We start from the raw sequence: 142422 nt of genomic DNA on the forward strand, positions 1-142422 counted from the left end.
ATTGGAATGGAGTGTGCCTTCTTGCCTCTGCTGACCTCTAGTGGTGTCAGAAATCATGATTAAAAGGAGCAGGAAAAGCAGGTGGAAATGGAAGGCGGGGAGGGCAGAAAGGACTTGCTTCTTGCGGAAAGCATGGAAATCTTCAACTGTGTTTTAGATAGAAATGCAACTAAGAAACAGACTTACAGACACAGAAAACAAACCTATGGTTACCAGTGGGGGAAGCGGGTGGGAAGGGATAAATTGGGAGTTCGAGATTTGCAGATGCAAACTACTATACATAAAATAGATAAACAACAAGTTGTACTGTACAGCACGGGGAACATACTCGAAATCCTATAGAAACCTATAATGAAAAAGAATATGAAAAGGAATATATGTATTTATATGTATGACTGAACTATTATGCTGGACACCAGAAATTGACACATTATAAGCTGACTATACTTCAATAAAAAAAGAAATGCAGTTTAGACCACCAATATGAAAACTGATTGGTGATGGTTCCATACAGTTTCCTCTTGTAATAGGGAAGAACAAGTCTGATTCCATATTAGATCTGTTCCCTTAGCTCTCACCTTATGCTCTGTTTCGTGGGCTTAGTCCTGCTGGTTCTGCACCTTTTGTAAAAGAATATTGCCTAGAGCCTCAAATAGACAGGACAGCCCATTTTCAAGACTCTGATCTTTAAGGGTATAACACTTATCCATTCATACAGAGATAAAAAGTTACAGAACAGAAAATAACATTTATCTTGTTGGAGGTTTTCAGGAACATCATGACCTGACCTACTGGGACAGCTGCAAGAACAAAGGATTCAGACACCAAGAAGTTTGCAAAAACCACACATCCCACCCCCTTTTTAGTATAAAAGGAGCCTGGATTCTTTCATGTTGAGTGATTGAAATATCAGTTTACAATGTTGTGTCAATTTCTGGTGTACAGCACAGTGCTTCCGTTGGAGCCTGGATTCTGACTTGGGGAAGATGGTTCTCCAGGACATCAGTCTGCCATCTTCTGGGTCTGCTGGCTTTCCGAATAAAGTTGTTATGCCTTGCCCCAACACCTCATCTCCCAGCTGATTGGTCTGTCATGTGGGGAGCAGAACAAGTTTGGACTTAAGAACACTCTCAAACAAAAGGCTGCCATACTTGCAAAAATAACAACCATGTAATTACCACATTTCATCTGGCAGCAGCTGGAGTAAAGGATCTCATCCTTTAAGCCACCCAGGAGCTGCTTAAATCAGAGGTGATTCAGGGCAGGCCAGTAGCAGGTGCTAGGTGAAGGTGGCACTGGTTTGTATCACAGGTGCTGTTCACGGCAAGTTCTCTGGAGTTGATACAGGTGAACGGCACAGACCCAAGGGCAACAGCTATCAAGTGTTAACCAAGGCCACCGGGGAGGCGGGGCGACTTCTGTTCCAGGCACTATCTCTATGGCATTGAGAGGAGGACCAATACCCTCCTCCTACAGATAAGGAGACAGAGGTTCAGAAAGATAGAATTTGCTTCGTCATCCCTCTGGCAGAGCCGGGACCCAGGTCTCTCTGATGCCAAAGCCCTTGCTGGTTTCAACATGTGCCTCTCAGCCTCAGGGGCAAAAAGGAAGTAAACCGTGAACTGGGGTTTGAAACATGAACCCAAGCCACCACCACTGGGAGCCGGTGAGGGTCTCAGATGTAAAGCAGGCAGAGATGGAGCAGGGAGGTGGACAGGGAGGGCTGAGTCTTCCACCCCTGAGTAGATGAAACCCAAGACACAGGCAACCTTTGGGACATACTTGTGCTAAAATAACTATCCATTGTTTATCTGCAATGCAAACTTCACTCGGCCTCTTATATTTTTATTTGCCAAATCTGTAACCCTACTCCTGAGTGCCTTTTGTGTCTAGTTTGAGTTGGAGGCAGGACCTTGAAATTGTCCTTAATAAGTAAATATTTAATGATGCTTATGGTATAAACAGCAAATAGGGTGTGAAAGGAGGTAGAACATCTCACCCCTGAGGATCGTGTTCCACGGGGTAGCCAAGACTACATTTGTTTGGAAAGATGAGTAAAAAACAAAACAAAACAAAACAGGGCCATGTATAAATTTTCAATGGGCACACACAGATATGTGGGATCTTGTTAAGATGCAGATTCTGATACTTCCATTTAAAAAAAAAAAAAAAGGATGCAAATTCTGATTCAGCAGGTCTGGGGCAGACCCGAGACTCAGCTTTTCTGGCAGGCTCCCTGGGGCTGCTCACACTGCTGGTCGGGGGCCAGACTTGAGTCGTAGGAGTGAATCTGAACCCTGTGAGCCAAACGGGTAGTTCCAACACGGGTACTCTCTGCAGATGGAGCCCTCCACACCCCGATGGGGAGTGGGAGACACTGGGGCCGGTGGCTGGAGTCTCAGACACAGCCGTCTGCTACGTTCCTTTCCGCCGCTGCTACAGTCAGGCTGTCGGTCTTGCTTACTTTTGGCAAAAGACACACAAGGCGCCTTTAAGCCAGAATTGTTGACCTGTGGGTGTTATCTCTTTCCTATCAGCGATTTCTGCAGTGGTCAGACCAGCTGCAGGGGCAGAACGTTTATCTTCCTGCAGACGTCTGCGTTAAAGGGAGCAGGGATCTCGTTTCATCTTTCTGTCTCCAGAGTAAAGGAACCCCTTCCCCGCCATCCCACTTTTCAATGCTTAATTCCTTTTGAATTACAGGGAGCAGGACGGAACTGTGGGGCCAGACCCAGAGAGGTCGCTAACGGGAAAATCCCAACTGCAGAAGGGTCAGGAAGGCATTTGGGAGCAGAGAGGCATCCCCACCCCTGCCCCTCACCCCCGGACCAGCCCTGAGGGCACCACTGAAAGCATCTCTGTTGTGGATTTCCAGGCCTCTCACCTCATATTTGGCAGATGCTGTCTTCGGGGTCATCAGCAAAAGTCTCTATTCCTTCTTTGAAGATTTGGAAGGAAAGAGGAAAACTCAGATTTTCCCAGGGTCTGCTATGTGCCAGGCATTGAGACTAAAGCCATCACTGGATTCACACACATGCCCAGTTTTTACTTTGTGTTGAATTCATTTTATTTGTGGGAATAAACATCTGTCTTTAGAATCTGTAGACACACCAGACCCTGCAGTGATATCTTTTTGCTTTTCTTGAGGTGGATGCCCTGATTAAGCAGAAGATGGTTTTGGAAATTGCTCAGGGGATACTCCTACCCGTGGAAAAGCCTTTGTAATTCCATTGCCCAGGAGAGATGGGGGCTGCTCCGGTGGCTTCCACACCCTTTTGGCAGTTGTGTCCCTGGAGGCATCATCTGCTTCAGTGAACTCTGGCATCTCTTCTAAGCCCAAGATCTTTGTTTCCCACTCAACAGGATGCTTCATCACTATATAGAGCTGCTACCGAGTGCAAACTTGTTCTGCTCGCCCCACAACAGGCCAACAAATCGGGAGATGAAGTGTTGGGGCAAGGACTAACGACTTTATTTGGAAAGCCAGCAGACTGAGAAGATGGCAGACTAATGTCCTGGAGAACCATCTTCCCCAAGCCAGAATCCAGGCTCCTTTTAGACTCAAAAAGGGGAGAGGGTGTGATTGGTAGCTCTGAACTTCTTGGTGCCGGGATCTTTTCGCAGCTGCCCACATAGGTCAGGACATGGTGTCCATGTAAACTTCAGTCAAGACAAATGTCATTCTCTCTTCTGCAGCTTTTTATCTTTATATGAATGAGAAGGTGTTACACCCTTAAAGGTCAGAGCCTTGAGAATGGGCTCTCCTGTCTACTTCAGGCTCTAGGAACAGTCTTTTACAAAAGGTGCAGAACCAGCATGACTGAGCCCAGGAAACAGAGCACAGGGTTAGAGCCAAAGGAACAGATCTAATACGGAGTCAGATTTGTTCTTCCCTATTACAAAACCATTCTCTACGACACCTTCTGGGAATAATAAATGCAACTAAATTATAGTTGTGAATTCAACCACAAAGACCTGAAAGGAAAAATAATTGAATTAACTGAATTATTGGATTCTTTTGCAATTGTAAAGGGACAGCAGGGGCACTTACACTAGTGGGAAATAGCCGCTACTTCTAGGTGTGCATTTCAGCCCTGTGAATAGGTGATCCAGCTTAGAGTAGAATTTGAGCGTTTTCCACACCCCCATCCCCCGCACCGGTTCCTTGTTACGCACGGTCTCCTAACAATGTGGTCCCTCCTCTGCTGTGGAGATTGACACGCATTCCTGGGCTGGGCAGATCAACCTTCCTTTCAACCACTTACTTGCTCTATGATTGTGAAGAGTTACTTTAACTTCTCTGGGACCTCCCTTCTGAGATGGTTGTCAAGGTGATGTAAGAGGTAGAAACAGCCTAGCATCAAGCTGTGTTACAGAAATGACAGGCCAGCCAAGAAACAAGCACCACTTGGAGGGTTGGAGTACTCAGATGTATTACGCCAGCGGGCTCAGAGGGGCTTTTGCTCCGAAGCTCTGAGCACCTCCAAGACGTGTGCATGAGGTTTTATAGGGTTAATTACAAGCTTGGGGTATTCGGCCAATAGGCATGGAACAGCTTTAGCAGCATCATTATTACAAAAGTAGAGGCAGGGAGGCAGCAAACCAATATTTCAAGGCTAGATATGTCTCTTTGAAAATCCAGCTGGCTAGCAAAAAAAAAAAAAAAAACATGAGCAGAGAATCAGCAAACCGACACTTATTAGCTTAGATTTACGAGTTAGCCCAGCAGAACTCAGATCAGTAATCCAACACTTGTTACACTTAGATTTGTGAGTTAGCTTGTTAGTCCAGCCCGGCTTTTCCTTCTCAGCTAGACACACAGCAGGCACTCAGACAGTAGCTATTATGATTTTTGTATCGCTCTACATAGAAGAGACGATGGAGAGAGGATTTAAGAGAAAATAGGAAATGTGGAAGAGAGAGGTAAGCCAATAGCTGCCATATCTCCTCGAATGGCTCCTGTCTTGCATAGTTATAAGCCTGGCCAGGAAGCCAACCTTCAACTGCCAGGCAGGTCCCGGGGGTGCCCCAAAGGAGAACGGACTACATAGCCCACCACCTGAGGACTCCCGCAGTCATCACTGTAAGAAGAGAGCCTAGAGGGTCCCCGGAGAAGGAGAACCAGGCATGGCTTTCTGGACATAAAAGTAGCCATTTTGTGATCTAAGCCTGCCTACCATGCTTGCCCTTGAACTGGTCTCAGGAATTAATGATCTTAAGGGAAGTGAGGGAATGAGGGAACAGAGAAAAGGCAGTCAAGAGACAATAGTTCATATATATAAAACGGATAAACGGCAAGGTCCTAATGTACAGCACAGAGAACTACATTCAATATCTTGTGATAACCTATAATGAAAAAGAATATGAAAAGGAATATGTATGTGTATAAATGAATCACTATGCTCTACACCAGAAACTAACACAACATTGTAAATCAACTAAACTTCAATTAAAAAAAAAAGAAGAAGAAAAGAAACAATAGTTTGGTGATAAAACAGAGCCCTAGTTCCTCCTTAAAGGATATACATATAGGACTCTGATACAAATCTCGGAGTTCTGCAGGAACTAAGGCTCCCACCCAGGGAGGATGGTAAATATATGCTGGTTGGTGATGTGAATGAAAAATACTGCAAACCATATCGGTAAACAAAGAATGCTGAAGCCATCAAGTCATCAGTGGCTGCCGCCACCCCCCAGTGAGGACAGGCTTGCAGCCCTGCCTCTGCAGCCACTCACAATGGTGCACCCTGAGGGGACTCAGAATAAGAAAGGACAGGATGCTGGCCCTAGATAGCTAGGTACTTGTCAAAGGAATGAATTCAATGAGCCCAAATGTTTACTCCCTCCCATTCATAGAAAAGCGCTAAATTCTTTAACTTGAGAAGTCCGGTCTTCAGTTAACAGATAATCTTTTTGGGGGAGGGTACAGCTCAGTGGTAAAGCACGTGCTTAGTATGCATGAGGTCCTGGGTTCAATCCCTGGTACCTCCATTCAAGAAAAAAAATTTTTTTTAAAACAAGTCATCTTTTAATGTTCTGACTACCTGGCCTTTGTTGTAAAACTCCTAGACATCCTAGCTCCTCCCCTGCCTCTTCGGAGTGGTCCCTCAGAGCCACCTGAGAGGCTACCATCCCGGGCTGAGTCCTCAGAATTGTCCACCGAACAAAACATAACTCTCAACTTTTAGGTTGTACATTTATTTTAGTCGATGGTTTCTAACCAGGCTGGTTGGGCCCTAAGGAATGATGATATTGACATTTTCTGTCTCTTTTGACTTCAATCAACTAAAGCTTGGACTCCGGTGACCATTGTCCCAATTCTATGCTGAATTATCTTCTTCTCAAGCCTGTTCATGAATATGCAAACACTGCCCAAGCCTCTTCGTAAATATGCATTTACCCTTAGCTGAAAACTTCCCTAATTTTGCAGTTCAGGGAGACATTGCTTTGGGAAAGATCCCCCGATGTTCTCCTTACTTGCTGCAGGTAATAAATTCTTCCTTCTCCCTCTCTTTGGCTTGGTTGTGTTTTTGGATTCAGTACTTACCCAGAGGTGAACCCAGCTTTCAACTCAGGTGTCATAACAGAGAAGAACAAATCTGGCTCTGTATTAGATCTGTTCCTTTGGCTTTAACCCTTGTGCCCTGTTGCCTGTGCTGAGTCACGCTGGTTCTGCACCTTTTGTAAATGACTGTTGCCTAGAGCCTGAAACAGACAGGACAGCCCCTTCTCAAGGCCCTGACCTTTAAAGATATAACACTTTCCCATTCATATAGAGATAGAAGGTTGCAGAAGAGAGAATAACATTTATCTTATTAGAGGTTTATAGGAACATTGTGACCAGACCTACGTGAAGATCTAAAAGAACAAAGGATTCCAGCAGCAAGAAGTTTGCAACCACCAACCACACCTCCTCCCCCTTTAGTATAAAAGAAGCCTGAATCCTCACTTAGGTAAGATGGTTCTTTGGGATGCTAGTCCATCATCTTCTCAGTCAGTTGGCTTTCTGAACAGAGTTGCTATTCCTTGCCCCAACACCTCATCTCTTGATTTACTGGCCTGTCATGCAGTGAGCAGTACAAGCCTAGACTTGGTACCAGTAACACCACCACCACTACCAGGAAAGTGAAGGTCAATCACCTCCTCCGCTCCCATCCTGGGCCACTGGCTTGCTTGTTAGAGTGCCCTCACTGGAGGCTGGGCCCAGCGAGGAGGTCCCTGCAGGACTGGGCTCAAGGCCATCGGAGGCCACGTTGGAAAACAAGATGGACTAATCACTCCCCAACAGTGTCTGGATTTTTTTTTTTTAAAGCCTCATGTTTTACATTCATTTGCTCTTAAATTTGGAAGAAGAGGATGCTTTGGGCCTGGCAGGAGTGAGCCTGGCTTCTCGCCCTAGTCCTGGTCCTGGCTCTGGGAACCTAGGTCCTCTGGCCTCTCAGGGCCTCAATTTCCTCACTGTGCAAACTCCAATGATCTTATTGTTGCCGGTGGATCCAACCGGTGTTCCAGGTTCTTGTCCCGTCCCAGAAAGAATTCAGAGACAAGACTTAGAGGTTAAGAAAGTAAAGTGAGGATTTATTAAAGGATGGATAGTACACTCTCAAGGCGAGAGCGGGCAGACTCAGGTGAGCGGCTGCCCTGAGTTTCTTACGCAAGTTAGTTACATAGGGTGTAAAAATGAATGAGCGGAATATTCACTGAGGAGGGAAGGGCTTGGGGTCGTATTTCCTGATTATCATCCCAACTCCACCTTCCCAAAGGGAGGAGGGATTTTTGTCCTTATTTAGTCTGGAAGAGAAGTGTCATGGCGTAGGTGCATGATGGGTACTTCTAACCAGCAAGGCTAATTTTATTGAAATGAGGGCATAATGAGCAAAAGGTTACATTCAGACACTGGAAATTCCTGCCTTTTCTGATCTTCCTTTGTTGGTCTCCAGGCCAAAAGGTGTGGCCCCTTATCAGCCCAAAGATTCCCACTTTTCTTTCTTGGCCCAGGGACCCCTGGTGCTTATGTGTGTTTCCTGCATTGGGCTTGTGCCCCTCCTTTCTACCCAATTCCTGCCATTTGGTCTGTGTCGCCCTTTCTCTGCTCAGATCTAGCTATCTGCCTGCTCTAACAATATATCTCTTGGAAGGTTGTTGAAAGAATTAAATCATAAAATGGATGTAGAGCCCCTGGAAGAGAGTCTTGTCCATAGAGAATGCCCAGTAAATGTTACTTTTTTTTTCTCATGACCCTTGCCTAAAGCAATCTCTAATCTCTATGGGGTGTAGTTAGAGCATGAAGGACCCTTGATCACTGATAAAGCCACGTCTATTACCTGATACTTGAAATTCCTTTTAAAAGGAACACAGCTTTTACCACAGTTAAATATGAGGTCTCAAGTACAAACTACAGAGAGAAGAAATGTAAGAAATTACAAGAAATTGTAAATACAAACACAAAATAAGTAAACCACGTGACTCCAGCTGCAACCCATGCAGGACACACAGGTGGGGAAGCTCTGTGTCAGGGAGCCCCAAAATATTCATGTTCAAGTAGTTCTAGAACAGCCTGCAGATTCCTGCCCTTTTGGGAAAACTGCCAGTTGAATTACAGCTTACTTTTGCATTAAATCCTATTTGCTTGAGATCGTACCTTAACTGATTCAGGGGCTTCTGAGATTTCTCCTGCAGGAGCCTGACCATCTCTCTGATGGTGTCTCCTGTGAAGTCTTATTTCATTGACTGACACAGGGCAGTTCTGCAGGATCTTCTTGCAGGAAGAGGAGGTAGCAAGATGACCCAGGGCCATTGTCGTGGCATTGTGGGTTCAAGCCAGTTTTATTCTGCAGGAGCGAGATAGACAGAAGGCAGATCAGTGATTGCCCAGGGCCAGGGGTGGGGCAGCATAATCCTGAATAAGGAAACTAATTGAACATTTTTTAATAAATAAATGAAACCTCAGTGATGCTGCTTCAAAAATAGCAATGTGGCATTTGTAAAAAAAAAAACAACAACAAAAAACAGAAACAACAAAAAACAACAACAAAAACACTGAGCTGTGAATATAAGATTTGTTCCCTTGACTGCATGTTTGTTTTACTTCTTTAAAAAGTTTTATCTGAAAAAAAAAAAAAAAAGCCTCAAGTTCCAATAGTGTTACAATCTGAAAGGAAAATAAAAGTCCACCCTTGCAAGATTTTGGGAAGGGCCCAATAGATACTGGATGGGAACGGGCTTAGGGAAAAAGGCAAAATATGCTAACTCACAGCACGATAATGTCTGCTGAAGGCTATGAATAGAAATACCAGGTTCAAGTTTGCCAAGAAAGATCTATTCCCTAGCTGCCACTTGTCTCCCAAAATGAACATCAGGCCACTGACAAATACATTGAGAAGATCACGGGTCCCAAATTCTGGATCCAGGTTCTGGCTCGGTTGCTCATTAGCTTGTGATGCTAGACAAATTTGGCTCCTGTCCTGGGTCTAGTTTGTCCCTTCCCTAAAAGCAGGATGTAATTCCCGCTGGCCCAGGACAGCACAACACGAGTCTGCCTGTTACTGAGTCCAGACTCCTGCTCGCCCCACGACAGACCAATAAATCTGGAGACGAGGTGTTGGGGCAAGGAATAATGACTTTTATTCAGAAAGTCAGTATACAGAGAAGATGGCAGGGGAGGAGAAATGGGGCCTTGGATGCTGTTGGGAGCTACTGGGGTCTCTGCAGCTTGCTTCCTGGGGCACACAGAGTTACCCCCAAAGAAAGCCCTACAGGAAAGGATGAAGGGCTTAGGATGGTTACAATAGAGACAGCAAGTAGCATCTAATGGGATTATTGGGCAGTGAAACCTGCCCTGGCACTGGGGGGCTGTGCCTCCGGGGTGTGCTCTGGGGCTTGTGTTCAGACCTCTTAGAACAAGGCAAAACTGGCTGGGAGCGCTGGGAACTCAACCACGGGGTGCTCTGCTTCTCAAAGGAGGAGCCCAGAGCAAGGGGTCAGGACCCAGGAAGCGGTTGTTTTTAAAAGCAATCTAAGGAGGAAAAGATTTTATCTTTCACTGTAAAACTTTCAAATTCTTTTAATTATTTACCAAGAACATGCGATTATTAAAAAAAAAAAAAGAGAGAGAGAGAGAGAAACTGGCCTGTAGTTCTGAATCATCAAAAATAATTTCTTTTTCCTTTTTTCACTTCATCTCGATCAGGTCAGACTCATGCCTTTGGTGGAAGTCAGAGGGAAAAGCCATCCCACACGAGGGGGCGGGGTTTCCTCTGAGAAGCCGCCCCTCCCTCTCTCAACCACCATCTATTGGCCGTGGCTGTGTCAGGTGGGGGATGAGATGGGGCGTTCGCTAAACGCGACCTGAGGTTGGGCTTTGTGCGGCGAGCAGGAGCTTAGCATCCCCGACCCCACCGCTGGGCTCGGAGAGGGCGGCGCCGGGCTCTCAGTAACTCTGCTGATTGGCCCGCCCTCTGAGGGGCAGGAGGGACGGATGGGGCAGGGTGTAGTGGAGGAATGGCCACGCCCCGTGGTGGTCCTAAGGAAATGGCGTGAATAACAATAGAACTCAATAATGATGAGTCATTAAGTCATTTACAAGTAAGGACACTTACCTGGACACACTCAGAATCTGATCCAGTGTGCAGCCCGGGCGGGATGTCCCAGCAGCAGCTTCCAGCTGGTAGAGTTGTGTACCCCAAGCCACTGGCAGGGGTCTTGCTCCAGACCAGAGACCCCACCACCACCACCCACCCCCGCCCCAGCGGGAGCCACAGCTAAGCTCAGAACAGCACCCTGAATAGCGCTCTACCCCTCATCAAACAGAGCCCTGAGGTGGAGCTGAGCTCCAAATTTCACTTCCTGGGAACCCATCCGTACAGGATGTATTATCAAGACTAGAGAGTTTTGGGGTCCATTTGTATAAATATTCAGCAGTTATATCTAATCTCAGTGTTACTTGAAATTGTTTGACCAAAACAAAACCTAGTCCCTGGTGTCTCTGTAAGTGGAAGAGGGTTGTCTATAATAAGGTTGCTCAAGGTTTTTTTCGGGGTTGCAAAACGATGTGTCCTGGATGCTCTCTGTCCCTCATGCTTCCTCTTAGGATTTACTAGTGTCTGCCAACGTCTTTATCATTTGCCCCTTTTTCTCTATCCCAAGTACCCAGCATCCCCGATCCTGCCCCCTCCAATCCACTCACTCTTCCTTCCGTGGTCCCGATCTTGATGCAAACAGCAAGAACAGCGCCCTCTGGAGGGCACTGCCCACAATATACCAGCTTCTTTATCCACATTTGACAAGCTTAAAAAGTGTCACATATCAGAATGGTTTTAGACTGCATTTAATTGGCATTTGCTGTTTGATGGCAATATAGTTTTGTTCTTTTGGAACACTTTACTCTTAGAACCTACACTTTACCCCTAGAATCTACAGTTGGATTCAGTTGGCGGCGTGTGCTGACGCTGTGATTGGTTCATTAGTTTGCCATCGTTAAGACTGCAAACTGCCTTTACAACTGCAAGACGTTCCTGACGACTTCAACGTAACGGCCATCTGGGGGCGGCTGCCTCTGTCTCCCAGGCTGCAGGAACTTCTTAATTGTAGGCATGTTGCTGATTCTTGTTTTAAATGCCTGAAATGAGAAACAGTAAGATCAGGGCTTTAAGAGCCATCACAACCTTTAAGAAAAATCAAAACTTTGTCATGAGGGAGGGGAGCTTCGATTATCAGCTTGTGAAGCCCAGGGTGTTGAATCCAAGTTCATCCTGCCATACGTGTTTGCTGGGTGCTCTGCAGAAGGATGATGCAATTGCTGGTCTGTTTAGCATTAGTGAAATTTTCTTATTGAAAAAATCATTGACATAACTAGGCAACAATGCGTATTAATAAGTCTAGAAATTCATATTTTTTGACCTATCAATTCAGTGTTTGGGGAATTTATTATAAGGGAATAAGTGAAAGGGTGAGTAAAGACATAACTGTAAGAATGCTAGCACAATGAAAAATTAGAAATAAACTATGTTTCCAGGAAAATGAAACTGGTTATATAAGTCATGGTACATCTCTGCAAGAAATATAAGTCAGCAATTTAAAATCATATTAATATGAATGGAAAGAGTAAGTTTCCTCTGTTGACAGGGATTGCAATACATTGCATTGTTTAGTTGGAAAAAAAAAAGCCCAGGGTAGAACACAATATACCCTATTTTCTGTTTTGTGCGAGAAAGCAGGAGTGGAGGGAATAAATACATATCTGTATTTGCTTGGATCTGCATAAGTAGGAGCCTTGGAAAGGTTTACAGGAAACCAATAAGAGATGATGGGGTGGGAAGGTGGGAGGGCAGTAGTGGGAATGAGATTCCACAATTTACACCCTTTTTGTATAGCTCTGATCTTGCAAAAAGATGTGACTTTATTGCCTAATGAAAATAAAATAAAATAAAATGATATTACAGAAGAATATCTGATGACATGTCAAGATATTTTTGATAATTTTTTAAAATGTTAAAAGCAGACCACAGCAATATTTAGGATGATGCCATTTGTGGGGAAATGTCAAAGAGGACAGGAAATCTAATGCAGTAACATTTGGCTGGTAAGATTATAGGTCTTTTTTCTTTTCTTTTCTTCTTTTGGTTTATATAAATATCTTACGTGTATCTTTTGTGATCATTAAAAAAATGCTAGTCTTGAACTACAAAAACCTCTGGTCACCTATTAGATGAAATGTCTGTAAGGAATTAGAACAGAGGCCAGGGAAGGTCTGGCAGCGGCAAGATTCAGAGAGAAAGAGGTCAGAAGACGGGCAGGGTAGCAGGGGAGAGGCAGTGCCTTTCCAGCAGAGGCTCTGAGCAATTGAGGGGCTTCCTGGGGGTCCCTGGCATGAGGGGGACTGACAGAGGCAGAGTAGTTTGGTCAGCTGGGATGGAAAACAACAGAAACAGACTCGTCAGCCTTGCTTAATCAGGAAAAAAACTCAAAGCACTACAAAAGGTGGAAAGCATTAAATGTTTAAGACAAAAATCAAATAATCTATTCTTTCTCCCTTCATAAGGTTTTATTTCCTAACGACCATATCATGTGAGCAGGAGACAAGCACCAAAATGAATAAAGCAATGATTTTTGGAACAGTCTTCTTAACTTTCAAGAGTAACCTGAAGGCACATTTTGTTTCAGTCTTTATGTCTTTTTTCTTGAGCTTTGCGTGGATGTTAATAAACTACCTTTAGCAGAGGGAAGTCAGAAAGAACAGAAGCATTGAGTTCTTCCACCATTAAAATAGCTTCCAACAGCTGTATGTCTGCCCAGCTGAATGTGTTGCCAACTAGAAAATCCTCTCCATGGTCTTTCAGAATCTGCAGAAAGAAGAATAACAAAGAATATCAAATAAAATTAAAGACTATTTTGCCTGGCTAAACACTTACAAAAGCATGGGCTTTTTTGTACAGATCAAATTTACTAAAGAAACCTTTTTCTTGATAATCTCCATGAATGCTGGCAAGGGTAAGATGAAGCTAAGACTCTTACACATTGCTGTAAATTGGCACAATCTTTTCGGGAATTGGTCAGTGATTTTCAAGACACCTGGAGTTGAAGTGCTGGAACAGAGCTCCCAGTTATAAAACTAGAGCTGGTTCAGTAAGACTGTACCCACCATCACAGAGAGACACAAAGGTCATGATTAGCTGGAATCTAGCTACTAGACAACAGGTAGAAATGAGGCACCAATGGGATACCAGAAGTCCAAACCTCAGCCTTTACGCCATCCAGTGAAAAATGAATATAAAAATTTCTCAGGTGCAGCTTTGAGTAGCAGATGTACAAAATATAGGTTTCTTCCATAAATAAGGAATAAGGGTAAGTTTAGGTACCACATCTCTTCTTGTGATACATACAAGAATCAAAATGAATGGTCATATGGATGAAAAAAAGTCTAGAATCAGTGAATTCTAGAATATCCCAGCCAAGGCAAAGATGAAAACAGTTGATGGGCTATATCAAGTATGTTAAATATATAGAATGTGATTTCTGCCAAAGACAAGCTTGCAGCTACAAATTATACAGCACATAATTTGTACAGGAGACAACGCTTCCAAGAGACAGAGGCAACAGACTCATGAAAAAGAAAAATTTGAGCCACAGAGCCAAAAAAAGAAACTGAACTCTTTAAGGAGTTAAGAATGTCCAACATGTTCAAAGAGTTAATGAAAAAAAAAAAGGCATGTAGAAAAAAAGGACATATGGATTTGAAAAAGATAAAAATAAATTTTTTGAAGTAAAATATATACACGTTGATATAAAAAAGTCCATGGAGAAGTTGGAAAAAATCAGTAATTTGGCATATCGATCTGAGGAAACCCACAGAGACAGAGAGACTGGAACTATGAAAGAGACGTTAAGAGACATGGAAGACAGAATGAAGCATCAACATATATCTAATTGGGCCCCAAAAGGACAAAATAGAGAGAATAAGGAAGAAGCCATCTTCGAGTGTTATTTGGTGGAGAATTTTCCAGGATTTTGTTTAAAAAAAGGGAGACTCTTCAGACTGAAAAGAAACAACACACAGATAAATAAAAACAAATCCAGAAGTAAACACAGAGCACTGAACGTATATTAGATAAAGATGGAATCTAAAAATGATAAATATAGTGCCATCAAAGGAAAGATAACCATGCTAATGATAACAGACTCTGAAATAGCAAAAAACCAAGGCCAGAAGACACTGCGGTAATATCTTCAAGGCGTTAAGAGAAAATAAGTATTAATCTAGGACTCTATAACCATCTAAATAATTATTTAAGAGTGAAGATAAAATGAAGTTATTTTCTGACAAAGACTGGAAGAGCTGACTGCTGACGGACCCTTCTGGGAACTCTCAAAAAATGTTCCTCACGTGGAAGGAAAATGTCCCCAGAAGAAAGGCATAAATTACAGGGAGAACTGGTGACCAAAATCAGCTAAACATGTCATTAATCCACGTAAGTACTGACTGTTAGAAAAAAAAAAAAAATTGGAGGGAGTTTAAAATCAAGTTGGATCTAAAATATGACTCAACAAAAACATAAAAAGAGGAAGAAGGGAGAGGTTTGGAGGGAAAGTAAAGCCTTGTCTAACTGAGAGGAGGATAGTAAGTAATAATTTAAGAATGGCATGTTCATCTTCCAAACCATTAGAAGAAAAATTGAGAATAAAGAAAACCTGATCAATCTAACAGGACACAGAAAAGGCAGGGGGTGGGGAGGGAAAGAAAAGCTTTGTATTTGCAAAGAAAAAACAAAACAGAATGAAAGAAGTAAATTCAAATATATTAGCAATGACAAAGCATTCATCTATATGACTCAAAAACAGAGTCGATTGAAAGAAGGAAGTTGGAGACAAGCTTCTACTATGTTATTGTGTACTTAGAAATATTTTAAGATCCATTTGTGTAAAAGTTTTTTAAACATCCCAAAGCCAAGGCTCTGTTTTTCAAAATGGACAAGAAGAATTTATACCAAATTCCTGACAGTGATTGCCTCTAGAGAAGAAGAAAGGAAGGGACGTAACATTTGGGTACAGTCCAAAGGAGACCTCAGTTATCTGAACAGATTTGTTTTGAGGAGAAAGAAAAAGTTCTTAAGCAAGAAAATGAAAGTATTCACATTTGTTAGTGCTGAATAGTAGCTCCTGCTTTTGAAAAATATTTTAAATAATAGAACAACATGTGATATGATCTTGAGTATAATTACAGTTATGCAAAATCTGAAAAGAAATAAAACTTGTTTACAATGAAAAGACTGGAAGGAAAAACACAAAAGTAACTGACATTTATCTTTGGTAGTGAGGGTGGTAGTGATTCTGTATTGTCCAATTTTTTAAAATAATGAGCATTTACTTCTTATAAGTTTTAAAACTCACCTTATTTCAGAAATTAAGTTTAACCTGAGTGAAAAAAACTTGAATTTACGTGATTTTACAATATAGAATTTAAGTCATTGAGTTGAAGTAAATAACATGCTTTGATTCGGCAAAAGTGGTTTGGTTACCTATGTGAATCAGAGAAGTAGATTTGCAGCTTAGTATCCACTCAGAAATGACTTCAGAAAAGTTGTAAGTTAAAGAGACTTTATCTTTTGACTGAAGTTTGATTTGCCTCCAATATTAAACTTAAAAAAACATCTGATGCAGTGAATTCAAGATGGTGATGCCTTGGACTGATGGCTTATTTAAAAATCAGAGGAGAAATGCTGGATCCTTTTACTGCACTTGGTTTATTCCATTTATGTTTTGTCGGAGGTTCCCTAATTATACATGTCATTTGTTCTGGAATCCTTATTAAAGTTTTGGTCCAAATGCAGCAGGAGCTCTAACAGAGCTTCTGTCTTTTCAGATATTCATTCTTTATTCTTATGAGCAGTGTAAAATGCCCAAATTCTGGATCCCGGCATCCTGGGAAGTGGAACTGGGGCTGTGCCCTGATCTCCCTCCCAGTACTCGTCCGCCCCTCCCTGACTGCCTCCTGGGCTGGGGGTGCGGGTGAGGGGACCCCGGGGGGCTGGGATGTGGGGGACCCTCATAGATGCCAGCCCCGCCCTGTCCCCTCCCCCCTCAGGATCTGAGCACGCAGCTGTCACCGACCCCTCGCCCTGTGCCACACCCGCCTCCGCCAAACTGGGTCGCAGCAGCCTACCTTTTCAAAGACGGGGAAGTACCGAGTTTTCGCTTTCTGGACGACTAAAGCAAGGTCCTCCTCTTTTTCCTCGGGGGGTTTGAACACAGCCTGCGCGATCATCATCATGAGGTCCAAGGTGCCGTCTGCGTACATGTCGATCCTGGCAACACACCGGAGACTCACTCGGAGGGGAACTTCTGAGTGTGGGCTTTCCCAATCTGCCCCTTTTTTTGGTGCAACCAGATACTGGGGCAGAGGACTTCTGATTCCCCCTCCTCTAATCATGCTCAGGAGTGATTTCTGGAACCAGAGCCAGCCACATGACCACAGTATAGGAGGCTCTCTGGAAACGCTTATTGAAGATAGGAATGTGCTTCTAAGTTGAAATTGCCCATAAACACATACTTAGATTATTACGGTTTTAAAAACCAAACTGAATGAGGTTTACCAAAAGTGCAAAACTATTAGTACCAGACCTTTCCACTTACTTAAGAGAAGGTAGGTATATGATCTAGCGGGTCTTCCCTTGACCTGACAACTGAGAAAGATTTACAGCTCTATTTCCTTCTCTTTAAAACTTCCCTTTCATTGACAAACACTTTTAAAAAAGAATATTTAAAAAAACAAATTAGGTTATTTATGATCTATTCTTTACTACCTATTGGCGCAGTCATGGTATGCTAGATATTTTTACAACTAGCATTCAAACCCATTAAGGAGTGTGAGCCTTTGTACCCCCTTTCTATGTGCTAATTGCCCAACAATTTGGGGTTGATGATCTTCTTTATCTTCTTTTTAAAAATGTTTTTTCTTTTTAGGGGAGAGGTAGTTAGGTTTATTATTTACTTACTTATTTTTTAATGGAGGTACTGGGGATTGAACCCAGGACCTTGTGCATGCTAAGCAGGCACTCTGCCACTGAGCTATACCCTCCCGGCTATATTGTTTTAACATATATAAGAATAATTGGCTTCCATTGTTCTATCGGAATCACAAATAATTTTTCTACCTTGTTAGATTGTCTCCCAGCCTACTTGCTGTAGTCACTTAGACTTTATGTCTAACCTGGAAAAAAAAAATTAACGATGCTATATACAGTTTAGGACACACATCTTGAAAAAAAAACCTTAGAGATTTAAAAAAAACTAAAAACCTGCATCAAAACAATGAGAAACAGACTGCTTTTGCATAATAGTACTTGTTTACGTTATTATAAAAACGATTCTAGTCATACACTGTGTTTGACATTGTGTTTGAAACGTGGGGCTGCAGGTTATAGTGATTAAGTCCGTATTAAGTTGGGGCTATGGGAAAGCTGGGGTTGGGTGCCTCTTGGTACGGACTTTGCTCATTCCCGTGTTATGCGCGCACTCTTTTCTGTATGATAGACTTTGCCTTTTCTTCTACCATGTGTTCGATGTATATCAGGCATCCCGTAGTGTCCACGATGATGGGAATGATGAAACAGACTGCACCTGGGACCTGGGACCCTGGGCTGCAATGCTTGTACCATGAGGGAGCAACAGAATACCAAAAAAACCAAAAACCAAAAACCAAAACCAAAAACAAAAAAACCTATTAAGAACTAAAAATAACTATATCACATGCGTAGTTGGAGCTAATCATGAACAACAAGATACAAAAAGACCAAAAACCCAACTGCCATTTCTGAGGTGTCAGGAGCAAAAGCAGGGGACTGGTCATGACCCCTGCACAAGGACCACCTCGCCGCCCCTCCAGCCCCTCCAGCCCCTCCCCTGGACCCCTGCCCCAGCCCCCGCCCATTTAAATGACCAAATTACCACCCCACCCCTCTCAGGGAACTAGCAAGGGAAACTGTTACTAGTTTTTGCTCTCTCCTGCTGCAGCACAAGTCCCAATAAAGCCTTGCCTGAGTTTCCGGCCTCTTATAATTTCTAGATTGATGAAGGAGACCAAGAACCCTGGTCAGTAACAATGAGATTTCAGGGCCCACTGAAAAGTCTCCACCGACTCCAGATCCAGATACAATCTTAAGAGTTGGAAATCTTTGTTTTGGCTTAAGTTTACTCATCTCCTGTGAAACAAAACTATTCCTGGGAGAAATAACCCAGGTCATCCCCAGCCACGCCTAGCACAGTGCAGAGCACAGAGCAGCTGCTATGGTTACACATGTAGGAAAAAAATGGCCACAAATCCCCACCCTTCAGTATTTGTGATAAAACTTGGCGCCCAGCCAACACCCCAGCCAGAGTCTCCTGGCTGACTCTTGGCTGACCACAGACATGGGAGTGAGTCCAGCCAACATACATCGAGCCTGGCCCAGGTGTACTGACACGCAGACACCATGGACCACAGACTGGTGAGCAATAACAAATCCTTCTTGTTTTAAGTCCCTGGGTTTCGAGGTGATACATTATACAGCATTATTTGCGGGACGAGATCATTGATACCATGCTCAATATGTTTGCTGAGTCAGTCATTTCCACCTTCATGCAGAATAGTTTATTAGGTCATTTTATGAGAACATACTTTGTTAGGAGTGGGGAGAGAATACGAGAATGTTGGATGCAGACCGCTGGGACGAGTAGAGGGGAGACCTGGAGCAGGTGCTCAGAGTATGCACATGACATGTCTGAGTGGCCAGAGCATCTCGCTCATTCCCTTGCCTCCTCCTCTCCATGCAGGCTGAAAGGCTGCACCTGAGCTGGGTCATAGTTGATGCACGACCACAGAGCTTGGCTGAGAGTCAAGTATAGGCATGACTACTCTGGTACCTGACTGCCTCCTTCAGGTCCTTCCCGCGCAAGTTGTACTTGGCAGCGAGGTAGCTGAGAATGGCCCTCGTCTGCGTCAGCACCATTCCATCAATTTCAACCAGAGGTACTTGGCCGAAAAGCAGATGTCCATCTGCGGTTTGAGCAAAGAGAGGTTAAGATACGCCCCCTCCACCATTGTGGTAAGCCCACAAGAGGATCCACTTCTAGTTTTGTTGGGTCATTTTAGTTTTCAGCCCAAGTGATGAGTTCAAGACCCCAGTTGTTGAGGAAATGCCTACCGTTTGCTTCATGGAAAAAGTGAGATTTGTTTGATGGTTTCTGTCAATCTGTTAAAACCACTAAGGTATCTGTCAATCTGTTAAATCCACTAAGGAAAAGTGAGTGTGAACCATGAGAACCAGAGAGTATCTTAGGTCTAATTCACCCTCCCATTTGCTCCTTCTCCTCCAACCCACTGGAGCATCGTGAAGAATTCTTAAAGGATTCTCTGGTGAGATGGGGAGTATTGAGTCAATTGGCACTGGGTCAGCCTGTGCTATCGTATCTAGTTGATGTCAGAGTCGTAGCCTCCTTGATAAGCTTGTATGAAGGCTGAGGAGGCAATGATGATGATACAGTTAGCTCTGGAACAGGGACACAGTGAGCTGTCAGCATTAGCAATCACACCGCGTCCCTGCTCACACAGTTGTCATCTTAGAGCTTCGTGTTGAAATGAATATTTCCTAAAAACATAGTTCTTTTTCCAGGAAGATAACATTGAATAAATCTAGGCTTACCCTTCTGCAACTTCTCATATTGCTCTCTTGTTTCAAGAAATTCTTCTTCAAACTAGATAAAGGAAAGAGACATTGTTATAACTTTAAGGTTCTAGAGAGAGAAAGAAAGAAGAAAGAAGAAAAGAAAGAAAGAGAAAGAAAGAAAGAGAGAAAGAGAGAAAGAGAGAAGGAAAGAAAAGAAATGCCCACAGTTTAAAATTCTCAATGGCTTCCAGGATGAAAATTTTAAAAGGAACTACAAAGCTGCCAACTACCATATTGCTGAAAATTCTGACAGTGTGTGTGTAGATTAGCTTAGACTAATGTGGGACTGGCACCTCTTTGGGGGTGTTGCCTCCTTAAAGGACACTCCCAGTCCCCCATTCATATTTTTCCTTTTCTTCATCTTAGCTCTGCCTTCTCCTTTCCTCCATCCTCCCCTGTGATTTCTCTTCTTCCCTTTCCCCTCTTCCTTCTCTCTCTTCTGTGTTATTCTCCCTCCATATCAGGTCAGATTCAGTTTCTCTTTGATGCTCACATCCTCAGTGAAAGGGACCCAAAGATCATTGACACAGGTGGGGTGTCATCATTGATGGATGGAGTTTCTAAAGCTTTTGTGAGAAAGAGTGACTTTTTTGTCCCACAATCCTTGAGATGGGAGTGAAATAAAGTGAGCAAAACAAAGTGAAATAAAGACAGTCCTGAGCCCATGTTCTAGAGGAGATGTCATTCAAATAGGGCCAAGGAAGTCTTCACCTGCATGAAACAAAATACTTGTGAAGCACGTGCAAAAATCTATGGAAAAGTCAGTGAGAGGAAATTCAGAGTTAAGGAAAGATCCGATGGGGCTGGCCTTTCAGAGGAGGGCCAAGGAGGGGCCAGGGTGCAGCTGGGGCCAAGGTTCCGGTGGGCAGCTGCAGGTAAAACATGACTGATTTGCCAGCACAGAGCTGGAAAGAGCCCAGGGCATCAGCTGGTTCCAATGGAGAGAATGATTCAGATGCAGGTCTCCTCTTTCTCTCCTCTGTCTCGTCATCCACCAAGATCTTTCCAGCCTCACAAAGCTTCCAGAACACTTCCCTAAGCTTCTCCGTCCCACCCTGGCTTAAACAAGGGCTGTGATCCCTCCTTCACTTAGGAAGGAAGACAGCTGGGAAGGGAAAGAGTGGATAGAGCTTGAAGGCATCATCCTGAGTTCTGATGGGGGAAGAGGACCACTTCAGCCTCACCCAGGTTATCCTCCTTCCCTCTCCCAGTCGGGAACCAACCTCCACGCCAGCTGCAGCCAGCAACCAGTGGATCGACTCCATTCTGCACCGGCCACAGAAGTAGCAGAGCTTGGGTTTGGCTGCTATGACTCCTGGCTTGGGCTTTCTGAAGGGCAAAAGAGGTTAAATGTGTTTAAAGAATAGACTAACACACGCTGTATGGTAACAATTCCAGGGGGAGGGTATAGCTCAGTGGTAGAGCGCACGCTTAGCATGCACAGGGTCCTAGGTTCAATCTCCAGTACCACCATACAATAAACAAATATCTAATTACCCCCCCCAAGAAAATAATAAATAAAAATTCCAAAGCAGGCGAAATGAAACTGTTGTTTAGGGACTCATCCATAGGAGGTAAAACTATGAAGAAAAGTGAGAAAATAATGATCACAGACGCAGGATGGTGGGTACCTCTAATGAGGAGGATGGGGGTTGTGATTGTGGGGGAGATGGTAGGGTTCCGGGATGCTGATGATGTTTTATTTGATAATGTTCTATTTCGGAAACAGAATAAGTAATTAGCCTTTATAACTAGTCTTCGAAATGTACAGAAATGTCTTTACACTCTCCTGTATATATGCTCTATCACACAATTGAAGAGAACAGAAAGAACAACCTGTACATATGAAACCATCTGTATTCTGCTTCTGGTCTCTTAAGGAAGGAATCAGGGGTTAATGTGATGGTGTCATGAATGACTGTGCAAAAGAAATCTTCTAACAGTAGGAGGGAGGTGAGCCGGTTGGAACTGAAATGTTCCGTGGAAACTGGGGACTCTTTCTTATCTGTCACAAGACTCTCCTGAGTGCTGGGACAAGCACAGAGGCAGACCGAGACAGAACCAGGATTTAGCCTGTACCTGGCCACCAAGGAGCTGGATCACTTTAGGCCCAGTTCACTCTACGTCCATCTGCCTGCATGTGCTCCTCTGTAACTGGGAAGAATCACACCAGGTGACCTGCCGTCTTTCCCAGCAGAATATAGTCATAAGGTGGTGTTCCCAATGACACTTCCATCTCGTTGTTGTAAAAGCCACAGTGGCTGTTGCGTTAGTGACCCCTGCTTATCTCCCAGGGATATAGAGACGATCGAATTGGAGAACACAGAGATTGAGTGCTCTGAATAAACTAAAGCTCTACACCAGCGTAGAGGATGGCTGGGTCTCCTTTTCTTCCATCCGCCTCTCTGACTCTGGATGCAATATTGCATGCTTCAGGGAGACAGCAACGATGCCAGCTGCTGGCGCAGTGCACAGGAGCTTAGAGGCTTTCAGGACGCGTCAGGGTGAGCACACGGATGGGGAAGCCGCCCTCAGCACTTACTGTGGTCCTCTGCCCGGGAAGCCCCAAACTGCCACATATCCTGCCCCAGCCTGGATTCCACCTGAGGGTGCTGCCCATGCTAACAAAACTCACAAGAAGGTCAAAAACCAGAATACCAGTAGCTCAGTTTATGATGAGAAATGTAACAGTTAATACCCGCAATCATAGGATGACAACGTCACTCCGATTCCCAAAGTCTTGCAGGCGTTTTGAAGCCATTCCCCGCACAACTGCTCTCTTCTCTGCACTGGATTTTCAGTTTCACTCTTGGAGAAGTTTGATTGCTTTCTTGCTGTGGCCTTGCCCCCACCAGGCACTGCCTGTGTTCGGTTGCTGTCAAGATTCATTCCTTTTAAATTGCCTTTTAGCTATTGCATGTTGACAATTTCAGGAGCTTCGTGAAAACCCACCGCTTTATTGTCTTGGGAGACACAGTGATTCAAAAGATACTGTAATTCTCTGATGTGAAGAACTATGTTTAGGTCCGGCAACTGACTACTCACAGACCTCAAAATGAACCCTACAATTAAGTGAGCGTGGAGGAAATATGAGAAGAGAAAGACGGAGACTGTCTCTTCTCAACTTCTCTCCAGCAAGATAACTCCTAAATTCTCTGATCTCCTGGCATGACCCTTGTAAATTGGTTAAGGATCAAACAGAAGCAGCCCCTCACATGCATAGAAGTCAAAAGGAGGAGGGTATAGGAATTCACCAACATGCCAAAGGCACAGCGGGACACACGCACACAGTGGGTTCCAGCCCTGGGAGTCACATTTCAGATGGACCAGGTGCCAGGAGGCAGCAGGCAAAAGAAGCTGGGTGACTGACAAATGATTCCAGCCCTCACTCGGAGGACATCCAAATCTCTAAGTATTTTGCTGCCTTCAGACAAAACTCAAGCAATACTGGTGAAGTCAAATAGCAGCCCTCCACTTGGGAAGTGTCATCTCTCCGCTCTCTGAGTATACTTGACCCCTCTCCACCTGCTCTGGAGAAATGGGCATGAGGCTGCAGGTTTGGCTGGGGCTGGTCTGGGGTTAACTGCTGTCATTCTGTCTCCCTGAAACATTTAATCCACCCAAATTCTGTTTGAAATAAATCCAATGGGACAAAGGAAATCCTGCTCAATCCCTTCTCATAGTGATTCTGTTCTGCTCCCCAAATCTAGCCAAAGCTACAAGTTATCTTTTGGTCTAGAAACCGTGGCTCCAAATAAGATCCATCTCTGGTAGCCTCCAGAAAGCTGTTTCTGAGCAGTGGGCACTTAAAATGTAGGCTGAATAGTCTTTCTTCTGTCTGGCTATTCTCTTAGTGATTTGAAACCCAGAAAGATGAAAACTCTCAGCCCTGGATTGCCCATGGGAGAACGGTACCTCACATGGCCACCGAGGTCATGGCTTGGAGGCTCCAGACAATATATTGGTACCAGAGATCCAGTCAAGAGTGAGCTATGAAGGTGGGAGGGCAGAGCTCACATGGTAGAATGCATGCTTAGCATGCATGAGGTCCTGGGTTTAATCCCCAGTACCTCCTCTAAAAATAAATAAACCTAATTACACCCCCCTCCTTGCTAAAATAATTAAATAACACAATAATAAAGAGTAAGCGACCAGACGACCAACAAGTGTCTACTATATAACACAGGCACTATATTCAACATCTTATAATAACCTATCATGGAGAAGAGTCTGAAAAATAATAGATTTATATATAGATGTATAACTGAATCGCCTTGCTATACACCTGAAACTAACACAACATTGTAAATCAACTGTACTTCAATAAACATATTTTTTAAATCAATTTAAAAAATATATAAAAAGTGAGCTACCAATGGCTGTGGGTGGCGCCAATGGTAGTGAACTCTCTCAGATGAAAAGATTGGCATCAAAATGCCATCCTAAACTTACTAAGAATGAGGCAAGCTTCTTGTTGCCATGGTGAAATCGACATTCAAAGGGATGTGGAGCTATGAGTCCTCGGAGGTGTCCGAAAAAATGAGTGGGGACCCTGGAGCAGCAGACAAATGAACAAGAGCCAGCAGTGGAAGGTCGTCTCTTCCGTGGGGGGAGAGGAGGGTTGCTGAGTGAGAAGAAGAGGTGGGGTGTAACCTCCTGGATGTGGATAACAGCCACTCCGGCTTGTCCAGGTTATGAAGGCTGAGGAAACTGAGGGCTCAGGCGTGGCTCTGATTCTGTTCATCTCCAGCCTACTCCGTGCCAGGCAGGGTACCCGCGTTCTGGTGGATCTTCCAACGGAAATCATAAGTGGGTGTAACTCTCCCCATCTGTGATATCATGTGGTATTTTTCTTTCTCTTTCTGGCTTACTCCGCTTAGAATGATGACCTCCAGAGACACTTGTTTCTTAATTTGTTAAGATTTCCCTGTTCGATCCTTCTCTCTTTCTTTCAACATCAGATGTTAACTGAGCTCCCTCTCTGGCTATAGTACTGGGTTGGACACTCCAGGCAGACAAAGATAAATAAGATGTAGTTCCTGCCATCAAAACCCTTACAAAACGAATACCTATTGATGGAAACATCCAGACTGCCAAGAGGTAAGTCGGCATGAAATAAGTGTTTAATAAAACTGCAGTATCATATTGCAGGATATAAGCAGAGCCTTACAGAACAGGTATATATAAATGTGTTTGGGTTTTTGAGCCTCACCCCACCCTGCCCCACGGCATTACAGATTAAGGGTCTAAACCAAGTCCTTTAATCCTTTTTCCTGGACCTCTAATGAATTTCAACAAATAGGATAAACCACAGATTGGTAATGCAGAAGTTTATGTTTCAAAAAGTAAACCCAATTTTCATCATTTAAAAAAAAAGTACACTGTCAAAGCTTAAAAGAGCAGGTGCAATGGAAATATTCATTCCACCCGTGGGAAGTGAAGTGAAGAACAAGTGAGGCGCTCCTTCTGAATATCACCCAAAGTGCAAACACTCTGAGAGCACGGTTGCTGGAAGACCCACAGCCCCAGGGGGTCAAACTGAGTATAAACTCATGCTCATCTTTTCAACTCGCTTTGTGTACCGACTTTGACCGACAGGTGTGTATGAATTAAACACACCTGGTTCTCCAAGCAGGCTCCCCCTACTGCATGGGTCTTTTGATATTGGAAATTGAGCCCCACCTCCCACGACTGGCGAACGTCACCTATGCACAGCATCCCCTGGGATGAGCAGGGGTGTGCACACCCCCACCAGAGCCCCAGGTGCCCAACGGAGGTGGGCAGAAAGCAGCCATAATGGCATGACGACCTTGGAACAGTCGGGTTGTGGTCCTTGGGTAACAAACACGCCCTAAATCTTTTAGAAAATGTGGAAGAACACAATCTCAGTTCTGCCCCGAGTACCAATGAAAACAAAGACCTCGGTTAAGATTTCAGCTCTCCCTTTCACTTGAGCAAGTTTTTTTGACCTCACTGAGCCACAGTTTCTTCATAGTTCTGAATTCATTTGCTTAGTAAGGAGGTGGAGATGCGAGGAGTGGAAATTGCTGAACAGAGTTAAGGACAAAAAACGGCGCACATCACACATGCACACACACATATGCACAGACACATCTATATCTCCAGACTGCAGCAGCATTCACATGTGCAAAAAGAAGCAACGATGCTTCTTAGAGGAGTGGAAGGTGTTCTCTAGAAGTGCGATTTGGGACGAGGGGCATCAGATCTACTTGGGAAATTGTAAGAAATGCAGAATCTCAGTCCCGGGGCCAGATCTCCTGAATCAGTCTGCATTTTTCACAAGAGCCCCAGGAGATTCACTGGTACCCAGGCAGACCTCAGAGAAATGCTGGGTTCGGTTCCAGACCATGACAATAAAGTGAATGTCACGATAAAGTGAGTCACACACATTTGGGGGGTTTCTCAGTGCACATAAAAGTTATGCCACACGCTACTGTAGTCTATTAAATGTGCAATAGCATTATGTCTAAAAAACAATGTGCATACCTTAATTTGAAAATACTACATGAATGGACCTGGAGATTGGCATCCTAAGTGAAGTAAGACATAAAGAGAAAGAAAAATACCATGAAATTGGAAGACGAGCAATATTAAGAGCACAACTAAAGCTTTCATGGTCGCTTTAAAGTTATAGCCCATTTTTAATTGACTCTGAATCTTCTATTTTTCTATCATATGACATATTAGCAAAATACTTGTTTGGTGGGACTTGAAGTATTAATTAGCTGGATTTGACGTGCTATCAAAGGGAAAGTCTCCTATGAGGAACTAGCCCCTCTGAAAAAGAGCTCAGGTGTTTCTGTGGCATTTTAAACACACAAACAGCTGAATGAACCATATTCCTGGGTGGGAAGGGGGTGGGGTTGCTTCTGCAATAGGATGTTTGGGGAGGTAGCTCTAAGCATCTTCTCCGGAGAGCTCCCTATTTCAATTTCAGAAACGAAATTTCCTTTCCATTAGGGTCTTAATGGATAGATTCATGTTGCTTACGGCTTACATACTTACTTAAATGAAACATAGAGCTGCCCGAGAAGATGACTTTCATCCCAGGCTGCTTGGAGAATAAACACAGTGAGCTACCACGTGGCCCACTGCTGTTTAAAGTGCGGGATGGGCTCTGGAAAAGTCTGTGTCAGGGCTTGACTGAGAGACTCCTGCTTTTCCAAATGGCACCATACCCCAGGGACGCAGGACCCCAGAGGAAGACCACTTGGGTCAGATCATTTGGACTGAATCTTCCAAGCACACGTGGAGTAGATTATCTAGATGCAGGAGGCTGAGTTTACTCATTAGGCACCCGGCACAGAACGGGTGGTGCTGGCGTTCTTTTCAACTGTGTACAGTAATGTGAGATTTGGCCGAAGAAGAAAAAAATGTAATGGCTCAAAATTAATAAATGCTTAAATTCTACTAAGCAATATGTTATGTAATTTTACATAACATATGTAGAATTTGAATGTAGAACATACATGGTTTTGCTCTGATATTATATGTATCCCATGCACTGGCAATGAAAGTCTTCAAAGGCCTTGTCTAGATGAACATTTGCTATCTTGTTTTCGTTTATGTATCTACACCGAAGAAAAAATATCTGTTTCATTTATTTGATAGAGGCAAGTTTAGAAATAATAGGCATTAAATTAAACCATGAAGTTAAAACAATTGCTGACTACAAGTTACAAATTTGGCCACAAATCTAACTATCCAACCAAGTCCAAGAAGAGAGTATAAAGAACATGACCACTAACCTTATCTCTTCCTGGCTCTGGTCTCCCGGTGCTGTGCGGGGGATTAAGTCAAGGCTTATAACCCTTTCCTTTCCAGTTGAAAGCTCCACCCACCTCCAGGGATTGGCCAATGAGCATTCAGTTTGTATATATCTCTGGGGCTTCACTTTACATCCGTTGTGTATGTGATAGAGCATCAAGTTTCTCAAGTAAGAACAAAGTAAGGTTCCAGGGGCTCACTCAGCAAATATTTACTGAGTACCACCCTGTGCCAGGCACCGTTTGAGGCCCTGGGTCTACAGTGGTGAGCATGACAGACCGAGGTCCTGCTTCTGTGGGGCTTACATTCTGGTTGCAGAAGAAAGGCAGTATAAATACACAGATAAATAAAGTCGGTGTGTTCAAAATAATAATAGCAACAATATATCAGGCGATTATATCTTATGGATACGTGAGATCTCTGATGGCAGTGTTATAAGGGGTAGGAGGGAGGAACTGGGGCTAATCATAAAGTACCCGCACTACCTGCGAAGTAGTGCAGTGTTGTTTGAAAGTGGTCTTAGTGTAGTTGTATGTAAATAGTGTAAACTTCAGGACAACCGTTAAAACTCAAAAAGAAAAACAAACATTAAATGGCGGGGAGAGTATAGCTCAGTCGCAGAGTGCATGCACAAGGTCCTGGGTTCAATCCCCAGTACTTCCATTAAATAGATAAACAAACAAACAAACCGAATTCCCTCTTCCTTAAAAAAAAACATAAAAATGAAATTAAAAAATGTTTAAAAACCTATAATTGACATGCTATGAGAGGAGAGAAAATGGAATCACATAAAAAGCTCGATTAAAACCAGAGCCTGCAGAAAAAGTGGAAGAAAAAAAAAAAAAAGAAGGGAAAAAGAAACAAAGAACAGGGCAACAAATAGAAAATAGTCACAAACATGGTGGAGATTAATCCAATAATCATTTTAAATGTGAATGTCTTAAATGCACCAATTTTTAAGACAGAGGCTATGGCGAGTGGATTAAAACAGGACACAATTATGTTTTTCACAAAAAACCCACTTCAAATATAAAGACGCAGATTGCATAAACAGGGAAGATTGCGAGGTGGGGGGGGGCGGTGTCAAATGCTCTGAAAAAAATCAAATAAGTTGGTGAGAAAGAAGTATGGGGTGTGTGGGGTGGGCTCCCGAGCTCATGGTCAGAGGATTCCCTTCGGTGGGGATGTTGGTGTGGAGAGAACAAGGTGCCCGCCGTGCAATCTTCTGCGCGGACAATTTGGGTTCGAGGAATGAAAAGCACAGACAACAAAGAGGGGACACCAGCAAGAACGAGGGCGGGCTGCAGGCTGTTCGCTGCAGACCCCGCCCCCTGGATTCACCTTCTGCTCCGCCCCCTGGAGCCCCCGCCCCTCCATCCCCCGCCCCGCCCCGCCCCCAGGCGCCCGGGCGGGAGTGTCAGGTGGTCCTTCCTGCAAGCAGTCTGCCAAAGCCCCTCTTAGTGCTTCTGCTGGGTCCCGGGCTCATTAGGTGCTGCAGCTCGTCCCCTGTAGACGCCAGAGCCTCACGCTGTCCAGCTTCCCCTTTCATCGCAGGCAACAGAGCCCCGGCAACTGGCCGGTTCATCCGTGGTGTGCACTCTACCGCTTTGGCTCAGCGGTAAGCTGGTGAGCCTCCTGTCCCCGCTCTGCTCTGGTTTCCTGCCTCAGGGGTCTTTGAAGATACTGAACTGATGTCTTTGAAGATACTGAACCCAGCGCCTGACTTCTTGCTCCATGACTGGAATCTGGTGGCTCCGGAAAATGGGAGGGTGGAGCGCGTTTAAACCTAAGGGTCTGGACCCATGAGGGGCTGCGACAAAGCTGGGGTACCGCACCTGTGTGGAGTGGGGGAGGGGAACTTGCTTCTCAGCTGGGAAGTGAACTGCAGCATTTAAGGTCATGTGACCTTGAGCAGACCCACGTGGGAAGGTGTCTTCACTGGAGGCGGCCTGGCCTCTCGCAATTACTTTCTCTAATCCTCTAACTCAGTGCAGAAGCCAACTTCCTTCCCGGGCTGTCGTCTCAAAGAGCCAGCCTTAAGGGTCCCCTTGTGTCTAAGAGAATTAAAACCCCCAAACACCCTTTGTTCTATAGCTTATGGTCTACACAGCAGGCCTTTGATGAATATTATTGGGCAATGGCCCTGGGTAGTAAAATCCCATCCAGAAGGTCCTGTAAGAGCCCAGATTTTTTGCTGTCCCACAAAACTCAATGATAGAGACCCCTGGGTATTACCAAGTCGATCTCTGGTTCCCATGTGTAAATCAGCCTCCAAATGAGTGTGAAGTTTCTTCTCCCTGAAGAATTTAGAAAGACCACCCTCTCTCTAACACCAACTACAGGTTCAGGGAGTGTCCCCTAAACACCCTCAGGTCTGCCAGTCCGCCGGAAGGACTCAAAGAGCTCGCTGAAAATGGTTATACTCACAGCTACGGTTTATTACAGGGAGACAATACAGAGGAAACTCGGTCAAGGGCAGAGATGCACAGGGCAGAGTCCAGGAGAGTTCCAGGTACAGAGCATCCAGATGTCCTCATTCTGGGGAGCATGAAACAGCAAGTGCCAGCTCCTCCTGGCAAGCACAGGTGACAATGGAGTACTGTCACAGAGGAAGCCCACTCTCACTCAGGTGAGTCCAGAGTTTTGACTGGAGCTCCATCACGGGGACATGTCTGTCTGCCCACGTGGCTGGGCTGTCAGCAGACCCTCCAGAGGGGAGCTGACACCACGCCTACGCCATAAGTCATAGTTGTTATCTGGCTGGCCCAGGGCCCCCGGCAAACAAAGACACGCCTTTCAGAGATGACATTTCCTGAGACTCAGAGATCACCTCCCAGAAGCAAAGGCCCGATCTGTCTCTTGGGAAGGTGAGGCTTTTTACTATACCCCTGCCCCCATTTTCTTCTTTTTCTTCTCTTGCTCTCAGGAGCCTGGCGGTTGCATCAGCCTGGGTCACCAGTGCTCCTCGGGCCTGCCCCATGCAGCACCTGCCGCCCTGCCGCGACTCCTCCAGCAGTTCTGAATATTAGCATGATGACAGTGCTCTCTGCGTCCAAGTGTGAAGACAGACCTTCACGTCTGCGCTGGATTTTCCTCTAATAAAACCCTGAGGCACTTGCGTGGCTGGGACAGGCATTCAGGGTCCTCTCATGACAGTTTTTTACATCTGGGCAAAAATCCCTCTGGCCGTAAGGAATGAGTGCGTCCTGTCTACAGGACCTGAATCAAACAGTTGCCTTTTGTTTCAGTTTTGAAATTCCCAAGTGTGAGTTACTCCCAAAGTGATAATTCTTTCTTTTCTAAAATGACTTCTGCTGTTTACACATCTATCTCGCCTACTGTGTGGGGAGTTTTTCCTAAAGCAGGGCCTCTGTTCCAGGGTTCCTGCCTCCTGGCATGCTATTTGGCACGTATCAGGTGCTCAATTAGTATCTGAGATGTAAGTCAACACATGTTTAAAGCAGTATGAACAAGCCACACTTTTAGTTCTTGAAACGTAAAAATTTAGAAGTCTACAAATAACCATTTGGGCAGTAAGAGGATAAAAGTTATATATATTTATATTCTCTTATACTTGGGTCAAATATAACTGGAAAGATACACAAAGGATAAAGATGCTGGCCTATGGAGGGCAGAACTGAAAATAAAAAAACAAACCACTTTAACTGGATAGCCTTCTATGGTTTCTCGATTCTGGAACCATGTGAATGTATTATATATTACAAACGATTTAATTTAAAAATTCTAGCAGCAGGGCAATGATTTGTAAATCCTTTATTTTGGCAAATATCGATGGCATTCATGACTACCATGGATCTATTATAACTCAGAGGAGAGTTACTCACTATCTAGCGAATTCCGTTGTCATGAGGCACCAAAAATAAGACGAGCCTGGGGCAGGGGGTGGTTAGAATGGGAGAAGGAAAGGAGAAAAGCAGCTCAGGCGAGAACACGAGGTCCTGCCCATGCTCGTTACCAGGCGATTAGCAGACAGAGCAGATCTAACTTAAATGCCGGCCTCTCCAAAAAAGGTTTTCGGAAGGGGGTCCCATAACAATTACTCACTGGACAAGACAGGTTGATGCTTCTAGAAGAGAGCTCCTCGACATGAAAGACCAACTTAGGGACAACTACACACAGCACCACGACAGCTGGATCACGACAGCCTGGCTTCCATTAAGACGCTACTGTGGATGCAGCAACCTCGGGGCTGGCGCTCACTCGCAGCCGTGGGAGCCACTCTACGGCATGAAGATGTTGTACACGGTTCTCACGTAGATGTCATCCGGGGGCGGCTTCCTCTTGCTGCCAGGTTCGAGGAATTTCTTAATTGTAGGGATGTTACTGATTTTCACCGTGAACTCCTGAAAAGGGAAACACAAAAGTTCAAGGCGAACAGCAAAGGTATTCGTTTCTATGAAAACACCGGTATGCAAAATGGCCCATCAAAATGTGTTCAATGAATAGTTGTTGCAGGGATCCACATGAAACCATGATCCAGCATCTGTTTAGGGTCTGATCTCTCTCTCTCTCTCTTTTTTTTTGGCAGAGGGGAAATAATTAGGTTTATTTGTTTATTTATTTATTTTGATGGAGGTACTGGAGATTGAACCCAGCACCTCGTGTATGCTAGGCATGTGCTCTACCTGCTGAGCTATACCCTCCCCTCACTCCCGGGTTTGATCTCTTGGTATAGTTATTTATCATCTCTGCCAACAGTGGCTAGAATCTAGACCAGGCTTTCTGCACTATGGAAAACAGTATGGAGTTTGCTAAAAAACTAATAATAGAGTTACCATATGATCCAGCAATCCTTCTTCGGGGCACATATCCAGAAAAACTCTAATTCGAAAAGATACACGAACCCCAATGTTCACAGCAGCACTATTTACAATAGCCAAGACATGGAAGCAACCTGTCCACCAACAGATTACTGGATAAAGAAGATAAAGTATATATATACTGTGGAATACTACTCAGCCATAAAAAAGAATGAAATAATGCCATTTGCAGCAACATGAATGGACCTAGAGATTATCATACTAAGTGAAGTAAGTCAGATGGAGAAAGACAAATATATGCTATCTACTTATAAGTTTAATCTAAAATATAATACAAATGAATTTATTTACAAGACAAAAACAGACCTACAGACATAGAAAACAAATTTATGGTTACCAAAGGGGAAAGGGCAGGGAGGGATAAATTAGGAATTTGGGATTAACAGGTACTCACTGCTATACATAAAATAGATGTGTGTTACTTGGAAAAAAAATTTTTTTTTAAGTATATGTGTTACTCTTCAGAGATTTTAGTGTGTGTCTCTCTTGGCTTTTGCTAACTTGGTCAAAGATGTGTCAGTTTGGTCTAGACAGGGGATTGGCAACCTTTTTCTATAAAGGCCAGTTAGTAGATATTCTAGGCTTTGCGGGCCACATGGTCTTCATCCGAGCGACTCGACTCTGCTGCGGTAACACAACATACGTATGAGTAGGCGTGGCTTTGTGCCCATGATACTTAATTACGGACACCGAAGTTTGAACTTCATATAATTTCAGGTGTCAGGAAGTACTATTATTCTTTTGATGTTAAAATGTAAAAACCATTCTTCGCTCAAGAGGGCTACACAAACAGGTGGCAGGCCTGATTTGGCCCAAGTGGCTGGAGTTTGCGCCCCCTCTAGTGGAGAAGAAAGCCCACTGGATTGAACACAAAGCTGAGGCCCCCACTAATGAGGCCATCCCGGCTGCTGACTTCTTTACGCGGGGTCTCTGTTTCCTCAGAGGTATATTGAAGGCATTGGATGAGATTAGTTTTTAAAGCCCTTTTCTGCTTCCAAATTCTAGGATCAATCCTGCCACAATACCGAGGAATAAACTGAGTCACACATACAAGTCTATCCCTGGAATCTGGGCAAGGAGAGGGGTGAGAACTCTTTGGGGTAATGTGTAGGGTGCCTCTCAGCAGCTCTCAGACCTCAGCCTCGGACTCTTCCAATTTGCGACCTATTTAGAACCTAAAAGAATTACACACACACACAGAGCCAACCAATCAACAGACGTTAAAGAAGGTCTGAGAATTCTCAGCCAACCTTCTAAAATGCTGCTTTATTTACCTGGAGGTGAGGAAAGGCAGACAGGACGTTAGGAATTTTCTCTTCTAGAGCCAAAATGGTCTGCAGTAAAATGATGTCTGCAAGGCTCAGCTGATTACCAACAAGAAACCGTTGTCCGTGTTCCCGTAAAACCTGCAGGGTTTAAGCATTCTGCATCATTTACAACACTCGACGTGGAGAAACTGAGGAAGCTGTGCAATCAGCGCAGCACCTGAGAAGGACCAAAACTACAGCCTTGTCTCCTTTTATAAATAAAGTCGACTAAGAGGTGGTGCCCGATAGGAGAGAGTGCAAAAGGTGCAGAAATGAAGGCATCCCTTAATATCTGCTCTACATCAGAATGAGCTCCTGAAAAAGGGAAGGAGACATTAATTCTGGATTTAACATCCAGTGCTTTAAAAGGATACATTTATTCCATAAACGTACCTACAGAAAAGAATTAGCCCTGATGCCTTCCAGAGGCTGGGGGGACGTGCCGTAAGTCCTAATCTCATTTGCCAGTTCTGAGTTTCTACGACCTTCAGGACTCAGTCATAAACTAGACATGATGATTTAAAAAAAAAAGGCAGGCTTCCTTTCACATCTTCTAAGACAAAGAAAATTGAAAGAACAAGAGTTCATCCTGACTCTCATTTTGAAAGTCACATATGGATGAAGAGATTCACAGGAATAGATGGTGATCGGGAAGAGGCAAGGCACAGTGAGAGAAGAGAGGAGATGCCTTGGCAGGTGCCCACGAGTGTGAACACATGTGTGTGTCTCACAGGGGCTCTACAGATGTCTCCAAATCAGACAGAGCTAATGGAGCAGAGTGGGAGAAGTCACGGTCAGAGGCCAGAGTTCCAGTCCCGGCTCCCACCTTGGACACATCACTCAATCTCTCTGTGACTGTTTCATTACATGTAAAAGAGGGTAACAATGTCTAGCTCCCATTCTGGGCAGAACCCTGGCACAGCCTTCTCCGTAGGAACCGGCAGTGACCTTCTCCAAGGCACCGCCCTTGTCACAGTCCCTCCCTGCACTGTATCATTCTACCTTCCTAAAGTGCCTGTGGGCAAGAGACCATGAAACCAAGGACAGAAAAACACAGAAGGCCAGAGGAAGTCTGCCTACTCCGTGTTTTTACCTCCTCTTCTTTTGTTTTTTAATTGAAGCATTTAAAACAATACCTGTCAGTTGAGGAAAAGAGAGGAGTTTGAAGCTCAGAAAAACAGACACAGTAAGAAGACAAGAAAAATAACAAAACAGAAAACAAAAAGAGCCAAGAGAAGAGAAAAAACAGAAATGGGTCTTCTCTCCCCATCAGTCAAGTAGGAGGCCTGATACACACGTCTGCACAACGAACGAATGAAGGAAATAGATAGTTTCTGCTTTTCTGAATCCCTCACAGGGTGGCACCTGGCAAATATAAATTATGAGAATGCACACATGGGCCCCTATTTTTCCCAGAAAATATGGAAGACTCTGGAAGAGTCTGGGAGGCTCCAAGACATCCTGGCTTTGTGCTGACAGACTCTGCCAGCTCTCAGGAGTCCAGCAAGGTGGGTCCAGCGGGACTCAGCTCAACTCTGCCTGAGCAGCAAGGGGTGTTTGTGGTCCAGTGGTGCCGTGTTCACAGGCTTCTCTGCCACCTACCTTTTCGAACACAGGAAAGTATCTAATTATAGCCTTCTGGGCCATGTTAACCACCTCCTTTTGCTGATCGTCTGGTTTGAGAAAAGGATGCATGATAAGCAGTTCCAGGAGATCCAGTGTCCCCTCCACGTACATGTCAATCCTTCAAAACACAAAAAAGCAGTTTTCTCAGTCGCCCCTCTTTGAACTCATCCGTTTCCACAACTAAGTATCCAGAGTGCTTTTTAGTTAAGGCCCTGGCCAACTTAAGTGCCAAGAAGCATTCATCTCCACCCGTCCCTCAAGAGCAAAGACGCAAAGTCAGTTCTAGCTGTAATTCAGAAAAACCTGTCACGAATCTCAAAGCACAAGAATTGCCAGTGTCCTCTCCCCCTGGCCCCTGCACCCCAGCCCTCACTCCAGCACCCACGCTCAGTGTGGGCGGTACTTCATGTTTATAAAAATAGTGGGGATCATTTATAGAATGCTTGGTGTGTGCCAAGTGCTAAACACTCTATATCCAGTATTTCATTGAATCCTATGACAGTGTGAGGAATGTGCTGTTGTTAACCCCGTCGTAGGGGGAACTCATCAGGACACCAGAGCTTAACGCTTTGCCCAGGGTCACGCTCCAGGGGGTACCAAGACCAGGCTCTGAATCATTATAATTATCAAATTATAATCCAATGCACAGTATCCTGGGCCCTGAATGTTCCAGCAGCTCCCCATTCCTAATACTCAATGACAATACATTTGCAAGAAAGATGAAGAATGATATCAAAGCATTTATAGATGTTGAAACTTGCATCGTATCCCAGACACACGCTCTGTGATCTGAACTCAATTCTCTTCTGTCCTTTTACTCAGACTCTCTGTACTGATTTCCCAACTGGTCTTGACGACCTTTCTGGAGTTTTGTTCCCTGTTTGCACTAACAATACAAGACATGAGGTGGACAGGTGTGCTGTAGAGGACAGCTTATCAGCAAAGCATCGGTAAGTGGACAGGCGAGAGAACACATAAGAGGGGCCACAGTACAGGGTCCTCTCCTTGAGGTCTTTGCCGAAGAGATGGTGCTTGTCCGCTATGTAGTGGAGGATGCTCCGGGTCTGCACCAACTTCATCCCGTCAATTTCAACCATTGGCACTTGTTGGAACAGCAGGTGGTTACCTGGGAATGGAAGCCCTGAGTTAGGCATGACCGCTTCCCTGCCCTCCACACTCCAAAAATGCTCTGCTGAACGGAAAGGGACCCATTTCCTGACCCAATGGGGCCAGGGCCTTCGGAAACAGTAAAGCACCCTCAACTTCATTCAGGGGTGGAGATTTAGCCATGAAACAAGCTGAAAACTAGCTTTGCGCTAAACCTTCCCTGTTGGCTTTCACCCCAAGAGAAATAAGTAGCCTCAGTGTTAAGGGGAGAACTAGTGAAGACATTTCCCCAGAGCTGCGCTGGTCAGGACAGTAGCCAGTAGTGGCATGTGTGCAGCTAAACGTAAAGTGACATTAATCAAATTCTTGAACGATTTAAAACTCACTTCCTTAGTCGCCTTGCACACATTTCAAGTGCTCAGCAGTCACACACAGCCGGTGGCTCCTGCACTGGCCGGCGCAGAAGAGAACAATCCCGTTACTGCAGAATGTTCTGTGGCTGCACTGCTTTGACAATCTGGTAATGAAACCCAAGTCACCACGTGATACTCACGTACACGTGTCCGCAGCTGCAGCTACCTCCAGCAAGTTCACTGTCACTAGTCAAAAAGTAACCGATTACTTTCTTCAACAAGCCTGTTTCAAACACCTTCCATGCACCAAAACCCAGGGAGGGAGGCACGTATGGGATCCAGCCCAGCCCTGGGTGGGAAACTGACGGATTCATGTAGTGTCACGCAGGACAGGTGGCATCACAGCCTTGCAGAGCTGGTCCCTCTCCAGGGAGCCTTGAGTTGGGCCTCAGGACCCTGCTGATGACCAGGAAGGAGGCTGCTTACAGGGGCCTGTGTGTGTGTGTGTGTGTGTGTGTGTGAGGGGTGTGACCAGGAGTTAAATGGGGCAGGGGGGGGCCTTTCACTGGTGTCAAGTCTGTCCGGTATTTAGTGCAGACAGCGGCCCAGTGTAAAAGGGACGATGAGGACAGAAGTGGAAGCGATGAAGGAGAGGAAGAAAAGTCTGGGGGGGGGGGTTGGGGGGTAGGGAGTCCAGGAGCCAGCGGGGAAGGAGAGGGATGGAGAAGGACCGCCCACTCGGATGGAGGGAGGAACTGCTCCCTCCCTTTCACCAGCTTCTCTGAAACTACTGAATCCAAAGCGACCTCCTGGCAATTTCAGCGACTGCTCCCTCTTGCTTGGCTGGTTTCAGGATGCTGTTCTGGATGCAGAGCATCAAGAGCATCTTTGCCCTTCCACATAAATATCAGTTCTTAAAAAAAATCAGCATTACTGACAGTAATACATTTTGATACTCACCATCCTGCAGCTTCTGCAACTGCTCCTTCGTTTCTAAAAATTCTTCATCAAACTAAATTTAAAAAGACAGCCCCCCCAAAAAAGAAGAGAAATGTCATTATAGGTTCAAGACAAAGATACCTAGTCAAAAGCAGAGAGAAAAGGACACACTCAGCACCCACATCTGGGTTTCTAAATATCACTGGGCTCCCAGGAGAAAAGGTGGACTCTGTGATGTCTAAAAGTGGGGATGGGCTCAAAGACTTATGGACACGTCACAGGCGAAGGCAGGCAGGGCCCTGCACGAGAGGGATTCCCTAGTCACATCTGGGACAATTCAAGGTTTGAAAAGAGTGTTATCAGTTATAGTAACACACGCCAACCAAAAACCCGTGTCCATAACTGATACTTTTTTAAAAAGAGAGAAAAATAAAGCTCTTTTTCACAGGAGAATTATTCCTAGTTAATGTAGAATTATTCCTAATTAATGATAAAACTAGAAAATCCCCAATTTTCACCCTACAACATAAAAACCGATTCCAATAAGGATCATAATAGGTGCTGAAATCACTGGGTCCCAGGGCACAGAAGCTTCCCACAATCTCAAAGTGTCACCCCACAAGTAACTTAATTAGGACAAGGAAAAAATGCCTCTGCAGCGGGAAGATCTGGAGGTTTCGCCATCTCCCAAGTGGTCAAACTCAGCTCCCCACCAGGAGACACCCTGAGACACCCTGTGCTCCCTGCCGTGACCTAACTTGCACCGGACTACAAGGGGAGAATGAGGGACGCTCTGTCACATAAATAGCCTGGACTCCTTCCAGCCTCCAGAACTTTGGTTTTGTCTTTAAGCTCCTTGGGATGCGCAGGGCTCAGAAACTGGATGGCGGGACCATTTGCCTCCAGCCGATCCCACTCCGTGGTCCTCACCACGTGTCTAGACATCCATTTACTTCCTGACTGAAAGCAGGAGCCCCGTTCTTAAGGGCAAATCTTTATTTTAAAAGGATTCGGCTCTTCTTTATAGTATGTGGCCTCCGAGCCTCATAACTCATTATTTCTGTTGGCAGAAACTCAGGCAAAAGACTCAATTCCTCCTCCACACACTCCTTTTCTGTTAAGTGAAAGGAAGGGAAGAGACCAACAACCGTAGGTACTGTTCTAGATGAAGAGACTAGAGACACAACCAGCAAATGCCTGAATCTTGCTTGATTAGATCCTGGAGCAGGGGAGGGGCAGTTGTAACTGCTAAATACATAAGTAACGGTTGTACAGACATTTGGGAGACAACAGGGAACTTCTGAATATGGACCACATCTTTGATGTTGTAAAATTAGTACTAATTTTCTTAGTTGTGACTATGATGTTGAGGTTATTAGATTAATTGTTTATTCCTTCTCAACAGGAAGATACAGGCTGTTGTCTGACACTTACTTTCAAATGATGGAGAATTTAAAAAAGCAGACAGAGAAGGAAACAAATGTAGCAAAATGTGAACAACTGGTGAATTTGGTTGAAAGTTGTCCATTGTACAATGATAGCTTTTCTGTGGATTTTAAAGTTTTCAAACTAAAAGGCTGGGGGCGGAGGGGAAGGAATAGTGAGAGTGCCTTTTCTTGTGACTTATAAAACGTGCTCTAATGCACTAATGCATTTCATATCCCCACGGAGTCCCCAGATGGTTCCCTACCCGGTCAGTCCTTGCTCTGCCCCTCATGTCACCCAGCTTCTCTCCTCCTCCTCAACTGGCTGGCTTGGGGGGGGAGGGGAGTGGTTCATCGGGATGATGGGGTGCAGGCATGGCTTGACCTACCCCCTGAGTCCTTGTATGGGAGGAGGGAGCCTCAGTGTCCTAGAGGCACTCCCTCTGGGGCCCACGGAGCAGTAGCCTCCAGGCAAGAATGTTCTGGGCATTTGTCCAAATGCCCAGCTGCGATGCCAGGGGCGTTCCCTCTGCTTCACTGCTCTCCAACTTTTCTGACCATCATTTATAGCGTGTGGGAAGGAGTGTGTGTGTGTGTCCTGTGTGTCATCCCAGGCCCACCCCTCAGAGAGTCACATCCAAGGCTGGGAGAGACCAGACATGTACCTTTTATTAGAAACAAGTCCAACCGAATAGTTCTGATTTTGGCTTTTGACTTCTGGGAACACGTAGCAAAAGGCGAACTCTCACTACGGACACCCTGTCATGTCAAGCTTTATAAAACTGTCCGTAAAAGAAACCGGTTCCAGGACAGAAGGTGAGAGGGTGGGAGGGAGAGGATGGAAAAACGTCACCAGGCAGAGCTGGGAGGGGCTGGGCACTGTCTGGGGGCTGCTCTGGGCTGTCAGGACAGAGTGTTTCCTGTCCACGCCGTCAGCCGTCGCTGTTCCCTGACCGGGGTGCTGTTCCCCCTGGAATTCTTTAGAGAAGTGCCCTTGTCCACACCTCGAACTCCGTCTTCACACCCGTCCCTTCTTCTAAGTGAACTGCCCAGAAATCCTGAACGAGGAGTTTGTGGCCTTAACGTCTTCTCTTTCACACCGTTCATCTCCCTCTTCACAAGGAGGATCTGACTGGGTTTTTGGAGCGGGGGGTGGGGGGGTCAGGTGGTCTTCAGGCAAATGAAGCCCCAAGCAGCCAAGCAGCAGCACCCAGCATCCAGCACAGAGCCAGGTCTGGGGACTCAAACCAAGCGTGAGACAGAGGAGGATGCTGACTCCCTGAAATAGGCCAGGCTGCCTCTCAGCAGGTGTCGGTTACCTAGTTACCTGCATGCCTGTGCCTTAAGTGTCAGGCTCTACCTGACACTGTGACCCTGGGAATCAGGAACTCACCCAGCGGCTGCCAGCCTGGCCCTCGCCACTATTTCAGATCTGTATGAGCACAAATGTAGCTGAAAATGTCTTTTGGCAAAGTACTAGGAGGACTCCTGATTCTGCCTTTGGGGACTTGCTCTTATAAACCACGTGGTCGGCCCTGGTGAGGGGGGTCAGTCCAACTCCACCCTGGTCAGTTCCAGCCAAGACCCAGGCTGGGCTAATGACTTCACCCCACCTGCCTGCCTGGTCTAGGGTAGGCGGGTCATGTGACCCGTGCATTTCTTTATTTAACTTGTGTAGGGCTGGGTTTCTCTTACTGTAACCAGGAATCTTGATTCACAGGAGAATAGGAGGGGCAGGGTAGGATGCAGCTAAAGAAGAGAGGGGATTTGATTTTGACAAGGGATTCTATTACATACATGTGTAAGACCCCCACTGCAAAACCTATTAAATAACTGCAAGCTCTGAAGCACACAGTGATTAGACAGGTGACATAAATATGCCAACCAGGTTCAGGTCAAAGGATCAAGAACTGTTTCACTCTCCCCTTAACACAATTAGAAAATGAGTCCTGAGACGACAGGGGAGATGGAGACGGTTTTGAGCTAGAAAGGTCCATCTCTAGTGGCCGTCCTTACCCAGAGTCAGCAACTGCTGCCCGTGGGAAGGAGGGCCTGGTATCATCAGATCTTCCAACTTCCCAAGAGAAGACAGAAATCAGAATTTGTATGTAAAAATGAAATCGACTAATTTAGAAAACTGTAAAACACTGCGTGGTGGGTTACAATGATATGCACAGAAACCAAACCCAAACCAAATCAGCAAACAAAAAACGAAACCCCGAATCCAGCCACCTTCGTTTGTCACCTGTGGAGGTTGCTAGGGTAACGACTCGTTATTCTGCAAATTCATAAAGAGGCAGAATCAAGCGTTTATCTTGCTTTTCTTACGTGAACTGTACTTCAAGGTAATTAAATAGTTAACCAGTGAGCAATTGCTCTTTATAAGAAAATCACATTTCATGAATTCAGGTGAAATGACAGAAATAGGAAAGCCACCATTTTGTAATCTCTAACAATGGTGATGCCCAAGGCTGCGAGGCCACTCGTGGAAAGGGGACCTGGGGAGACTTCATGCCGCATGGATCAGGCTCATGTCACGGAAACAAACTGGCCAAGCTCAGCAACGCTGACAACGAGGCAGGCAGACATCATGCACCCCTGATGTCGCACAAGAGAAATGTGTTCACCGTGTCAACTCTGATGCAGTCTGGCAGGAAAAAATAATTAAAGGTAGGGAAAAAAAAGGAGCCGGAATCTGATCAGGCTTAAATTCATGCTGATATAAATAAGTGATGGAATAAGTAAACCAATGGAGGAGAAGACAAATCTTCCTTACATACGAATTCTAAATGCAGAGACTCCCCACTCCAGGAGGTGAGTATGGGCTGAACTGAATGATTCGGTTCCAAAGAATAGAGGGGAAATTAGTCACTTTACAGTGAAGGAGCCTGGCAGACACCACCTTAACCATGTGACCAAGGTAAGTGCACAAGGGACATCTCACATTAATATCATGTAACCTCTTATATGATGCAGTAAGAAAGACACTCCCTCAAACCCAGAACCCAGTGTAATCATGAGAAAAACACCAGACAGGCCCAAACTATGGAGGATTCTACAAGAAACATGACCAATACTTTGCAAGACTGTCATAGTGGTGAAATAAAAAAAAGACTGAGAAACGGTCACAGATTACAAAACGCTAAGGAAACATAATGACTAAATACACTGCTGGATCCTGGAACAGTAAAAGGACATTCGTGGAAAAGACCAAGTAGATTTGAAACATGTCTACAGTTTAGTTATGCACCAATGTTAATTTGTTTCCATGAGCTTAGGTAGGATGTCATCATCAGGGGAGACAGGGACAGTTACAAGGGAACACTCCGCACTATCTGGACAACTTGACTATTAATCTAAAATTATTTCCAGATGCAAAGTTTATTTTCAAAAAATGCAGAGGAAATGTTACAGATTTTTTAGATACTGAAAGAAATGTAATCAGATGCAACCTGTGGACCTAATTTAGATCCAAGGAACAAGTTCTGTTTGAGACGATCGGACTGAGGGCTGGATGTTAATAAGGAACTGTTGTTAATTTTGTTGGGTGTGATAATCATATCATGGTTATGTGTTAAAACGCTCATCTTTTAGAGAGAAAAACTAAAGTACTCACAGATGAAATGATATGATGTTTGCGTTTTGCTTTAAAAGCAAGTGGAGGGGAGGAGACAGATGAAACAAGATTAGCATAAAGCTAATTGTTGTGGAACCTGGGTGGAGAGTAGGTGGAATTCCCGGCCACGTTTTCTCTACTTTTGCTCTCACCTGAAAATTCCCATAAATAAGACACTACAAGAACAGAACAAAACCAAACACACTGTGGGCCAAAGCAAACAGGTATGCAGACAAGATAGGAAGGCTGCCCGTCTGAAGCCACTGGAGTAAACAGCAAATTCGAGAGATTCTATATTCACAAATGTTCTGGGTGTATGGCAAATTGAAGGTTCCTTTCTTTCTCCTCATTAATAAATATTGATGGTAGATCCGACGCCAATGGTTAAGTAAAAGCTGAGAGTAAAACAGAATCCCATCAAATACATTCCATTCAGAAAGAGAAAAACCCTGGAAAGACTCTTCTGACTCACGGAGCCAAGTCTGAAATATCAGTGGGAGAGGACAGGGCTCCGCCATTGACGCTTCCCTCAGAAGTCTCAACGTTGTAGTAAAACCTGTGGGAAAACAGCATAGAGGTAGGGTACCTCGACTCCCGCGGCGGCCAAAACCCATCTCACGGATTCCATCCGGCCTCTTCCGTTTGGATAGTGAAGCTTGGGTTTCGTAGACATCATGGCCTTTCAGGTTTTCTGCAAAACAAACGCAGCAGCTCCTCGCACGAGAACAGAGAACAGCCTTAATTTCTTGTCTTTGACCGAGTGCCCAGGGGCTAAACGACTATTCAGGACTTTGGCACAGGAAATTGTTTTTCAGGTATTTCGGGGTTTTGGGGGAAGGGTTTTTTTTTTTTTTCCAAACTGCGTTTTCCCTCACTCTACAAAAAACATACCACCATTTTAAAACCTTAAAAAAAAAAAAAAAACACCACCACTTGGCTTTCATATCGTCTCTATTTCTGATTTCTTACTCTGGACCTTGGGAAGCTGGGGCCATTTGCTGTGAAGACATCTGTGCTAGCTGCATGGTACTTCACAGACTCCGAATATCCTATACTTTGACCTTGAAAAATCTGAGATTTCCTAAATTCGGCCTGAATAGGCCAGACGCCGAGGCCCGCGGAGTTATGCACACACCCACGCAACCTCCGCAAAAATCCACTTTCACAGGCAGCGAATTTGAGTTTCAGAGCATCCAGGTGGACAGGCCGAGGATTATCATTGTCTGTAAGGCAGGCCGGCAGTGATCATAGCGGGGTCTCGCAGGCCCCCGCCGCACCCGCGACCCGCGGGGACGCGAGCCCCCAGCCCCGGGTGCGCCCAGGCCACCGCTCGGCCGCTGAGCCAGGCTCCACGTGGCCTGGCCCGGGAGACCATCCGAGCCTGCCTCCCACCCAGGGCTGCGGACTCCACAGAGCAGGTTAATAAAGATACTCAACACAGGGCCAAGCACGACCCCCACCCGCGTCTGCCCCGATGGAGGCGGGGGCGCAAAGGACCAGCTTGGGGGGAGACAGGAATAGGATGGACGCGAGGTGGCTATGGGATGGAGGGAAACTGAGAGGCTCAGAGCCGGGAGAAACAAGAGGGGAAGGGGTGGGTGGGGGTGGCAGGAAGAAGACAGACCTGAGTCCGCTCCGAGAGCCGGGAACCGCACAAAGCGCCCAGCGAGCGGTCTGCAGCTGGGGGACCCGCGGGCCACCAGAGGCGCTCTCGGTGGGCGAGGCTCCGGAGGATTTCACCAATAGAGACGGCAGTATTTAGCATGCCCCACCCATCTGCAAGGCATGCTGGATAATACGAAGACAACAGAAATTCAAGCCCGTTTTAACACCCAATTTTAACGATTTGAGGGGATTCAGTGACCTTTTAAGTGTTAGTTAGACTTGAACTTTAGTTAAAAATGCCTGTTAGAAATCCTGCATGAACAAGAACTCGACCTATGCTAAAAGTTTGAAGTCTCCTTCGGTTTATATAGCGCATGCTCGGCAGAACTACCTCGGATGTGAGGGCGATCTGGCTGCGACATCTGTCACCCCATTGATCGCCAGGGTTGATTCGGCTGATCTGGCTGGCTAGGCGGGTGTCCCCTTCCTCCCTCACCGCTCCATGTGCGTCCCTCCCGAAGCTGCGCGCTCGGTCGAAGAGGACGACCATCCCCGATAGAGGAGGACCGTTCTTCTCGGTCAAGGGTATACGAGTAGCTGCGCTCCCCTGCTAGAACCTCCAAACAAGCTCTCAAGGTCCATTTGTAGGAGAACGTAGGGTAGTCAAGCTTCCAAGACTCCAGACACATCCAAATGAGGCGCTGCATGTGGCAGTTTGCCTTTCTTTTGACGATTATTTTTCTAATCTCTTCAAGAGCAAATGCAAATCATGATACACAATTCGTGTATTATGAAAATTTTGAAAGGTATTTTGAAAGATATCACATATAGCTACGTAACACAAAAGTGCTGTTAACAAGGTCCTACTGTATAGCACAGGAAACTACATTCAATATCTTGTAAACAGCCTATAGTAAGATGAAACCGGATATATGTGCACACATATATACGCATAACTGAATCATGCTGTACACCAGAAATTAACACAACATTGTAAATCGACTATACTTCAATGAAAAATATTAAGGAAATAAAAGTGCTGTTAACTCATTAAGCAATAGAACTTAATTTCTCTCATTTTGTGTGTTTGTATACATAAATTTTTTTCTCCTACCCTTCCTTCTTTCTTTCATGACCCGGTGGATCGTCTTGAGCTTTTCTTTCATTTTGTATACTTTAGACAAAACTGCCTTAAGCCACAGCTTAACATGGCACCTTCCTGGGTGGGAAGAACTGGGGGTGTTGGGGCGGAGGTGTTAGTAGGGCTAAAAAAGTAATTTGTCTGGTAAATAAGTTAAAACTTAACAATACATATGTATTAGAGAGTAGAATGAAAAATTCACCTGAATTTTAAAATTAAAAACATATTGTCTCCAAAAGGCCTTCAGAGCGATTTTGTTTTCAGAGGCAGCTTCTGTCATTCTCAGACCATAGATGTTGCTGACTATTGTTTTCACCCAGGAGGGGCTCTTGAGAGTATCTGGCTAGAGAAGACTGTGTTGCTGACCAATTGCAGCAACTAACACAATCAGATCTTATTTTCTGTGAATTCCTCTGGCAGAAACGTGGAGAATCAGTTGGGGCCTTGCAGGGTGGAGAGAGGCCAATTAAATATTTGTGTGAATTAGAGTAGCATCGTAAGTCTGAAGATGGGTAAGAAAAGGTGAGATATTAAGGAGGTGGGAGGAAGAAATGAAGTCTAGAATGATGCCCCCTTCCGCAAACACACACACACACACACACACACATACACACACACACACACACACACACACGCACTTCCTCTTCCACCCTCCTTGGGGTTTTTTTCCCCCCATAACCTTTATTGTCATCTAACGTACTATATTTTTATTTTGCTAACTGTCTGGAATTTTGATAGAATGTAAATTCTATGAGGTTAGGGATTTTCATATTTTTGGAAATGTACTTCTTTATATCCTGTTTCTAGAATAATGCTTAGTATGGAGAATGCTTTCAGAGAATGCTTGTTGAAAGAATAAATGAAAGAATAAAAGAAAGAAAGAATGAATGAATGAATACCTTGCTTTCTAGCTCCATAAAGTTTGGGGGAAATAATAATAAGTAGATTTGTCTTTCATTCCTATGAGCCATCCAACTGGAACTGTCCACTACGCCAGTGACGAGTTAGAAGAAAGGACTGAGATGCATTAACCTGCAGCAAAAGGGTGAGCTTACCCAGAGAGAGCATGTTAAGTTAGAAGGAAGCAAATCAAGAACAACTGGGCACCCTGAGAGTCAGGAAAGTCACTTTCATATGCAAATAACAGTATATGTTCCATTTCATCTTTCTAAATCTAATTCTGACCTATCATAGAGATTCCTCAGTTTAACATGGGCAGGAAGCCACATTTTCCAAACCTGCTGAAGGTGATCGTTCTTTGTTAACCTTCTCCAACCCACCTTTCTATGAGAATTCACTTTTATCGAGCTAGATAGGACAGGCATTATTATTCAGCTTTGTTGATAAGCCAAACATTTATCTCCATTTCCTTATTTGTAATTGGTTGAACCATATCATATTGGTTGATATTTTACTATTTTTTTAACCTACAAAAATGGACCCTTTATACATCCAGCCTGATAAATGAAGGGTCACACCATCCTGGTGATCTTGTTTACCTGAAAGAGAAACTAAGGCAGTGTCGTATGACTCTGTCATTACACAGGCTTGTGGAGAAATAAAAAGTCCTGTTATAATAATTCTGCCATTCCATGACAGGTATCCTTAGGTCATCCTGCTCCTTGGAAAACCCTGAAGTCATTCTGTTCTTGGAGACCCTTGGTGTTACTCTCAGTCTGGGACAGTCTTATAATACCTATCTACCTACCTGCCTGATATGTATGTTCAGAGGCCCTAGGACCTCATCTCAGCCTTTGATCCTTCCCCCACCCACTCAGCAGCGGGCAAAATGGCCTTAACAAAAATCAAGAGCTTTAACTCTCAGTGTAAGAGAAGCTATTATAATTAAATGCCCCAGGAAGAGGGAAACAAAGGCTTAAATTCAGTCTTAGCTATGAATGACTACATCAGACCCTAGTCTAACAGCAGGATTTTTTTTTTTTAACTGAAGTATAGTCAGTTACAATGTGTCAGTTTCTGGTGTACAGCATCATGCCCCAGTCATGCGTATATACACATGTATTTGTTTTCATATTCTTTTTCATTAAAGGTTATTATAAGATACTGAATATAGTTTGCTTTGCTATACAGAAGAAATTTGTTTTTTATCTGTAACAGCGGGTTTTCATAGCAGGAAGGCTGGCTGGAACCTGCTGGACATCTGAAGAGGCAAGGTGGGTATATATGCCAAGAATTTACACTGATGGGATCATTACACGGTCAGGTCGGGGTATTCTGATCGAGAAGGGCACATCTACGAATTCACCCATACAAGGTTGATTGGTAAATGTGTTCCCTCAAAATTCTTTCAAAGATTCAAAGAATGGTTGGGAAATGAATTTCCCATGGAATCCTGTATGGAATTCATGAAGTTAGGAGCTTCTTTTGAAGGTTTATATTGTACCTGTGAGTATATGATGAAAACTAGAAAAATACCAGATGAATATTAATCATGATGAAATCAGCAACAAGAAATTGTTCTGACTTGCATATTTTTAAAAAAACATTCTCAGTCCCTCAACTCGCTAAAAGCTAAATTTAAAAAACCTCCACATTGCAGGATAACTCTGGCTATGCTGGTCTGTCTGCTTCCAATTTCACTTCAATAACACTGTATTTAGCGTTCAGGAGAAGTTACAAAATACCAAAATTCCAAATTAGGAAATAGTACCATTACCACTTGATGGAAGAACATAAAAATAAAAACCAAACACTCAAATCAATTTTTCTTAAACTGTAACTTTATTTGAAGCAGAATTTTCCTTAAGTAAAGTTAACGCTTTTAAACACCGTGGGACAAACTGTTCAAAAAAAGAGCGTTTTATTTCAGAAGGGTCTTGAGTATGTGGTTTCCCATCCTCCTATCTTTTCAATATGAGTATTTGCTTTATAAATAAATATATTCTTAGCTAGTCCTTTATAATCAAATCAGGTGACTAAATTGCTGTCAGATCTGAAATATCAGTGATCAGAAGACTGTTCAGGTTGTTTTAAACTCACATTAGCACAGTGTCTATGAGAAACTGATAATACAGATTCATGGGATATTTGCCCCCAGTTTGTCTTCTGTTGGTTCCCATGAGAAGGTCCTCACAATAAATTATACAAAGTACAGTACTTTGGTTGGAAATTGTAAATGTAATTCTAAAAATTAACCACATATATTAAACAAACAAGTTGCTACAGTATGCTTTAAATGATACAAAAAAATTAGTATGTCAGACATTTTCGTATAAACATATTGCTTTGGGTCACACACTGAGCTGAAATGTGCAGCCTGGGTCTTGTTCTCTCTTAAATGGCACAAAACAATGGCTTGATGTCACTTCATGAGAAAACACGGTGCCCGTGAACTTTAACAGTACCAGTAAATGTATCGATTTTTGATAACTCCGGAAGATGACATAGCGTCATTTATTGTACATAGATAGTCCTTCAGACAAGAGATATGTCTAAAAAAATTGCTTGAAAATCAGTTTTCTTCCTGCTAAAATCGTACATGAGCTGGGGGAGCACTTAGTAATTAATGGCAGTTTATTGTAAAATGAACAGCGCTACCTAGAGTATCTTTTACGCTCAGGCAACTTGCCCTGCAGCCCGCACACATACTCCTTGGCTCATACTCATTGACACTGAACCTTTTCCAGAAAGCCTTCTGGTGAGAAATGAGGTACAGCGGGGGACAGGTGCAGTTAAACTCATCATTCCTCTTGGTGCCCTGCGATACATTTTATAATTCTATAGTAACTGAAAATATACGTACCAGGTGCCATTTCATTTTCCACTTAACAAAAAGGGACTGTTCCCTTCTACAGTAAACAGCTTGTAGACACAATTTATCCTTTACCCATTTCAGAGGGGGAAAAAAAAAAAGAGGACAGATTTTGCTAGCTCTTCGGAACAGACATTATTTTTTCAGCCTTCTTGTTTTCTCAATGGCAGGTCAGCTACTTGACTTTCAAATGACTGAATGTGTTTGGCTTCTCAAGGGAAGCTATTTGCTGATAAACAAAGGAAAGAGGAAAAGGAAGAAAAGTGAAGTATTTTCTGAATCTGGATCCAACAAAAAATATTAGCAAAACAAGTTTATAATGTGTAATAGCCAGGTAACTAGGTTTTTCAATTGAAAAAAAAAAAAAGGACTTAACATAAACTAGGGCCAAGAATACGGTATTCACAACCCAGCTGCTTCTCTGGGGCTTATTTACAATTTAAAACCAGCTTTCCAGCAAGCCGGGTAAGGTTTCAGATTAACTTACTTTTTATACACAACACAGAAAGGGGAAATAAATATTAACCTCACAGTAAAGGACTCATCTCTGAAAACACATTTTCTGTTGCTTTAGATAATGAGTTAAGAAGATAATACAGAAATAAATTCAGCTTCAAGTTGTGCTTACATGTACATATTTATTTCCTGAAGCTTTGCCACCAGTTTGGTAACAGGAAAATATTCCATCTCAGATCCACACCCATCATGTGCTTTTCTCATGCCCTCAGGGATCATGGTACTTGGTCAAGTACATTCTGGAGCCAGACTCTCCACAGCACACATCACTCACTGACTTTAGGTTAGGGCCCTTTGGGAACCGTGGTGATTTGTTCAAGCTGCAACGTGTTATTAATACAGCAATGCAAAAGTTTACCAACTTATTAGTTTGAACCATCTCAAAGTACCAATATGCATGTTAACCTATCAAAATGACAATGTCATTGGCTCAACTCCTGGAACCTGGAACCAAACGAGAGTGGCTGGAGCCCTGGGAAAAGGTGAGTCAATACGATCTGGAGACCACATTGCACTTACTGGCTGTGACCTTCCTTCTAGCCTTTCAGGAAACCGTGAGTGGAGGCGAGGGTGCCCCACAGAGACGGAGGAGAGTGGACCTTTTGTCTTTTTCTGTCTCCAAACCAGCTTTGTCATTTTCTAAATTGCTGTAAACATTCCACTCTGTGGAACCGCCTCTGCCCGACAAATGGAATTCTCACTGTCGAAAGAAACTACACCAGGGTTAAGAATTCGAATGTGGCATGTGACAGACAGCGACATCATGGTAACCGTGACTTCCCAGACCAGTGTCACCTCTGCCATCCATCTTTCCTGCTCCCCCGAATTGCCATAAAAATTTGACTAGAGGACTGGAGAACTGAGCTATGTGCAAAATTCTATGGGTTCTGATCTCATAAAATCTGCTGCTGCTTTGAAACTTAGCTGCTTTCAGATCATGCACATTTGCAGGGATATACATTAAAGTGACTGCATTAACCTTTATGTTGAGAACATTTTGGCTTGAAAAGCTTCCCTTTTGTGGGTACTTATACCCTTGAACTTCAGAAACAGAGGAAAATAGAATGTGACAGCATAGCTTGGTTTCAGCTGGATTTTACTAACCATCAAAAAGGGTGTTACGAAAATCGGAAAAAATGTTTACTTAGGGTTCTTTCATCTGGGGAGTAAAAAGAAAACAAAGTGAATCATAGAATAGTACTTTGAGAACAGCCCAGTGGTATCAAAAAGTCGAACCAATAACATGAAATTGAGAACAGCAGACGGTCACTTTTCTAGTGCTGAGGTCAGTCCAAGAAGTACCGAATACGCCACATCGGAAATTTCACAGATATCTGCACACATCGAGGAAATAACCCTTTATCGTGTAGCCTTAAATTGCACCCCTGTTGCAATACTGCATCAATATTATTACGTTTTTAAAAATCTGTATAAAATATTACCTGGAACCCCAAAGGAAAATCAATTAATCTTTAAAAAGTTCATTACAAAGTTGACTGTATAAAATGCTAAAACATAATCCATATATACAAAATCCTGCCGTTTAAGAAAATAAGGGGACCCAGTTTTAGAATAAAATAACTTTGTACAAAAAAAGCTATTGCATTCAAATCAATATTAAAAAAAAAACAACTTTAAAAAAGAATATTGAAATGTCTCAGTTCAAGAAGAACAACTATACTCGGCTTTTCCACCACCTGAAAGTCTGAAGGTGAAACACCACCAGCTGGCTGAGGGCTGGTGTCCCGTGGTCCCCCACGAAGGTCTGGGTGAGGGTCATCGCCGAGATGGGTACTTAGAAGCCCAGTCCGTCCGGCCGTGCACGGGCTGGGCGGCGGGAGGCCGGGGCAGCAATCCGGGAGTGCTTCTGGGCTGGGTGTGGAAAAAAGGTCGCCCGGCATGAGGTCTCACAGCCTTCAGGGAAGAATAACCTGCAGTGAAAGAGAAAGGTGGGTCTGATTTTTTTTTTTAATTAAAAATTTTTATTTTTCCTTAATGGAGGTACCAGGGATTGAACCCAAGCCCCCAGGCATGCTAAACAGGCGCTTTACCAGGAGCTATACACCCACCCCCCAAGGTGGGTCTGACTGATAAGGGATCCACGAAAACAGAGTGCAGATAAGAGCATCGAGGTGACAAAGATGTTAGAAAAAGAGTTTCGAGAGGAGCCTCTTCCTCAGTCCTCTCTCCCAGATAAGGACAACCCGATGGTATGGCATGGCGGTCAGGCCAGAAATACTGCTGTCATGCCTGACCCCTCTCTTTTTCTCAGATCCAACTTTGCAATTTGTTAGCAAATCCTACTGACTCTACCTTCCAGATCTACCCAGAACCTGGCCTGGGGCAACTATGACCACTGGCCCAGACCCAGCTTTGGGTCTCCCTGCTGCCACCCCTGTTAACCCTGTCAGTCCAGTGACAACAGGGCTTGACTGAGCCTGGAAGGCAGTTGGATCCCCTCCCTTCCCAGCTCATAACCCTCCAGGGGCTCCCACGTGGCTCAGAGTCAAGGATGACACACTTACAGTGGCTTGTGGAGCCTACAATCCCCCTCTGACCTCCTCTTCCTGCTCCCCTCCCCTTGTTCAGGCCACACCTGCACTCCACCTCCCTGCTGTTCCTTGTATCTCCCAGGCTCTTCCTGCCTGAGGCCCGGGCACTAAGAGCCTGCATTACACGGCTTGCTCACTCCCCTCCCACAGATCTTTACTTGCCGGCTCCTCTGCAGTGAGGCCGCCCTATCTAAAGGTGCTTGTGCACCCCCCTCCTCCAGCCCCACACTCCCTACTTCCTTCCTGCTTTATTTTTCTCCTTAGCACTTTGGAGCATCTTATTTGCTTTACTTATTGTCTGTAGAAGACAGGGGAGTTTATCTCCTGCACTCGTGGACCCCAGGACTTCCAGGCCTGGCATAAAGCAGCTGTTCATGAATAATCCGAAATAGAACTCACCAGGGGAAGGGTCGGGAATAGGGGCCAAGTGGACCCTCTGCATCGCAGAACCGATTTCTTTTTTCAGAAAGGAAGGGATATAGTTTCCAGCCAATCCACTAGAACTCGTTGAGCAGGAACCAACTGATTTGAGAAAGGAAAAGCTTGTTATAAGACGTGCACAGGACAGCAACAGGGTAAAGGACAGTGGAGCAGGACAGCAGAGGATCAGGCTTTTACTTTTAGGGAGAAAACAATTATAAAGAAAACAGTGACTTCTGAGCAGAGCATCCCACACCACACTGTTGGGAAGACTGGGGGACAGGGCAGGGGGTGCTGCCCCTGTGGTCTGTACCCATATGGAGCCTGGTGCGTTGGTTTGTTAAAAAAAAAATGGGGGGAGGGATTTGGAATTTTCTTTCTCTTTGGGATAATAGATTTAACATGTTCTGGAATTTTCTTTTTTCCACTCCACAATATAGAATAGTTAGCTTTTCATATCAGTTTACACAAATTCTAGGCTATGGCTGAACCATAACTCACTTAACCATTCTCTTACTGATCAGCATACAGGTTAGGTTAATTATTTTGGTATTATAAGTAATTCTACAGGAAATATTCTTGTCCATATCAGAAAAACTAACCATTATTAAGCTATATTAAATACATCCACTTTTCATGTCATTTCCATCTTAAGAGTGTTTTTTTGGGGGGGAAGTTAGGTTTATTTATATATTTATTTAATTTATTTAATGGAAGTACTAGGGATCGAACCCAGGACCTCAAGCAGGCTAAGCACGTGCTCTACCACTGAGCTGTACCCTCCCCCCAACCCCTTAGGAGTGTTTTAAGGGCAGGACCTGTAATGAACACATTAGTATTCTAGGCAGTTAATGGAAAGCCTTACATACAGCAAGTAATCAACACATTGGATGGCTGAATTAATATCTATAATGAGTCTAATTATTAAGGCTTAAAGGTACACATGGAATAATGAAGAATCTTATACCAACGGAAGTTATATTTGTTAGGAAGAGTCTATGAGGAGCAGAGTTGCTCCATGTCTTCACAACACAGAACGTTCTTGGCAACTGCTTAATAAGGCAGAGTGAGAAAAACGGCCTGGACCTGGCATGGGAGGCGTTGGGTTGGTCAGCTGGAGCACATTTTGCAATGTTGGTGAATAGATAGAGAAGAAAAATGGGACGAGAACTGGAAGGAAATCACAACAGGAAAAAAATAGTCAAGAAACACAAGAAAAGACGCTCAGCCTCATTTGCCACCAGGACTTGTGAGTTTACGCCCCAGTTAGACACCACTGCACACCCTCAGATTAGCACACACTTGCGATCTTAGCTGTACCCAGAGGAACCAGGGACGCATCACGACTCCCACAGCCTGCTGGGCAGCAATGTGGCAATGTCTGTGAAGTCGAAGGTGAGCACATGCTTTAACCTCACCGGCTTCCGTCACACCCAGAGCCACCTCACTCGTGCACAGCAACCGGGGACATCAATGTTCACTTCAGTGCTCTAACTGCGAAAACTGTCACCAACTCACACGTTTGTCAAGAAGAGAAGGGCTGAATCAATTCTGTTCCAAGCGTCCATCAACAGACCAATGGATAAGTTGTGATACATATATATCTCACATTCCATTGCACACATAGGCATACAGTGGAATATTACTCAGCCATAAAAAAGAATGAAATCTTGCCATTTGCAGCAACATGGATGGACCTGAAGGGTATTATGCTTAGTGAAATAAGCCAGATAGAGAAAGACAAATTCTGTATATCACTTACATGTAGAATCTAAACAAATACAACAAACTAGTGACTATAACAAAAAAGAAGCAGATACAGAGAACAAACTAGTGGTTACCGGTGGTGGGGGGGTGCAAAACAGGAGTAGGGGAGTAAGAAGTTCAAACTATTAGCTATAAAATAAGCCAGAAGGATATATTGTACAACATGGGGAATATAGCCAATATTTTACAATAACTATAAATGGAGTATAATCTTTAAAAATTGTGAATCACTATACTGTATCCCTGTAACTTACAGTGTACAGCAACTATACTTCAATTTAAAAAATTGTGTCCTAGTATAAATAAAATCACACATTGTATCATACACACATATACTGTATCTACCCTACTATACATAGTGTGATATATATTCTATGTATGTATAATTGCTACATACATAATGTAATCATTAAAATGAATGAAGTGGAGCAGGATTATATGCATATAAATCTGAAAACATGGAAAGCCATACTATGTATTTTTTTGGTATATATATATATATATATATATATATATTTAAAAGCATGGAAATAATAAACACCTAAATCAGGGAGTGTCCAGGGTCAGGGAGAGGAAGAGGAAGAGAGAAAGGGAGGGAAGGCTGAGGCACTGGGCTTCGTGTGTGTTTATAGAGTCTGACTTTATAAGCTGGGTGGTAGGTACATGGATGTTGGTATATTCGTTCTTTTTTGTATTTCTCAGAATGAATGAACACATGATGGACAAAGCAAGGGGAAGAGCAACCCAGATGTTTCCTTGGCACGCAGAAGAGGAGGCAGCCCACAGCGGGGGCTGCCCGTGCAGGGGGAGCAGGTGCACTGGGAACCGGGTCCATCAGCCTGGAGGACTTCTGAAATTCATCCACCCAAAAAGAGTGGAAAGGGCCTTCCAAACCATCCACCTTCCAACCAGAAGGGGTTCTGATGCCCTGGGCTAAGTCAGAGCAAGGCAGACCCCATGGAGAGTGACTTCTGGAGGTCTCCCACCACGGAGCAGGGCTTCAGAAGTCAGACTTGGTAAGGCTTTTTCCCTGGAGCCAGGGAAGACTTCACTCTCCTCCCCAGCTTTTCTTGAAGGCGGAGCCAGAGGGAGCTGGCTAGGTCCGCAGGGCCTGCTGCCAAGAGAGAGGGGCAAAGGCCTGGAAAAGGGGCCCAGGGTTTTCACACCAGGGAGGCCCTCGTGGTGACCCTGGTCTCTCTGTACCCACTCTGCCGCATCCAATCTGCTTCTTGTCATTCAGGGGTTAATAACCAGGACTCACCTGAATTTATTTTGCTGATCACTGATACTGTCCCTGAAGATTTTCCAGACAAACCAGAACTGGACCATGGATTCGATGGAATAAAATCCTTGCCTGGATTTGGGAGTATGCCATTTCTTATATTTATTCCTGATTGGGAAGAAATGTTTTTAGGACGCAAAATTCATAGGGTAATCTTGCACCACAAGTCACAGATGAAATGAACCCAGAACCCAATTTGTGAAGGTTCCCCTGGCGGGGGAGGGGATAGCTCAGTGGTGTCACTCCTCCAGGCACAGCCCTTCAAGAACTTCCTATTGCTCATGAATTAAAATGCAGATTTCTTACAAGACCCCAAAGACGCCTCATGCTTCACACCACATCACCATCTCCGACTGCGCTCGGGCCATGCTGGCCTCTCACGAGCCAAGCCCTTTCCTGCCCCCAGGGCCTTTGCACTGGCCGTCTCTTCTGCCCGGCGTGCTCTATCTGAGGCTCTCTCCACCTGGAGTTCCTTCCCAGTCTCCAGGGCCTTCCCTCACTGCTCTGTCTAAAGCAGTGCCCCACCCCCTCCATTCCATCACCCTTAATGCCACTTGTCACCATCTGTAACTACTGTGTGTCCATTTACTGAGGTCTGTCTCCACCATTAGACAACTCAGGGGTGGGGATACTGCCCACAGGCTACTGGCTAATGTCACTGCATTGACTGTGATGTAAATAGAGGGCCCTGGCGTTGGGCAACGTAGTGGCCCCTCTAAGCTATTTTCTTTGCCCTATTCCCGGCACTGAGACCGGAAGATGCTCTTACTTACTGATGGAGTGACTCTGAACAGACGGCTGATGCTGTAAGTTTGAAATACGGAGAATTCGGAGAGAGGCCTGGGCCCCCTCCAACTACAGCGTTTACACCTAAGCCCTGGAGTCCAGCCACATGGGGTGACGAGGCTCCCACCTGGTTTCCTGAGAGCACACGGGGCTGACAGTTTTGGTGGAGAGACCCTGGGCCAGCTGCCTGGCTCTGATCGCTTCCTCCCTCCTCGGGGGCTGGACCCAATTTCCCCCACCAAATTTCTTATCTTCAGCAACTACACAGGACTGTGAAGCCTGGGCTTCAGCAAATATTTTGGAAGAGCAGCCCCAAGCACTTGCCGACTGAAACAGAATCTCTGTGAACACGTGACTCCAGGGACAGGATTTCTTGTCAGCGATCAGAGCAAAGGCAGGAATCTCTCTTACCGGGCAGGTACCGGGAGTGCCTTAGGTAGTGCTGCTTGGCCGCAGACCGCAGGGTGGGCGTGTCGCGCCTGGGATAGGACGTCTGGGTGGGGGCGCTACTCCCGGCGCCCCCGGACTCGGAGGGCTTCAGGTCCAGAACGCTCTCAAATCTGGATGGAGAGAGGGCGGCTCGTGTCAGCACGAGCTGAGATGCTCATCACACGGAAAGACAGCTCACAACCCCCAGACGGCGGCCCGGCAGCCCGCCCTTGCCTGCAGAGAGCCTCCTCGCTCTGTCTCTTCTTGTTTTTCAGGTCAATCCTGGTGAACGAGGGGCTGAAATCCGAGTCATCCAAGTCAGCCCAGTCATCGGAATCCTTTGTCGACCTGGAAACGAGACCCCACCTCCTCCTACTCTTTGGCTTTATCTCACCATTTTTGTGCTCCAGGCTGGTGAGAATTTTCTGTGTAGACAAAAAGGGGAGGGGGGAGCAATACTTGGCATGAAGGGAGCTCACCCACGAGTAACCCTCATTGTGAACTTTCTCGGTTATGAAAAGGAGGGTCCTGGGGCGTATCGCTCCCCAGTAGGTGCTGATTGTCAGGAACGGTGACCGTGGGAAACACCGTCCCATGCCTGTCTCTCTCTCATCCTGCACAGATTACAGCAGCTGTCAGCCCGTGGAGACACTAAACTGTGAAACATAAGGGCTTGAAAAAAGAGACTTAAAGGTACTTCTTGCGCACGAGGATGGCTGGATTCTCACTCAGGACTCGTCTCTGACAGTGAGTGTGACTTACACTGTCCTAAACAGAATATGAGAGAGTACAGCTAAGGTGTTGGTCACCTTCTCTTTTACAGAAAATGATGCAAATAATGCCTTCTTGCCTCCTCAGTTGCCCTGGAGAGGATTTCACTACAGAATTAGCTACGGTGAGAAATTTCCAAACCCAGGTGGGCGAGGGTCGAGTGGACACAGTCTGGAGACACCACCCCAGAATCTCCGGCACTCACTGACTGAATACTGATCGAAAGAAAAGGTTTTACTTTTGCATAAAGGTGTTAGAAAATCATACCCTCAGACAGCATCACGGGGCTAATGGTAACCAGATTCCCTTCCCAGATGATTTTATTGAATGCAACACTCACTGTTTCCTTGTGAACAGCAAGAGAAGGAGCTGGACTCAATCAACAGCCTGGCACTAACAGCGTCAATTAGGGGGAGGGTAGAGCTCAGTGGCAGAGCGCATGCTTAGCATGCATGAGGTCCTGGGTTCAATCCCTGGTACCTCAGTTAAAAAAATTAATTAAAAATATATCTAATTACCTCCCCCCACCAAAAATACACAGCACCAATTGATGGCACTGATGGAAATAATGATCTACAAACAGTGGGGCGCTGGATGATTTTCAGACTATCTTCACAAGCAGAGGGACCTTTGATTCCCACAAATAGCCCCACCTGGTGGGCAAGACAGGCATCGGGATGAGGGCATGGGGTCCACAAAGATGAATATTAACAGGGACTAGACATTTAGCAAGTTCTAGCTGGGTGCTGGGTACTGTTCTAAAATCTTTCAAGCCTGAACTCATTTAGTCCTCAAAAGAACTGTATCCGGCAGGTACTTTCATTCCCACCCCTGTTTCACTGATGTGGAAGCGAGGAACAGAGAGGCCAGGTACCCTGCACAGCGCCATCGTGCTGTGAAGCCACATAGCCGAGACAGGGACCCTGGTGCCCTGGCTGCCGCGTCCAGCCCTCGGCCGACCCCCACAAGTGGCACTGTAATTCACAGGCAGCGTTAGAACTTGACCTTTAACTCCAAAGCCAAAGCTCTTTGCACAATTCCACGAGACTGCAAAGACAGAGCTACTATAGTTAGCCATGATCTGCTGAAAAAGAAACTATTTCATGCCATAGGTAGGCTCAGAAGAGGAACAGGCCAGACGCAAGGCTCCCTAGCAGCTCTTCCTGCTTACTGCCTGAGGATGCTTGGTGTGGAGGGGTGGCAAGTGCAGAGGGCTGGGCTTGTCCTCCGGAGGGTGGTCTGTCCTGGCAGCCTCGGCTTTGTAGGAGTACAGGAGATGCTGAGGGGGCTGGCTGGCTTGATGCTGTCTCGACGAAATCCGTGCGTGTGGCTTGGTTGGGGGCTGGGCGGGAGGGACCGGCTTTATGTGGGGCGGTGGGCCTGCCTTTTCCAGGATGTCCTTCTGTGGTTTTCCTGAATCCTGAAGGCTCTGTGTGGTGCTGCCCAGGGGGTGCCCAATCTGGAAGTAAGGATATCGAAGTGCCTGGAATGACACACAGTGCTGCTTTAGGAGAAGAATCTGGCCAGAGAGGGTGACACCATTCAGGGTCACTGGCTGGATTTCATGTAGCCAGTTTACCATAGTTGCTTAGCCCAAACCAACTACAAAACCACATCCTGAATCTGTAACACCCCTTGTGATTTTCTTTCTAAAATAGTGTAAAATGTGCGGACTGGTTGCAACACTAAAATTATTTGCATAAAGCAGCCAGGTTCACTGCTATTCCCTTGGCTACTTCTGCAAAGATCCTGGCCTTGTGACTCATTTGCTATGTGTCTTAAATGTAATAGTTCACCATTCCAAGCCCATTTCTTCACTCCATAGAAAGGAAGAAAATAATATGAAATGGAGAGAACCAAATACAATGATCCAGGAGGACTCTGAAGAATCAAATATAAAATAAGCAGGTACAGATGATAAACAACAAGGATTTACTGTAGAGCACAGGGAACTATGTTCAGTGTCTTGTCATAACCTATAATGGAAAAGAATTGGAAAAAATATGTAAAACTGAATCACTTTGCTGCTCATCTGAATTTAACACAGTACTGTAAATCAACTATAGTTCAATAAAAAATAAAATAAAATTAGCAGGCATAGATGCTTTAACACCAGAAATGCCAAGAGGGTAATGTATGCTATAGTTAAACCTTGCCCATCAAGATAGCCTAGTTTTCTGGATAGCCGACAGATAAATCTGGAAGTGCTGGGGTTTGCAATTCTTTCTGAAATATTCCTAGTCTTTTTAAGTGGAAGTCACTGAACATAACAGAACCGTCCTTAATGACTCTGGGACATAGCTATAAACATCTGTGATAATGATACTATCGTACAGGTTTTGGACCCTGGCATCTAACTTGGGAAGTCTTCTCTGTCCTCCCAGGTATTTTTACAAAGTATCAACTGAATTGGGGGTACTTTTGTTTTTTAGCTTTTCTGATCCTATTCTTAAAAGTACACATTCCTCCCTTGGTTCCTCCTTACAGAATCTTTTTCTTGTACTCTCTAGTGTGTATCTTTTAAAAAACTGGGTTTATCAGAATGCTTCCCTCCTGCCCTGAAAACATGTGTGAATTTCATCACCAGAAGCACATTTCTGAGCGCTTTCCAAGCTTCTTGAGCCATCTGGAGTCTTCTGGTACCAAAGCAGGGTTCCTTCTTCCTTGAGCCAGTGGAAAGCTGCTTTTCTCCCATTCCTTAATCCCCTCAACTGCCATCTCTCGGCTCTCACAAATTCCAACACCACATCGGCACTGTCTTCCAGCATCTTCGTCACATTTGCTTAGCTTAATTGTTGACTCTGCTTAGAACTGGTCACCTTTTTGATTCTCTGAGCAACGGGACTGTCATTGAAACAAGTTGAGAAGGGACCGGATACGACTAACACAAAAAGAGGCCTGGGAGTGGTTGAAGCCCACAGCACTACACGCCTCTTTTGGGTTCACTTTATAATCTAAGTCACAGTGGCTTGGCGGGGGGGCAGTTGGGAAAACAGGAGGCAGGGAATTGGAAGGTGTGCCATCCACATGTAGGAACGGCAGTTGGGTACCTACCTGTACTAGTTCCTGGCGGAGTGATTAAGGCAAATTGCTCACACTTTCTGAGAGGCAGCGTTTGCATTTAGAGAATGAAAACAGTAACACCTATCTCATGGAGCCTTCACGGGGTTAAAATCACATGAAAACATACTAAAGCATCTGCAAACTGTAAAGTGCGGTAACACGTTAATTACAGTTATTCTATCCTAGCTCTCTCTTTGTCATCTGTAAAATGAGGGATTTGGATCTTATAAGATATATGCAAACTCTCTTTCAGCAACCAGTACTGCCTTATAAACAAACTGCTATGTAATCTTAACTCAGAGAGAATATATTTGAAAATGTTCTCCAAAGGTAGGTGGATATAATCTGTTTATTTTCATTTCCTCATATATGGTGATGCATCACATGAATTGTAGTGCTATTTTCCAAGCAACTGTATTGTTTAAATCTTAAGAGAGCTTCAAACTGTTTTAAGTTCTTATATAGTTTTTAAAGAACATTATAGAAGAGTAGGGTATAGCTCAGTGGTAGAGTGTGTGCTTAGCATGCAGGAGGTCCTGGGTTCAATCCCCAGTACCTCCATTAATAAATACATCAATCTAATTACCTTCCCCCCAACCATCACCAAAAAAAGGACCTTACATAGTTCACCACTAGTGGTATTCAATCCTATTTTTCACTCATAATACCAAATAAAATACTTCCCATGAGATTTATAGGAATTATTCACAATTAGACATGAACTTCACAAGAAATGCATCAGGAAAAAATGGAGGGAAACCTGACTAGCTGTCGGCCGTTTCTTGGGATCCCACTGAAGCATGTCTCTCAGGAGCTGAACTGCTTCACTGCTGGCATTTGGAATCAGGGTCTTCAAGTTATTGGGGACACACTGGGGCCAGCGGAAGTTCATAGCAGTTGAAAGTTGGTAGCCTTCAGGCCAGTCCGTCTGAAAGAAGGAAAAGGAGGGAAACCTTACTCAGCCAGTCGCTGTGATAGGACTTGATATTCTGGCCTGCATGTGTATAAAGGAAAAGTGATCTGTCATTACCACGCCCACGTTCAAGACGGTGGTGCTCTGGGTGCTGAAACACAGAGGATGCTAATGGAGAGACACAAAGGACAGGAAGGCTGGGGATAGTGGGAAAGACCCTGTATTTACCACTAACTCGTTTTTAACTTTCACACAAGACGGTTCAGCTCTTGAGATTTGAAGGCTGAACCAAATTAGCATTTTCCCCACTGCATTCCACGAGACAGAGGTTTTAGAAACTGTAATGAGATATCTGGGGAGCGAGGAATACAGCAAAACATCTTGTTCTTGGTCAGATTAATTTGAGAAATCCTACATATTACTAGATCCCCATCTTGATGATTCAGAGTCTACATGCTGAGAAACCCAGCAGTCAAGACAGCTGCTCCATCTCAAGCCCTCCTCTTTTCCATGCATCAGAACTACGGGACTCAGCACTGGAATGAAGGGCAGAAGATGCAGCACAAGCAGTCCTCAAGGCCCCTTTTAGTTCCAACTGCTCTTTCACAAGACACATTCCGATGTCATCGCTTTTTATTTTTTTTTAAAGGGAAGTGTCAGAATGTATAGCTGGTATCATTCATTCACTTACTCACTGAGTGCCTCCTATATGCTTAGTCCTGTCAGGCATCTGAAAAGTAATCCAATATCAATCCTGCCTTTAAAGATACGACTGTCCAAAGGAGAAGATAAGACACTTATTTAAAAAACACAATAATAAGAATAAAAAGTGAAGGGAGGGTATAACTCAGCGGTAGACTGCATGCTTAGCATGCATGAGGTCCTGGGCTCAATCCCCAGTACTGCCATTAAAAATTAACAAAAATTTTTAAAAACCTAATTAACTACCCCCCCTCCAAACACACAAACAAACAAAAAGTAGTAAGAGTCACAAGAGAGGTAGAGTCACAGTTATCCAAAAGTAGGAGAGATTCCAGCAGAAGAGTCTGGAAATCTTAAAGAGGTGGCATTAATGTTTCTTTCAAATAATTAAAAAAAATTTTTTTTTGAGAGTCTGGTTTGTACCAGCAATAGTGCTAGGACCTGGAAAATAAACGCACAGTAACAGAAGGCAAATCCTTTCCCTGAGTGAGCGGACGGTCCGGGAACAGATAGGCACACAGATGATACATAAGTAACACAGAGCGCAGCTGCAGACGGAGAGACCAGAGGAACAGGGAGGAGGAGGATGCCGAGGGTCTTGGAAGAAGACGGGGGAGATGCCAGGGCACCGAGACGGGTGCAGGCACCGAGTTGGGGGTGAGGAACGAGAGTTAGGGGGCGGGGCGGGGGGAGGCAGAGAATATTTTTAGAGGGGAGGACAGCTCCAGAGCTGTTCTTTAGAGGGATAAATCTGGCCGCAGACTGGAAGAAAAGCTGGAGGGAAAAGTCTTGAAGGCAGAAAGGCACCAGCGGGGCGATCACGGCGGCAGTCAGAGATACTGGGCGGAGATGGTCCACCGGATCCATGAGCCTTCAAAGGAGGCTGGTTGCGGGGTAAATCATGAGCGGTCTGGGTCAGATGTGCTGAGTTTGAGGTGGTGGCGAGGGGGCCAGGGGAAAATCCCGGAGACGGGTGTAAATTTGTGAACGGAGTTACGAAGAGGGGTCGCATTTAGGAGGCTTCTGCCTGGATAAGAGTTGTAGGCACGAGAAAAGAGATGCTCTGCCAGGGAGGTGAGGGGACGTGGAGAGAAAAGCAGGGGGAGCCCGGACCCCTGGAAGTCTTCCACCGCAGAGGAGAAGGGGCGGAGGCGGAGGGTTACCCGGGACGAGGACGGTCCCAGAACTAGCCGTGCTGCCCGGGCTGGGACACGGGGACCACGAGAAGCTGCCGCGGTGGCCCACAGGCCCTCGTCCCACGTCATTACCTTTTTCGGAGTCCCCAGCACTTGGCAGATTTTGAAGATCGTGTCGATCTCACTGGCCCCGGGGAAGAGCGGCCGGAGGGTGTACACCTCTGCCATGATGCAGCCCACCGCCCAGATGTCGATGGGGGAGCTGTAGTTGGTGGACCTCAGGAGCACCTCCGGGGCCCTGTACCTGGGGCGCAAAGGAGAGACGTGCTAGTGCCAGGGACGCCGCCCAGAAGCAAACTAAATACAGTCAACCCTCCGGGCGAGGGTTTCTGTATTTCCGTCTTCTGTCTAGTTCAGGGCGGTGCACGGATAACGCCCTGCCTCTCTGCTTCCCGGGGTTTTCTGTCCAGCATTTCTCCACCGGCCTCTTCTCTACAGCATCTTGGAGAAACACAGACAGTGAGAGAGGGCAGGAAGAGAGACAGCGAGACAGGAGGGAAAGGGAGCGAGAGAGAACCCAGAACTGGTCCTCTGTAGGCTCTTCTTGGTCATGGCCAACCGCTCAAATCAGACTCGTAGCATCTGAACATTTTAACAGCATCAGTTCGCTGGTTTTCAGACAAGGTTATTTGGACAATCTTTTACACGACTCTTTTAGCAAAGGTCTTCTGGAAGCTTCTAAATATGTAATATTATTTAGATTATGGAAACGTGCAATGCACTTCCTTTTAAAATGATTTACAACACAAACTTTGATGTGTTTGTTTATTTTTAATTTATTTTTTTAAATGGAGGTACTGGGGTTGAGCCCAGGACCTTGTGCATGCTAAGCATGTGCTCTACCACTGAGCTATACCCTCCAAATTTTTGTTGTTTCTTTTGGGGTGGAGGGAGTTTAGGTTTGTTTGTTTGTTTTTTTATGGAGGTACTAGGGATTGAACTGGGGACCTTATGCATGCTAGGCATGCTTTCTACCACTGGGCTGCACCCTCAACCCCAGGCCCTCTTGCATGCTAAGCCTGCACTCCACGGCTGAGCTACACTCACTCCAACACAAGCTTTTAAAGCCTGTATGGGGGTGGGGAACAGCTCGGTGGTCTAGCGGGGGCTTAGCATGCACGAGGTCCTGGGTTCAGTCCCCAGTACCTCCATTAAAAAACAAAACTAAACTAAACTAATTACCCCCTCCCCACAAGAAAATAAATAAAACATAAAATTCTTTTAAAAATTAAAAAAATCAAAATATAATTAGAAAAAAAAGCTTGTACAATGCCACCATCCCTGCATATATGTTTCAAACTGTGCTCTTCCTCATAGTGAGAACTTAGTATTTCTGACATTGATATTACCCTCAGTATAACCATATGGTCTTTAAAAATAAGAAATGCAAATATTAATACTATCCTTAATACTATGATATTTTAAAAATTTTTATTGAAGTGTAGTTGATTTACAATGTTCGTTTCAGGTGTACAGCAGTGATTGAGTTATACATAATATGTACATATATATTTTCTTTTCAGGTTCTTTTCCTATAATGGTATGTTTTTAAAGAAGTGCGATTAAATAATTTTGAGGAGGATGGGACTCACCATCTGGTAGACACATAGTCTGTGTATGGAGGTCTTGAGCGGATTTCTCGGGCCAATCCAAAGTCTGCGATTTTCACAAGCTCAGGTCCCATACAGAGGAGGTTCTCCGGCTTTAAGTCCCGATGGAAGAAGCCTGTGGAGGTAGGGGAGAAGGAATCCAGAGGTGAGATCGCGTCTGCATTACTCTTTGCGGCTGTAGGGCGTGACAGCAGTGATCTGCAAAGTAGTATGGTGTGACACTGAAGCCTCCAAAGATGTCAGCTGTTCCTCCGCAACCTCTGTGCTGAAGTGCTCAAGTCTACACCTGCTGCACCTGCTCCAGACCCACATCTGATGGGATGGCAGCTGATGTCACTGTCACCCCCACGTCGACCTGTCCCAAACCCCTCTTCGCCTCTCCCAAATCATCTCCTCTTCTTGCAGCTTTGTACTTCCACAGAGGAAGTGTGCATCCATGAAATGAGAGCAAAGATTCTGGTTCCCCATATATCCCACCAAGCAGCTTTCCTTCCTATGGATCATACTTTAGGCCCAAAATAAACTGCCAGATGGAAAATGGCAAGGAAAAAAGTTTAACTGCAAACAGAATCTTTTTTTGTTTAAATGGAGGTACTGGGGATTGAACCCATGGATGCACGCATGCTAAGCATGCACTCCACTACTGAGTTACACCCTCCCCTGCAAACAGACACTTAAAAACGACTGATGAAAACTGTATTTGTCAGTTGACATAGGTCGTCTGGAATGCTGTATAAGCCTTTATAACTGGGAAGCATTTGTGACTCTGTCTTTAGCATATCCAGCCCTCTGTTCTTTTTATCACCAAATAATAGCAATAATTATGATCATCAGCCATATACCCAAGAGTTCTGTTCCTTGGCAACGAAAAGACCCTCTTGTCATGTCCACTTACTTTTCATCTCCATTTTAACAAAGCATCACTATTTCATTGCTATGAGAGGCAATGCTGCCTCGTGGTAAAGCTTGCAGACCGAGAAGGTTGCCTGATTTCAAATCCCAATTCTGTTCATTGGCTGGCAAATCACTTAACCTCTCTGTGCTTTCCTCATCTGTAAAACAGGGGAATAACAGCATCTACCTCGTGGGGATGTTTTGCAGGATTCAGTGTGTTAATATTTGTAGAGCTCTGAGTGCAGGACTTGGGACAACGGCACCTCGCAAGAGCTTGTTGTGAGCAATGCAAATCCTCTCATTTTATCTCCCTGACAACCTGCTTGGGGCAGGGAGCAGGGAGGGGCAGGCAGACAGGGTTCCATTTTTTGCAGATAAGAACTAAGGCTTACAAGGCTGGTGACATGTCCCACCACCTGTGGGAGGGGGCGCTAGGTTCCGACCCGATTCCTGGCTGGGTACGTGTGCAGGGCTTGTCGCAGTGAACCCACTTTTTCCCATGCACTTGGGATTCCCAGTGGAAACCCTCATCACTGGGTCATTCAGCAGTCATGCAACAGCCCCGTGCTGCTGACACAGAATCTTCCTGTTCGAAACTGTTTGGCTTTCAGAATACAGGAACAGACCTTCAATTCAATTCCAGGGTCCCCCATGCCAGTGCAATCAGAGGGATTTCCTCTTTCATCCTGGCAGAAAATGTGTTGTGCTTGCTTTTTTATTACCAACCCCTGGGCAAGAAAAACCTCAAACCACAGAGAAGGCTTTCTCCCCTCCACCACATCCTGTTCACGAGGAATCTGATATGAATGTATGGAAATAACCAGAGACGACTTCAACATGGTAAATTTCTGTAGCCCACCTTCCTGCTAGGGAAGGTATGGTTTCACAGACATCACTGAACTTGAGCCTACGGAGCTTTTTATCAAGGCCATGAGGACAGCCACACACAGAAAGGCCAAGGGCTGACTCAAGGTCAGGCACAGCAAGACAGCGGTGAAACAGCCACATCTTGGGGCAAAACACTGTCCTCCGAGCCACCGAAGGCATTTCAGACATCCTGCATGGAGATCTGTTAGGGCAGGGCAAGGATGAAACCGGTTTGCGTCCATTATTTAATTCCTGCAAAGTACACATGTGTGGGCCTTGCTCAGTCTGCCCAGGTGGAGCTGTGTTTTCACTCCCTGGGGGGAAAGGAGTCACTGACATGAACTACGGCCATAGCAACAACCCGCAGCGCTGCTCTGCCCTCCCAAAGGATTCCACTCCCAGGGACACGAGGTACCTTGGCACGGCGAGAACCAGCTAACAGGGAAGAGCCTGAAGCTCACAAGACGAAGCTGTGATGTGCTTTCGATGATTTTTTTTCCATTACTGGAGGAAAGGGACCCTACAAAGCTCCAGAGTTAAGTCAACACTGTCTAAAACCATGCAAGAGTTTTCAAAAATCATTTATCAATGAAAAGGAGGTAGGACCTGCCCAATGAACACCCACCCCACCTCCAATTACTGTCACACTTTCTTCATCTCTTGTTCTCTGTTCTCTTTAAGAGAGAGGTTTTTCTAGTGAAGCGTGGCAAAGGGGCACAGATACCTGAGCTAATCTCCACTCTGCCACGCTCATGCCATGGGGCCTCGGGCGGGTCTTTAAACCTCTCTGAACCTCAGTCTCCTCTTCTTTGAAAGGAATAGATGCCATCTACCCTCCCTACTCAGGAAGTTGGCAAGGAAATAAATAAGGTAACAGGTGAAACGTTATCAAGCTCAGACTAGAACTGGCACTTAGCTGGGGGGAGGACGTCAGCAAGAATCTCCGGGCAAAGCATGGTGCTGGGGTCGTAAGAGCAAAGCAGGTCTGACCTTGTCCGGAAACGGTGCCTTCTCTGTGCCCTTTCCACACACCACCTGAGTGTGTAAGGCGTGCAAGGGAGACTGACAGTGCAGAGCTCCAAAGAGCTGTTTTGACACAGTAATTTATGGGTGCTCAATTACTAGACACAAGCGTGTATTGTGTGGGCATATTCATGTGCATTTGTGGGTGTTGTGGGGAGAGTGTATGTGTAGGTACATGTGCATGTGCAAGGGTGTGTGTGTGTGTGTGTGTGTGTGTGTGTTCATTTGATGGGTTTAGGCGGAGACCTGGATCAAAGGCTACAAGTTCTTTCCAGCAATAAATATTTGAGTCTCATGAAAAGCAACACAAAGAGAAAGAAAAGTCAACGCATGTTAACTTTCTCATAGGTCCACTGCTCCGTTTCCAGTACTGACTGAGGAGCCCAAGTCACTGAGACACTGACTGGTCCCTATTTGAAAACGTCTGGTTGGCCATTCTCTTTGGAGAATCCCTCTGATTCCTCACCATTTCTTCTTCCTGACCTCTCAGATCTAGTAAGTGATCTGTCTCCTCCTATTTGTCCCTAAGACACCAAACCAGCAGTTTTCAGCATTTTGCAAACTCACACCATCCCTTGGGAATTCTTGTGAATAGAGGCAAAAGTGCTTCTCCCACCCACGCCGGTGGAATCAGAGATACCTTTTACTGAAAACTTTTTACGAGAATTGGTTCACGGTCTTGCACATGACCTGCCAATTATTCAGCGCGTGCCCGAGGCTGCCAGTGTACAACCAGCCTCTGTCTGTTGGTGTTTCAGTTAGTCTCTAAGTGCGAGGGGCTGCTTAGGGGTCACAGAGCCAGCTGCGAAGGGTCCCAGACGTCCCACCCACTGGCTGCGGCACAATGTCTTCTCCCCTCACTGCCATGTTGTGTCAAATCTGAACTGACTGTATCATCAAAGGGCTTCCTCCCAGTCTCCTTACTGGATAATGAGACTCACCTGTTGGCGCAGTATTTGCAGCAGCCACGGTACCTTAGACTGGGAGCGAACGGATTTCTCCCCATGCAAGACTGGCCGCCTTGCCCATCTGTCTGTCTGTCAAAGCAACCTCAAATGGCCTCCTGAGGGGGACCCCTGCCTCCACCAGTGGACCTGTCCATTCCCAGGCTCTGCGTTTATGAGAAAGTAACGATCCAACCCCAGCTGGGTCGGCGTCCAGTTAGCAACAAAGACTAGCAATACCGCAGGACTTGCTGGAAATAGAACCTCAAAGGCATCGCTACTCAGTACCGTTCAAAAGCGCAGTCAAGAGGACTTCCTGAAGGGTATGTGACTGTTCATTCCTCTGGGTGCTCTAAATCCGTCCTTGGACTCACCAGACCATCCCTGCAGTGAATCATTCTGGGCCCCAGGAGGACCGTTTTCTCTGATCCTGTGATGTAACTGGTCTATGTTGAGGGAGATGACCTGAAACTATCCCATGTAACCTGTCACCGTGTTCACCATGAAGTCACGTTATGTAAGGGTCCACAAGAGAAACCTCTCTGGCATTAGTACCAAGAGCAATTCTGCTTTTCTTGGGCAGTTGAACTGCTTTTACTTCAGAGAAACTATGGAGATTGCAAATGGTCGTGTTTCACATTCTGCATTGTCTGACGGCAAACTCAGATTCAAATTTTCTACTTAAAAATATTTGCTGACGTGCCTTTTGTGGATCAACCTCACTCCTGGCTATAGCCATGCCTTGTTTTGCCTTTTTCTGTGCTTATTTTAAATTCATTTTGTTTTCTGGTGTTGCATAAATCTTGTTAGACAGCTTTGCACCTTTTTGAACAAGCTGTAATTGAAATACATTAGGAAAATGAGAAGCCACAGCAAAGCAGTGTTAGTTAGTGGATTAAATATCACATGCGAAGCTTTTCTGAATTCTAATTTTAGGTTTCTCATTCACACACCAGTTAAGGGTCAGGAATAATTCTTGGATCTAGAAATAACAAGCTTAATGTTAGTGCCTAAAGAATAAGAACATGTGGACATGATTTAAAAAAAAAAAAGAGGGAAATTCAGAACAAGCTACTTAAAATAACATACTCCAAAATCCACTGTCAGTCTCGCAACTGGTCAATTTCTGGGAGTCAATAACAAAAGGCACTGACAATTCCTGCATCTGCTACCTGGTGACATTTCGCTGCTATTCAAAAGCACAATAGTCCAATCCACCTACCGTGTTTGTGAATAAATGCAAGTCCTTGTAATATCTGATACATGATATTTCTTATAGCGGACTCAGGAAACAACTTATTTCTGTGTGGGGCAGAGGAAAACAAAGTTATAAATCGAGATTTACATATGAAAACAAATCCCTTGTTTTCATGTTCTTTTAGATATATAGTAAGAATTTAAGAAAACATTGGCCCCCATGCTAATTTGACCAGATCCTTTGATGATAAGGACCAAAGGAAAACAACCATTGAGCCATATGGGAGAGTGGACCTTATAAATACCAAATATATTCAGTTATGTCACAAAGAAGAAAAGACTAAACATTTAATAACAAACCAAAAAAAAAAATTCCCTCTAGTACATCATATAAAAAAAATCTTCTCTCTCCATAATATAAATTAAAACTTAAAAAAAAAACTGATGGGGAAAGTTTGGGGTCTTTCAGAGGTCTCATGAGATGCAGTGGGTACCTTTTCCCCACCGCTGGGCAAACCACACAGCTTCACTGCTGTTACTGACAGTGAAAATGGTATCTGTTCACCGAACTCGCTCAGAGGGATGCTGTGAATGACATTCATTTACCAACCAAAAAAGGGGCCCGGACAGTTCGACATGGTTCACTTTTAAAGTTAAAAATTACATGGTAGGAAAGTTCTTTATTAGTTTGTCTGTCTTCCCAGCATGCAAACTCTGAGCACCGCAGCAAGAAAGGCCCTGCAAGGGACTTGATGTTTCCAGTGAATGTCTCAGTAGGAACGAAGCTGCTACACCCCTCACTCGTGGTTGCCCCGCCCATACGTCCTGTGGGAAAGAGGGCCGCAGAGCATCTGTTAAACCCCGAGCCTGCTTAGGTGAGCAACCCACGGCTGCACTGACCACGCCGCTACCACCAGGCAGGAACGCGGGTGGGGCCCCGTGTCTTCTGGGCACCTTTAAACAGCAAAACCCAAGCAGCACGCCCGCGATAAACAAAAGCAGAAAGAAAACCTATCCCCTCTGAAACACTTATTTCTAAGCTCCTGAAGACCAAACCGTACCTTTCTTTAATGAGCTGGTAAAGATTTTCCTTCATGTACTCAAAGATGAAATAAAGATGATCGTTTTCCCTGATAACTTCTTTTAATTTGACAACATTGGCGTGGTTGAGCTTCTTTAAAGACTGAAAAGGAAGGAGCAAAACACAAAAAATTAGAGAAAGTCTGTGGCTGAAAAAAGAAGCAATCCCACATATACTTGGGAAGAAATACCGAATGCTAGAACCACTGAATGCCACAATTAGTTTTTATTGACAATTTCATAAATGGTATTTCTCTGAAGTTGATAGTGACTTTACATAGAAAAATGATTGCGATTCACTGATGAGAAGGTAAGGATGTGACCGTGACTGGAACTTCTGGCTACCCCCAGCACCAGGCAACGGGACAGGGCTATCTGAGGTGCACCCGCTCCAGATGACGGCATTCACGCCATGGACGTGGCCAGAGGGGGCTCCGCTGAGGTTTGATGGAGCTGGCATTGGAGAGGTGGAGAGGCAGCTGCTTGGAACTGAGACCACCAGCCAGCCGACTGCAGACGCTCAGAACAGGAAAAAACAAACACACACAATGTCTAAACATGAAAGTGTTCACAAGCGTCCAAATCTGGCAGGACGCTCAGTAACAACGCACCCAAGGGATCAGAGCTGGGGCGTGTGTAATACGGCCGAGTTACTTCAAGCAGCTGGGAGCAGGGAGGACATATGGTCAGTGAATGAGAACTGAGTAAGACTCTTCTGGAACCTCCTCCCAGAAAGACAAGTTTTTGCCAACTGCTTCTCTGGCAGGAAATTCTCAGCTGTTTTGGCCAATAGCCCAGATCCTTCCAGAATGACCCAACCGGGCTGATGACTTCTTCCAGCTGGTTGGATTTCTGCTTCTCCGTGAGCAGCAAACATTGCCTAACATGTAAGCATTCACCAGATTCTCATGGACCGCAGCCGTTTTTTTCTCCCTGCTTGCCTAAAACGCACCCTAAGTGATGGCTGAGGCGTGCAGTGGACGAGCAGCAGGATGAACAGGGAAAATTCACTCAGAGGAAAGTGAAGTCAGCTTTAAAACTTTTCAGGAAGAGAATTCTACAGCTTAATCTCAAACAAACAAACAAACAAACAAACAAGCCCAAGCAATCCAATCAAAAAATGGGCATAAGACCTAAACAGACATTTCTCCAAAGAAGACATCCAGGTGGCCAACAGGCACATGAAAAGATGCTCAATATCAGTAGTTATTAGAGAAATGCAAATCAAAACTACAATGAGGTATCACATCACACCGGTCAGAATGGCCATCATCAAAAAGTCTACAGATAACAAATGCTGGAGAGCGTGTGGAGAAAAGGGACCCTCCCACACCGCTGGTGGGAATGTAAATTGGTGCAGCCACGATGGAGAACAATATGGAGAGTCCTTAAAAAACTAAAAACAGACTTACCATATGATCCAGCAATCCCACTTCTGGGCATATATCTGAAGTAACCTCTAATTTGAAAAGATACATGCACCCCAGGGTTCATAGCAGCACTATATACAATAGCCAAGATATGGAAGTAACCACTGAAAGATGACTGGGCAAAGAAGACATGTTACAATTATACAATGGAATACTACTCAGCCGTAAGAAAAAATGAAATAACGCCATTTGCAGTAACAGGGATGGACCTACAGGTGATCTGCCGTCTTGCTTCTGAGTGAGGCTGATGGGCAAATTAAAGTCTGTATCAGTTTCACATAAAAGGAATTAATGATAAAAGAATTTTGTGGCGGACTTTATGTGACACAGTCTGGAGAGGTCTATTTCAGGAAAGAAGGCATCTTGGTCTGGCTTGGGAAAGGCTTCCAAGGAGAGGCAGAGGCAGGACAGTCATATCAGAGCAGAGGAGCAGAAGCAAATTATGCCCGGCTCTGCAGCGCACCCACGGACCGTCTATTAGGGGCAAACAGCCTGGCGGGGAAGAGAGGACATGGAGACAAAACACACGGAACGGAAGAACAGGATCGCGAGAAGAGCCAAGGGAGAGATGAGACACAGAACAGCAGAGATGTTTCAAGGAGCAGTCGCCAAACTCTGAGCGGTCGGTGAGAGCTGTGTTGACCTCAAGCAAACTGCTGAGTCTCTGGACCTCAGCTGTTCCCACCAGGAAACTCAAGGCACCATGACGTTCCTCACCAGGTGGTTGTGGGGATGGGATAAGATGGAGCAGGTAGAGGTGCGCCAGGCCCATCACAGCTGCGCAGTAAATGGTGGATGGCGTGTGAACAGCTGAGCGCTGGGGACACGAGATGTGTGGGAGGGGTCACAGCGGCCACGGCCACGAGCTGTGGTTTCTGGGTGAATGGTAATCAACAGAGGAGGGAGAAAATAGGGGCGCTGGGGTGGGGGGCACTCGTGCTTCAGGCACTGATGTCCACTAAGCAGCTGGCTACAGGGGGCCTGAAGCCAGGGTCGGCAAGCCCGTCCATCAGGGGACAGAGAGTAAATATTTTAGGCTTTCCAGGTCTGATGGTCCCTGATACTCCACTTTCCCAGTGTAGCGTGACATCAGCCACAGATCATTTGAAAACAAACAGGACAGGGCTGCATTCCAACCAAATTCTTTTACAAAAACTGGCATTGGGCTATTTGTCGACCCCTGGTCTAAATGCATAAGAAAGAGAAAAGATTTGATGGGGTTGCTGAAGCCAGGGGAACAAGTAAAACCACTCTGGAGGAGTCAGAGCAAAGGGAAAAACTGCTAAGAAAAGAATGTGAGAAATTATTGATATTTAAAGGGGGAGGGAGTGTATAGCTCAGTGGCAGAGCGCATGCCTGGCATGCACGAGGTCCTGGGTTCAATCCCCAGTCCCTCTATTAAATAAATAAATAAACCTAATTACCTCCTCCCAAAACAAAATAAAACTAAAAAAAAAAAAAAAAAAGGGGGTGAAACTACAGAACAAGGAGGTAGAAGAGGTGGGTAAAAGCAGTCACACAGACCCGGGAGAGGAGAGGAGGAAGTGGCCCACAGACCAGAAGACGTCCGAGAAAATGATGCCGGACTTGGCAGCTGGGGACTTGGAGGAGAGCAGCTTTGGTAGAGTTGCTGAGGTGAATGGAAATCAGTTGAGTGGAAAGTCAGTGGTGGGGGGAAGTGATGGCGGAGAGGGTGTTTGGAAGGTGAGGTCATGAGAGAGAAGAGGTGGGAGCTCCCGGGGAGAGAGGGCTGAGGCTGATTAGAAAGAACAGCAGGCACGTGGATGGACTGAAGGCAAAGGAAGGAGGAATTTGAAGATACGGGTAGGTTCATCATCACCAAATGTGTCCCAGGGGTTCATTGATGGATGAATGGATAAACAATATACAACATATCCTTACGACGGAGTGTTAATCAGCTTTAAAAAGGAAGGAAATCCTGCCACGTGCTACACCATGGATGAATCTTGAAGACATTATGCTCAGTGAAATAAGCCAGGCACAAAAAAGATAAATACTGTATGACTGCACTTACACGAGGTACCCACTTTAATCAAACTCATACAGACAGAATGTAGAGTGGTGGTGACCAGGGGCTGGAGGGAGGGGTTCGTGGGGAGTTGCTGCTTAATGGATATAGAGTTTCAGTCTTGCAAGATGACAAGAGTCCTGGAGATGGATAATGATGACGGGTGTACAACACTATGTATGCATTTAATACCACTGAATTGTACCATTTTTAGGGCGAAAATGCAATTCTAAGTTTATTTTGAGCCCTGTGGGCACTAGCACTAAACACCTTTAGGGTTATCCTGATAGTCTGGACTATTGCTCTGAACACCTACCTGGCAACCTGCCACTTCCCTTTGAGTTTTTAACCTTAATGCACAGGCATTGTGTGAGGAAAATGTGCAAATGAGCCTTCCCCGGAGATGACTGCAAAATGTGATTACTGCATGTATTCAGTTTCTGACTGGTATGACAATTTCCTAATACTGTTCAGTTTGCTGTGTAAACACAATTGTGCAAATCTGTTTAAAAAGGGTCAGAAAGGTAAATAGTACATGATGTGTATTTCATCACAATTTGAAAGGAAAGGGACATTAGTGAGAAACTGGTGAAAGCTGAATAAATCTGTGGTTTAGTTAATAGTCCTATTACCAAGGTTACAAAAAAAAAAAAATACATGCACTAGTGTAATTGCATAGCAATCCTCTCCTCTCCGCTATTAGCTGCTTTAGGTTATCTGCCTCCTTTTTCAGCATCAGTGAAACAATTCAAACAGAATGGCTATATTAACTATAAATCTAAGCATGTATAGTGCTATTTTAATTGACCATACGTAAATTATCCCCTCGTGTATTCATAAGTACCTTGACCTCCCGAAGGTTCATGCATTCCTCCCAGGAATAAAACTTTCTTTTCATTCTAAAAGAGAAGAAAGAAACAAACAGTATGCTTACTCCCAGTAACAGGCTAAACTCTATCTCTCAAAAATTGTTTTCATTCCAAACCTAATGAACAGTGCTTAAAGTTGGTTCCAACTTCCACCAAATATTACACTCTTCAAAACAACATGTATTTAAAAACCTGCCAGTGCAATCAGTCCTCCGGCACAAAATTTCCCAGCAGAGTGAGAACAGGGCCCTGTAAAGAGACCTGGACGGCTGCCTTGCTGTACCACTAATTGGCTAAGCTCGCCCTGGAGGCAAATCCCTCAGGCTTACTGCATCTAGACTAGAGCTGTCCAGACTTTCTGCATTGATGGAAATGTTCTGTGCTGTCCAGTATGGCAGCCACCAGACACGCACGGCTACTGAGCGCTTGGGTGCAACAGAGAAACTGAATTTTGAATTTAAATTTTATATTTAAATGATGTATGATTATTTGTCACCATGTCGGGCAGCACAGTGTGAGACCCTCCGGCGCAGGGGTTGGCAAACTCCCATGGGCCAACTCCACTCCGCCATCTGATTTTATACAGCCCGTGAAACAGGAATGCCACTTATATTTTTAAAACAGTTGGGGAAAACAAAGCAAAAGAAAAATAATATTTTGTGACACGTGAAAATGATCTGAAATTCAGTTTCCATGAATGAATGTTTTATTGGAAAACAATCACACTCACCTGTTTCTAGATGGTCTGTGGCTGCTTTCCCACCACAACAGCAGAGCGGCGTGGTGACAGAGACCACACAGCTCGCAAAGCCTAACCTAAAATATTTACTGTCTGGCCCTTTGCTGGAAAAGTTTGCCAACCTCTAGTCCAGAGGCGGAGGGGTAATCTGGCCAGAAATGTCAGTCAAGGTTCTCTCTTTCATGGCCCTTCAGGCATGTCACCTCATTTGAAACTCACGGCATCCCCATGAGACAGAAAGACTATGAAACAGAGCAGTTATGCCATGTCCCCAAGGTCTCACCTCTGCCTAATAACCCTCATCTCTCCCCCTCACTCTGACCGTCCGTCCCCGATGTCACACTGTCTCCTGGTTGAGTGACCAGTTCCTGTATTTATGCCCCAGACCTGCTACATGACAGGGGCCGATCACGCACTGGAGATACAACAGTGGACCCGACCTTGGAGCAGGAAGGCAGGTGATCAGTCATCTTCCGTGCTGAGTGCCGTGAAGGAAAGGGACAGGGCACCCTGAGAGTGGACCCCAAAGTGACCTAACTTCACCGGGGTCTCAGGGAACAGTCCTCTAGTGAAGTGATGGTTCAATCAAGACCAAGGGCATTTAGCCCGGTCGGAGGTGTGGGGAAGGGAGTAGTATGGGAAGGCTCAGGGCAGAAAGGCATCTGGTCAGTTCAAGAAGCCGAAAGGCCAGAGTGACCAGGACAAAGCAGGCAAGCGGCCAGTGAGAGGAGACGCGGCCAAAGAAAACAGGCAGGGGCCGAGAGAGGCGGCAATTTGTAAAACTGGGGACTTGATCCTAAAACTGAAAGCAAGACATTAAAAGCTGTCTTCATCTGGGTTCCCTGAAGCAGAGCCTGAGGCAAGGATTTGGGTGCAGGGAGTTTATTTGGGAGGCGACCCTAGGACGCCAGGGCAGGGAGCAGGACCCCTGAGAACAGAGCGGTGGTGAGCCCACAAGAGGGTGCACCGGGGAGCTGACACCATGGTGGGTGACAGGGGCTCAGTCCTGCTGGGGACCTTCTCCGGACCATGCAGAAGCACCTCGGTGAGTCTCCCAGGTGCACCTGAGGTGGGATGCTGGTGGTGGGCACAGCACCGCACACAAGTCAGGTCAGACACGGGGACGTGATGGCAAAGAATGTTTGGCACAAGTGATTTTAGATGACTAGACTCATGTTTAATATAATCCCTTCAGGCTGGAATGGACAGGGGAAAGAGTGGAAGCCAGGAACCTGAGGGAGGGAAGTATTGTAGTGGCAGAGGTGCTAAGTGAGACTGGGCTGAGGGGGAGGTTAGCAGTGGGAAAACAGAGACGTAGGTGGATGAGATAAACATCTGGGGGTTAGAATCTCCAGGACCAGACAACCAATGCTGGGGCACACAGAGGGAAGACGGGAGGACTCCCGGGTTTTGAGAGGATGGTAGTGTCACTTATCAAGATAGGGAATAATGAAGGAGAAACAGGTCTGGAGCAAGAGAGAATGTGCTGGATATAAGTTCCGTTTTGGACATGATGAGTGTGAGGTGTCTGCAGGGTATCCAAATGGAGATGTTGAGAAGGCAACTGATGTAGCTGGAGGGGCAGGCAGACTCTAAAATGGTCCCCAAAGCCCCCCGCCTCCTGGTATTCACCAACTAGTATAACCCTCCTCCTTCAATGACTTGCTTCTGACCAAAATAATACAGCAATTTGAGAGGATGTCACTTCTGTGATTAGTTTACAAATGCAATAAGAGATGTTGCTTCCAACTTGGCAGAAGACTCTCACTGCCTTCTTGGTTCCCGTGCCTTGATGAAGCAAGCTGCCATGTTGTGAGCTACTTTTTGCAGGGACCCATGTGGCAAGGGACTGAGGGCAGCCTCCAGCCAGGAGCCAGCAGGGAACTAAGGCCCTCAGTCCAACAAAGCACAGGATACTGAATGCTGCCCACGGTCATGTGAGTGAGCTCAGACCTGGGTCCTTCCCCAGTCCAACCTTCAGATGAGACCCCAGCACCAGCCAACACCTTGACTGCAGCCTCATGAGAGAGACCCCAAAGCAGAGAACTCAGCTAAGTCATGTCCAGAGTCCTGACCCACAGAAACTGTGAGATAGTTCTTGTAAACCACAATACTTTGGGGTAAATTGTTCCGCAGCAACAGATACCTAATACAATGGGTCTGGACTCCGATTGCAAAGGGCACGTGGGGCGAGGGGAATAAAACAGTAGTCACCAAACGGAGTCACACGTGTAAAGGATCCAAAATAAGTCACTGAATTTCTCAGTGTCAGTTTCCTTTCCTATCACATGTTTCTTTATTTGCTCGTTCCTGCCTCCCAGTATGAGAAGACCCTTGGAAAAAGCATTAGTGCTGTGTGCAAAGCAGCACATCTGACGTGGGGACATGGTTAAGTCTCTAACATGAGCATCCCAGAGTCCCCCATCATCCAACCCACAGAAATCAACGCACGTCTCCATGTGCTCCCCTGTAGAGACTTTTCAAAGACGAGGAATGGGGAGCATACAGTTAAAACTATGTTGACAATGTGTCACTGAGGATGAATTCATGAGCATGAAAGAGAAAACTTTTTTTGAGTTCTTTTTGTTTTTTTACAGGGGGGAGGTAGTTAGGTTTATTTATTGATTTACTTTCTCAGTGGAGGTACTGGGGATTGAACCCAGGACCTCGTGGATGCTAAGCATGTGCTCTACCATTTGAGCTATACTCTCCCCACTAAAACTTACTTTTTAATAGCAATCAGTTCCCCAGACTCAATGCTTCTTCCCAGCAGGACGGAACCATAGGTTCCATCCCCGAGTTGCTTGATGGTTGTGTATCTATTCATGGTGTGCCTGCTCAGGCCGGACACTCATCTCAGGCCAGAGGTGGACCAGTCCTGCAGCCGCAGCAGGCCTCCCCGGAGTGTAACCAGATTTTTCGATGGCAGCAGCAACAGCAGCAGCAGCAAGAGGTCTTCAAAAGAACGTGACTATCTCCCAAATACATATTTTCAAAGATGAGTCCTGCCTGTAGAGAAAAACGAGAGACAAAGATCAATGCACAACGTATACTCTGAGTCTGTCTAAATCAGGGACCGGCAAATGGTAAGCCCCAGCCACCACCTGTCTTTGTCAAAAAAGTTTTATTGGAACACAGCCCTGCCCACACATTTGCAAATTGTTTGCAGCAGTGTTCACACTACACAGCAGAGTTGGGTACCTGTGACTGAAGGCTTGCCTGCAAAGCCTACAAGATTTGTTATCTGGTCCTTTCCAGAAAAAAGTGTGTCCACCTCTGGTTTAAATAATGTTCTTTTCCAATGTTTTCTAAAACGAGAGGTAGCATTCTTGGAAAGTGATTTTGTCCCTGGCTCAGAAACGAATCAGTTGCAATGTGATGCCTTTCTGCTGACTAATCGCTGTGGGCAAACTCCCCACGATAACCACCAGGGAGAGAAATTGCTGAGCTACGAGACACCATGCTAAATACACTGTGTTCTGTGCAGTTCAGCTGCGGTTCACCACGTAAACATACAAAAGCCGAGAAGTGCTTAAATTAAGGTTCTCCTGAGAGAGAACTTAAGACGTGCTCCATGAACTATTTGGGGCTAGGCAACAACAGTATTATTTTTCCTGTTAGACATTCAGAAGCCGAACAAAAAGAACTTGTCATTTTTTAAGGCCCGCATGTACGGTGTGCCCCTTTTAAAATCATTCAGTTGGGCTTTTTTTAAAGGATAAGTCGTTGATTTTTTTTTTATATATGTACTAATTATTGTTTCTAAGAACAGGTTAGATCTTTAGCTTTTAAACTTACATAGTTATCAAAGGAATAAAGCCAACTACAAAATAAGAAACAACAGAATGCGGTAATCCAAACATAAAGGACAGTCGACATAGTCAAGAGATCAACCTAATAATTAGTTCATTTGTGTCCTTATTATTATTATTATTATTTTAGATTCTTCATATAAATGATGTCATAAGGCATTTTTCTTTCTCTTTCTGGCCCACTTCACTTTGAATGACAGTCTTCAGGTTTGATTTTTTTTTTTCATTTTCATTTATAAAACTGAGTGTCGGTCGGTCTACCTATATGGAAGAAAATGTAAGCCCATAACTTAAATGACTGCAATGCCTCTAGGCAAACATTAATGAAGTGTAAATGCTTAAATAAGAACATGAAACATCAAACTAATTATCTGAAGAATCAAAGGATCCGAAGATAATGATTAGAAGTACATGACATTCTGCATTGAAGCCCAGTTAACGCAGCTTCTCTTTTCAGATGAATTCCAATCAATGAATATAAAAGCAAAGAGGGAAATACATCCACTACTAGCCCAACTTCACAGTAAAATCTGTTGCAGGCAAGATTCTTTGATGGATGTAAATATCAGTGGATAAAAGTTTGAGGAGAAACATGCTATTCCCATTGTTTCAAAGTATCTTTAAGATATTTATTGACGTCAAAGGGAAAGATGGTGACTCTGTGGGCAGGAATCTAGCAGAAACCTCCTTACCCTAGTGATCAAGTTCCACATCACCATTCATAAGACACATGACATCACGAATCCTGGATAGGATGCTCGGAGAAGGGGACGCCTCTGTGGTACTCTTGTCAAAAATGCAGAACCTCAACCTACTTGTGAGAAAACCTCAAACTCAAAATGTGGGACTTTTTTTTTTTAAAAAAAACTGACCAATACCCTTCAAAAGTGTCAAGATCATAAAAGGCAAGAGGACAGACCAAGGAGCTGTCACGGATCGGAGGCAATTAAGGAGACAGGACAACTAAACTCAACATGAGATCCTGGATAGGGTCCTGGAACAGAAAAAGGGCATTAGTGGAAAAGTTGGTGAAATTTGAATAAGGTTGTAGTTTAGTTAATAGCATGGTGCCAACATTAACTTCCTGGGTCTGATCGTTGTTCTGTGGTTACAGAAGATGTTAGTAACGGGGGGAGCTGGGTGAAGAATGCCTAGGAACTCTGCGGACTATTTCTGTGACTTTTCTGGAAGTCTAAAATCAGTTCAAAATAAAAAATTAAAAAACAAATCTAGTCTGTGTTCTGTGCGTGACCTTGAGAAACCTTGAGAAATGTACAGGTTATGCCTGATTTCACCATATTCTACCATAAAACTGGAAATGCCTTAGAGATCAAGCTTCCGCTCCCCATTCCTCCACCACACAAACTCATTCTCCACCCCCCAGAACCATTTGAGGCCCCTGGTTTCCTTCCTTTCGAAGCTCTACAGGGTCAGACTCCCCACAGCTTCCTTGAGCAGCTCTTTATAGCAATGTATTCCATTGCTGATTAGTACATATTTATAAAGCACCTACTATGTGACAGACCCTAGGTTAACATCTGGGGATAGAGGGACCAATAAAACATGGCCCCTTTCCCCAAAGATCTTAGAGTCTCATGGCAGAGGATGAGGATGGGGGTGTGGAAGGGAGTGGCTCATGAATATGCACGAAGATATTTCAAGGACACTGAGGGTACAGAACTGGGGACGGGTTAAGAAGAAGGCCCCCTGCCTTCCGGCTGGGTGGATTCCACGAGGCTCAGGAGAGCAGCAAGAAAGGTCTTCATAAAAGACTGAGTCTTAAAAGAAAAAGAGAAGTCGGTGTTTTGTAAGCCAAGGAGTTCTAGCACTCCACTCCAGGGAGCAGAAATGAAGGCACGGGCACTTGAATCTGGGGTGGAGGGGAAGGTAGGGAGTTAGCGCACAGTGGGCTGTTTTGGATTCCAGATGTGTCTCAACATAACATAGAAAGAGTATTTGGGTGAAAACATAATCAAATTTGGGGCTCTGTGCTTCTTTCCCCTTCTTTTTCTTTTTTTTTTTTGTATTTGTCTTCATCTGTTTTTGATATGACATGATTTCTGCATTATTCGTAACTTCGTTTTCCAACAAATTCTCCTTGATGAACCGTGGCAACCAAAACTTAACAACGACCTTCATTCCAGCAGCATGTGGTTTTGCCCTCGCTTTTTTTTTTTTTTTGCAATGGCATTATACTACTGATTCATATCTATTCATTATTAATCATAGAAGCCCTTCTTTGATAGCTACTTCCTTCTCTACTAAAATTGTATAATTGGGACAATGCCTTCCTAGACTATCATGGAGAAAGGTATTTGTGGAAGAATTAGGAAGTTCATTGAAATCAAGACAGAGTGGGTCATTCACGCAACACACAATCACCCAAACGATTCTTCCTTGTTACAGTCTGCCAGATAACAAAAACATGCCATAGAACAGAATTCAGTTACTCTGGCAAGATCTGACTCTCGTCACACCGGGGCAGTTGCTTTTTAATTTTATTTCAGGTAATAACGTATCGGCTGTCAAATCGATCCAACCAGTGTCTCTTCAGGCATTAATGTCAGGTTGGCAGTGTATAATTTTATTCAAACTGTACTGAGATGCCAAGCGTTATGCAAGGCTTTAGGGGTGCATTATGGATAAGGCGAGGGTCCTTCCTTTAAGTAACTCACACTTGACATATATATGGAAAATGCAGGAAGTTCTACAAGAACATGGTGGAGACGGCAACCGACTCTTGGGAGGAAGGAGAGGTGGGACACCCCTGCAGAGAAGAGGGGGTACAGAGGTAGCGAAGAATGAGCAAAGTTTCATTATACAGAAATGGAAGAGAAAGGAATTACAGATGGAGGAAACTCTGTAAAAGGTTGCTTATAAGAGCTCGGCATGGTCACATGAGGACAAAAGCCTAGTGGTTCACTCCCTGGGTGAACAACAGACTCACTGGGGGACTTTGAACAAATACTGATGCCCAAGCCCAACCTCTAAGGGTCAGATCAGGGGCGGGGACTGCGTTTTGGTAGTTTAGAAAGCTCTCCAGGTGATTCTAATGTGCAGCCTCACTGTGAAGTTCAGGACTAGGGCACACAAGCCGTGAAGGGCAGTAAGGAAATGGAGAAGACAGCCAGAAACTTCAGGTGGGGTCCAGTGGTGAAAGGGTACACTCGTCATGCACGACTTTGGTCTTTACCCCGACATAAGAATTCTCTGGGGTTTTTAAGCAGGGAAATGACACGAGGAGGACCCCCCTGGACTATTCAAACTGCTGTTAGAATAGAGAGACTAGAGGCAGAGAGACTAGTCAAGGGGGTTAGTGCAACAGCCAGGAGAAGTAGGTAGAAGGCCTGCCCGAAGGCACTGGGCTGGACGGATGCTAGAGCCAGAGACACGGGTTTTGGAAGAGGGAACGTGAGTTTGTGTGTGTTATTTGGACAATGTGCAGAGAAAACGGGTTCTGTTTCCGAAGGTGCTGAATTTGAGGAATGCACGAAACCTCTCATGGGAGATGCTCAGGACACAGCTACAAGCAGTTCCAAGGTTGTTCTATTTTTTTTTTTTTCCCCAAAGAGAGTGCATTATTGGAGTTCTTCCTAGGAGAACAGCATTCAGACAAGGCTAACGTTGTGCACAGTTCTGGGGCATTCTGCTCACAGGGAATGCTACCTAAACGGTGACCCTTGGAGTTTTGCAACATGGCGGTCAAAGTTCCAGACCAAGGGACACAATAGCCTAAACATGAGCCTTAATTACTATGCAATTTGGGATGACAAATGTCTAGATAGACATTAAAGAACATAATACGGGTCCTCAACGGAAGTACAGGAAGAGTAGTTAAAGAAACACAGAATTCATGGAGAAAAGGAGGATTAGAAAGCACGGTAGTTGTTTCAAGTGTACAAAGGGGTATCAGAGAGAAGGATTCATTACACTATCTGTGGATCTGGAAAACAGAACCATGCCACCATCTGACCTTTCTATTCTCTAGTGAATTATTTCCAATACTAAAAAAAAATGAAGTGGTATTATTCAAATTCTCAGACAAAAAGTCACATTCAACCCACGTCAGTGCTGAGCACATCCCAGCAGGAAGTGGTTAAATACATTTGGGATTCATATTGTTCAACTGTTCACCACTTGTGGGGTGGCCCAAAAGGAAAGGACAAAACCTCACCGGTGCTCTGGGAAAACGACAGGGCGATGGACAGGGCATCAGGAAAAGGAGGGAGAGAGGACAGATACTGTTGCTGATCTGCCCAACAGCAATGTTCCTCCTCCTGCTTAGTTTATAGAGCCCTGATTTTATTCAGGATTCAGTATCACCAGGAACGACAGCCACCAACACAGCCCCAGGCTGTGAACTATGCTCAGGCGAAGCCAAGTCAAGCAATTCCACTTCCTACTGAAAATCATTTAGGAGTGGGACTACAGCTCTGACTGATGAGATGGAAAGGATAGTGAGCAGGTAGGGGAAGAGAAAGGTTTCTGAGAAGGAATCCACTCCCTGAAAAAGACAGTTGACAAAGACGTTGCCCCATGTTTCTGCCTTGAACACAGTCATCTAAAGCTGTAACATGTAGGGCTGAGACCGCCTTCTGGCGATTATGAGACGTCAACTCTACAGATGAGAATCTCATCTGCTGAGGATGGATGGAAAGAAAGAAGCTGGGTCCCGATGATACCACTGGGTGGCTGCACGATCCCTGAAAACATCTGCTTTAGATTTCTCGTCATATAACCTAATCAAAAGCCTGTTGCTGACGCTACCGTCAGGTAGTCTGTTAAGTACAACTGAAAGCATTCCTGATTCAGTGGACTAAGGCCACACTGACTTAAGAGACTACATACAAAGTGTTCTACTGGAGTTCATATAGGTAAGTAAACAGACTGATCTATCCATCGATCTTTTGTAGTCAGCATGGTTGTGAAGACTGAAAGAGGTGTGGGGCTGGAGACAGATGAGAGGAAGGAATTCTCTATGAGCCTAAGGTTAATTTTCCACCCACCATGACCTGCTTCCATTTTGGAAGAACATACAATACACATCTATTGAGGGCAACACGGATGAGTGTCCAGAAATGGCCCTGGGTATCGCTCAGGGTTGCCTGGGCAACTAGCTCTTTTCCCCAGGGTCATCCAAGCCCAATTTCTCTCTTTTTTTAATGGAGGTACTGGGGATTGAACCCAGGACCTCCTGCATGCTAAGCACACCCTCTACCACTGAGCTATCCCCTCCCCCCAATCTCTAAATAATGACTAATTTCTCTCACCAAGGACATGTCATTCACCCATACATTGATCCATGCATCACTGACAAAAAATAATTTAAAAAAATGTAAATAGTTTTCCTTACCCACCCTATTAGTTTCCCGTAGCTGCTGTTAACAGATCGCCATAAGTACGCTGACTTAGAACAACAGAATCTTATTCTCTCATGTTTGCAGAGGCCAGCGTCTGAAACCAGTATCCCCGCGCTGAGATCAAGGTGTTGGCCCTTCCTCCAGAGGCTCAGGGAGGAATCCATTCCTCGTCTTCTCCAGCGTCTGGGGGCTTTGGGCGTTTCCTTGGCTCGTGGCCACATCACTCTAACCTCTGCCTCTGTGGTCACACTGCCTCCTCTCCCTGTGTCAGACCTCCCTCTGCTTCTCTCTTACAAGGACTAGTGTTTGCACTGAGGGCCCACTTGGATAACTCAGGTTTATCTCCCCATATCAATTTTATTAATTTTATAAATTTATTTATATAATAAATTTAAATACGAAATATAAATTAAATATAATTAAATAAAATATAAATTAAATAAAAAATAAATACAAATAAAATAAAACAAATTTATTACTTTAATTGTATCTACAAAGTCTATTTTGACAAATAAAGAAACATACACAGGGTCTAGGGACTAGGACCCGATCTCTCCAGGCGATACCACGAGCCTGTTACCCTCCAGTGAAACTGCCCAAAGACACGCGTGATCATACGAACTATGGCAGCCGTGGTTTCCACTCAACCAAGTTAAGTATTTTAGGAATGAAATCAGGAATCTAACGCTGAGTTACCCAATGAACAAAGGCATTCTTTTTTGAGCCATAGAGAGTATTTCTCTTTAATTTGCAGAACAGACAAGACTTTGAAATCTCTGAGAAGATGATGTTAACATATGGAGATTCCACACTGTATGGACCAGGGGTTGCAAGTGGACAGCCTGACAGTGTGTGAATTCACAGCTCCTGGTGTAGACAGTTTTCACTGCTGGAGAAGTCAGTCGGATGCAGCAACCCACCCATCAACTTGGGGACTTAGCTAACGTGCACTTCTAAATCCCACTGACTCCAAGAATGAACTTGGATAATCAGTCACCATGACCAGTCCATACTTAGCTCACTAATCTATCAAATAAAGTAGTAATAATAATTTTAGTACTTACTATGTGTACAATACTGTTTTAAATGCTTTGCATATATGAATCCATTTAATCCTCACAACGGTACCAGTCGGTACTATTATTATTACCCCCATTTTATTTTATCAGTAGGTACTATTATTTACCCCAGATAAGGAAACTGAGCCCCAGGCTACTCATCCAACATTATACAACTAATAGATGTTGGCACTGTGGTAGGAACCCAGGCTGACTGCTCTAGACTCAAGGGAGAGATTGCAAAAGATCCAAAGACCATGAAATCATTTAAGGATCTGAGAGCAAGGGGAATTAAAAGAAGTACTTTGTAGCTCAAAGTCTAAATACAGAAACCAGCGAGGTGGCCATGCTCTAGTTGGCCTCATTCTGCAACCCAGCTTCAGCGGACCCAGCGGGGACCCCGCCAGCACCAACTGCCTACAGCGGAGGCAAGGGACTGAGGACAAAGAGGGACTGGGTCCTAGCTTCCACTCGGCACAGACCGCCTGTGACTCGGAGCATCTCTTGGTCCTCGGGTTAATTTCTGGGCGCCGGGCTTAATGAAGTGAGGTGGTTTCCTGCTCTAAGGCTCTGTGGTTCTGTGACTCTCTGGGTCAGGAATGAAGCTAGCTTTTGTCTAAGGAAAAAAAAAATAGATCAGTGTTTCCATCTTTTTCCATCACATGCACAAAAGATAGCAAAGAGCAGACAGTGCCCTGGAGGGATGCTGCACACTACACAGCATCTCTCTTCCAGAGCTGGACAAGTGTCCCGCTGCCTCAGCCAGACCCCAAAGCTGGTAATCTACCCCTTCCCTTCCCTTGGGGTCCAGCTCAAACATCACCTCTTCAGAGCCTCCTGCCCCAAACTGCCCAGACACAGCCAAGGGCTCTCTCCCTGGGACGCCGCAGAGCCCTGACCCCTCCTCACTGCCAGCCCTTCCCCAGCAGTGCCCAGCGACATGCAGGCCTGGCCCGGACACTCTGCATGCTTCCTGCATCTCTGTTCTCACACCTCACACTCCGTTTGTACACAGAAGGGTCAAAACATGACTTTTAGTCTTTGCGATTCATTTTCTAGACTACCCTTGGTAGGCATCTCAAAACACACAATGCTTCTAATTCTTTGTGTGCAAAGTTACAGTAATCAAAGTGTTTGCCCTGAGCTGAAGTGTTCTGAAGTTCTGAGATGGGGGAATAGTAAATACTAAGGTAAAGAAAGGGCCCTGCCTGGGTGAGTCCTCCCACCACAAGGCTGGAATTACTGAGTCTCAGAGTCCCAGAAAGGCCCCCCTCAGGGTACCTCAGATCAGGCCCTTGGCCTTTGGGTGAGGCTGTATCTCTTAGAGCAATACAATTGTATTTGCTTTCACAGGGTTCCAGCCCATCTTTGGAATGAATGCTATGGTTTTTCTGGCTAGGTGACACTGGGGAAACCTTCCTGCCATCTGCCCCAACTCCCTCCCCTCGACTCAGTCCTCAGTGGAGGCAGAACACCTGCTCGCAGCCAGCAGTACCGCCAAGTGTCCTGGGAAACTGACCGGATGCAGGGAGGGAGGTGGTCCGCTCTTTATTTTGGAGACTTGATAGTCATTGAATAAATGCCACAACTACTCATATTTTAAGACAGGAGACAAAAAACTGTATGCAGAAGTGGGCTTCTCTGGGAACTGCGGTTTACCAAGCCCACTCCCCCATTCAGATCTGTATGAAGAGCTCTGCTCCCTTCACCTTGATGGCTTTCCACTGAAAAGACACCATTGCTTTCACTTGTCCTCACAGGAAAACTTCACCTCGTGCAAAATCGCTCAGTGGCCCTTCGCCTGACACTTCTGAGTCTTATTTTACCTCAAGTGGCCCGTATTCTAGGTTCAAACATGTCATAACTTCATAAATGTAAGGTTAACATGGTTATATTTCTTTTAAAAGGGTACCAAAAATAGTGCACCTGTATTTCTGTCTTTCTCTCTGGGACCGAATTCTTCTGCCCATGTACATTTTAGTAACAATGTCCTCTAAGTATTTTTGCCTCTTAGACTAGTGCTTTTTTCTGCACTGAGGACAGCAGCTCCAAGACCAAAAGACCTCCTTTAGGTGGACCTGGCCTTGTCATGGCGGACCATGACAAGGAGGGCATTAAAGATGCTTTCAGTGACTGTCTTAACGGAGACACGGGGGAAGAAAATCCGTTACCCTGGCTGGACTCTTCTGTTCCCCAGAGACTGTTTCATGCCCTGACCCCCCTTTCCTCCTTCAGCCTCAGCTTCTGAGAGGGGAACTCCTCATGCACCAGGTCCTGAATCCCAGGAGAAGGGTCCACGACTTCCTCCCGCGTCTCCTGCACCACCGAAGGGCGCTGTGCCCCGAGCCTAAAGTCTTCTAGCACTTGTGGGTTCTTTCCAAACTAGGATCCGTCATTCTGCGAGGTTCGTGGGCTGTGAAAAGCCGAAGGGAAGACCCAGAGGATGAATACCCATGCCCCTGACTCGTGGGAAACTGCGGATGAGCCAGGATGATAGTCCCCACCGGCTTCACGGAGGTGGTGATGGTGGTCCTGGCCCCACCTGCTTGCCTGATCACCATCCCCTGTTTTACAGGTGAATAAGGGAGGGCGAAGTGAAGACGAAGGGAGTGAATCGCCAAGTGTCACATACTCTAGCGCTTTGCAAACATCACGGCGCGGTTAACTGCGGGCTGATATCCTGCAATGTAAGATGCTTTACCACCTTGCATAAGGACAAATCAATCAGTAACGCATATCAAGGAAGCAAAGGCTTAATATAAAAATTAAATAGAAGGAGGAGGGTAGAGTTCAAACGGTAGAGCGCATGCTTAGCATACAGAGGTCTTAGGTTCAATCCCCAGTACATCCATCAAAAAAAAAAAAATTAAATAAATCTAATTACCACTCCCCTCCAATAGAGCAGGGCTCAGCAAACCTTTTCTGTGAAGGGTCAGTCAATATGTTAGTCTGTGAGGTCGATAGGGCTGTGTCACAACTATTCAACTCCTCTGCTGGAGCACAGAAGTGTAAACAAATACGACTTTATTTACAAAAACAAGGAGCAGGCAGGACAGGCCTGCAGGGCACCATGTGTGGACCCCTGAAACACAGGAAACCCTGCACGGAGGCAGAAGCGTTTTAGCCCTCTGTACATAACCCTCATCTCCCCCAGGGTCACAGGTTTGCATATACAGACTGTGCATCCTGAGAGTCTGAGCTCTTCGAGGGCAGAGGTTTCGTCCTGTTCACAACCGTATTCCCAGCACCTAGACAAGCACCTGGCATCCTGTTGGCCCAAAGACGTGCTCAGAATAAAGATGGGTTGGATGATTAAATTAATGAACGGGCAATTTATGGGTTTATAAAGGGTCGCTTTTTTTTGTTTTTGGCATAAAGGGTCACTTTGACTTATTTTCCTACACCATCAACCCCAAGCCTACTGCCGTCCCTCATAACTTGTCTGCAAAACTGGACAACTCCATGGAGACGAGTGCACGGAAATTATGAATCCTTCAAAAAAACTTGTACAACAGTTTAGGAAAACATTTTCTTTTTAACAGCTTAAGATAACGTGTAGATATATGCAGCTTACTTTTTTCTCACTCAGTTTTGTCTGAGTTCAATCAGTCATTGATATATTCACTTTCAAAGCACAGGCTGAGTCCAAGCGGACAAAACCACGAACTATACTGTCCTTTGGGATCTACAAGCTCACGCAGATGGTAATTCCCATGGTATGGTCAAACATGTCGTTGGATATCACACCGTCGCTACTTTATCTTTTTGGTCCTGGGCCATTATCCTTTATAGTAACCACGAGAGCAGTCACTTGTTATCAGCACTTTACCGCTCCTAGTCCACCTACAGAAAGGTAAAAAAATGACTCATATTGACCTTTCCTCACACAGATGTGGCTTGCACAAGCTCTTGGCCATGACTGGACGTTTATCAAGTGGCTACTAAGAGCAAGATGGAAGAAAACTCCAAATGAAACGCGAGGCACTACTGTGCCCCTCCATTAAAAAATCTGAGTTAGGACGACAAACTCAGGGTCTAGGGAAAATGTCAAGTAAGATAATGTATAACCTCATGCTAATTAGTACAGATTGACTGCTCAGTTCAGTAGGACCTAAGTTCAACATGGATGGAGCATAATGTTAAGGAAACTTGACTACAGCATCAGAGTTTTTTCCTTGGTGAGACCTTAATGATCATCCCGAACCCTCATTGCCCAGATGAGATCCAGAGGCCCAACCAATAGGATTCTTGGCACCTTCAGAGCAGCATAATTTTAAATGTGTGAATGTAAGAAATGTTTTAATTATCGATGTCACAACTGCTGCGACTTCCCCTTCTGGGAAAAGTATATGAAACAGATACCATATGACATCACGTATATGTGGAACTGAAAAAATGACACAAATGTACTTATTCACAAAACAGAAATAGATTCACAGACATAAAAGACAAACTTATGATTACTGGGGCGGGGAATGGTGGGGGAGGGGGGAAAAATACAAAGTTTGAGATTTGCAGATACATACTACTATATATAAAATAGATAAACAAGGTCCTCCTGTACAGCACAGGGAACTACATTCAATCTCTTGTAATAGCCTATAATGAAAAAGAATATATATGTATAACCGAATCACTTTGCTGTACACCAGAAACTCAACATTGTAAATCAACTGTACTTCAATTTTTAAAAAAGGATATGAAGCCATTGCTAATCTTGAACCACATATAAAACAAAGTGGCAGCTCTTCAAAGACGTGCTTTCCTCAGACCCTGAGAAGGCTTCACAAGTCAGCGCTCGTAGGATTTGATTCCGGCTGCACAGGTGAGTCTGACCACAGGCACTCTTTCTATGAAGGTTTTGACTTTCAAAGCACAGCGAGCCAGCACCTTAAATCAAGTGCAAGAATGCTTCCGTTCCCGCAGAAGGAATCAAGAAAGGAAGTTCTCCACTTGGATTGAGTATTTCCCTAGGCTCTGTGGAGCAGTAGGATTTCCTAGCATCAGACAGCACCCCACGGGGAGCAGAGAGAGTGAGCCTGAATGCCACCTCCACCTCAGTCCCCTCTTGTGAGGAACCTGCTGCTTCTACTTCTTCTTTGGCTGAAGATGTCTCTGATTTCTTCCTGCCACAACGCTTAGCATCTTCAGGCAATGTGCCCCAGAAATAGATTTGTTTCAGCAAATTAGTTTTACCGGGTAGTTTTCTAGAACACATGGGTATGGATAAGGAAGTAAAAACCATTTCAAGGTAAGCACAGCCACAATCTCGGACATGGTTACACCATAACCCCCAAACTGTATGCGTGTAAGGCACCTGGCTCACACCTCTGTTTGCAGATCTCCCAGTCAACCACACCTACCACAAACAGTGACGTCCACAGATGGGATCCGTCTGACCCTCCAGGCACAGGCCCTTCCCAGAACCCACAGTCATCAAAGAGAGCTGATGAGAGAATTTACAGTTAAGTGAGACACCATTCATTCACAGGCTGCCAGATCAACACACACAGGAAGGCCACTGTGCCCAGAATTCTGCCAAGGAACCGCTAGGCAGGTCGTCCGGCTGTGAATACATACGCACACGTACCCAACGAGCAGAAAAACAGAGGTATGGGGTACACCTCCAACTCAGCGAGACCCTGCAGAGTGAAATGAAGTGTCGCAAGAGAAGCAGTTAAAAAAAAAGAAAATTAAAGGCAGTAATGTTCCTGGCGAGGTTTAGATGGAAAAACAACAGATCCCAGACACAGAGCTGTAGCCAGGAATAACCTAAGCTCAAGCCGTTTTAAGTAAGAGCAGAAAGATACTGAAGGTTCTGCACAGCTGCCGCCCTCCAGGCCGAGCCCTGGCTCGTGTCTAATCCAAGTCAGCCGACAAAACATTTACCAAGTATCTGCTATGTATTCAGGGCTCTCTGAGTCACTGGAGGGATGAGCAAATTTTTGTCAGGCGTGTGGCGGATGCTGATCAGGCACCCGGACCATCTGCACGCCACAGCTGGCTGGAGAGGCATTTCCCCTATTTTACACACGAGGACTGATGCTTGGAGACTCCCTAAGGCCGCATGAGTAACCAGGAGTCAGGCCCTGACCTCAAACCTGCCTGACCCCAAAGCCCGCAACGGCATATTACCGTGCAGAAAATACGGCTCCTGCCCTCAAGAAGCTTAAAATTACCTAAATCGATTAGAGATCAACGTAGCCAACAGAAGGTAGAGCTAATAAGTATCTGGAGACGTGCACCAAACAGAAGAGAAATGAAGAGAAGACAAGAAATGAAAAGAAGTTAGGATTTAGGCTCCTCCTGCGAGAGAGGGTAAGATTTGCACAGGAGGACGGGAGAGGGCAGGGGGGGTCTCTAGGAGAGCCACTGAGCAGGAACAATCCTAGCCCCCTTAGTAGAGCAGGCTAGCGAGAAGACGGCATCCACTGAGTGCAAAGATGCATGCTGAACTGAAAATAGAATTTAGATAGGACGAGTGAGGCCCGATTATGAAAGGCTTTGAATATCAGGCAAATTCTATATATAAAAATAGATAAACAACAAGGCCCTACTGTATAGCACAGGGGACTAGATTCAATTTCTTGTAAGAACCTATAATGGAAAAGACTCTGAAAAAAATATGAATGGATATGTATAATTGAATCATTTTGCTGTACACCTGAAACTAACATTGTAAATCAACTACACTTCAATAAAAAATAAAATTAGAAAAAAAACCAGGTAATTTCTTTTAGACTTGGGGTAGTTGAGAAGGGAGAGGACCGGAAGGTTGCAAAGCAAGGAGAGACATAAGGAAGTGACAGTTGTAAAAGGCAAGATGCACAACAAAGCTGAAGAGATCAGAAAGGGGCGTGTCTCATCCATCCATCCATCCATCCAGCAAACATTTAATGAGGACTTACCAAGAGCCAGCTTTGGAGGCTAGCTCAGAGGCTGCCCCAGTCTGCAGGAGAGGAAGGGTGAGGCTCTGGATTAGAATGGGGAGGAAGGGTTCTATATAAATCACATTTCAAAGGTCTGGATGACTCATTGATAGAAAGGATGAAGGAAATGAAGGACAAGATGGTTATAGGTAATTCCAAAGGTCCAAGATGGACATGATCGCCACCATTACTGGGAACCTCAAAAAACACAATTAGCATAAAACAATGAAAAGTATAAACAGAGCTTTGATGATGTTAAACAGGCAACAAACTGAAAAAATAAAAATCCAAAGGCTCGTTCTTTATTCTGGTGACTTGTTTACAAACAGTCTGTAGGTAAGAAACTTCAGTGAGAAAAACCATTTCTTTGTGACTAAATGTTGAGTTCCCTTGACTAGAACAGCCCTCTGTCTACTCAGACAGGCTCCATCAATCCTCCAACACATCCCCCCATCATCTAAAACTAAACTGGTCTCATTTAGAAACATGGCTGTCCACTCCTGCCCTGCCACGAGTTTTGACTCTGAAGAGGAGGACAAGGCAAGGTACACAGGACAGGAAGGGTTACTGCGGAGGGCTGGACCCTAGGGAGCAAGCAGTGGTACAGGGTATCATTTTAACTAAAGAATCCCAGCCCTGCTCTTATTTCTACACCCACAATAACTGGTCCTCAGATAGACAGGAAGGCCAAATTCTTTACCAAATCACAGCGCTTTGTTCAGAAACTATTTCAAATGTGCATATTTATGAATATATTAACTCCTAGCACAGCTAACATATGGTTGAGGCACAAATTCTTCTTAATAATTTGTATGTTAACTACACATATTTAAAGCTCATTTTAATTTTATACTCAGCAATAGTACAATTCACTTTTGGGGCACATCCTGAAAACCCACTCACTGGAAAATGTGAGAAATGAAAACTGCACCTATCAAACTTCCATTGCTACAAAAAGTGCTCTAGGCTAAAATAAAAAACACAAGTGCCAATGCCTCTGAGAAATCTAGCCCTGGCTGCAAAATTCAGGGTGATAGTCTCTCAGTATAATCCAGCTTCAGCAAAAGCAGATTTTTATTTAGTTATAAGTGGAAACGAATACTCTTTTCTGCAGAATGATGCATTCAACTCCTTTTATATTTAAAAGTAAAAGTAAAAGCCCTCAATGCTGGTGTCAAGCTTCAAAGGGTGCATTACAAAAGAAACGGTTGTTCTGGAAAATCCTTCGGCATCTCTCTCATAACATCTACTCAGATTAGCAAGGAAGAAATCAGAGCAGAAAGAAACACAGTGAAAAATGGTTGCACACAAACGTGTGAGGATTTCTTGCTCAGAACCCTTGGCGGGACAGCCAAAGGCCTAGTCGGAAAAATTCCAAGAGCAAGTCCTCATATCCTACTAACGGGCTTCAAAACCGGCCGGGATCTTTCCCTTCTTTAACGCTCAAAGGTAAACACCCATCAAAATCTTCCAGACTCGGGGGAAACGGGAGTTTTTACGCCAAGAGGGAGAGAACCACAGGACCGCGAAGAGAAACTGCAGACCCTGCGCCTCCCCCTCGCCCTCCGAGCCCTCGCGGGGCCACTGCACGGGGGTCCCCCATGGCTCAGGTCCATGACCCCGGGTGACAGGTCACCCGGCAGAAGCCCCTAGTCCCCGACCCCACTTACCGGCTCCGCGAGCACAGGCGGGGGCCCGCTCCTGCGGTGAGCGCGGCTCCTCGGAGAGCGGGCGGCCCGGGAGCGGGCGCGGGCACCGGGCGATCCCCGCTAGGACCGGCCGAGGGGTCCGCGCAGGGCCGCCCGGGGGCGCCGGCGAGGGGCTCGGGCCGCGCGGCGCATGGTGAGCAACAGGGACCCGGCCGCTCTCCAGCCTCCGGCAGGAAAACAAACAAAAGGCAGGGAGGCTTCTGGTGGGGACGACCGGCCGCTTTCCCTGGAAAAGTTACCCTGCAGCTCCCCTCGCTGGCCCCGCGCGTCCCTGCACCGCGGCCGGGCCGCCGGGGGCGCCGAGCCGCGCGCTCCGCTCTGCACCCGGGCCCGACGGAGCCTCGGGTCCCCGCGGCCCGCCGACCGCCGGCGCGCCCTCCAGCGCCACGCGCGCGCCTTACTGCAGATCGCTTGCCTGCATCAGGACTGAGAAAGGCAGGCCGAGGATGCACGTTCGGAGAGCATCTCCTTACGGATGGTCACGCCGAACACACTTTCCCGGCTGAAAAACTGTCCCTGAGGCCGCAAGACATTGTGAATGAGTCAGCGTCACCGAAAAGTGGTTAAGAGGGCAAATTGCGTCATATATATTTTACCATAATAAAATCATGTTTAAAATAAAAACCAGACTTCCTGTTTGCAGACCTTTGAACTTTGAGAGTTTTTACATCTTGAGGAACTTTAGTTTGAAAGACTGGATTGTTACCCAGGTAAGGAACAGACTGGATAAAAGCTCTACACCATTGTCCTCAGTGTGTAGCTGGTGCTATGAACTATATAACACTTAAAATTCACCTTTTAAACACTCTCACTTGGGTTGTTTAATTATATTGTAGATGTTACCTTAAATCACACGTATAAGGACTGGCTCTGAACCACTGTGAAAAAGACATCACTGCTGGAGAGAGTTCTCCAAAAGGTAACCTTCCTACACTGTTGATGGGAATGTAATTTGGTGCAGCCACTATGGAAAACAGTATAGAGAGTCCTTCAAATACTAAAAATAGACTTACCATATGATCCAGAAATCCCACTTCTGGGCATATGTCTGGAGGGAGGTCAAATTAGAAAAGATACATGCACCCCAATGTTCACAATAGCACTGTTTACAATAGGCAAGACATGGAAACAACCTAAATATCCATCAACAGATGACTCAATAAAGAATAATCTGATATGTGAATATATGTATATATATAGAGAGAGAATACCATTCAGCCATAAAGAAGAATAAAATAATGCCATTTGCAGGAACATGGACAGACAAACTATATGCTATCACTTATATGTGGAATCTAAAAAAAGAGACACAAATGAAGTCATTTACAAAACAGAAAAAGACTCACAGACATAGAAAATAAACTTATGGTTACCAGAGGAGGAAGGGGTGGGAAGGGATAAATTGGGAGTTCAAGATTTTAAAATACTAACTACTATATATAAAGTAGATAAACAACAAGTTTCTACTGTATAGCACAGGGAGCTATATTCAATATCTTGTAGTAACGTATAATGAAAAAGAATATGAAAAGGAGTATGTGTATGTATATGTATGACTGAAACATGATGCTGTACACCAGAAATTGACCCAACATTGTAAACTGACTATACTTTAATAATAATAATAATAAAATATCAAAAAAAAATTGCTTCGAGGTCTTTGATATAAATTTACAAAATTGCCCCAAGCCGAATGCTCTCAAACTTTATTTGGAGGCATCAGGCTCACTCGGAGCTTGTTAGAACAGACTTCCGGGCCCTCTCCCCAGAATTCTGGTGCTAATGCTGCTAGTCAGGGGACCCACTCTGCCCCAGACAACACAATTTTAATTAACAAAGCAGTAGTCTTTTCATACATTGTGGATCTTTCTCTGAGTTTAAATTCCCCAGCTAATATCAATTTTATGATTGATTTATGATTTCATATCAATCTCACTGTCTTTGTTTTTGAATTCTAAGAACCAAAAAGATTGTTTTTTTCCAAAAAGAAATCTATGCAAAAGGCCTGAATCCCTCTCTCCTCTTGCTCCTGTTGAAGAAACCTATAAGAATTGAGACAGTCAAGCTTCCTGTCCCAAATGGGAAAGAGTCATCTGGCCACTTGGCAAATGAGTAACATTCATCTACCTTTTGAGTTTACCTACATTAACACCCAAACCATATGGCAAATGAAAATTGAAAGTTGTCATCAATGGGAAGATAGAGAGACAGGAGGCAGCCTAACAAATCGTATACTACACCCATGAAAAGTAATTTTTTAAGTATTTAAAATGATCAGTTTTAGTCGAATTCAGTTGTCCAAGTAACTGGCAAACAGACTGTCTTGGTCTACCTTTAACAAGGATCCACTGGGCCAGTTAATGGCTTAGGTCAATAGTCCTAGCCTTGGGGAAATTATAACTCTGTAAATATAATATGATGAGGTAATACAACCCTGTAAAGAAGTCTAGTGGATACAGTGGATGCTGATCTAAAATAGAAAATTAGTAGTTAGGAACCATAACAGTGTCTTAATAAATTAGATACTCAACTTACTGTTCCAAATACTAATTATTATTATATTAACATTTATTGTTTAGTTGCTGGAATAATAGAAATCATCTGTGCTAATCGACAAAGCATTCAAGTTTAATGAAATAGAAGAGATCTGAAAACATTTCAAAACCCATTCATTTGTAAAACTGATCCTTCGTATTCGAGTCACATATATCATTTCCTCCCATTATAAATCCTTACAGCTAATCTTTCCCTCTGATTTTAATTTCAAAATCCAATTTAAAAGAGGTCATTGGGAGGAAAATCATCCTTAGAAGACCTAAGTCCTAGAGTCTCCTTTAAAATCTAGAAACAATTAAAGTTCTGGTCTCCGTTAAACAATAAGATACTTTTTATAGGTAGTTGATTTAGGATGTAAATGAAGACACTCATCGGAAGGGCGGCTACTAATATTAAAAGATAGCATTTGGGACTTCCTTATTTTAGCATACCTTTCTGCACTCATTCCCCGCCCCGCCCCGCCCCAGCTCCTTTTCTCCTCTATTAATTTCTGCGGAAGCCTTACTGCATTACTAAGATATCTAGAATAAAATAATGGATAAGATTTTAACTCTAAACTCGTGGAACGTAGGTAGGGTCCTGGAAGCTTTAGAATCTCCATAAATGTTTGTTGAATGAAGGCAAGAAGCCCTAAGATTGTAGCTTTACACAGAGCAAAGAATATGCAAAATTCAGTATTTAAAACAATGTTTAGTGTGGGAAAATAAAATTTCGCCCGACAAACAAGATTGCCTTCTGCGGAAGTGAAATCAGGCGTTTGAGCTTTAAGAGGTGGGGCGAGGAAGGCGTGTGAGCGCCGGCGCTCGACGCGGAACGGCGGACTACAAAGCCCAGTGTGCCACGGAGCCCTCCCCGCAGAACTCGGGGTTCAGGGCCGTGGAGCCGCAACGTCCTACCCGCGTTGCATGATGGGGTCTGTAGTGAAACGTTCGTTGCGAGGGCTGAGTTATCTTGTCCCCTGCCGCTCTCCAGAGAGCATCTTTTCCTCAACCTCCAAAGCAGTGTTTTAAAAGAGTTTAGTCGTTATAACAGCCTGTGAGGGTAGTGGAGTTTCACTGTTTCCCTGCATTCCTGGAGTGGGACTCTAGCCACAGTCGCCGAGGAGGACCGTGCAGCGACCGTCCCGAGCGCCCATTTCGATGTTCCTTAGGACCGCTCGCCGTAGGGTCTCAAGTCTAAATTTGAGTTAACGCCTGTTCAAGTTTGCATAAATTCACTGAGCCGAATGCTGGGTTGAGTTTGGCCGTGGGCACACCGGTGACCCCACCCGAGCTATGCCTCGCGCACACTGCTAGCCCACGCCCCTTGCCCTCCACCGGGCAGCAGGCGGGCCGCGGGGCTCCGCGGCCCGCGCGAACGGCGGAGACGGCGACGCGGCACTGCGCATGCTCGCTGCTCCGGCGCAGGTTTCCGCAGCAGAGGAGCAGCTCGGCTGCGGCGTCCGGGGTCTCCAGCAGGGCCGACGCTCCGGTTCGCGCACAGTCCTCGGCCTCGGCGGGCCCCGGCGTCCCTCCGCTCCGCGAGTCCCCGGCCGCCGCCCCAGCGCGCCCGGATCTGGCCCCCTGCCCCGCGAAGATGGCTGCCGTACGCCGGGCCCGCAGTTACTGCCGCTGCCTGGTGCGCTTCTCCGACCGAGAACTCTGCTAAGCCCCGCTGCAGCAGACGGCAGGAGTAGACACCGGACACCCAGCGCACCTCCTCGCGGGGGCGGTGCCGAGGGGGCGCCGAGAGCCCCGCGGCCGCGGCCGGCCGGCCCGCCAGCATGGTAACTCGCCGAGGGGCGCGGGCGGGAGGGCCTGGGCCTGCGGGGAGCCCCGGGGGGGGGGGGCGGGAAGGGGAGCCGGCGAGCGGCGGGGGCTGCATGGCCGGCACCGTCGCGGGGCTCTGGCCTGAGAGGCAGCGGAGGGGTGCCAGCCCTCACCGCTCTCGTGGGTTCCTTCCTGCCGAGCCCCCCAGCCGGGACTCCAGGTGAGCAGAGCGCGTTTGCAGAAGGGCCGAGAAAATATGTCTTTTCTCAGCCTGCTGAGGACCTTGAACCAGTCTCGCCCCCCTCGAGGAATTTTATTAAAAGCATAGTAAGCGTGGATTGAGGTGAGCCATCGCAGCAGCTAAAATCGGGAGAGAGCCTTGGCAAGCGGAGACACTTGTTGATTCCACCCCCCCCCCCACCCCCGCTGGAAAGCCTGCCCGCGAGCCGCCGTTCTGGGCCCTTATGGAGTCCTGGGTTTAGGATGCACCTGCCCCAGGACGCGTCAGGGCCCCCCCAGGGTTTTGTCAGGCGGTCCCCGAGACGTCGGGTTGGAGGGATCATGTCTCACTTCACAGCAGTGAGGGCCCGAGCAGTGTCGGAGCGGTCCAAATGGAGAGACTGAGCAAAGCTCCAGAAACTGACAATGCAGATTCCATGGGGTATTGCGTGCTGGAATGGTAGTCTTTGCCCCATGCTGCCTTGTTTTGGCTTCGAATAAATTGTCCATCCGAGAGCCTAATCTCTGGCTAAAGTTGAATGATTCCAGGGTGAAGTGAGACCAGACTGATTAGTTTATAGTCGTTACCCAAATGTGCGTTGAATACGTGAAAGGTTGAATGAACTTATTAAATTAATCTGGAGGCTAGAAAAACACTAATTATGCTTCTGAACTATCAGAAATAGTTCTCTGCCCAGGATTAAGCACTTAATTTTGTGTATTATTCTTAATCCCAGGTGTAAAACAGTAAAATGGTGAACACATGAGCTGCTCAAGTGAAAAGTGCTGTGAGGTCAAACTCAATTACGAAAAACAAAGTGAAAATCTCTGGGTGACAGGCAAAGACCTACTTATTTCAAGTGGTATTTGAGTTAAAAAAAAAATAAAGTCATAAAACCCCAAGTTTGATGGGTCTTGTTTTTGTCTTCATACAGTCAAAATCAAAGTCATAATGGATTAGAACTTTTAAAACACAGCTCAGGGGAGAAGATAGATGCTGTCTGTGTTATAGGTTTCCTGTCTTCTTTCCTCATCCCTGAGGTATGCATTATGTACCCTCGTGGCATTTTATTTGTTGATTGAAACAATTTTTTTGAGCGCCTTTTGTTATCCTGGCGAAGTGCTAGATCCCGGTACAATACCAGATCTTCAATATAACCAACCCTGTAAGGTGATTTACGGTAAACCTTTAATCATGGGATGTCACATACGAAAAGGGACCTCAGAAGTCACCAAATCCAACACCCTCTCTACAAATGAGACAGCTAGGCCTGGACAGGCCTTGACCTTGAGTCAAGCAGTATGTTGCTTGATTCAATCCAGGTATCCAAGGTTTCCAAGAAGACTGAGATGTGATCCTTACTCCCAATGTAGTAATTCAAGCGAAGGAGACAAAAATCTCAGTACAAGTCCTGAGTGCTGTAATCAGCAGCTCAAGTGTAATGGGGAAAACGAAAGGGCCAAGTTAAAAGGATCAGAAAAGGCTTCTTACTGGGATAATCCCTGAGCTGAGTCTTGAAGGATGAGTAGCAATAGCCAAGCGAGGAAGAAGATGTAGTCATTCCAGATGCGGAGGGCGAACAGCATATGCAAGAACACGGGGCTGGAGAGAGCAGGGACTGCTGGGTTAGAGGTAGAGGCTGAATTATTAAAATACCCCAGGGACCTCAGTCCCCTTCCATTAGCTGTCCTTAGAGTTTATAGTAATAAAGCAGACTCTTAAATTGAGACAAGGGAAACATACTTCTCAGTGAGATCAATACATTCAAACCCCTTTATTGTGTAATTTCCTATCGATGTTCTTAGGAAAAGCTCTCAGCTTAAAGAGACTGAAGAAAAAATGTACTTGACAATACAGTCGTGCTTAAATTTGCCAGTTTTCTGGGAATTCATCGGAGTCTCTGCTTCTCTCCATTTATTTCTTCACTGATTTAGCTTTTCCACCTTAACCATGTACTAACTAGTTCACATCTTCAAGGCATCTCTGCTGCAAGTCTGGTTGCCAGAGATAAGCTTATTTATGTTGCGCTGTGAAGTAGTCCAAGTATATTTGGTGGCTGTGCTCAAAGATAGGTGTTCACGGAAACACTTTTGTCCTGGAAACAAATTGCAACCCAAACTGGCAACTGTAAAACTTAACCATTTTTGGAATGAGGAAAACTAAATCGATTTTATTTTGTTTCTAACCTTCCCTGATTGCCACATTTCTTTATAAGACTGAGCACTTGAACTGTTGAGCACGTCCTGTGTGCTCATAAGTCTTAGCTAACAGGCTGGACCTAGGCAACGTTTTGTTTTCACTGGAAGGTAGGATTTAGTTTCATTTAGCAAACGTTAAAAGGGTAGAATGGAAGGAAGCTGACCTGAGGCCTCTGTTAAGCCCTAAGCCATGCATGGTAGTTCTAATCCAGCTTTATTCCACTTTAAATCAATCCAGTGTATAAATATCTGGGTTTATGGAAACAAAATAGAACAGTCTTCTTTACAAAAATCTTCACTATTACAGGTTTTTGATTAATGAACTTTTCTAGTACATTGAAAATAGTAATAGACAAAAGTCACATCCACACATAACATTTCAGTTTCTGTTAAAAAAGGGACAGCCATGTATGGACTGTGGTCCTTTAAGTGATCCAAGAAACGAAAACTATTTGTTAAACGCTATACCACGACCAGCTGTTAGTCTCTGAAGCAAAATTGTTCTTTTTAACCACCTACCCAAACATCTGAAGCTGGAGCCCAGTGAAGGTGTTTATTCATCAGTATGAAAAAAATTAAAGTGTCAGGTTTTTCTGGCTGGAGTCATTAAATTACCTGTGAAGAAGATGCCGAGAGGCAACCGTGTGTTTCATTTGTCAAGGAGCCGAGTGGGAGATGGCGGTTACCGGGGGACGCTGGTGGGTGTTGGCCTGTTCCTGGTGTCACTGAGCCTTAACTTGCCTTTCCCCCTCAGGCAGAAGCTGAGGAAGATTGTCATCCCGATGCTGTGAGAGCAGGAGATGATGATGAAACTGAGAGCCCGGCTGAGACAGATCTGCAGGCACGTTTCTCCACCTGTACATTTAGTTCTTCTGTTGATCCCTTACCTAAGCTGGAGTCAGGTGTAGTGATGAAGACTTGGGGATTCTTATTTGCAGCAAAGAATTTAACTGTGTCTCAGACCAATATGTAGAATATTTAACTTATAACTATGTTACAGACTTCTTTTTCTGCAAAAAGAAGTGTCAGTAATTGCTGCTGTGTAATTCAATTTATAGGTTTAAAAGTGTTCAGACCAAGGCTTAAGCATGACTAAAAGACATCACCTTAAAGAAAAAGAGTGACAGATTTGACCACCTAAAAGTTTCAAACTTGTATATAGCAAAAGACATCCAAAATCAATAGAAATTATCAACTGGGAAAACTGGTAGCCACAGGTGGGCACAGAATTGATAGGTCTGATACAGATATAACTCCCTGTAAAATTAGGGAGACCGTAAGATAGAAAGATAGAAAGATAATGGAAAAAATTAATATAAATATTTGTTAAACATTAGAAGAGATAATTAACCTTACTAATAATTTTTTTTAATACAAATTAAATCTGCAAAGAATTTTTTTTTTAAGTGATCAGATGAGTGAATAATGCCTGTGGCTCTGCAGGCCGTGAGAACACGCCTGCAGTGGATGTGGAAGTGCAAGTTGCTGCAACCCTTTTTGGAAGGAAGATTAGCATTTTTGATCAAAGTGAAAAACATAGCAGGGAGGGCACAGCTCAGTGGAAGAGCACATGTTTAGCATACACAGGGTCCTGGGTTCAATCCCCAGTCCTTCCATTAAAAAAATCCATAAAGATAAGACATTGGAAAAACATCAAAAAAAAAAAAATTAAGAAAGAAAGAAAAACATAACATTCCCTTTGAGCCAGCAATTCTGCTTCCAGGAAATTAATCCTAAGGAAGTATGGGGGAAGTGAGAACGTGTACACGTTCAAGAATATTTATTGTAGCATTGTGTACGTGGGAAAGTGGAATACAATCCAGGTATCCGTCCCTTGTATTAAGTAATGATGTGTCCATACAGTGAAATACACCACAGCCGTTTAAAGGGATCAGGTCAACCTTTGTGCAGCAAAGTAGAAAAATATTCATTACAATTAATTAAGTGCATCTTCTGGAACTTATAAGCTTTGTAATACTTGTGCCTTTGGAGTGCACCAGCCGGTGGACCTTAAGAGTGCTTCTAAAGAGCCGTCAGGTCAGAGGTGTGTGTGTGTGTGTTACGTGTTGGGGGTAGGAACATGGGTGTCAAAGTGTGTGCAGAATGTAGAGAAAAATTATTTTTAAAACTTTCATATTATATACTTGAAAAAAAAAAAAGGATGAATATACACAATCCAGTTACCAACGGCCTTCTTTGGAGGAAGGGCGTCCCAGGTTGGGTTCCCAGGAAGCAGACAGTGAAGGGGTTGTCAGAGGTTTATTCAGCAGAGCTCCTGGGAGGGCTGCTGGAGGGGGCGGGGGTGGGGTGGGGGTTGGCCTGCTCTGCTGTCTCAGTGGACCACCTCAGTTAATCCCGTGGAAGTTCTGAGGATGGAGTAACCTTTGAGAGCCAGGCTGTTTTTGTTTTGTTTTTTTTTAATTTTTTGTTGTTGGTTTTGTTTGTGTGGTTTTTTGTGGGGGTAGTTAGGCTTATTTATTCATTTATTTATTTTATTATCATTATTATTTTTTTAATGGAGGTACCAGGGCTTGAACCCAGGACCTCATGCATGCTAAGCACGGCATTCTTCCACCGAGCTATACTCCGTCCCGAGAGCCGGGCCTTTAACCAGTCATTGGTCACTTTCATGGATTAGTCATTGAGTAGGGATCACCTGGGAGATGTGTTCCAAGTAAAGAAATGTTTGGAAGCATGCAAGTTCAGTCCCTAAGCAATGGCTTATAGTTTCAATTCTAATTAAAATTGGATTTTCCCATCTCATTAGATTTCTCCTGTACAAGGAACCTTTAGGCAAATTTTCACCATTTCTTCAAAGCCTTAAGCAGAAAATTACCTTGGAAGATAACAGGGGTTTAATGGTATTGATTTAGTCATTTAAAAGAACGTTTTCTTGTCCTAGAATATGCGTGTGTGAGGAAATCAGTGTGGGACCTATTGACACATTGTTCTGGAGTTGAGCTCCTGCGTGATGAGTCCTAAAACACTTTTCTCCCCTTAGGCACAGCTCCAGATGTTCCGAGCTCAGTGGATGTTTGAACTTGCCCCAGGTGTAGGCTCGAGCAACTTGGAAACTCGGTCTTGTAGAGCAGCAAGAGGCTCTTTACTGAAAACAGTGGATACCAAAGGAAAGCAAGAGCTGGCAAAAGAAGAAAAGTTAAGTGTTATGGGTGTTGCACTTGGAACCAGCGTATCCATCCCTCCCTGCTTCCTGTACCACTCCTTCTTTCTTGCAGGTGGACAGTCTGCCCGGAGCTCTTTGGTAATTCACACACCCCTGAGAGTCACTCTGTCTCTAAAAGATAGATGCCTCTAAATTTACAAACAGAACTCCAAAAGGGGAAAAAATGTGTTCAAATGTTAACACCTTCCCAGAGGTTTTGATGCAGCATTTTGTTATATTTTGAGTGGAACAGATTTATGCGGTGATCACTTCCTCATTGTGGAAGATTTTGAATGCTTCCTGATGGTTCACCGCTTTCCTGGTGCTTATTCACATGAAGTACGTTGAGCCCACCGTTTCCCTTTTCGTCACATTTGTCCCTCAGTGTCCAAGGATGCTCACATTCCTTGTATAAAGTGGTGTAGTGTTTGCATGTGGCCACACACAGCCTCCCACATACTTTAAATCATCTCTAGATTACTTTTTTCCTCTTTTTCTAAAAAAATACATTTTTATTGAAATATAGTCATTTTACAGTGTTGTGTCAATTTCTGGTGTACAGCACAATCCTTCAGTCATATAGGAACATACCTATATTCGTTTTCATATTCTTTTTAACCATAAGTTACTATAAGATATTCAATACAGTTCCATGTGCTATACAGTAGAAATTTGTTGTTTATCTACTTTATATATAGTAGTTAGTATCTGTAAATCTTGAACTCCCAATTTATCCCTTCCCACCCACTTCCCCACCAGTAGCCATAAGTTTTCTGTCTGTGAGTCTGTTTCTGTTTTGTAAATAAGTTTGTCTTTTTTTTTTTTTTAGATTCCACATACAAGCGATATCATATGGTATTTCTCTTTCTCTTTCTGGCTAACTTCACTTAGAATGACAATCTCCAGGTCCATCCATGTTGCTCAAATGGCATTATTTTATTCTCTTTTAAGGATGCATAGTATTCCATTGTAGAAATATACCACAGCTTCTTTATCCAGTCATCTGTCGATGGACATTTAGGTTGTCTAGATTACTTAAAATACCTAGGACAATGTAAACATGCTGGAAATAGTTGTAAATGCTACGTAAATCATTGCCAGTGCACAGCAAATTCAAGTTTTGCTTTTCATCACTTTTCTGGAACTTTTTTCTCAAATATTTTAGATCTGCAGTTGGTTGGGTCTGAGGCCACGGAGTCCGCAGAGGGGGAGGGCTGACCGTAGTCTGTCACTCCACGGAGGCTGTCCTCCTCACACCGTCAGGTCCGCGTGTGCGTTTATGACAGTTCGCCATTAAATAATCGACATCATCATGCTAACTGAAAACTTCCATATCCGTTTTGTCAATGTTAATTTTGAAATAGAGAGTCCTCTTACGGGGAAGTCCTGTGCACCTTCCCTGGCCTCCCTCCACCCGGACCCCTTCCGTGGCTGAGTTCTGGGAGATGGACAGTGGTACAAGTCACAGAGCTTGTTCTGGTCTCCCAGGTTTACTAGCACTTTTGTTTGTGGGTATGTATATAAGTAGCTCTCTGCAGCTTTTATTACACGTGCAGCTTCATGTAACCACGGCCACGGTCAGGATGCAGAACTGTTCTGTCACCACAAGGCTCGCTCAGGCTGCACTGTGCTGGTTACACTCTCCTCCCCACCTCCTCCCAGCCGTTCCTAACCACCAGCAGCCACGAGTGGCCTCCACTTCTGTAATTTTGATATGCAAAAAATGTGGTATAAACGTGACCTTTTGAGACTGGCTTCTTTTCACTCAGCATGACTGCTTTAGGATTCCATCCCAATTTCCCGTGTGCATCAGTAGTTGCTTCTCACTGCTCTGGGGTGTTGCGTGGTGTGCAGGTACCCGCTTTGTTTAACCAGTCACCTGTGGAGGGACATTTGGGGCGTTGTTTCCAGTTTGGGGCTGTCATTGCAAGAACCGCTCTGAATATTTGCCTGCAGGTTTTTGCATGAACATAAGTTTTCATCTCTCTGGGCTAAGAGCGCAATTACTGAGGTGTATGGTAAGTGCATCTTTGATTAAGAGAAACTGCCAAACTGTTTTCCAGAGCATCCACACCATCTTGTGTTCCTTCCAGCAGCCTGTGAGGGTCCCCGCGTCCCCGTCCGCGTTTCGTGTTCTCATCACTTTCACACTGTAGCCATTCTGACAGAGGCGTTGCGACGCCTCCTTGTGATACTTTGTGTCTCCCTAAATGGCGAGTGATGTTGAATATCTTTTCACGTACTGTTTGCCGTCTTTCTCTTCTCTCTGTGAGATGGCTGTTTGTCTTTTCTAATTGGATTGCTTGTGTTTTCACTGTTGAGTTTCGAGAGTTCTTTACGTATTCCAAGTACGAGTCCTGTGCTGAATACGTGGCTCGTGAATTCTTTCAGCCTGTGGCTTGTCGTTGCAGCCTCTTTTCAGGGTATGTCACAGAGCAAAAGGGTTTCATTTCGATGAGGGTCAGCTGATCAAGGTTTTCCTTCTGTGGATTTTGTGCTTTTGGTGTCAAATGTAAGGGCTCTGCCGAGTCCAGGCCTCCAAGGTCGTCTTCTCTTGTTCTTCCCGGAAGTTTTTTAAGTTTCACATTGAAGTCCTCCACCTGTTTTTGAGTTAACGTCTTACGTCAGATGTGAAGTGGAGGCCGACGTTCACTGTCCTGCTTGCGGGGGCCTGACTGTCCGAGCGCCTTTCCTTGAAGGGGGCTGTCCCTCCGCCCCCCGCACTTGTTTTTAACGTGGACTTTCAAAAATTGTTTTTCACTGTTTGTGTTTACAGGCTCGTGAACTATTCCTAAAAGCAGTTGAAGAAGAACAAAATGGAGCTCTCTATGAAGGTGAGGCCTCAGGACCCAAGACTGTCTGGGTTAACAACTCTTTGTTACTGACCAATTTTATTTTATGTTTTGCTAGAATACATTTAGCGTAGAATGTCAGCCTCCCTATATTTTTTAAAAATCAAAAACAAAAGTTGTATTTTTATATAACCTGTCTCTTTCCAAAAAGTATTCCAGAGAGACATCATAGTGGTAGGATGAGTAAGATAACCTTTTTCTACATTCAGGGGTTCGTCTGTGTTAATTCCTCATGGTTAAAGTCCTAAAAATATTGTTCCTTGTTTGAAAATAGGATATTGCCCCTTTTAGAGATGAAAATGACTTCAGAGGAGGGGTACGTAAAGGACAGATTGAGGAATATGTACACGTTTCATAAATCCTAATTTACAGCTTTTGCTTCTCTCCTTAGGCCGGTAGAAATGTGTAAGCACACCAAGGGGTGGGGCTGTTACCGGATTAAGTTTGTAATTAGGCCTTCATTTTTGTGACAGAAAAGCTAATAATCGGGGCATGGCAGGGAAATGCTTGAGCTTGAGTCATTTGAAAATGCCCCCAAAGCAACGTTTTCAAAGTTACATGTTTCTCCTAGTGGTGCTTTTACTCTGAGACAGTAAGAGGGCCCAGACGGTGACATCCCTTCATGGCCTTTATTGGCTCGTGAGAGCCCTGACTGCGCGTGGTGGACAGTGAGTCACCCAGGGTGTGTGGAGCGGAGGGGCTGGAGGTGGCGGCCTCCTCGGCCCCAGTCCCGTTGGCACGTGTCCGTGGGACAGGTGGCTGGATGTCCTAGTTCTAAGCCACCCGGCCAGGAGATTTATAAACAGGTTTTACAGGTTATTCAGCTAAATAAGAAGCAGCTAGATGAAAGGAAGTTGGATTTGAAGGAAAATTCGAAAAAACTCCTCTCTTTATTCCAGTAGGCAGGAAGCATTTGCTTTTCCTCAACTCTGCCTCCTGGAAGGAAGTTTGCTCAAAGGTGGTGTTTTGCTGGGGCTGCAGCAATGGCGTTTTCAAAGCCCAAAGAAGGACGCCATGTATAAGATCCCATCTGACGACCCTTAAGAGGCCAAGGGGAAAGATGGGCCGAAAGATAGAAATGAAATGCAGCGTCTTGAGCTTCTGTAACATGAGAGCTTTAGAAAAAAGAAAGATGGTTTCTGAATAGGAAGGTTTGGAAGTAACATTTGTGCACTGAACACAGTTGCATGTAGAAAAAGGGAATTTGGCTGTTTGTAAAGCAAGTTACCCAATTAAACCGCAGCTTAGGGTAAGTAAAGGAAATGATGAAAATGTGTGGTCATAGCTAATTTAGCTTTATTTCTCCTTTTAGCCATCAAGTTTTATCGTAGGGCTATGCAGCTGGTGCCTGATATAGAGTTCAAGATCACTTATACCCGATCCCCAGATGGTGATGGCGTTGGAAACAGCTAGTGCGTATATGATTTGATAGTAACACGTAAGAGTTTGTTAACAGTCTTTGCCCTGTTGACTCTTCACATGATAAGAAGATGGTGCTAGTTCTGTGAAATTCTATAGTCTGTATTCTAAAGACTTATTTATAAAGTTGTAGAAATTTCTTAAGTAGGGAAATTTTAAGGTTGAAGTACAGAAATGCACATTTTAAACGGATAAAACAAAAATAAGGTGACGGAAGAATTTTTGTTTCTAATAAAAGCAGTGTCTATTGAAAGGAGGAAATTAAAGGACACATTTCAGCTTTGTGAAACCTATATCAAGTCAAAACTATTAAAATGTAATCAGGCCAAAGCTGAAAAATACTAGTAATAATGGTTGAAATCAGGTACGTGGGGTTTCATTACCCTGGTTCTCTGTTGGAAACTACATTTTTTAAAAGGCTTTTCATTTTATTAGGAAAATGCTGGACTCTAACCAGGCCTTGTTGCAGACAGAACATTGTTAAGCCTCTAACATTTGTTTAAAAGCCCAGGAGCAGGACGTAAGCGCTCCCCAAAGAAACCACCTGCTTTGTGTAGGTGCCACTCTCATCAGTCATGGAGTAGCGTTGACAGAGCTCAAGAGGACGTGTTTTTAAGCCAGTACTTTTGAAGCTATTTGTAAAACAGTTACAAAATTGTGTTGGCTTAATCCCTCTCTCCCCCAAAGCCCAGCTGGCTGGTATTTAGAAGGGAAGGGAGTCCGTTCCCACCGGAGATTTATCAAGTTTAAAATGAGCAGTACATAGAAAAATAGAATCTTGGTAATGAGGTATTATGTTAACTATTACATTACCTCTGCCATGAAACACTTAAGTTACCTTTATCCATAACTGGTGCTGATTGCCAGGGTTTCTTAACTGCTTATAGTATTAACACTTAAGCTTTGGCTAAACCACATTAAAAATATCCCAGTGAAGTCAGCATCGATTGCCTGCTGGAACTTTTGGGCTAGAAATATTGTTCACCAAGTTCGATTTAACAGTTCATACTCAAAAGGACTTGTTTGGACTTTTTCTCAGCCTTCTTTCAGTTTGGAGAGAGTTGTTCAGACCCACCTCTTAGCCAGTTTCATAAATAGATGCCTGGTGCTGTTAAGAAAGGTTGTGTTAAAACATTAAAGAAGCATTGCTTTGTCTCCCGTCCCATCATACAAACCCAGATGCTACAAAAGTGCTTTAAGGACAGAGTTGTGTATTTTCTTACCGGATCACATAGGCCCTAAAAATCTCTGCTGGGTTTTTTGCCTCCTGTAAGAAGTCAGTAGCATCGTGATGGGGTCCAGCCAACCTCAGCCACACGTGCCCTTGGTTGTCATAATAAGCCTTCCTGGTTTTCTGACTTCATCCTCATCCAGCCTTTTTGCAAGTCTGATCATTTTTAAAGTTAACTTCAGCAAAAATGGAAAGCTAGCTATTTTTCTAGAACTCTTAACTACACATTTGTTTGTACTGATAGATTATTTGTGGCCCTGCTAAGATTTTTTTTTTAAATTACATATTTTCCTCTCTAAAGGTAGGGTCATAAGGCACAGAGATTAGAAATCCCTTGGTAAGTCAGCATCTCAGGTGACGTCTGCATATTTTATTTTTATTCAATTAGTGTGGATGATGGTCACTTAAAAGGATATATTTATGTAAGGTTTTTTTTTTTAATCATTTGAAGTTATCTTTTTTTACTAATTCAGGAAATGTTTACCATAAAACTAATTAATTAAATCTCAGCACCTATCTCCAGAAGTTCTAATTCTTTCTCTGTGGGAATTAAAATTGCTAAAGCTCCCCCCCCCAAAAAAAAACCTGGTATGGTATTCCTTTGCAAGGCAGGGTAAACTTTTTATCATATCCAAAATAAATAAATAAATAAAGTAGTAAGAAGTTTGCTTTTAGACGACTTTTTGTAGAGCAGATTTGAAAGTACTGTGCGGAAGTCTGTGTGCGGACCAAGGCGCTGGTTCCCTCACATCCTGTCTTTTCTCAGCATCGAAGACAGTGATGAAGACAGCAAGGTGGCTGACCTCCTGGCCTCCTTCCAGCAGCAGCTCACGCTTCAGGAGTCTGCGCTCAAACTGTGTCAGCCTGAGCTCGAGAGCAGCCAGACTCACATATCAGGTGCGACTTCACGCGCGTTACCCTTCAGGGAGAAACGCTTGACCTTAAGATTTACGTGTTCCAAGCCGAGAAGGTCAGATAGCTCGTCAGACCACTGCTCTGGGTCAGAATCCGGTGGGAGGCCAGGTTGTAACCAGGATCAGAAGGAGGGCAGCAGCGCCCTTGTTGAAGGGTGCCATTCTTTTCTCAGTGGAGCTCTGAGAGGGTGAGTGTCCAAGTTGTGGGGCAGCCCTAGGAAAGCTGGAGGAGGCCTGGTGTCAGCAGGCATTTCAGCCATGTTGGACGCTACTCCTGAGATAGACTGAAGGTTTAAAAATGAATTTCTTTTTTCTTTTCATGTGTTAAATACTGTTCACTTACGGGACTTTTCAGAGGAAGACAATTGAAAATTTTCAGGGAGATGAAAGTAACTTTATTTAATGTCACAAATGCAACAGGGATCACACTCACACATATGTACTATTTTTCTAAGGCTTATTTTTATACATCTCGATGGTAAAAAGATCTGAGAGAGAGAGATGTGCTTACGAAAGTAGCTTCAGATCTATCCTGTGCTGGAAAAACGAAGGTGTGTGTGTCTCGCTTTGGGGTAGTTGGATGCACTGGTGCGTAGCTCTGAGCAGCGCTGAAGGTGTGGCTGTTAACACTTCAGGAGCTCATAAAGGTGTCTGCCCTGGGGACGTGCCGGGAGCGGGTGTGCGGGAGGGAGAGTCGCTGAGGGGACGCGTCCTCTGTTGCAGCGCTGCCGATGGAGGTGCTCATGTATGTCTTCCGATGGGTGGTGTCCAGCGACCTGGACCTCAGGTCTTTAGAGCAGTTGTCACAGGTGTGCAGGGGATTCTACATCTGCGCCAGGTACTTACCTTTTTTTTTTTTTTTTTTAAAGCAACTCCGGCAGTGTTTGAAAAAGGATTATGGTCTTTTGCCAAAAGAAAGTATTCTTTTGAAATTATTCTTTTGATACAAGAACTTGATGGATATTCTAGGTAAAAACTTAGAATGAACAGTTTTGCTAAGCCGTCCTTAAGTGGGTTTGCTCAGACAGCTTAGCATGCCGCGGCTAGAAGGCACTAGGTTTCCAGGGTCTAGAATAACATGGAACATACGTTAACTTCTGCAGGGTGGTTTGCATGCTGGCTTAGCTGATTTGGAGAAAGAATTATGCTAGAGAACTACACTTAAGTCATTTTTACAGTAACTCCAAACTTGATAATGATTTAAATTTAGATGGCACCAGAATTTCCTTTTGTCCCATTAAAAGTTGTCCTAAAAACTCCTAAACACGTACAACCTACCAAGACTGAATCAGGAAGAAATAGAAAATCCGAATAGACCAATTGCTAGCAAAGAGATTGGATCTGTAATAAAAAATCTCCCCCCAAAAAAGAAAAAAACAAAAAACCCCAAAAAACTCCCAACAAAGAAAAGTCCAGGACCAGAGGGCTTCACTGGTGAAGTTTTCAAAACGTTTAAACAATTGACACCAGTCCTTCTCAAATACTTCCCCAAAATCAAAGAGGGGGCACACTCTGACACAAGGCCAGCATCACCCTGATGGCAAAGCTGGATAAAGGGACTCTGCTGGAGAGGGAGGCCCCAGGCCGGTGTCCCCGAGGAATGTAGACGCAGAAATTTGCAACAAAATACTAGCAAACCAAATTCAGCAGCAAACAGCAAGGGTCATTTACCATGATCGAGTGGGATTTATCCCTGTGGGGCAAGGGTTTTGATTTGATTTGAGCTGTATTAGAATCATGTCAGTTTCGTCCGTCATTGGCTTCGCTTTTTGCACTAATCCCACAACAGAGCCTTGGTGCCGCGTGCAGAATGTATCTCCAGTCTGACCGTTTCGCTACTTGTCAGTACTGTTCTGGCTCTGCCCCCATTAGGCCCGGTCCGGATTGTGGCATCGGCGTCCAGTGTGGTCTCTGGGCTCCCACTCCCACATTCCAGGAGCACATCCTCCATAGACCCCCAGAGTGATCACTGGAAAGCATTAGCCATGCTCAGACCCCTCCAGGGGCCTCCACCTCACTCAGCCAGCCTCTCCCTGCTGCAGACCACGACCTCACCTGCCCCTGTCCCCTCTCAGATCAGGGAGTCTGCACGTCACCTTGTCACTTTGCTGCAGCCGCGTGATCCTTCCTGGTCTTGCACACCGGCCACACTCCAGCCTGAGGGCCTTGCACACTGTGGCTGCTGCCAGGATACCCTTCCTCCTCACTGTAGACCCCTGCCCAGAAAAATGAGTCCCTGCTTCCCCTCCACCATCATCCTTGTCCTTTACCCTGCTTTGTCTGTCTGTCTTTGCACTGAGCACACTACTTAACACTTTTCTCTCTTCCTTTTATTTTTGTTTGCTTTCCCTGTAAAAGAGCAGGGCCTTTGCCCTGTCCATCGGTCTGTCCCCAGTGCCCAGGGCAGTGCCTGCAGGCACCCGGCCAGCATTGCTGAGTAGACGGTGGTCGGTAGCAGGAATGTTTCTCATGTCTGAGAGCGTAGAGGGAGTTAGTATTATATGTACTGATGTGCTTTTATTACCTAGAGACCCTGAAATCTGGCGTCTGGCCTGCTTGAAAGTTTGGGGCAGAAGCTGTATTAAACTTGTTCCATACACATCCTGGAGAGAGATGTTTTTAGAAAGGCCCCGTGTTCGGTTTGATGGTAAGTTGAACTCTTCAGAGAAATAGTGATCTGTCGCGCTGATTTTGATGAATACACAGTCTTAATTTTCCGTGACAGACCTGAGTACCACAAGCACCTTTAGAGGAAACCACGATAAAAGGAAAGCTGGAAACTTGTTACATGATTGTAGTATTAAAAGTTGTGTATTGTGTTCTTTTTAAAAATCTGTTTCTTTTCCTAGGCGTGTACATCAGTAAAACCACGTATATCCGTCAAGGGGAACAGTCTCTCGATGGTTTCTATCGAGCCTGGCACCAGGTGGAATATTACAGGTACACCTGCAGGAAACTGAGCGAGTGAGAAACGCTCCCTCTCCGACAGCTGGTTCATTGGTTATTGGACACCTGCTCTTTCTGCCTTTTGTATTTATCCGCAGAATGGCCCTCGGTGTTTTTATCCGGTATTCCACAGAAACCGCGCTCAAAGAACCAGTAGGCTAAGATAATTAATTCCTCCTGGCTGTAAAATTTTAAGAATTTATATTTTCAGAGCTGTTCCTTGTCTCCCGCCCTTGGGCTCATTTGCCTTCCCAGAGGGCTCGTGCTGTGATTCAGCCTCCTTGTCCACCAGCTACCACTGCCCTCGAGAAACAAGTAGACCGTGTTAACTACCGTGTAATATCATCGGACCGCACTTTTGTTTGATGTTAATTAGTGCTTCAGGGAAAAACACACAACTTTAACAGAGCAATATTTAATCCAGTTCATTTGGTGAGTGAAACTAGAAGTTCCACCATCCCCTCGAAGGAAGGTAATAAAATGCTTTCGTTCCCTGCTGCTGGCCTCACGGGTTTCAGGCACGTCTGTCCCAGAGATGTTTCGCCAGTTCTTTAGCCTGTGGGATTTCTGTTTTGGTTTCACAGCCATGAGTAGGTTTAGGTACCAGTAAATAAGGACACGTCCTGTGCTTGCGTTTTCCGTGTCCGCAGGTACATAAGATTCTTCCCGGATGGCCACGTGATGATGCTGACCACCCCCGAGGAGCCCCAGTCCATTGTGCCGCGGCTGAGGACGAGGAATACCAGGTAGTTCGTTCTGCAGTTTTCCGTCCAGCCCGCATTTTGGGTGGTAACTTGGAGATTTTGTAACTGAATACTGGATGATCGGAAAAGCAGTCATCGGGGGTGCCTGTAAAAAATGCCAATCCCTGGGCCTCTCCCTGGAGACGTCCTTCAGTGGATCTGGGGCCTTGGAAACCAGGTTTACTCAACACGCTAGCTGATTGTCCTCAGGCGCGTTGAGTAAACACTTCTCGCCTGTTACTTTCTCTGTGACTTTAAATAAATGCACGTAACTGACTTAAAGTATATATATTCTCTCATTTTCAGAACGGAAGCAATTCTACTGGGTCATTATCGCTTGTCACAAGATACAGACAATCAGACCAAAGTATTTGCTGTGATAACTAAGAAAAAAGAAGAAGTGAGTATGCAAGGGGGAGCTGGCACATTTCTTTAAACTTCCGTGCCCTGCGCATTCACACATTCTTGATTAGAAAAGGGTAAAGAATACTGTCTCATCACTTCTGCTGTTACGCAAAATGGGTGTTGACTTAACAGCATATCTCTGAAGAGAGCTGGAGGGTTTTCTAAAATGTGGTTATTTTTTATTGAATCAGCTTAATTCTGCTCCAGGTTTCCTTCTCTGGTCCAGGTTTTTTTAACACATGAAAACGCAGAGCTGGAATTATTTCCTGTTACAGTTATGTCTAATTATGGTTTTTTTGGCTTTTCTCATTTTGAATCATAGGCGATTAACCTAAATTGTCTCATATAGATAATCCTTTCACAAGGGTGTTTTTCAAATTTCTGTTTCTACTGGAAATAAGCTGAAGTGAGATCACTGCCTTCTTTCTGTTCTTGCAAAAGGGAAGAAATGCCGAGCAAACATGATGGCTGAATTATTACATCCAGAGTACCTTAGACTCTCAACAGAGTAAGGGTCTGATTTTGTTCACAGCTTTTCTCCATGTGCATTGTTTTCGATCCTGGTTGAAAACTACATTGTGTACCCAGGAAGTCAGTTTTGGGGTAGTTGGAATAAATACTAGCCTATTGCATTTATAATTAATATCATTTTTGAACGAAGTTTCCCTTGTGTTGGGTATCCAGTCCCCACCCCCAGCACCGGGAGTGGGGATGGTTACAGCGGGGTTTCTTCTGAGTCCTGTCACCCCCTGGCCCTCAGCTGTGGCCTCTCTGGCTCCTGGAGTCAGGGACAGTGGTCTGAGGGGCAGAGATCCTTGCTGTCACTGTGACCTTGGCCATGAGTTTCCTGAGGTCATCAGAGCTAGGGAGTTGTGAGGCCCTACTTGAGATTTTATCTAATGAAAGAGTTTAGGAATTCCCATGCTGACCATCAGTTTTCTCTTCAGAATATGACATGGTAGGACCATGTGACATATTGACCTTCTTGTGTTTTTAGCAGTATTTGCAGACGTGATTCCAGCGAACCCAACACTTCTGTTTCTCTGTTGACCATTTTACTGTTGTTGCAAAAGAGAAGTTAGACTTGGTGCTTTATCTGCAGCCTTCCCCAGTTTATCACTTTACCTCTTGAAAAATTCCCAAGTCTTTCCGAACAGAAGGAAACCCTAGGCTTGGAGATGGGAGACAGGAGATTCAGTTCCCATCTGCAGCGGCCGCGTGACTTTGGTGGACATGGCTGCCTGCCCTGGTCCCACTTCACAGGATGCTTGACCGAGATGATGATGGAGGACAAGCCTTCTGTGTTCAGAGCACTTGCACGTTCTCCCAGGCGCTCACATGCGTTCCCAGTTGATAACCAAGACAGCTCTTTGCTGTGTGCGGATGTGATGTGGCTCGTGTGTCACTCTCCCGTAGCGTATTCCTAAGATGTCTGTGTGTGGATGTCAGCCAGCCCTCTGCCTGTGTCTCTCCGTCCGTGGAGCGAGGCCTCATTGTTGCCCGTGTGCCCTTCCTTTCACAGAAGCCGCTTGACTACAAGTTCCGGTATTTCCGCCGCGTCCCCGTACAAGAGGCTGAGCAGAGTTTCCACGTGGGGCTGCAGCTGTGCTCCAGTGGTCACCAGAGGTTCAACAAACTCATCTGGATCCATCATTCCTGTCACATCACCTACAAGTAGGCAATCGCAGTGAAAACCCCAGGGGTACAGAACAGCGGTGTCCTCCCCGTCGGGCCAAGGGGCCTCTCCGATGGGGTTTGGTTCCTCAGAGTTAATGTTCAGTTACACGCTGTGACGCTCCTGCAAACCAAGAGAGCAGCTAGCTTGGGAAAAACGAAAAGTGGGCCAAGACGTGGGGCGTCCGGAGCTCCCCTATGGCGCCCGGGGGACGCGGCGGGCCCCCCGCGTGGGGTTCGGGCAGTTTCCATGAGTAGGGGCGGCGCTGGGTCCACCCTGACTTCACCCTCCGACTCGCGCGAGGCAGTCATGGAACACCAGGTCTCTTTTCTTCTCCCATGTTTCAGTCGTACAATTTTTCTCTTTATTTCCCCACTTGGTTTACCCCCGGGGATTGTACACAGATTTCAGATGAGCTGTAGTCAGGAAAGTAAGGCTGCTGAAAAGGTCTCCGGTACTCCAAAGCCGAAGCTGTCAGTGGTTCCTGCTTCAGCTCTTTGTGCTTTTTGTTGAGATTCACTCGGATGGAATCATCGCTGAGCAGATGACAGTGCATGAGAAAGGAGTAGTGCAGAAGTTAGTACTTGAAAAAGCAATTAGGAAAGTGAAATGTCAGTTGGTGCGGATCCTGACTTAGCTGTGGTTGGGTGTGAAAGAATGTGACCGAGGGTCTCCGTTCCAGTTGAATCCAAAATTCTGATGGGCAAAATGTGAGGTCATCTGCCGTTAACCTGCTTCACGACCTCGACCACAATGTCGAAAACTTCCCTGGTCACGTTTCTACGTTACAAGTAACTTGCCTCTCATGTGGAGGGTCCTGACAGCGGAGAGAGCACTGCTCTTTCTTCTCACCCTTGCCTGCCAATCCTGCCGTTTTATTTTTGCTTCTCTGAATAATGTCTAAAGTGGAAATTTTTTTTTTCTTTTCAAAGAAACCAAAATCAAAAGTAGGACCAAGCCAATGAAAAGCATCATGTTTTAGAAAAAAAGGGCGTCATTTGTAGCTGCTGATGACCACATTGACTTCCTTATCATATTTGTAAAGTCATTTGGATTGTTTTTGTTTTTCTTTTTTTTTTAGGAGAAAATAAAAGGCGGTGGTAATATAACTCGTCACCTGCTCCCCCCTCAGCCTGAAATTATGCTGTTGATCATGCAAATATCAAATCATTAAGTTCTATTCTAGGATTATAATTCTTTCTGATACACATTTTATCAAGAGCTTTAAAATGTCCATAGCCTTTGACTTAGAAATTCTGCTCTTAGGAATCTATGTAAAGGGCATAATCAAAAATATCACAATGTTACTTTTAATTGCCAAATATTGAAAACAACCTAAATCTCCGACAGAAGGGGAGTTGGGTGAATTGTGATAAATGCAGACAGTGAGAGATGTGGCCACAGAAATGGCTTCTGAATTTAAAGTATTTAAAGATGTGAGGAGATGCTTACGTCAGTGTTTAAGAAGCAGGATAACTGACAGGGTGATCTCAGTAAAGCTCGACGGTGGGGTTGAGATGCTTAGAAGCAGCCCTAAACGAAGGGCTTCCTGCGGCTCCATCTGGGTGGTGGGGTGGTACGCAGTTCTCCTTTTGTAAATTTTTCACATTTTCTATGATCCACCTCTGCTGCTTCACGTGGACTGAGATGAATTAAAAATTAAAGAGGCTGAAGCCTAAAGTCACTCCCCACTCCCAGACATGCCAGGGTCTTAACTGAGTTGAGATCTCCCGGTAACAGGTGACCGTGTGCTCTCTTTTCCAGACCGACCGGAGAGACGGCAGTCACTGCCTTTGAGATCGACAAGATGTACCCGCCTTTGCTGTTCGCCAGGGCGAGGAGCTACACCGCGTCCTCCGAGAGGCCCCTGTAGCCCCACACCCCCCCGCCCCGCCGCATGAGTAGATGCATATAGAGAAACAGAGCGCCTAAGTTATAAATGTACAGATATATATATATATATGGGGCTGGAACTTATTTTACATTGTTGGAGTTCTCTCAAGAGTATAAATCGATTATTTTTTTTATTTAAAGGGAGAGTTGATTCATGGGGTGTTGGTTTTGAAATGAAGAAGTGGGAATCACAAGTCTTAAGTACATTTACGTTGTGAAAAAACACCGGAGGTTTAAATCATGCCCTTCTTGGGGCAGCCTTGTGTCACGTGGGCTGTCCCCTGCCCGCTCGGTCATCCCGGCGTTTCAGGGCGTGCGGGGGGTGCCCCGCGGGGGTCAGCGTTCGTTTCACGGAGGGCACAGTGTGTTTTCACCAAAGGCTCAACATGTGAACACCCCTTCTGGGTTTGTTTGAAACTGTTTGACCAATAAAGTTCATAAATAAATGTTTCTTTCGAGAAAATATATTTCTGGATGGCCTTTTTTTGAAATGTCAGAATAGTGAACCATCCTAAGGTAGCCAGCGAGGGCTGAAGAATGAGTCCGCGCCTCTTTGGTTTTGGTCTCTGTATGCGGACGATGGTGTCTGTCTCCCGACCCTGCCCAGGCCCCGTACACATGTGTGACATTGCATGAGAAGGAGCGACTACCCCCCGGGACCGGGACTCTTAAACAATCTCACCTGTCACCTCCATTCCTAAAGGCAGTCAAGGGTCCTGTAAACCCAGGCCTAACTCCTCCAGAATTCCAGTCGGGAGAGAGCCTGCCGCCCAGTAAACTGGGTGTCTGCCTCCCTCACGGCAAGGCCACGAGTGCTCCGTCCCAGAGCTTGCATCTGGCACATGTCTGCCGGATCCAGGTGTGTCTTCGGTGGCTCAAACATGGCTCGGGTACCCGTATAACCTTTCAGAGCTTGATATCCACGGCCATGGTTGCTTTCAAGTTCATGGTGACATTAAAAGAGGCTTCATATTCCCACAATCCAGTATAGGATGGGCTTTTTAAGAAGCCAGTACATGTTATGTTAGAGATGAAAACCATCTGTCCACCGTGTAATGAGAGAAAAAGAGTTCTGATGGCTTCTAGTAACCTGTAATGAAAAAGAATATGTGTGTGTTCTCATACACACACACACACGTATAACAATCACGATACTGTACACCAGGAACTAATACAACACTGTAAATTTTTAAAAATACCTTTCTTCCGGAAAAAAAGTTCTGTTTGCACTGGCTTTTTGCAGCCGTCTGAGGAATGCATTCCTTAAGTTGGAAAACACGGAGAACGGAGGTGCGTGCCTCAGATAAGGCGGCTCTTCGGGACAAGACCATGAATTTTGATATGCAAGTTAAGAGGACATCTGATGAGAACAGAGTCAAATGTAGCTAGAAAAGTACTTTCCTGTGGAAAATGGAACTGGAGGTTCTCTCGTTTGCCACCCATCCCCGAGTTAGGTGAGCTATTGCTGACACCCAGGGGCCGCTGAGGGCAAACGTTCTGCTATGGCCAGGAAGGCATCTTCCACTTATTTAGCTTGAAACAGAAAATACTTCCTTTTCAGATTATATTTTCTGTGTACTAAAATTTTTTCACTACCAAAGCAATAGACATTTATTGTGAGAAAATTAGAATATACAGAGAGTCAAAATAAAATAATCCTAAAATCCAAAAATAACTCAGCAGAAGGAATTTTCGCTGTGTAATTTTTTCTCCTGTTCTCTGCAAACCCGCAGGAATTAGCTTCGGATATGTGCTTCCTTTGCTCTTCCGACTTGACAGAAGCCGATACTACAGGAAGCTGATAGCAGTGTCAGTGTCCCTGGTCTGTGTTTCCAAAAGACCCCACAATCCCCTAGCCCAGCAGTAATCAAGCTCTATTCTGTTTTTTTTTTTTTTTAACATGCCAGCGTCCCACCAACAAACGCTGGCTTCTCTGGGGACAAGGACTACGTCTTTTAAATTCCTGATCCCAAAGCACCTCCATGCTGTGAACATCAAATAAAATAACCCCTAGCAAGCACCGGACAGAATCCATGGGCTCTGGGTGCGTCTTCTTTCAAACGAAAGTGGCACGCTTCCGCCACTAGGTGGCACTCTTGTCCCATATGGAGTGGCTTCTGCTTTCCTTTCTTAGCCTGAGGGAGAGGTCCGGTTCTCACATTCACAAGGGAACAGGGGCGTCCCAAATCCTTCTGATTGGCCTTCAAAACTGCACGTGACAGGATCGAAGCGTTAAGGTGTGGATCCAAGATGAAATGCTGTCCTGATGACAGAGCTTTACTCCTGCTGAGCTGAACTCCTCAAGAACCAGCCAAGGAACCCGTTTTCTCAGCCAGTGTTTATCTGGCCAGTTTATCTTGGCTGTTCGGGGAAACTGAATACCCTGTTTTGGAAGTGAATAGAAAAGGGATCCTAGGATGAGTCATCTGGGGTTGGGTTGGGGTTGGGGACAAGATGGGAAGGGACACAAAAGAGGTCAGCCTGTCCCCGTTTGACGCACAAATGGCCCAATTTGTGCCCACTTCATACGTGGGAGGCACCGAGCCCCACTTCCCAGAGTCTTGTGCACAGTAGGGAAATTTGGGGCATCCCTGCTAAATCCACTCAAAGCTTCCATATCTGCACCTTCCTGTGACTCCAGCAAACCTTTGGCTATGGAACTGAGATGCATGAACGCTTGTAAGACTGATCTAAGATGTGCCTGACACCAGACATGTGTGTGTGTGTGTGTGTGTGTGTGTGTGTGTGTAGGAGTGTGTGCAGCAGAGTGAGGGGGAACAGTGTGGAAATTTTTACCAGCAGTACAGGCTTCTTTCTGACCAAGTGGATTTCTGTGCAGACGAACTTTTTCTCGAAGGCTGGAAATATATTCAACCCAGTGGACTGCATGCAGGCCAAAAAGACAGTCTGCTGAAACCCGCTGTGTAAAAAGGTGACTGTAGAGTCAATTTATTGTCAAAATTAGGACACTTTTTAGTGGAAAGAGGAGTGCATCTTGTAATTACACCGAGACAACCAGCATAACCCAGGACTGTCCTGAGCAAGCTGGAAATGGACTGTCACCCCGTGTACCAGGCATCACCAAGGCCCGACAACCGTTTCATCAGATTTGACGTGGAATGAGGCTATTTGTTCTGACCCATTTTTCTCCCTCCTGATAGAAAAGAAGAAAACACCGTTGGTTTCCCGGTATGAAGTGACTGCCATGGGACCCCACTGATTTCCCTCAGAACCCTCCCCAAATCCTGCGTTTGGCCGATGGAGACATCAGTGCCAGACGGTGCCAGAAACCACCAACAGTGTGAAAAAGGGCTGAATCTGTTTGTCAGGTTCTGCTTTTCTCGTATCTGCTCTTGATTAGGTCTCCTGGGCTGGGACCTAGGATCCCTGTGGACGGTCGCTGAGAGATGTCTTCCCTTTGCCATATGGCTCGCATTCCCTCCAAATGTCCGGCTGGAAGCTGCGTTTCCTGCCTCGTTCCTTCTTGGTTCCCATCTGTGGGGCTCTTCCCCTGCGGGACCATCTAGAGGAGTGAGTAGGTTTATTTGGGGCACTGTGACGCGCTGTGGTGCCGAGACCACAGATGGGACCACAGCACCTGAGCTCAGAGCACCCAGCACGGAGCCTGGCATGTGGTAGGGGCGCAGGAAATGGGAGGCTGCTCCCAATCCGACCATCACTGTCATTGTAGGACCGGAGTGCAGCGGAGGGCAGCCTCGGTGGGCTGCTCTGCCAGCAATGTGTCAGAGGAGGAGGTCCTTGCCTGCGTGCCCCCAGTTCAAGCCTCCAGTGGTAGATTCTTGTAGCATCCGGAGCAAGGGACAGCTACACACATGGGGGCTTCTCTAAGGGTCTTTCAGCTAAGCATCCTTCAAACCTGAAACATGATTCCTTCGAGTCCCTGGGACCTGAGTAGGAAGGAAGGGATCTTATTCTCCCAGATGTGAAGGAAGGAGGTTTCCCCCTAACTCAGAACTCAAAGGGAGAAATAAGGAAAGAGATTACCTACAGGGTATAGACACCCTAGGTTTGAACTTCCACACTTACTAGCACTTGTTATCTAAGTCAGAGTCATTGAAACAACTGGAGCCTTATTTGTAAACTGGGGTTAATGGTAACTATCTGCAGGGTTGCCATGACGACAAAAGACTACACATCTTGGGGGCGTGTATAGCTCAGTGGTCGAGCATGCACGAGGTCCTGGGTTTGATCCCCAGTATCTTTACTAAAATTAAATGAGTAAATAAATACATAAACCTAATTACCTCTCCCCATCAAAAACAATAATAATAAACTTAAAAAAAAAAAGACTACACATTTTAGGCTCCAGCACAAGTGGGCCTTTTACAAATGGAAAATATTATTGCTTTGGATTATCCAAAAGAACAGTAACACCCAGGCAGGTGGGGAAGGTAGCTCTATGACTGACAGCCCCCAGAAAGGAGATTCTTAAATCATAAGTCTTGAAAAGAAAAAAAAAAAGCCCTGAGACTATGCTTGGGACCTATCTCAACAGGGCAGTTGACACCAGAAAGCCTCTCAGACAAGGGCAAGTCAGGTTACATCAAATCGATGGCTGGGCTTGATCAGTTGGTGGGGATTTGCCTGAAGTGCTGGTTAAGAATGATTCTGATGCTGAGTCTGAACTCAGGGAAGCAGGCCATGATTGATTGACTGGTGATGCCTGCCCTGGGCACAGGACTGGGGAGGCACATCATCACCCTCTGTTCCTCAGCGATCAATGCATAAGACTGCCCTTGACACAGGCAGGAGTGTGGACATCTGGAGCAGCACTCGGGCTGTGGGTAGCCCAGGGGAAATAAGTGGGAGGCAGTGATGCATCAGAGACTGATACAAAAGGAAAGGTGTGGAGGATCATGGGAAACCCTTGATAGTGATGTTGGGCAAATGCCAACGATTTCCCAATTCTACCCAGGAGCAGCCCCAAAGGGGTAGCCAGAAGAGCCTGAGAAGTTACCTGGAAGAGTCAAGAGAAAACTGGGCACACTGGGAAACCCTAAGAAGTCCACAGAGCCAGTTAAAGAACAGGCGAGGTGGTGCACAAAAGACCACAAGGCAAAATTATAGCAACTGCCTGACCTTGTCCTTGGGAACAGTAGGGTGAGAAGCAAGAGTTTATAAACAGCCAGAATGGTCAAGAGCGTTTATCCCCAAACTTAACGCCCACTCTGAGACCCAGTGGCCTTGCTCTAATTGCCAAATGATACCTCAACACGTCTATTCTGAGGACTCTAATCTCGACAAGAACCGAGCAAGGCAAAGTGCAGCCTGGGTCTTCCTTAGTGACAGAGTACAAACGATGACCCCTGAGAGGGTCCTGAAGACTCTAGTAGCAAATCCGCACTCCCGGCCCTGCCTTGCCCTTGCTCCGCTCAACAAGAAACAGCAGTATCTGAAACATGAATCGCAGCCTCTAAGCAGACCTGAGTTAGGAAAGGCAATCTGAAGAACTTGGAAAAGCAGGAGAAATATAACAAATGAGAAGTTTTCTTTTAGGAAGAAACATGTTTTGGAACAGGCTTGTCTTCTTCTCCTCCCTACTGAGACTGTCACTAGGCAGACGTCTCTGAGTGTGAAGACAGTTGCCCACGTGGCCACCATGTTGCCCGCACCCTCCAGGGTCCACTGTCACGGAGGGAGCATGGTACGGCTCTCTCTCTAATCCTTCTGGGGCCGGCAACCTTCCCTTCCCTTTCCTTCCTACGTTTTCCAATAATACAGAAGACCGGGATGCACCTGTGAATCTTCCAAACTTTTGGGCAAACATTGCTGAAAATTAAGTCTACAGAACCTGGCTCGGTTTGAAAAGATGTAGGTTCTAAACTCACTTCTTTCCTGTATGATTTTTTAAGGAGTATGTATTTCAAAACTTGCCCTTCTGATTATAGAATTAATACACCCATTTTGTAAACTGCAGAGAAACATTAGAAGAAATTAGCATTAACCCATCAACCTGCCACTAGAGGTAGCCACTGTTTGCATTTGCATCTAATCTCTTCCACTGATTCCTGGGTACTCTGGTCATCCATCCTCTGGTCATCAAAATGAATTTGTGAGCAAGGCGTGAACTTAATGCGTTGTGACCATAGACGTGGTAACACTCATCGCTGGGCTGGGGAATCATTTGGTGAAGGTTAGGCTTCTCTGCTGTGTTCTGGGTATTTCAGCAACTGGAACCACTGTCTTTCATGGTTTGAGAAACACTTTCAAAGCCTCATATCCTCACTGGTACAGTGGGGAGAACTCTGCACCAGATAGTTGCGTAAAGGTCCCTGCAAACTGGAGATGAAATGATGATTTCAAAGCCTACTTATCGCAGCACATACAGGAAGGTTTTGCCGACGGACTGTCCTTCAAACCCCAACCGTTGGCTCTGGTCCCCTGTCCGCTGCTAGACCAAGTTTCTCTAGATAGGCAGTAACTGCCCGATATACCTCGATGACTGGAGGTGAGGGCGAATCAGAGGCTGTCCTAAGATTAACTCTATTTCCTGATCATTGAAACATTCCCTATAATTCTCTGCTCAGTTCTGGGAAGACATAGTCAAAGGGCTACGTTGTCAGAATGATGCAGGCACCTCAGGAAAACAGTAGACATACTGACCAGGAGATGAGACAGTGTTCTACAGAAAGATACCTGTTGGTGGTTAGCAGTTACTCACTGAAACTATCTCCTTTTAGTTACCCTTTTGGTAACTGCCTTTTATAAATGTCTGAGTTGGGGCTGGTCCTACGTGTGGGCAGAGGATAGAAACAGAAGACTTTCAGGACTCAGGGGACTGGTGAAGGGCAGGCTGCCTTTCAGTGAGGAGCCAGAGAAGCAGGGCTGTTTCCCCTCACTCACCAGCCATGTGGATTTGAACCCCTTCCTCCCAGTTTCTCTACTTACAGGTTTCTCAGCCTTAGCATCCTTTCTTGTCATTCACGCCACTGCCTAGGTCAGGACCTCACCATCTCTCGCCTGAACCTTGTGCATCAGCCTTCTGTCAGCGCCCTGCCCTTGTCCCACCCCTGCCCCCAGGTTAGTCTTACTGAAGCCCAGCCCCGCTCTGTTATTCTCCAGTCGCCAACTTGCACAGCCCTCCTCTCTCTGCCAGGATCCGCAGGTGGCCACAAAGGAGCCACAGCGGGCCAGGCAGGCAGACAGTGGCTGGCGAGTCCCTGTGCATCTCATCTGAAAAGGAATCAGCTACTCGGCTCTCACTGACTGTCTCTATGAGAAATCTGGGTTGTCCGTGAAATGCCTGTATTTTTAAAAGTTGGCTCGAATTTTAAAAGAACAAATGCACTCTGTACAAATGAAAGCTGGATGAATGAAATTGGCCATTGTGTCCGATTTGGTGTCCAGGCTAAATCCAAAATCACGAGCTTTGCGCTCTAGGCTTGGAATGACTTGACATTGACCTACCTTTCTGGCGTCCTTCCTGCTCACGCGCTCATGTAGTCAAGAGCCAGGAGACCTGAAGCGCCTCCCTGCCCTGCCTCTCTGCTCTGCTGGCTCTGAAATGCCTTTTCTCCCAGCATCTCCTGCTCCACCACTCCACCTTGAAAGTTTCCACTCCTCCTCCTGGAAGTCTTCCCTGATTTACCCCCAGCCAATGACTAATTAAAAATTACACACCATCTACTTCCCTGGGTCCTCTCAGAGGGTTGTATTTCACCTCGGTTGTGCTTTCTATTATCCTGACAGCCACCGCTCATCAGAAGGCTTCAGATATAAGTTTTTCTTTAAACATTTTTTATTGAGTTATAGTCATTTTACAATGTTGTGTCAAATTCCAGTGTAGAGCACAGTTTTTCAGTTATACATGAACATACATATAGTCATTGTCACTTTTTTTTCACTGTGAGCTACCACAAGCTCTTGTATATATTTCCCTGTGCTATACGGTATAATCTTGTTTATCTATTCTACATTTTGAAATCCCAGTCTGTCCCTTCCCACCCCCCGCCCCCTTGACAACCACAAGCTTGTATTCTATGTCTATGAGTCTGTTTCTATTTTGTCTTTTTGTTTTGTTTTGTTTTGTTTTTTAGATTACACATATGAGCGATCTCATATGGTATTTTTGTTTCTCTTTCTGGCTTACTTCACTTAAAATGACGTTCTCCAGGAGCATCCATGTTGCTGCAAATGGCGTTATGTTGTCGGTTTTTATGGCTGAATAGTATTCCATTGTTATAAATATACCACCTCTTCTTTATCCAGTCATCTGTTGATGGACATTTAGGCTGTTTCCATGTCTTGGCTATTGTAAATAGTGCTACTATGAACATTGGGGTGCAGGTGTCATCCTGAAGTAGGGTTCCTTCTGGATATATGCCCAGGAGTGGGATTCCTGGGTCATATTGTAAGTCTATTCCTAGTGTTTTGAGGAATCTCCATACTGTTTTCCACAGTGGCTGCACCAAACTGCATTCCCACCAGCAGTGTAGGAGGGTCCCCCTTTCTCCACAGCCTCTCTAGCATTTGTCATTTGTGGACTTTTGAATGATGGCCATTCTGACTGGTGTGAGGTGATACCTCATTGTAGTTTTGATTTGCATCTCTCTGATATTTAGTGATACTGAGCATTTTTTCATTTGCCTATTGATCATTTGTATTTCTTCCTTGGAGAATTGCTTGTTTAGGTCTTTTACCCATTTTTGGATTGGGTTGTTTGTTTTTTTCTTATTAAGTCATATGAGCTGCTTATATATTCTGGACATCAAGTCTTTGTTGGTTTCATTTGCAAATTTTTTCTCCCATTCTGTAGGTTGTCGTTTTGTTTTACTTCTGGTTTCCTTTGCTGTGCAGAAGCTTGTAAGTTTCATTAGGTCCCTTTTGTTTATTCTTGCTTTTATTTCTATTGCTTGGGTAGACTGTTCTAGGAGAGCATTTTTGAGATGTATGTCAGATAATGTTTTGCCTATATTTTCTTCTAGGAGGTTTATTATACCTTGTCTTATGTTTAAGTCTTTGATCCATTTTGAGTTTATTTTTGTGTATGGTGTAAGGGAGTGTTGCTTTGCATGCTGCTGTCCAGTTTTCCCAATACCATTTGCTGAAGAGACTGTCTTTACTCCATTGTATATTCTTGCCTCCTTTGTCAAAGATTAGTTGACCAAAAGTTTGTGGATTCATTTCTGGGCTCTCTATTCTGTTCCATTGGTCCATATGTCTGTTTTTGTATCAATACCATGCTGTCTTGATGACTGTAGCTCTGTAGTATTGTCTGAAGTCTGGGAGAGTTAGAAAAGTTTTGATATTTAATTCTAAGCCACTTGTGTGCACAGCCCTGTCTCCAGCTATCCCCTCCCCCACTACTGAGCCCCAGGATCTGCCCTGTAGGTGACAGATGCGTGTCTTTATGAGAGCTCTGACTTTGAGGGACTAGGCTGGGTTTATCAGATCCAGGCTAAACTCAAACCTGGAAGACCTTGGCTGGTTGACTCGCCAGACGAAACTGCCCCATCTCCCTGCAGCCCACCCTCCACAGGGCTCCACCCCTCCACAGCAGGGCCAGGGTCTCTTAGCTGTGTCCTTGGTCACTCGCGGTCTCAGGCCAAGGGAGCTGAATGGACGAAGCAGCTTCACCTTCCCCGGGGGAGTGGCTCCTGGCACTCACTCTGCTGACTGTTCGCATCACCCGGAAAAGGGAGAGACGCCTGAGGGAGCGGCTCCTGGATTCAGCTAATCCGAATTAGTACTGATATTATCACTTAAAAATGTTAGACCCAAGGAGACGCTTATAGACATTAAGATCAAAAGAGGAAAGTTTGCAGCAACATCGATGGAACTGGAGATCGTCATACTGAATGAAGTCAGCCAGAAAGAGAAAGAAAGATAGCATGTGATACCACTTACATGTGGAATTGAAAAAACGATACACATGAACTTATTTACAAAACAGAAACAGACTCATAGACGTAGAAAACAAACTAGTGGTTACCAAAGGGGAAAATGAGGTGGTAGTGGGGATAAATAGGAGTTTGGGATTAGCAGATACACACTACTGTGTACAAAGTAGATAAACAACAAGGTCCTACTGTACAGCGCAGGGAACTATATTCAATATGTTGTAATAACCTATAATGGAAAAGAATTTTAAAAGAAAAGACTATATATATAACTGAATCACTATGCTGTACACCAGACACTAACACAATATTGTAAATTATCTATAATTCAATTAAAAATTGTTTAATTAAACCAAAGAGGAAACTGAAGCCCAGAGAAGTATGCTTGCCTGAGGACGAGGCAGGGTGTGCCCCAGACAGGATCCAAGACAATTAACTCCAACTCTGAGGACTGTTTTCCACTAAGCCATAGATTTGCCACTAATGTTTGAAATGTTCTAATAAAAACACAGGTGAGGTGGGTAGGGTTTAGCACAGAGGTAGATCGCATGCTTAGCATTTAAAAGAATGATAAATAAATAAATCAAAGAAAAATAAAAATTATTTTTAAAAAAAGCAAAAACATAACCAAAACACAGGTAGGCTATCCCAAGGCCACATTTTTCAAAAACTCCATCCTGCAGCTGAGCAAACGTGGGCTCCTGATTTTTCTGGTCCTTCCAGCGTTGGGAGAGTAACGTTTGCTGCTCCAGCAAACCTGGAAGCCAATTCCTTAGCAGAGGCGGATGAGTGGGTCGTGTCTGTGTCTGCAGCCACATGTTTCAAACTCCGAGCCAAACGTTCATCCCGGGAGTAGACAGAATAATGAACCGCTCACAGGTGATCTGCTGCGATGTGTCCTGCTCTGCTCTCCTCATGGCTTGTCATACTTCCCCGGAGCATTCAAGCAAAGAGGAGGTACCATTGAAATCAGGCAAGAAGATGAGACTGTTCCCTTCTCACCACCCTCCTGGGGAACTCTGCTGAGAGTAAGTCAGGGTAGGAAAGGGGTTACTGGTGCTGAGATGAGACCATTCTCTTCACTTTACAGACAAGGAAATGGAGGCTCAGAGCAGCTCAAAACCACCCATCTGTTAATTTGCAGACACACAACTGGGCCAGGCACTGGGCTAGGCTCTGGAGATTCAATGGTGAGCAAAGACAGACATGGTCCTGCCCTCACATTGCTTCCAGCCTCGCAGGAAAGAGACTGTGGATAAATTATATGAAGCTGAGAGGAAACAGACCATGCCTCCCCATAAGGATTACTTTGAACTGAAGGCACCTGAGGAACAGTAGACCACAGGAAAAGCTCTCTGCCCTCACCTGGTTTGCCTGAAAGCCGGGCATAAATTTCCCATGTGATGGTGACCCCCTTCCCATTCTTGTACCAGGAATGACTCTTAATCATTGGAGAGCGCTCCGGACTCTCATCAGTCCAGAGGTGCACGGAGAGGAAGCCCCCTCACAAATCTTCCTGAAATGACCCTCATCTTCGATTCGTTTCCCTGTGTAGCTGCATCCCACGGCGGGCAGCTCCTAGAAACCTAGGACCTTTCCTACGTCTTGTCGCTTCTCCAGGCAGGCGCCGTTCCGTGCATGAGCCTCTGGGTCTGACCTCCTCTTTGGCATTTTCGTTTCACTCTGGGAAGCCCTCAGTCTGCACGTGAAAGAAATCTCTTTATCCGGTTAACCTGTCTTCAGCAGCTGAGTCTCCGGGGCCCCAGCCAAAGAGCTGGGAGGATACAGGGAGAAATTTCCCTCCCCTCTGAGGTCCCCTGACACCTAGTCCCATGGCCTTTCTACTGCTCCGAGATGCTGACACCACACTCCTGAGTCAGATGAATCAGATATCCCAGGTCGGTTACTTAATCTTCGGTCTTTATCTGCTCCTTTCCCCCAACACTTGACCTTGTCACCACCCCAGCTGCTTCTCTATAACACACTTTATCTTGTGAGGCGAGGCTGGAGATCTCGGTCTCCGTGGCCAGCGGTCCGTGGGTCTCCTGGCAGCATCTCTCAGGGTCAGTAAGAGCCCCAAGCACGCTGCCTGGCCCATATCTCATCTAGAGTCTGATAATGTGGCTCCACCAAAGGAAACCGGAAGCCAAAGAGAGAGATGGCTTCAGTTTTTTGCTTATTTTTGCAATCACTTAGCTGCGCAAACCCTGCCAGGCTTTGATGGCTTCTGAGAAATGCCAAGCATTTCTAAGGAAGCTATCATTAAAGTTAGCCTTTTGACCTCTCCTCATCCAAAGCGTGCCTCCACATCCCTGCCCAGCATTCTTCACCTCAGCCCCGAGTGCCATGGCGCCATCCTACGGTTAAGCCCTGGGAGCTTTTGCGACCACAGAACCAACAAAATGCGGCAGGAGAAACCACAGCTGCTCTGATGAAACAGGTTGATGGAGTCAGTGTGACAGCTGACGTGCAAAGGCATGTGTGTCTGTTGGGGACCTTCAGGGACACCGCGGAGTGTTGAGGCTCCACGCCTCATGATGGAGCCTCAGTAACTATCACTGGATGTCATGAGTGCCCTTCACACTCACTGTGTGGCAGGTGTAACCCAGGTGTGCCTTGGGCTCCTGCTTGGGGGTCAGGGATGGTGGGTCACACTAGCCTCAAGTCTACCCCACCTGCTGCGCTTTACGTCCCCAGAACTTGTTCCTCCTTTAACTGCAAGTTGGTACCCTTTGACCAGCATCTCTCCAATCCCCCCACCCCAATGAAGGCTCCTTCTCTCAGCCATCCCTTCCTCCGCGCTGCTTCCTGGGCTTCCTTCTAAGTTACTCAACATCTCGGAGCTCAGTTTTCTTTTTTTTTTTGAGCTCAGTTTTCTTGTTTGAGGCACGAAGACAATAACACGTCCCATATCATCATTTTGGGTATTAAATAAGGTAATGTATAGAAAGCATTTGGCACAATGTCTAGAGCATCCTATGCTCTCAGTACAAAGTTTCAAAGTAATGATCCAGCAATACCGCTCCTGGACATACATCCAGAAAGAACTCTAATTTGAAAAGATACATGCACCCCAGTGTTCATAGCAGCACTATATACAATAGCCAAGACATGGAAGCAACCTAAATGTCAATCAACAGAAGACTGAGTAAAGAAGTTGTGATATATTTATACAATGGAATACTACTCAGCCATAAAAAAGAATAAAATAATGCCATTTGTAGCAACATGGATGGACCTGGAGATTGTCCTTCTAAGTGAAGTAAGCCAGAAAGAGAAAGAAAAATGCCATATGATACCACTTATATGTGGAATCTTAAAAAAAAGAGAAAAAAAAAGAAAGGAAGAGGACACTAATGAACTCATTTACAAAACAGAAACAGACTCATGTAGTAAACAATCTTATGTTTACCAGGGGAAAGGGTGTGGGAAGGGATAAATTTGGGAGTTTGAGATTTGCAACTGTTAGCCACTATATATAAAAATAGATTGAAAAACAAGTTTCTTCTGTATAGCACAGGAAACATTCAATATCTTATAGTAACCTTTAATGAAAAAGAATATGAAAATGAATATATATATATGTATATGCATGACTGGGCATTGTGCTGTACACCAGAAATGGACACATTGTAACTGACGGTACTTCAATTTTAAAAAATGTGGGCTAAAAAAAAGAAAGTCTCAGAGTATTTCCATCATCAGATGAAGGGATAAAGAAGATGTGTTATGTATATACTAGGGAATACTGCTCAGCCGTAAAAAAGAATGAAATTTTGCCATTTGCAACAACATGGATGGACTTGGAGAGCATTATGCTGAGTGAAATCAATCAGACAGAGAAAGACAAATACTGTATGGTCTCACTTATATGTGGAATCTAAAAAATACAACAAACCAGTGAATAGAACAAGAAAGAAGCAGACTCAGCTGACATAGAGAACAAAATAGTGGTTACCAGTGAGGAGGGTGGGGAGGGGAAAAAGAGGGGTGGGGGAGTGTGTTGTACAAATTACTGAGTGAAAGACAGGTTCAAGGATGTATTGTACAAGCCAAGGAATATAGCCCATATTTTGTAATAACTATAACCTTGAAAAATTGTATAAAAAAGTAAAAATTATGTTGAAAAAAGTCTCAGAGTATTTAACCTTCGTTCCCAGCCTTCGTGAAAAGCTTTTGGCATCTCAGGATGGAGTGTCAACAGCTCACAGACTGTAGGTCCTCAAAGGATGTTTTCCATCTCCCTTATAAGCAGAGCAAAACCAGGAGGTGGGAAGAGGAGAGTCCTTGCAAGATCGGCTGAGGGCATGTGAAGAACGTAAGCTGACAGGCAACTGGACACAGGCTGGTTACTCTCTCAAGGAGCAGAGGACAGTGCTCTGTTCCTTTGTGTGAACAGGAAGAAAACTACTGGCGTGAAGTTACACAAAAGGGTTGTGAGGGAACGTGAACTCCCAGGCTTTGCGTCTTAGCCTGCGTCAGCCCAAAGAACACTGCGTCTCCAGTTACTGTCCAATTATTGTATTTTATTTTGTACTAAAAGATACACAAGTTCTCTGGGCTGGTTAGATTTTTAAAAAACCTCAAGGCTTAACAGAGGATGCTGAGATTTCCAAAGTTATTTTTTCTTGGCAGGGCTAAGGTGGGTAGGAAAAGAAACCTGTTGGCATTCTCTCCTAGTCAAGGAGGAACGACTCGGGAGGTGGCCCCCTGCTCTCTGCAGGATGAGAAAATCAACCACTGAAATCTCCCTGGGACAGAGTCCTCCTCTTCTCGGAGGACAATGCTCTAATTTTAAGGGAGGGATTCTGGTTACAAAGTAGACAATTCTTTTTTCTATTTTGAACGTCAGAATGAAAACTTGGGAGTTGATTCTGATTTTAAAACCCATTCCATCCTTTTTTTAAAAAAAAAATCACAATGTGCAATTATTTATCCCTTCCTTCCCTCATCCTACTCTTCGATGGTCTCCATCTCTCACTTATGCCCTGAGCCTGGAAGGACTCTGTTGGCCACCAAGGCAGCCATCTCTACCTTCGAGTCAAGCCCTGATGTCCAGGGCCAGTTTGACCCCTACCGGTAGGGCTGGTAGACAAAAGGAAGCAATGGTTGTTAAGGCTCCATCTGGAGTCAAGGCCACTTAGGTGCCAGCAACACCTAAACTGACTGCCCTCAGTCCCCGGCTTCCTCCACTGACCTGGCCAGGGGTCTCTTCTCACCTGCCTCTCCAAGCTCACTCCTCCCCACTTACCCATTTCTGATTAAATCTTACCTAAGAATAAAGCACTCCTCCAAACAGAGGGCCACTTAGAGCCTTCAGGACCAGCAATTATGTCAGGAGCAGAAAAACACAGAGGAGAGGTACAGCTGCTGTGACTCATGTGATAAACACTAATGTTGTTAATCACATATGATCGGAGGGTAGAGCTCAGTGGTAGAGCACATGCTTAGCATGCACAAGGTCCTGGGTTCAATCCCCAGGACCTCTGCTAAAAATAAATAAACCTAAGTACCCCTCCCCCATCAAAAAATAATGTGATAATAAACAAATAAAAATAAATAAAATATTTAAAAAAATCATATATGACAAACAGTAGAAGCCAATAATAAAAAGCACTTATGACAAACTTGCATTAAAGGAAGTTCAGTAAGTGCTTTATATTGAATTTGTTATCCTTACTTTTTCCATCAAAATAATGTTTGTATATGGAATAAAATATATATGTAATAGTACATGCAAAAGATTTATACTAAGAAGTACTAGTTCTCCCCCAGCTTCCCCAGAAAACAACTAGAGCTCATCAATGAATTTGGTAAAGTTGCAGGATACAAAATTAATACACAGAAATCTGTTGCCTTTCTATACACTAACCACAAAATAGCAGAAAGAGAAATTAAGGAAACAATCCCATTTACCATCACATCAAAAAGAATAAAATACCTAGGAATAAACCTACCTAAGGAGGCAAAAGACCTGTATTCCAAAAGCTAAAAGACATTGATGAAAGAAATTGAAGATGACACAAACAGATGGAAACATACACCATGTTGCTGGGTTGGAAGAATCAATGTTGTTAAAATGCCCATGCTACCCAAGGCAACCCACAGATTCAGTGCAATCCCGGTCAAATTACCAATGGCATTTCTCACAGAACTAGAACAACTAATTTTAAAATTTACATGGAAACACAAAAGGCCCAGAATAGCCAAGACAATCTTGAGAAAGAAGAACAGACCTGGAGGAATCACACTCCCTGACTTCAGACTGTACTACAAAGCTACAGTCATCAAAACAGTATGGCACTGGCACAAATCAGACATGTAGAGCAGTGGAACAGAATGCAGAGCCCAGAAATGAACCCACACTTACATGGTCAATTAATCTACAGCAAAAGAAGTATGAATATACGATGGAGAAAAGACAGTCTCTTTGATAAGTGGTGCTGGGAAAACTGGACAGCTACATGTAAAAGAAAGACATTAGAACATTCTCTAACACCATATACAAAAACAAACTCAAAATGGATTACAAATCTAAATGTAAGACCAGATTTCCTCCTAGAGGAAAACACAGTCAGACACTCCTTGATGTAAATTGCAGCAATATTTGTTTGGATCTATCTCTTAAATAAAAGAAATAAAAGCAAACATACACAAATGGGACCTAATTAAACTTGAAAGCTTTTGCACAGCAAAGGAACCGAAAAGACAACCTACTGAATGGGAGAAAATATTTACCTCATCTCACAGCTTATTCCACACCTGTCCTTTTTCCTTTTTTGGTCTTTTGAATATTCAATAGAGCCTAATTTAAAGTTCTTTCTTTGCGATTGCTGTGGCTGCCAGACAATCCATGATCTAAAAAGTACTTTGGATTCTGACACATGAATTGGCACTCCATCAATCACATAAGTTTGAAATTCCACGTATCATGGTCGCTGCAAATGTGAGGTTATTCTGACCACTGCGTCTTAATAGTAAGGACCAGCATTTTCAGGGCCCCTCATTTGGCTTTGTGAGTTGCACAGACTTGGATGTCACGCTACCTGGGTGTATATAGTAAGCTTTTAAAAAATGTTCAACTGAAGACCTAGTCCTTGTCCTGCGGGGACAGTAAAGCATCCTTGAAATGACTGAATTCAAAGCACCTGATGAAATTACTGTGCTGATTATGCTCTGAAGGAAAGAATTTCTCTTCTCTGCAGAGAAACAGACAGAGGCTGGATAAGCTTTTATTCGGGAAGCTGTAAAGGAGATTCATGTCTGTTTAGATATTTGCACAAGTGACCTTTAAACTCTGTCCAAACCCTCAGATCCAAAAGCTGTAGGTCTCTGATTGGTTGTTTATACTCAAGGACCACGTGAGATAAGGAGATGCAGAATCATGGAGCTCTCCGAGTGGAGGTGAATCTCATGAGATGCTGCTTCCCCAGAATTTTGAGCCAAATTTTTAGCAAGCAGAGACACCTGTCTTAGAGCACGAAGGAAAGGCATTTTAGGGGGAAAAAATAAATCTGACGCAGCAATGAAAAGAACAAAGTACAGCTACACACAATGATACGATGGCTCTCATGGACACAGTGTTGAGAAGAAAAAGCAGATATGAGAGGATATGCACTTGGTGGTGGCCAGAGTGTGTGTTCTTGTGACAACTGACGGCCTTAGGCTGTGACTGTGCTCTGTCCTGTGTGTACATTCCATGTCAATACTTGCTTAACAGCATATCATATGATTCGACTTGTTAGGCTCCCCGCAAAAAGGCAAAATCGAGCTATTGTAATATGTGCAAAAGTGGTAAAAATATAAAGAGCCAGCCTAGCAGTCAGTCACCATTGGGATGGGGGAAGGGGCTTGTGATCGGGAGTGCGTGGGACTGGGGTCCACAGTCAGGGGACCCCTGAAGCGCTGGTAAGTTCTAGTTCTTGGCCTGGATGTTGCTTTATACAGGCATTCACTTTATAACTCTGCTAAGCTGAATATATAAATGTTATACCCTTAGACAAAATCATTCAGTAACCAGTCTAAATGTTTATGACTAGGGGACTGTTTAAATGAATTACAGTCATTTAATGTATTAGGGATCATTAAAAATGAAGCAGCTGTGGTCTTTTATCCTTTTAAGGATCTGATGTCCAAATTGTGTCCTAAAATGACAAAAGTTATGTTAGAAATGAATCTAGTATGACACTACACACACACACACACACACACACACACACACATACATACATCAGTCCGTCCTTGTCCATGACTTTGCTTTTGGTAGTTTCAACTACCCATGGTCAACTGCAGTCCAAAATATTAAATGGAAAATTCCAGAAACGGGGGAGGGTATAGCTCAGTGGTAGAGCACGTGCCTATCATGCACAAGGTCCTGAGTTCAATCCCCAGTACTGCCATTAAATAAATAAATAAACAAACCTAATTACCTCCTGCCCCCTCCCCCCAAAATTAATTTTAAAAACAAAAGGTAAATAATAATAGAAGAAAAATACTTTTAAAAACAAACAAACAAAAAAGAAATTCCAGAAATAAACAATTCATAAGCTTTAAATCGCACACCATTCTGAGAAGTGTGATGAAATCTCACTCCGTCTGGCTCCTTCCCACCCAGGAGGTGAGTCACTCCTCTCTCCCCTCTGTGTGGTGTATCCACACTGTACAGGCTACCCGCCTGTTCGTCCACTTACTGGCCATCTCAGTTATCAGATCGACTGCCGGAGAATCACAGTCCTTGTGTTCAAGGAACCCTACTTAATTAATAATAGCCCCAAAGTGCAAGAATAGTGACACTGGCAATTCGGATATTCTCTTACTGAACCTAATTTATAAGTTAAACTTCACCACAGGTATGGATGTGTAGGGAAAAACGTCAAATATTTAGGGTTCAGTTCCGTGGTCTCAGGCACCCACTGGGTGTCTTGGATTGTACCCCTCCACACAGAGAAGGAAGGATTACTGTATGCAGAGCACCTCTAATCTTTGGGAAATAGATGGAGACTAGGAGTCAAATTTTGTATCATGTGCATTTGTTTCCATTCAAATAGAAGAGATCGCTTATTTTGAACACAATTGCTTATTGCATGGTTCTTTGCAGATTTTATGTCTAGGCGCTCCTTTATTATAGAGTATTTCAGCAAAAACGAGCAACTGGCAATCAAATACAGCTGCCCAACCATGGCCATGTTAGTTACACAAGGACTTTCCTAAGCAAACATTTCTCAAGCACGTGTTTTGAACCTGGTATGGAGTTAGGTCCTGGGAAAATAAAGATAAGTGGGACAAAATCTGAGCCCTCGTGGAAAGGGAAGACAGTGAGGAAGAGGCAGAAAGAAAGGAGAGGTCACTTGGTACCACTGGAATGTCTCTTCATGCAGCTGTTTGATTTCACTGCTCTTTGTCTTTAGGAAACGGCGTTGGCTTAGATCCCTTGTCTTGACAAGTCTTAGAAATCGACATCTTTTATAAACCAATCCCACGTGTTTCATACTAGACCAAGTACCAACCACTTCACTGGTAGAATCTTCATCTTTCAGCTCCTCTGAAGCTCCCTCACTCTCCCTGGTCCTTCATTCTGTTTCCCAGAAGGTGTAGATGAGATCCTAGGTAGCTGGGCTTTTCACACATCTGCTTTGTTTGATGTGATTCAAAAGATATTGGAAAAGCAACAGACAATGCAGCTGAGGTGCCGAGAGCCCCAGATATTGTGGGGGAAGAAAAAGAGCAGGGGACATTGCCTGCCACAGACTGGACAAGTTTCCAATCCTCACTGAGCAGTACTCCAGTACTCCGGGGGAGTACCCCAGTACCCCAATAACCCGGTAATCCTGAGGACTACTCTAATACTCCTATAGTACTACAGTGGAGGAAGATAGGCCAGCAGATCACTGCTGTAAAGAAAGACGTCTTGCCTCCTGCTTGTCATAATTCTGATTTACCTGTGGTCACATTGTGAAAACTATTTCCTAAAGAAATGCCTTCAGCCATTTCCCGAAACAGCTTTTTTTTTCCCACGTGGCTATAAAAGATTTCAGTCATTTTTCTCCCCCATTTTATTGAGATATATTTTTATTAAGCTATAATTGATATACAACATTGTATAGGTTTAAGGGGTACAACATAATGACTGGATTGATGTATACACTGCAAAACGTTTATCACAGTAAGTTTAGTGAATGTCCACCACTGCACAGTTACAACTTTTTCCCTTGTGATGCGCACCTTTAAGATCTATTCTCTTCGCAGCTTTCAGAGATACCCACAGTATGAGCTGTAGTTGCTATGCTGTGCATCATACCTGCAGAACTTATTTACCTTAAAACTGGAAGTTTCTACCTTTTGATGACTTTTACTCAGTTCTCCCACCCATCACCTTCTGCCTCTGGCAACCACAAATCTGATCTCTATTTCTGTGAATTTTTTTTAATATTCCGCGTGTAAGTGAGGTCATACAGTAATTGTCTTTCTCTCTCTGATTTATTTCACTGAGCATAATACCCTCAAGGTCCATCCATGTTGTTGCAAATGACATGATTTTTTTTCTTTTTTATGGCTCAATAGTGTTCCATTGAACCGTATTTTCTTCATCCCATTCATTTGTCAATGGACACTTAGGTTGTTTCCATGCCTTGGCTTCTGAAAATAATGCTGCAATGAACATGCGAGATCTGTCTTTGGGGTAGCACTCCCATTCCTTCAGATGTATACCTAGACATGGGACTGCGGGATCTGATGGCACTACTTTTAATTTCTTGAGAAATCTCCATTCTGTTTTCCACAGTGGCTGTACCAAATTACATCTCCCCCAGCAGTGCACAAGCATTCAGACTTGGATCATCTTAAAGGACAGAGGTTTAGAAGCATTTCATTGTTGCAATGATCCAAACCCAGGTACCTCATCTCTTCGTCAAAATCCCATTTGTTGCTCTTGCTGGGCAGAGAATATTGATGAGGCTGAGAGGTGTAGGGGAGGAGAAAGGGGTCTTCCTGAGGTGAATAGCACGTCGGGGGAGAGCAGTAGTTGTTAAAATCCACACGCACCTTCTCTTCATAAAGATCACCCTCTTGATTTGGCCAGAGTGAGTGGCAGCTCATTTTGGCTGCTGGTGGTTCCAATGGGATCTGCTGGAAAAAGGGTTCTGAAGTGTTCTGGGAAGAGGGGCAGTCATAAGGCCAGCTGGTCAGAGGAAAAAAGTAATTGGGACCACCACTGTCATTCAGAGGATTCCTCCCCAAGGCCATATTCTTGTTCCACGTTTGCAGATCACTGTAACCAAAGACCCCAGAGACGGAGGGCTGAAGCAGGTCTTCGCTGCTGGAGACCCGACTGTCGGACAAACTGCATTTCTCGTGGAGCTGAAGGGGGTCCACGGTGGAAGTGGGGTCTGCTGGGTCAGCGACTCCCCCCAAACCGTAACTCCTGGAGAAGGATGCGCCGTCGTTGGGCGCCTTCTGCTGGGGAGCATGACCTAATAAATGTGCGCTGTAACTGTCAGGCAACTGGACGCCTTCCTGCAAGGACCAAGTTAAACTTTCCCAGCTTGGCGTTTCACCTGGAAGAGGCTGGGAAGGAGAGAGAAAAGCTCACGTTAATAAGTTAAACTGCCACAGGCCCCCCAGGCCCCCACGGCTGACCCCGTCCCACAGGCGCTCGGCGCACGTTCCTCATTCCTCGCATGCTTGGAGCACCAGGGCACCCAGCCCTCTCCACCGGCACCCCAGACCTGGGAGAGGCCAAGGCTGCTGCCATTTCCATCTGAGATCTTACTAACCAGCAAGGGCCGCATCCCCCTTTACTCAGACATGCGTGTGTTTATAACGTGTCACCTCAAACGCAAATCAGGTGTCCTAATTGCCTCTGTGAGACATTCGTAAGGGGCGATTTAAGAAAAACCAAACCACCAAAAATTTATATTATATTCAGTGAAACTCTCAGGGGGCCTCTCTCTCTCTCATCATGTCCCTCCTTGATTTTTCTATTTTTTTTAGCGTGGATTCCATGAAACCAGGGCCTATCTTTTTTTTTTTTTTCCTCCTCAAGAGACATTGAACTCATTCTATTGAATCATAAAGAGGACCTCTGGAATACGAGGTGGTAAATTTACTTTTATAAATGGAGGAAGGAGGTTGCCCTCCAGTTAATCACAGGAAAAGTTATCTGTTGAGAATGGGGTTATCTTCTTGTTTCTGGAAGACGAGGGACTATGAAGAAGATGTGGATGGAGAGACTGTGACCAGGTAGGGTGAGCAGAAGATGCCCTCACCTTCTCCCAGGGCTCCCAGGAGACGGGGTGAGGGACCAGTCACTGGGATTCAGGGACCCATATCTCCCTATAACATACTCAGATTATATATATATTTTTTCTTAACATGCATTTAGAGACTCCAGGGATGGACCGGCTCCATTCCTGTATTCCTGAAAAGAAATGTGGTGCATGGAACAGTAGAAAAATTACCACCACTATTAAGCAGACAAACCCACAGACCTACTGTATGACGCCCATAAAGCCACACACGTCACATCACAGTGTGACCGCAGGGAGGAGTCTGTGTCCCCACACCCACGGGGTCCACTGCTTTCCAAAACTCCCTGGTTATTTCATCGTGGTGGAGCGGGCTAAGGAAATCATCTCTTCTAGGGAAGCATGGAAAAGTATGAGGCTAATATTTTGTGGAGATCATTTCATTTTGTTCTGGTTCTGTCAGAAGTAGAGAGTGCCAAATACAGGTCAAGTACTAATTCCAGTCTCTTTTTATTAACTGCAGCAGAGAAGATGATTCTGAAACTGTATGGACTTTACAGTCGAGGGCATGCTACAAAAATGGTAGAGTCAGGGGTCTTGGCAGATGCTTGCTCATAGGTGAGCCTGAAGGTATATGATGTCTGGTTTGCACTCGCAGGTAAGGGACAGGGAGATCTACGGCCGCCACCACAG

The 142422-nt window shown here is 44.9% G+C and overlaps 6 protein-coding genes and 1 non-coding gene across 9 annotated transcripts in view; 2 read left to right on the top strand and 5 right to left on the bottom strand.

The window, feature by feature from the left end:
• Positions 1-11494: 11494 nt before the first annotated feature.
• Positions 11495-21521, bottom strand: LOC105099547 (glutathione S-transferase A4). Its single transcript, XM_031435512.2, has 6 exons — positions 21422-21521; positions 20175-20226; positions 19396-19528; positions 16658-16799; positions 13209-13340; positions 11495-11617 (listed from the first exon to the last, which is right to left on the bottom strand). The coding sequence occupies exons 1-6, from the start codon at positions 21461-21463 to the stop codon at positions 11495-11497; spliced, it is 624 nt and encodes a 207-aa protein (XP_031291372.1). The 5' UTR covers positions 21464-21521.
• Positions 21522-31743: 10222 nt separating this feature from the next.
• Positions 31744-44912, bottom strand: LOC105099535 (glutathione S-transferase A4). Its single transcript, XM_010992372.3, has 7 exons — positions 44824-44912; positions 43786-43890; positions 38181-38232; positions 36754-36886; positions 35737-35878; positions 34102-34233; positions 31744-32350 (listed from the first exon to the last, which is right to left on the bottom strand). The coding sequence occupies exons 2-7, from the start codon at positions 43873-43875 to the stop codon at positions 32228-32230; spliced, it is 672 nt and encodes a 223-aa protein (XP_010990674.1). The 5' UTR covers positions 43876-43890; positions 44824-44912; the 3' UTR covers positions 31744-32227.
• Positions 44913-48668: 3756 nt separating this feature from the next.
• On the bottom strand, positions 48669-79660 carry CILK1 (ciliogenesis associated kinase 1). Its single transcript, XM_064476581.1, has 13 exons — positions 79523-79660; positions 76033-76087; positions 71711-71832; positions 70675-70754; positions 65707-65839; positions 64187-64358; positions 62064-62231; positions 59412-59723; positions 57704-57894; positions 57452-57600; positions 56234-56362; positions 53185-53307; positions 48669-52164 (listed from the first exon to the last, which is right to left on the bottom strand). Exons 1-13 carry the CDS (start codon positions 79621-79623, stop codon positions 52010-52012), a joined length of 1890 nt encoding a protein of 629 aa, XP_064332651.1. The 5' UTR covers positions 79624-79660; the 3' UTR covers positions 48669-52009.
• On the bottom strand, positions 79653-96001 carry LOC135318634 (uncharacterized). Its single transcript, XM_064476582.1, has 2 exons — positions 95626-96001; positions 79653-79805 (listed from the first exon to the last, which is right to left on the bottom strand). Exon 2 carries the CDS (start codon positions 79782-79784, stop codon positions 79653-79655), a length of 132 nt encoding a protein of 43 aa, XP_064332652.1. The 5' UTR covers positions 79785-79805; positions 95626-96001.
• A 3612-nt stretch (positions 96002-99613) lies between these two features.
• FBXO9 (F-box protein 9) lies at positions 99614-120094 on the top strand. Of its 3 annotated transcripts, XM_064476584.1 has the most exons (13): positions 99614-99985; positions 103141-103227; positions 105388-105541; positions 108324-108383; positions 109714-109813; positions 111818-111948; positions 112689-112803; positions 114494-114612; positions 114815-114905; positions 115562-115657; positions 115961-116054; positions 117582-117733; positions 119499-120094. In XM_064476584.1, the coding sequence occupies exons 1-13, from the start codon at positions 99983-99985 to the stop codon at positions 119605-119607; spliced, it is 1311 nt and encodes a 436-aa protein (XP_064332654.1). In that variant the 5' UTR covers positions 99614-99982; the 3' UTR covers positions 119608-120094. The 3 variants fall into 3 exon arrangements, with proteins under 3 accessions (XP_064332654.1, XP_064332656.1, XP_064332655.1); XM_064476585.1 differs by lacking the exons at positions 99614-99985; positions 103141-103227; positions 105388-105541 and adding exons at positions 106144-107061; positions 107506-107567 and having other exon boundaries at positions 108326-108383; XM_064476586.1 differs by lacking the exons at positions 99614-99985; positions 103141-103227 and having other exon boundaries at positions 105461-105542; positions 108326-108383.
• A 17719-nt stretch (positions 120095-137813) lies between these two features.
• TRNAD-AUC (transfer RNA aspartic acid (anticodon AUC)) lies at positions 137814-137886 on the top strand. Its single transcript has one exon. It is a non-coding gene; the product is annotated as a tRNA-Asp (tRNA).
• A 1651-nt stretch (positions 137887-139537) lies between these two features.
• Positions 139538-142422, bottom strand: part of GCM1 (glial cells missing transcription factor 1) — an 18846-nt gene continuing 15961 nt past the window's right edge. The window contains exon 6 of the mRNA XM_010992376.3: positions 139538-141049. Within this exon, the coding sequence (XP_010990678.1) occupies positions 140321-141049 (729 nt within the window). The 3' untranslated portion in view covers positions 139538-140320. The remainder of the gene's footprint in view (positions 141050-142422) is intronic.

This window comes from Camelus dromedarius, chromosome 19 (assembly GCF_036321535.1).
Source record: "Camelus dromedarius isolate mCamDro1 chromosome 19, mCamDro1.pat, whole genome shotgun sequence".
Taxonomy (NCBI): domain Eukaryota; kingdom Metazoa; phylum Chordata; class Mammalia; order Artiodactyla; family Camelidae; genus Camelus; species Camelus dromedarius.

Bases quoted from the DNA above. Each gene is read 5' to 3' on its own strand.
- LOC105099547 (XM_031435512.2), bottom strand. From the start codon at position 21,463: ATGGAGTCGATCCACTGGTTGCTGGCTGCAGCTGGCGTGGAG. The intron at 19,529-20,174 runs GTAAGCCTAGAT...CTCAAACCGCAG, and splicing joins ATATGAGAAGTTGCAGAAGG to ATGGACATCTGCTTTTCGGC. The intron at 16,800-19,395 runs GTACCAGAGTAG...GTGTGTTGCCAG, and splicing joins GACCTGAAGGAGGCAGTCAG to GATCGACATGTACGCAGACG.
- FBXO9 (XM_064476584.1), top strand. The intron at 108,384-109,713 runs GTGAGGCCTCAG...TTCTCCTTTTAG, and splicing joins AAATGGAGCTCTCTATGAAG to CCATCAAGTTTTATCGTAGG. The intron at 112,804-114,493 runs GTACTTACCTTT...TTTATTACCTAG, and splicing joins GGATTCTACATCTGCGCCAG to AGACCCTGAAATCTGGCGTC.
- LOC105099535 (XM_010992372.3), bottom strand. From the start codon at position 43,875: ATGATGTCTACGAAACCCAAGCTTCACTATCCAAACGGAAGAGGCCGG. The intron at 38,233-43,785 runs GTACCCTACCTC...TTTTAAATTTAG, and splicing joins TGGCCGCCGCGGGAGTCGAG to TTTGATGAAGAATTTTTAGA. The intron at 32,351-34,101 runs GTAAATAAAGCA...TTCCCTTTTCAG, and splicing joins CTGCCTTTCCTCACCTCCAG to GAGTTCACGGTGAAAATCAG.
- CILK1 (XM_064476581.1), bottom strand. From the start codon at position 79,623: ATGAATAGATACACAACCATCAAGCAACTCGGGGATGGAACCTATGGT. The intron at 65,840-70,674 runs GTAGGTGGATTG...CTACCTCCACAG, and splicing joins TGCATTTATTCACAAACACG to GCTTCTTCCATCGGGACTTA. The intron at 56,363-57,451 runs GTAAGAGAGATT...CTTCCCAATCAG, and splicing joins GCACTCCCGGTACCTGCCCG to GAATAAATATAAGAAATGGC.
- LOC135318634 (XM_064476582.1), bottom strand. From the start codon at position 79,784: ATGTATTTGGGAGATAGTCACGTTCTTTTGAAGACCTCTTGCTGCTGC.